At 56.2% G+C, this 122001-nt stretch overlaps 4 protein-coding genes and 1 long non-coding RNA gene across 11 annotated transcripts in view; 4 read left to right on the forward strand and 1 right to left on the reverse strand.

Annotated features, from left to right (window-relative positions):
* TMEM88 (transmembrane protein 88) overlaps positions 1–411 on the forward strand; it is a 3164-nt gene extending 2753 nt beyond the window's left edge. Inside the window, exon 2 of the mRNA XM_074983180.1 lies at positions 1–411. This exon is cut by the window's left edge and continues 11 nt beyond it. Coding sequence (XP_074839281.1) covers positions 1–256 — 256 coding nt within the window. The 3' untranslated portion in view covers positions 257–411.
* A 2565-nt stretch (positions 412–2976) lies between these two features.
* Positions 2977–5151, reverse strand: NAA38 (N-alpha-acetyltransferase 38, NatC auxiliary subunit). Its single transcript, XM_074983175.1, has 3 exons — positions 4995–5151; positions 4373–4556; positions 2977–3205 (listed from the first exon to the last, which is right to left on the reverse strand). The coding sequence occupies exons 1-3, from the start codon at positions 5058–5060 to the stop codon at positions 3093–3095; spliced, it is 363 nt and encodes a 120-aa protein (XP_074839276.1). The 5' UTR covers positions 5061–5151; the 3' UTR covers positions 2977–3092.
* Positions 5152–5861: 710 nt separating this feature from the next.
* Positions 5862–12237, forward strand: CYB5D1 (cytochrome b5 domain containing 1). Of its 2 annotated transcripts, none has more exons than XM_074983173.1 (5): positions 5862–6180; positions 6992–7068; positions 9009–9227; positions 9670–9869; positions 12077–12237. In XM_074983173.1, the coding sequence occupies exons 1-5, from the start codon at positions 6054–6056 to the stop codon at positions 12201–12203; spliced, it is 750 nt and encodes a 249-aa protein (XP_074839274.1). In that variant the 5' UTR covers positions 5862–6053; the 3' UTR covers positions 12204–12237. The 2 variants fall into 2 exon arrangements, with proteins under 2 accessions (XP_074839274.1, XP_074839275.1); XM_074983174.1 differs by having other exon boundaries at positions 5866–6180; positions 9670–9900.
* Positions 12238–25216: 12979 nt separating this feature from the next.
* On the forward strand, positions 25217–34481 carry LOC142006105 (uncharacterized). The gene is made up of 2 exons (XR_012643222.1): positions 25217–31744; positions 32255–34481. It is a non-coding gene; the product is annotated as an uncharacterized LOC142006105 (long non-coding RNA).
* A 4858-nt stretch (positions 34482–39339) lies between these two features.
* On the forward strand, positions 39340–109641 carry CHD3 (chromodomain helicase DNA binding protein 3). 6 transcript variants are annotated; one of them, XM_074983187.1, is made up of 42 exons: positions 39340–39640; positions 39701–39827; positions 63259–63368; positions 65433–65606; positions 66820–66944; positions 70566–70804; positions 71436–71566; positions 74541–74688; positions 75266–75328; positions 77616–77791; positions 78591–78824; positions 79983–80186; positions 80912–81123; positions 81942–82073; positions 84801–84900; positions 85211–85402; positions 85671–85871; positions 86502–86639; positions 87012–87133; positions 87787–87960; positions 88924–89065; positions 90603–90734; positions 91067–91184; positions 91728–91852; positions 92910–93141; positions 93387–93553; positions 94166–94343; positions 99513–99578; positions 100601–100686; positions 100828–100961; positions 102684–102828; positions 102965–103130; positions 103241–103356; positions 103478–103631; positions 104191–104262; positions 104591–104731; positions 105213–105321; positions 105590–105722; positions 106189–106384; positions 108193–108356; positions 108644–108761; positions 109176–109641. In XM_074983187.1, the coding sequence occupies exons 1-42, from the start codon at positions 39617–39619 to the stop codon at positions 109277–109279; spliced, it is 6024 nt and encodes a 2007-aa protein (XP_074839288.1). In that variant the 5' UTR covers positions 39340–39616; the 3' UTR covers positions 109280–109641. The 6 variants fall into 6 exon arrangements, with proteins under 6 accessions (XP_074839288.1, XP_074839283.1, XP_074839285.1 ...); XM_074983182.1 differs by having other exon boundaries at positions 39340–39827; XM_074983184.1 differs by having other exon boundaries at positions 39340–39827; positions 74553–74688.
* Positions 109642–122001: the final 12360 nt, after the last annotated feature.

The raw sequence follows: 122001 nt of genomic DNA on the forward strand, positions 1-122001 counted from the left end.
CCAGGTGTCCCCGTGCAAGACCCATTTGCACGACGCTGGTGCCACGGCCCTGCTGGTGCTCGGGTTCACCCTGTTCCTGCCGCTCCTGGTGCTCGGCCTGGCCGCCTTCTGCCGGCTGGCACGCCGACTGCAGCTGGGGTACTGCCTCCTGCCCTACAGCCTGGCCGTCTACCGGAACCTGCCGGCCGGCAGCTACCACGAGGCCGCCTGGTGCTGCCCTCGTGCGTCTGCACGAGGGGAGAAGGTCTGGGTGTGAGAGGGACCTGTGGGGAGCCCCCCCCCCCAGCATCAACCCCGCCCCAAAGAGCCTGGGGGAGCTCAGGTTCTGGAACTGCTGGGGGGGTGGGCGGGGCTGTGCGGCAGCTATGGGGCACTTCATTGGAGTCACAATAAAAATTCTCTCCTGCCGCAGTCACAGCTAAATCTCTTCCCACCCCTCAGGTTTCTCTGCCCCTGGGGGAGGGGCTCCTGCCCCCCTTCCCCAGTGGGGGGCAGCCCGGGCCAGCCGACAAAGGGGTAGCTTGCACCCCAATTTGCTCTTAATTTTTCGGTCGGCGTGTGGAATAATGTTATTTGGCGCACGGGGACGTGCACCACCCAAGGAAACACATGGGGGGGCCCTCGGGCCACCAGCTGAATCTCCCCATGCCTGTCGGGAAGGGGGCAGTTCGTTCGCTCTCCCCCGGCCTGGCCCGGCCGTTTTCTGACCCCACGTCCCTTTCTGCCGCGGGGGGCTGGCCGGGCGCCAGGGCAAACACCCGCCGGGGAAGCAGGCGCGAGTTTTCCAGGACAGGAAGGAGCGGAGGCAGGGCCGGGCGCCGGGGTCAAGGCTGGGAAGCGCAGGGGGGAGGAGGAAATGGCCAGGTACTGCCAGGAACAGACAGTAACAGAGCCAGAGAGAAAACACAGGAGTCCTGGCTCCCAGCTCCCCCCTGCTCTACCCACCAGCCCCCACTGCCCTCCCAGCGCCAGGGGGAGAACCCAGGAGTCCTGGCTCCAACCCCTGCTCTAACCACCAGCCCCCACTGCCCTCCCGGCACTGGGGATAGAACCCAGGAGTCCTGGCTCCCAGCCCCTGCGCTACCCACCAGCCCCCACTGCCCTCCCAGCGCCGGGGAGAGAACCCAGGAGTCCTGGCTCCCAGCCCCTGCTCTACCCACCAGCCCCCACTGCCCTCCCAGCGCCGGGGAGAGAACCCAGGAGTCCTGGCTCCCAGCCCCTGCTCCGACCACCAGCCCCCACTGCCCTCCCAGCGCCGGGGAGAGAACCCAGGAGTCCTGGCTCCCAGCCCCTGCTCCGACCACCAGCCCCCACTGCCCTCCCAGCGCCGGGGAGAGAACCCAGGAGTCCTGGCTCCCACCCCCTGCTCCGACCACCAGCCCCCACTGCCCTCCCAGCGCCGGGGAGAGAACCCAGGAGTCCTGGCTCCCACCCCCTGCTCTGACCACCAGCCCCCACTGCCCTCCCAGCGCCGGGGAGAGAACCCAGGAGTCCTGGCTCCCACCCCCTGCTCTAACCACCAGCCCCCACTGCCCTCCCAGCACCAGGGAGAGAACCCAGGAGTCCTGGCTCCCAGCCCCTGCTCTGACCACCAGCCCCCACTGCCCTCCCAGCGCCGGGGAGAGAACCCAGGAGTCCTGGCTCCCACCCCCTGCTCTAACCACCAGCCCCCACTGCCCTCCCAGCGCCGGGGAGAGAACCCAGGAGTCCTGGCTCCCACCCCCTGCTCTAACCACCAGCCCCCACTGCCCTCCCAGCGCCGGGGAGAGAACCCAGGAGTCCTGGCTCCCACCCCCTGCTCTAACCACCAGCCCCCACTGCCCTCCCAGCGCCGGGGAGAGAACCCAGGAGTCCTGGCTCCCGGCCCCCTGCTCTAACCGCCAGCCCCCACTGCCCTCCCAGCGCCGGGGAGAGAACCCAGGAGTCCTGGCTCCCGGCCCCCTGCTCCAACCACCAGCCCCCACTGCCCTCCCAGCGCCGGGGAGAGAACCCAGGAGTCCTGGCTCCCACCCCCTGCTCTACGCAGCAGCCCCCACGCGCCGGGGGCGAACCCAGGCGTCCTGGCAGCAGGGCGGCGGGGGAAGCAGCGGGGATAAGATAAGTGGCTCCCCCGGGCCGGCAGGGGAAGCGCAGGGCGGGGGACAGAGCAGCCCATTGTTCTGAGCTGTGGGAACAACAGGGGCCGGGCGGGGGGCCAGGTTCCTCCCAGCTCCCCAGGAGCCTCAGCTGGTGTGGAGCAGCCCTGGCCAGCAAGGGGTTAACAGGGCTGCGGGTCGGGATGGGGGCACCGGCAGGGCTGTGGGGCAGGGCTGTGGGTCGGGATGGGGGCACCAGCAGGGCTATGGGGCAGGGCTGTGGGTTGGGATGGGGGCACCAGCAGGGCTATGGGGCAGGGCTGTGGGTCGGGATGGGGGCACCGGCAGGGCGGTGGGGCAGGGCTGTGGGTCAGGATGGGGGCACCGGCAGGGCTATGGGGCAGGGCTGTGGGTCGGGATGGGGGCACCGGCAGGGTGGTGGGTCGGGATGGGGACACCGGCAGGGGTGTGGGGCAGGGCTGTGGGTCGGGATGGGGGCACCGGCAGGGGTGTGGGGCAGGGCTGTGGGTCGGGATGGGGGCACCGGCAGGGCGGTGGGGCAGGGCTGTGGGTCAGGATGGGGGCACCAGCAGGGCTATGGGGCAGGGCTGTGGGTCGGGATGGGGGCACCGGCAGGGTGGTGGGTCGGGATGGGGACACCGGCAGGGCGGTGGGGCAGGGCTGTGGGTCGGGATGGGGGCACCGGCAGGGGTGTGGGGCAGGGCTGTGGGTCAGGATGGGGGGCACCGGCAGGCCTGTGGGTCGGGACGGGAGGGCGGGGCTGTGGGCCCGGTGATTCGAGGCGTACCATTAACCCCGGCTCAGGACGGGCAGGGAGCGGCCCAGCGCCCCGTGGGGCAGCCCCCCGACCGCAGCCCGACGCACCACAGAGACCCACAGCGCCTCTGCCGGGTTCCCCCCCCGGCTGCACCTTTAATGAGCAGAGCCAGGCCCGTGGTCACCCCCCACCCGCAGCTCTGTCCTCGGGGGGGCGCCCCCCACGCCGGCCGCCGCTCCTCACAGGTACTGGGGGCTGCCCGGACTTTCCAGCTCCACCTCGATGGACACAATGTGGTGGCCGGGCACCATGGCCAGGCCCAGCACCCGGGGCTCGCTGGCCGCGAAGGAGTCTGCGGGAGAGGGGGGGGTGGGTCAGGGCGGAGGGGAAACTGAGGCACAGGGAGAGCCTAACCCACCTCCCCCCCAGCGCTGCCACCCCCGCAGGGGAAACTGAGGCACGGGCAGAACCCCGCCCCCCCGCAGGGGGAACTGAGGCACAGGGCAGAGCCCCGCCCCCCCAGGAGGAGAAACTGAGGCACAGGGCAGAGCCCCGCCCCCCCAAGAGGGGAAACTGAGGCAGGGGCAGAGCCCCGCCCCCACACAGGGGAAACTGAGGCACAGGGCAGAGCCCCGCCCCCCCAGGAGGGGAAACTGAGGCAGGGGCAGAGCCTCGCCCCCCCAGGAGGGGAAACTGAGGCAGGGGCAGCGCCCCGCCCCCCCGCAGGGGAAACTGAGGCACAGGGAGAGACTAACCCACCTCCCCCCCAGCGCTGCCCCCCCCGCAGGGGAAACTGAGGCACGGGCAGAACCCCGCCCCCCCGCAGGGGAAACTGAGGCACAGGGCAGCGCCCCGCCCCTCCAGGAGGGGAAACTGAGGCAGGGGCAGCGCCCCGCCCCCCCCAGGAGGGGAAACTGAGGCAGGGGCAGCGCCCCGCCCCCCCAGGAGGGGAAACTGAGGCAGGGGCAGCGCCCCGCCCCCCCCAGGAGGGGAAACTGAGGCAGCGGCAGAGCCCCGCCCCCCCAGGAGGGGAAACTGAGGCAGGGGCAGCGCCCCGCCCCCCCGCAGGGGAAACTGAGGCACAGGGAGAGACTAACCCACCTCCCCCCCAGCGCTGCCCCCCCCGCAGGGGAAACCGAGGCACGGGCAGAACCCCGCCCCCCCGCAGGGGAAACTGAGGCACAGGCAGAACCCCGCCCCCCCGCAGGGGAAACTGAGGCACAGGCAGAGCCCCGCCCCCCCAGGAGGGGAAACTGAGGCACGGGCAGAACCCCGCCCCCCCGCAGGGGAAACTGAGGCACAGGGCAGAGCCCCGCCCCCCCAGGAGGGGAAACTGAGGCACAGGCAGAGCCCCGCCCCCCCGCGGGGGAAACTGAGGCAGGGGCAGAGCCCCGCCCCCCCGCGGGGGAAACTGAGGCAGGGGCAGAGCCCCGCCCCCCCGCGGGGGAAACTGAGGCAGGGGCAGCGATTAACCCCCCGCCCCCCCCCCCGGGGACCCAGGCGTCCGGGCGCCGCGCACCGCCGGCCTTGAGGAACTCCTGGGCGGAGCCGAGGATGACGTTGCAGTCGCGGTCGGTGCAGAGGAACCCGCCCACCAGGGTGCGCCCGTCGCTCATGCGGATGCGCAGCGTCCGGTTCAGCAGCGCCTCCAGCCGCCGCCGGGCGCGCGCGCCGGGGCCCTCCGGGGCCGGCCCCGCCCACTCCTGCGGGGACGCGCGCGTCAGCGGCGGGGCGGGGCCGGGCCCGGCGACAGCCCCGCCCCGCCCTCGGGACCCCGCCCCGCCCCCCGGGACCCGACCCTAGGTACCCCCGTCCCTAGCCCCGCCCCGCCCCCGGGACCCCCGCCCCGCCCCTAGCCCCGCCCCCGAGACCAGGCAAGCCCCGCCCCTAGCCCCGCCCCGCCCCCGGGACCCCGGCCCGCTTCTAGCCCCGCCCCCCAGGACCACACCCCGCCCCTAGCCCCGCCCCGCCTCTAGCCCCCCCCCAGGACCCAACCCCGCCCCTAGCCCCGCCCCGCCCCGCCACAGGCTCAAGCCCCCCTTGGCTCCGCCCTCCGGGACCCCACCCTGGCCCCGCCCCCGCCTTAAGCCCCGCCCCTGGCCCCGCCCTATCCCGCAGCCACCCGCCCCCCGGCCCCGCACCGCGGGACTCGGCCCTTCCCCGCCGCAGCCCCCGTTCTCCTCGCGCTGCCCGGCCTCAGCCTCCATCCGCCACGCTCCCGGCAGCCCCCGCGCGCTCCCGCGTCACGTGCACCCCCCGACTGGGCGGGGCCGGGCCGAGTGACGCTTTCCTCTCCCGGCAGGACCGGCGCGCGGCGGTTGCCGTGGGAACAGGCGGGGGGGGTCGGGTTCCGCTCCCGGCAGGCCCCGCGCGCGGCGGTTGCCATGGGAACAGGCGGGGAAGGGTCGGGTTCCGCTCCCGGCAGGCCCCGCGCGCGGCGGTTGCCATGGGAACAGGTGGGGAAGGGTCGGGTTCCGCTCCCGGCAGGCTCCGCGCGCGGCGGTTGCCGTGGGGACAGGCGGGGGGGGGTCGGGTTCCGCTCCCGGCAGGCCCCACGTGCGGCGGTTGCCATGGGAACAATGGTCGGGTTCCGCTCCCGGCAGGCCCCGCGCGCGGCGGTTGCCGTGGGGACAGGCGGGGGGGGGTCGGGTTCCGCTCCCGGCAGGCTCCGCGCGCTGCCGTTGCCGTGGGGACAGGCGCTTGGGGGTCGGGTTCCGCTCCCGGCAGGCCCCGCGTGCGGCGGTTGCCATGGGAACAGGCGGGGAAGGGTCGGGTTCCGCTCCCGGCAGGCCCCGCGCGCGGCGGTTGCCGTGGGAACAGGCGGGGGGGGTCGGGTTCCGCTCCCGGCAGGCCCCGCGCGCGGCGGTTGCCGTGGGAACAGGCGGGGGGGGTCGGGTTCCGCTCCCGGCAGGCCCCGCGCGCGGTGGTTGCCGTGGGGACAGGCGGGGGGGGGTCGGGTTCCGCTCCCGGCAGGCTCCGCGCGCGGCGGTTGCCGTGGTAACAGGCGGGGGGGGGGTCGGGTTCCGCTCCCGGCAGGCCCCGCGCGCGGCGGTTGCCGTGGGGACAGGCGCGGGGGGGTGTCGAGTTCCGCTCCCGGCAGGCCCCGCGCGCGGCGGTTGCCGTGGGAACAGGCGGGGGGGGTCGGGTTCCGCTCCCGGCAGGCCCCGCGCGCGGCGGTTGCCGTGGTAACAGGCGGGGCGATGGCGAGCTTCCAGCCGCGCTACTTCACGCGGCGGGAGGTGGCGGCGGAGGCGCGGCCCGGGCGGCTCTGGGTCTCCTTCCTCGGCCGCGTCTGGGACCTCAGCTCGCTGGCCCGGCAGCACGAGGGTCCGTCCCGGCATGCACCGCGCGAGGCCCCGCACGCCCCCCTCCGCCGGCTGCCCCCCACAATGCACCGCGCGCCCACTCCCTCTGGGTCCCCCCACAATGCACCGCGCGCGGCCCCCCACCCCGCCCCCGCCGCCGGGTCCCCCCGCAATGCACCGCGCGCCCACTTCCTCCGGGCCCCCCCACAATGCACCGCGCGCGGCCCCCCACCCCCCCGCCGCCGGTTTCCCCCCCCCCACAATGCACCGCGCGCGTCCCTCCCCCCACGGGACCCCCACAACGCCCCCCCCACTACTGCACGTGTCTCGTGTGACTGCTCTCGGCCGCCGCCCTTTGTGACCCCCTCGTTCGAACCCCTTTATTCCCGCCCTGCCTCTGGCTCCCCCCCAGTGCCCCGTGTAACCACCCCACCCCACGCCGCCCCCCGGCTCTTTCCGGTGAGTCCCCCCAGCCTGCCCCACTGCGCGCTATGGGGGACCGGAGCCCCCCTGGCCCATAGCACATGGGTACGGGGAACAGCTCCCTCCCTCTGCTGGGCGCGCCCCCCACCTCACACTGGTGGGCCAGGACCCCATCTCACAGCCCCACCGGCCGGGGGTGCCTAGATCTGCCCTCCTCCGCCTGCCCCCCCACCACAGCCCCCCCACACCTTCTGACGGTGCCTCGTGCCCACATCTGATTCCCGCGGGGCCAGGAGCCGGCCGGGCCCTACCCAGAGCTCGCCCTGCTGCAGTGCGGGGACGGGGAAGCCCCCCGCTCCATGTGGCACCCCCCGGCCCGTCAGACCGACCACTTGCTCTGTTTCCCGCAGGGGACATCTTGCTGAGACCCATCTTGGAAGCGGCAGGAAAGGACATCAGCCATTGGTTCAACCCCAAGACCAGAGACGTGAGCATGGGTGGCGTGTCGGGTCATTGGAGGCCTGGGGGGGATACCCCCTCCGCACCGCCCCGGGTGTTTGAAATGGGTGCAGGGTTCTCTCTCATTTAGTGGCCCAAACTATTGCCTGGACCCTGGCCCAGAGGTGGCCACCTCTTGGTGCCCCATATCCCCACAGAGGGAGCTTCCCTAGGCCTGCATCTCAGCACTAGGTGAAGAGTCTCTGGATAATCAGCCGCCCCGCCCCAGAGGTCGGCGCATCTCGGCACCAGGCGAGGGGTCCCCGTGTCACTGGCCGCCCCGCCCCAGAGGTGGGCGCATCTCGGCGCCAGGCAAGGGGTCCCCGTGTCACCAGCCGTCCCGCCCCAGAGGTGGGCGCATCTCGGCGCCGGGCGAGGGGTCCCCGTGTCACCAGCCGTCCCGCCCCAGAGGTGGGCGCGTCTCGGCGCCGGGCGAGGGGTCCCCGTGTCCCTGGCCGCCCTGCTCCAGAGGTGGGCCCATCTCGGCGCTGGGCGAGGGGTCCCTGTGTCACTGGCTGCCCCGCCCCAGAGGTGGGTGCATCAAAGTGCCAGGCAAGGGGTCCCTGTGTCACTGGATAACCAGCCACCCTTGTTTGCACAGTGGAGATTGAACTCTTTCTGTTCTCCCTAGTCTCCAGGGAACTTTCAGCAAACTCCCCTGCCAGATGTAGAAAGCCCGTTTGCAGGGGGCAGTGTGAGGTTGGGACTGGCTATCCTTGCTCCCGCACAGGGTGAGAAATGCTTTCCTCCCTAGGTCTCCCCTATTTCCCAGGGCGGGATCCACTTAAATCCTTCAGGGGCTGGCTACAAGGACTCTGATCTGCTGGTGAGGCAGGCATCTCATTTCCCAGGTCTTACGCAAGGTCTTGTGCTCCCCTCGCCTTTGGGTGTTTGGGGTCTGGAATCAGCTGGTCCGGTTTGATCTCGGAACAGCCCTCTGAGTGGATATATTTGGGGATTTTAGCAGTGCAAGCAGAGAGCCGAGTATAGTCCCGGTTCCTGGGGGAATCTGCCAGCCTTTTCTCTGCAGGTGCCCCAAAGAGTTCGGCATCGCCACTGACACCTGGCTTTCGCCCTCATCCTTGCATGGTGACAGTGGCCACCGTTCATCTCTCCTCAGAACATTGCCGGCTTTCTGGGCACCTCTGAGAAGGTCCAATCAGGGTAAATTGCTTGGGAACGGGGCCGCTTGCGGCTCACACCTGGGGGTCCTTTGTTATAAGGCCCCAAACCAGTCACAAAGGGCACTTCTGTTGCCACGCTGGCCAGCAAGAAGGCGCACCAGCGATTCCCTCAGATTTTCCTGGGCTACCACCGGTCCCTTCCTTATGCAGACGAGAGGTTATGGAAACCAGTCTTGCCAAATGGAAAAAAAAATTTCTGATCCCAAAGGATTGACCACACTTCCAGGTTAATTCATACGTCAGTGCTGGAGGTGAGCAACTTCCGGCACGGGTGCTGAGAGCAGCGTGCGAGCCGATTTTCACCGGCACGCGCGGCAGGCGCTCAGCCCGTGGATTACCAAAAGACCAGCTGATACTAGCAACCACCACCTTACTGGTAATACTCTGTGTCTTAATTGAACCTGCAGTAAGCAGGACTATTAGCGACTTAAAAAAAGTATCACCGACGCTTGGACCGTGTGTAGCGATCAGAAGGTCAATTTTCATCCCTCTGCCTCGGAAATGTGGCTGACCCCTTGGTTAGCCAAACTTGTGGAGTATCGCAGAGGTAGCCTCGTGCATCTGAGGAAGCGGGTCTTTGCCCACGGAAGCTTATGCTACAAAATACTTGTTAGTCTACAAGGTGCCACAGGGCTTGTGGTTGTTCTCAAACCTGTGGAGGTTTCCTAGGAGCAAACCTTTGAAATACAAGTACGTAGCAAAGCTCATGCCTTCCCAACCAGTAACGGGACCGCCCGGTTTTCAGATCCAGACCCACATTGATCCGCTGACGGGCTGCCTCCAGTACTACACCCCCCAGGGCCGATTCCTCCACATCCCGCCCCCGCTGCCCCGCTCCGACTGGGCCAATGACTTCGGCCTGCCCTGGTGGAAGGACAGCAAGTACGAGGTGGGCTTCCTGGCATCCAAAACCCGGCGCATCCGGATCATCAACACCCTGACCTCGCAGGAGCACGTGCTGGAGGTGAGCTGAAACCCACGTGATGCAGTAGCTCACTGGCCCTTTAAGGCTGGCTATGCCCTTCCCCCCCGCCGTAGCAGGGGATTCTGGGAGTTGTAGTGCCTGGGGCCAAAGTCCTTGGTAGCAAGGCATGCTGGGAAGATGCCCTGGGGGTTTTTTTTTTGTGTTTCAGGGACTGAAGTGTAGTAACAGGAAATACTTGGGCAGGGGTAAAATGAAGGACCTCTCCCCTCCCAATTAAAATCGGTTGTTCAGTCCAATAACTTCCTTACCCGACCCCAGCGCTTGGGCGTGTCAGTGAGCTGACAAAGGCCCCCAGGAGTCTGGGCTGCCAGCGCCAGGTCCCCGTTGGCACCAGGGGGCACCGAAGGGGAATTTGGTTCAGCCCGGCTGGTGACGGTGCCCCAGGGGGCCTCTCACACGAAGCCGTGGCCTGGTCTCCTAGGTGTGCGCGGAGGAGTCCATGTGGGACATTCTGCGGCGCTACCTGCCTTACAACCCCCATGCCGCCAGCTATACCTGGAAGTACGAGGGCGTCAACCTGGACATGGACAAGACGCTGGAGCAGAACAAGATCCTGGACGAGGACGAGGAGTTCTACCAGCTCAGCCTGGACTCGGACCTGTTCATGCCGGCCATTCTGCTGTACTTCAACGACGACCTCACCGAGTTCTAGGTCGGGGGGCGGGAGGCACGGCTTCTGGGAGGGGGTCACCTCTTTGGGGCTGGGGTTGCCACATTCCTGGCGGGGGAGCCAGGAATTGGCTCTAGATTCTTCCATCACATGGTAGGCTGCGGGGCTCTGTCTGCAGGACTTGACCCCCGACCTTGGCACAGAGAAGCTTCCTTGAGCTTAAAGGCCGTGGCGTAACCCTGCTGGGCCGGAGCAGGGCAAAACACAATGCAGCGTTGGCGTTGTCTGCACTCTGCTTCACCCCGTCCAGTGCCCCCTTTGGTACACTCAGCATTGCTGACAAAGTGCCAGTCAAATCAGATAGGACTAAAATGGTTTCACGCCTACAGACTGGGACGCAATCGTCTAGAAAGGAGCACAGCAGAAAGGGTTCTAGAGGTCAGAGTGGACAACAGTCAACAGCGTGTTGCTGTTGGGGGCGGAAAAAAAGCAAATGTGATTCTGGGCGCATTCACAGGAGCCAGACAGGGGAACTCATTCATCTGCTCTGTTCTGTGCTGATGAGGCCTCAACTCGGGTCTTATGTCCAGTTCTGGGCCCCACGTGTCAGGAAAGATGGGGAGAAATGGCACAAGGTCCAGAGCAGAGCAACAAGAAGGATGGAAGATCTGGAGAACATGAGCAAGGAGGGACGCCAGAAAGAACGGGGCTTGTTTAGTTGGGAAAAGAGAAGGTTGAGAGGGGACGTGATGGTGGTTTTCAAGTACCTCAAGGAAGGTCACAAGGAGGAGGAGAAAAAATGGTTCTCTTGGGTCTCTGAGGACAGGGCAAAGCAGTGGGCTTAAACTGCAGCAAGGGAGGTTGAGGTTGGCCTGAGGAAAAACTTCCTACCTGTCAGGGGGGTTAAAAACTGGGATAAATTGCCTGGGGAGGTTGTAGGATCTCCATTGCTGGAGATATTTCAGAGCAGGTTAGACAGACATCTGTCGGGGATGGTCTTGGTGCTCGGTCCTGCCACAAGGGCAGGGGGCTGGACTTGATGGCTTCTCGAGGTCCCTTCCAGTCGTCGCGTTCTATGGTTTTATCAGCCTCTTGAGTCCGGTATCCCATCTCTGGCAGTGGCTGACTGTTTCAGAATAAGGTGCAGGTCACCCTCTAATAGGCACCTGCAGCATTCTCTCACAGTTTGGGGTGAACATATGTAGAGAAAAAATGAGGGACTTGTGTTACGCTTATAAGAAGCATGCGGGATCTTTTTAGAGGGACAAGGCAAGAACGCCCCGTTTATTCAGAATACAGAACCATTATCTTGTATGTGTATAATATACATTGTTTACTCAGACACACACACCGCCCTTCTTGTGGTCGCTTACCGTTACCAAAGGTTGCTCCCTCCAGTTCGTTGGCCGGCTGGGTCGGAGGTGAGTGTGGAGCCAGGTTCTGGGGGTCCGGCTCAGTGCTCTGCTGTGGGCGAGAGGAGAAGAGGAGCCCAGCCCTGGAGTGGGGCACACGTCTCACAGCTCTGAGCCCACAGTCCTGGCTCTGTCCCACTGCACCAGGCCTCGCCAGTCAACGGCAGATGGGTTTGATCCGTTCCCACTGCCCGGGTTTCTGCGTGACTCATCTCCTACAGACGGGACTTCACCTTCCTCTCCGGGTGGGTCACTGCTGTAGAGTCAGTTCTCATTGTCCTTCATCCTCTGAGTCTTCATCATCCCGACAGGCGACTCCAGAGGGTAATTCTGAGCATCCCCATTCCCATTGCCAGCTGGCTCACACGCATCCATTCCCACAGGCGGCACAAAGTTTACAGGCTGGTAGAGTTTGAAATACAATATGGAAGCCGGTACAAAGTGTCTATGAATAGTAAAGGTGGTAGTATAAAAGAACAGATCTAAAGAGTAATGCAAAAGTCTGTGGTGTGTTAAAAAGATACAGGGTAATACAAGATTACAAAGGTTCTGCTAAAAGATACATTACTATCCCGGCTTGCTACACCTTGGTGGCATAGTCTGCCCCAGAGGACACATTCCTGTTAGTTTTGGGGCGGGGGGTTGTTTTCTGTCCTGAGCTCCTTCTGCAATCCAGGGCCTGCTCCTTGGTTCATATTGTTGAGAGTACCACTCCCCGCCAGGATAGCTCCCCTGATTACCCAGCTCTTTCCTTCTGTTGTCCTTTGGCGAGGTATTCATCCATCCTGTGGTCGTTCTCGTCCTAGGTGCAGGGCAAACCTCCAGGGGTCAGGAACCGAATCGGCCAGTCCCGTTGCGCAGCAGATTCTGGGATCTTGTTTCCTGGCTATTGCCGGTGCTGCTACAGTGAGAGTGTTTCATACCAACGTGTAACATTCAGAACGGAAATAAAATTGGTGTTCTAAAACCACCACTGTGCTTCTCTCTTGCGGGATGGGGGTAGGAACCGTCACCTTACATCAGCACCCAGTTGTAACCCCCTTCTTCCTGGCTGTCCCGGCCCAGACTCCTGGATCTGTCCAGCACAGAATATTGGCCAGAGGCCTCGACTGCTGTGCCAGGCAACGAGCTATTCTGTTCACTAGAGGGCGGCAGCTAACCACCTTTCTGTCTGCCCTGAGCTGCCTTTCCATGGGTCCCTGGCCCCCTGGTCAACAGCTGGGGCTAGAATCTGCTGGAAAAGCCCCTCTCTTACAACAGACCTGATGCTGCCAGCAAAACTTAGGAGGGGAGCAGTTGCCATCTCCAGCACTCTGTCTCGGGGACTGAGCTGAGCTGGGTGAAGGGCAGAATTACGGGGTGGAGATCGGGGGGATTGAAAGGCAGCCACAGGAGGCGGGAGGCTTCATAGCTTCTGACAACCAAGGTCTATGCCATCCCTTCATCCCTCCCTCCTCATGTAATACGTTGCACCTCTCTCCCACTGCCCCCCCCTTCCATGGCAAAGATTCTGCCCCCCGCCACCTTTTCCCACACCGGGGTCCCTATTCCCAGCTTTGGGGTGGGATGCTGCCATCCAGCTGTTCTCGGGTTACAACCCAACTGGTCTCCTGCCCTGTTCCTTCACCATGAGGAGAACCACCCCAGGCAGTGATGCTCAAGCAGGTTCTCCAGAAGAAACTGTGGTTTGTCTGGCCCCAAGCTGCACATCCCTCCTAGGAGGGGATTTAAAATAACAGGCGAGCTACATGCCTACAGTCCCTGGCCGACCCTGACTGAGGCCTGGTGTCTTCCTTGCTTCTTTGAGTAGTGATCTGTGTCCTGCTGTGCATTGGCTATATGATGTCTGTGGTTGACCGGCGTGTATGGCCCACACATACTGCTGCCCTTACCACGGACGTATAGGGCTGTGGGGATGACCCAGCCTTCTGTTTCACCGTCGGCTTGAGATAGAGCTTCAACCATGCCCGCTTTTACTTACTACACTTCCTTGTTTAGTTGTTAGTCAGGGCGGTGGTTCTCCTTTAGTTCTTAAAATCTCCACTCAAGGGCTATCTTGGGACCTTTTCACTGTGTGCTATGCTGAGATCCCTGGAGCTGTCTTTCCTCTTCGGGCAGCAGAAAAGGCAGGAGGTCAAATTATCTTCAAGATGGCAGAGCAAACCTCAAGATGTCATGAAGTCGAACCCCAGCTACATCATCCCAGCTAGGACTTTGTGAAGCCGGGACTTAAAAACCTCTAGGGATGGAGATCCCACCTCCTCTCTTGGGAATCCATTCCAGTGCTTCACCACCCTCCTGGGGAAAGGGTTTTTCCTAATCTCCAATCTAGATTCCTCTGCTCCCCACCGCAACTTGAGACCATTGCTCCTTGTTCTGCCATCTCTCACTACTACTGAGACCAGTCTCTCTCCATCCTTTTTAGAGGCCCACTTCAGGGAGTTGAAGGCTGCTATCAAATCCCCACCTCGCTCTTCTCTTCCATAGACTAAATACACCCAAATCCCTCAACCTCGTAGGTCATGTGCTCCAGGCCCATAATCATTTTTGTTAACCTCCCTGGGGTTCTGTCCAATGCGTGCACATCCTTTTTGTAATGGAGGCCACAGAACTGGGCACAGTATTCCAGATGTGGCCTCACCAGTGTTGAATAAAGGGGAATAATCACTTCCCCTCGATCTGCTGGCAATGCACCTCTAATGCACCCCAATATGCCACCGGTCTTCTTGGCTCCTCAGGCACACTGTTGATTCATTGTTGACTTAAGGATGCCCTCTGCAAATCTGCCTCACGCTGAGCACCATGTCTTCTCTGGGATACAGTTGCTGGTACGTCTGTCACTGAAAACTTCAGGGAAGGCAAACCTGCCTTCATGCCTGCCGAACAGCGAGCTTCACGTTCTCCGCCTCTGGGTATTGGCAAGAAAAGTAGGAACGCTAGATCTGCTTCTAAGACGTCTTAGTCGCAGACCGAGAAAAACGTGTGAGACTGCAGGTCTGAGGTGGAGTTCTAGAACGGTTCAAGTTCAAGGGCCGCATTTAGAGTCCTTCAGATTTATATGGCTGCCAGCAAAAAAAGGATGCAGGACTCAAACAGCTGAGATCTCACCCAGAGCATTTTTCTGGACTCTGCATAGACCTTCAGAACCACCTGCACAGAAGGCATCGGTGCTCAAAAAAGAAGCCATCACTGGGACCAGCTTGCCTTGCCTTGGTCATCCATTCCATCCAAAAGTCAGTTTTAATGGCTTGATGAAGAGTCCAGACCAAGGGACAGCAACCTTTCCGAGGCAGAGTGCCAAAATTTGACCTTTTGACCTCTACGTACAGTCTGAATGCCAGTGATACTTTTTGACGTCACTAATAGTTCTACTTATGACAGCTTTATTAATAAATAAATGAAGATGCGAAGCTTTACTGTTTAGGTGGTGGTTGGTAGCATTAGCTGGTCTTTTTATTAATCCGCAGGTGGCACAGCTTTGAGCAAGCTCCTGGCTGCATGGGGAGGAGGGAAAAGGCTGAGCTCCTGCCTCAAGTGCTGATGAAAATTGTCTTGGGTGCCGCTCTTGACCCCTGGTCCAGACCATCCATTTCACAAGAATCTGGATGTATGCTATCCCATCCTCCTCCCCCAGCACCATTTCAAGAGTTTTCTCAATTTCTCCACAGAGAATGGAGACCAATTTTGGATCTCGGACGGCTAAACAACTGCACCAAACAGCGGAAATTCAGGACGGCGAGATTCTTGCAGGCCTGAATTCTGGGTGCGCGTTTTCATGTTGCAAGTCACCCCTTGTACAAAAGGTTTTTGATTTTGCAATCGGTAACAATCACTTCCTCAGCACCATACTATTCTTTTTTGGCATCAGCTCTGCCCCAAGGGTGGTTTTAAACACAACGGCAGTCCTAGCTGACGGTCTCGGATGACTCAGAATAATTATCTTCCCTTATCTCGACAGCTGGGTACTCAATTCTCTCTGCAGGTTGAATGAGAAAGTCTCTGTTCTGCCGTTTGAACCTCCAACTCAGTCCTGGAAAGTTGGTTTTCGTCCCAGTTCTGTGGACAGATTTCTTTAGGAGCCTTTCCAGATGCTGTGAGAGCCAGGGCTTACCTCCCCACAGATGGGTTCATGACCTAAATTCCCTGTAAGCCACACTGCCATGCAGCAGCCTATTAAACACTGTATGCTCAGGAACTAGCTGTGGTGGGTAGGCCACAGCTGGGGAGGGAGAGCAGCCCGCCACTGGCCTGAACTTACCTTGATGATCTTTTCCTCCTGCAGCTCCAGGGTAGCGTAATATACAGATTTCCAGGGCAAACCTTATGGCCCAGATTGGAGTTTCTTCACATAAGGCAAACTAAATCAGTCACAAAAGCACTGCCCAGCAAGGGATTACGCAAGCATGTCCTTCAGGATATCCAGCTTCCCTGGGGCCCTGAACCATCATCCCTCCTTCCACAGATGAGAGATTATGAAAACCCATCTCACTAAATCCCAGCCAGTCTTTCCAGCCCTCAAAGGGACCAGTCGTATTTCCAGGTGAATATATAGTTAGGTCTTACCCAAAACAGCATGCTAGGCCAATTCTTTAGCATCTAAAGGCTTAAGAAAAGAATAGGGTGTGAGAGAAAAGTGGTCAAATTACATTCATCAGTCACAAAGTTCTTGGTGCGGGTTGCAGCAGGTGGAAGAGGCTACTGTCTTAAAAGCCTTTGGAAATACATCCTTTGTTGGGTGGGTACATAGTCTATTCAGGTTCTATTCAGAGCAGAGATGTTCCTGCAAACTTGGATGACTGAGTTGGGGTTGGTCCTGCTTTGGGCAGTGGGCTGGATTCGATTCCTTCCAACCCTAGGAGTTTGTCTCTACATAACAGGGCCTTCATGTTCCATGTTGACCATCAGGGCAGAAAGATGGAGACTGGCAGCTGACGATAAAATGGTGACTAACAGGGTTCCTTTTTATTGACTTGCCCACTCGGAGGGAAGACCCTGCCTGTGATCACGTACACAAGATTAGGTCTCTTGTCCTTCCCCTTTGGGGGCATTCTGCCATTGGCAGAGTCCCAGATGACGTGCCTCAGCCAAATTCCTGAGATGTGGATTGGAGTCTGATGGGAGCTCTTCCTCTGTTCAGCTCATCTTCACCTGGCTGGGAGGTGTGATCACCCCTTCTGTGGTGAATCCCAGCACTAAAACATTTCTAACTGAAGCTACTGACTTGACTTAAACCTGTGCAGTCCGGGTAGAGCACAGGTCGTCGACAAATCTCCTCCACTTCACTCTGTTTCAAGACAAAATTTGTAGGTGACCCCAGGAGTATCCCAGTTGTTGTCCTTCCATCTCAGGAGATCTTCTCCACATTGTCCAAGGTCGTCATCTTTTGCGTTTTCCTAGCGGGCCCCGTTTTGAACTTGGTAGATGATGCTGTGTGATGGTTTTCTGAGACTGGCCTGGCCATTCCCACTTCCTTCTCTTGCTTTGAATGTCAAGTGGTTCTTGTCCTCTGTTCCGAAGCTCCTCATTTGTGATCACATCTTGCCATCAGATGTGAAGGATGTACCTCAGGCATCCGTTTATGAATGTCGGTAGCGTGTGGTTTGAAGACTTTTTAATACGCCAGGTCTTGCGTCCAAACAAGAGCACGCTCTTTGCATTTGTGATGAAGAGCCACAGTTTCGTCTTTGCAGATATCATTTGGGATCTCCAGAGGAGACGAAGAATCTTGAATGCTTTCCCTAACCTGCCACTGATATCCTTGTCTGTTCCTCCGCCTCTGCCCATAATACTTCCCAAGTAGGTGATACAGATGTTACAGAAACATCTAATAGAAGTACAGACCCAATATCTATAACTTCACAGATACACAAGCAGCATAAACAGACTTAATGAGTCACTAGTTTTCATTAGATACCTCATTTGGAATAAGATTTGGTGCAAACATAGGACAGAGTGGCTCTCAAGTTCCTTTCAAAATCCAGTAACATCACAGGCAGCCTGTACTCCAACCCCTCATCCCTGTCCCACCCCATAGCTCACATTCCCACCTGAAGCCCTGACTGTCTCCCGTCCCAACCCTCTGCTCCAGCCCTAAACTCCACCCCCCCACCCCTGCAGAACCTCTTCGGCTTACCCTGTGACATCCATTTTCTTATGTATGACACATCACTTCCCTATTGGAGCACCTAGCAAAATTCATTTCGCACCCGCCCGGGAAAAATTAGCCATTCACAACCCTGACAAAAAAATCTTATTGCAAAGATTTGGATGAGTTCTCCAACTTTGGCAAGAAATTCTTCCCAGTTTTGAAATAATACGGCAGCTTGTATCTCTGTAACCCAAGACGCCAGCAGATTTCCCTGGTGCTTTCAGCGGTGACTGTTTCTATTGTGAACAGGCACGTGTTGGACAAGCAAGCATCTTATTTCCCATTGGGTTCTGGTTCTGAAATTACCAAGGTAAACCCTTGGTGGAATGTCCATCCTTAGATGTTTTTAAGTCCGATCTTGACAAAGCCCTGGCTTGCGGGTGGTTCTGCCTTGGGCCGGGGGCTGAACTCAGTGACCTCCTGAGGTCCCTTCCAGCCGTAGGAGTTTACAATTCTACACAACAGGGCCTGCGTGATTCCATGTCAACCATCAGGGCAGAAAGTGCTTCCCTTCACACTGCACTGAAGTGATAAAAAGCTGATATTGGTACATAGCCAAGCAGCAGCCAGATAATCATCTCAGCTTATTACCTCGAGGAATGGGAGTTGGATTTATAAGTCTTCAACAGCATGTTTCGTAACGTATGAGTGCATCACTGCTACCATCGTAAGCTGAAATTCTACCTAAAGTCTCTTTGGACATTCATGTTAATGTGATCATACATCTTCTGGGTTTTTTTTTTTTTTTCCTCCCAGACATCACATCTGAAGAGGCAAGTAGCTGTGCTTCGGCTGTCAGAGAATCATAGAATACTAGGCCTGGAAGGGACCTCAAGAGGCCATCGAGTCCAGCCCCCTGCCCCAATGGCAGGACCAAGTACTATCTAAACCATCCCTGATAGACATTTATCTAACCTGTTCTTAAATATCTCCAGCGATGGAGATTCCACAATCTCCCTTGGGAATTTATTCCACTGTTTGACCACCCTGACTGTTAGGAACTTTTTCCTAATGTCCAACCTCAACCTCCCTTGCTGCAGTTTAAGCCCTTTGCTGCTTGTTCTATCCTCCGAGTCCAAGAAGAACAAGTTTTCTCCCTTCTCTTTCTGACACCCTTTTAGATCCCTGAAAACCGCTCTCATGTCCCCCTCTCAATCTTTTCCAAACTAAACAAGCCCAATTCTTTCAGCCTTTCTTCATAGGTCACAGTCTCCAGCCCTTTAATCGTTCTTGTCGCTCTTTTCTGGACCCTCTCTAATTTCTCCACATCTTTCTTGAACTGTGGTACCTAGAATTGGACACAATATTCCAGCTGAGGCCTAACCAGCGCAGAGTAGAGCGGAAGAATGACTTTTCTTGTCTTGTTCACAACACCTCTGTTAATGCATCCCAGAATCAGGTTTGCTTTTTTTGCAACAGCATCACCCTGTTGACTCATATTTAGCTTGTGGTCCACTATAACCCCTAAATCCCTTTCTGTCATACTCCCTCCTAGACAGTCTCTCCCCATTCTGTATGTGTGAAACTGATTGTTCCTTCCCAAGTGGAGCACTTTGTATTTGTCCTTATTAAACTTCATCCTATTTACCTCAGACCATTTCTCCAATTTATCCAGATCATTTAGAATTTTGAGTCTATCCTCCAAAGCAGTTGCAACCCCTCCTAGCTTGGTATCATCTGCATACTTAATAAGCATACTTTCTATGCCAATATCTAAACGGTTGATGAAGATATTGAACAGAACCGGTCCTAACACAGACTTCTGCGGAACCCCACTTGTTCTACATTTCCCGCAGGATTGAGAGCCATTAAGAACTACTCTCTGACAGAAGGACGTTAGCTTTCTATGTTGGCAGAACTGAAGCTTTGTGAAAGAAGTCTTTCCGAGGGTTTATTTTGAGTTGCTGACAGACCCAAACGATCATCATCTGCGCCCAGCAACAGATCTCTGGGAGTATTATTGAATGTGATGATTCTTTTATCAGCAGCCAGATGCCTAGTCTGCGAGGTGACCTCTACTTCCATGGCATTACTCAAGGATATTCGTGCTGTTGAAATTTGTAGATTTCAGTGCCTGCTTTCTTCAATCCGTGGGCTTTGGTTCGTGCCTCGAGCTCAGATGTTGCGGTTGGCAATGCAGTGCTGTTGTCGGAAGCTCCTTCTTCACTCTCCTTCAACTTTCTTTGCGGTAGAGAAGGAACCAAAGATGGATCTTCCATGCAACTCTATAGATCCTCTGTACGGGGCACGAGGACACATGGGGCACATGCTGGGGTGGCAGGCGGTCCCTAAAAGTGAGTGGGCCACCAACACCCGAACTGTGAGCCCACCTCCTGTGCTGTCCCTTCCCCTGAGTCCCTACCTCTTCCCCCACCCCCGACATCTCTCGTCCTTATGGCCTGTAAAATGTGGGGCGGAGGGGCATGGCCATCTGGCCCTTGTTATTCCAACATTCCTGTATCTGAAAGGGGATACATCTCAGAAGAGCTCCAGATAAGGTACAAGGTAAGTTCTCCTCCTCCCCTGCAGATCGGCTTCCTCAGTACAGAGTGCTGCCTCCCTAGGTCTGCAGGGTGCTGTCTCTGAGTGATCACTTCCCCTTCATCTCGCTGTAAGGCCCGTCCTTTAACACCCCAGGAGCTTCTGATCTTCAAAAATCTCAGCCTAGGCCAACAGGGCTGAGCGAGGCAGGAGGTTTGAAGAGATGCTCTTTGTCTCAGCTGTGCTTGTATTTATTCTCTCCTGGTTTCTCTTCACAGCTCCTTTTGAGCTAATGGAACATAGACAGGGCAATATCCCATCTATACGCTGAGGGGCATCGGGACACGCACCATCTGAGAGGCAGGATCTCACGTCAGCATCAGTCCAGACACCAACGGGTGAAGTTTTGACGCAGACCCCATGAAGTGTCCTTCTAGTGCAATAACATATTTTTAAACAGCTGTTTTGAAATACCTTCTTTCGAAATAACACAGCCACAACAAGAAATGCATTTTGAAATATCACCCAGCTATTGGCATATGTAATAATGGCATATTAGGTTGCATGAAGAGGAGCGTTGCCAGTAGGTCCAGAGAAGTGATTATTCCTCTTTATTTGGCTTTGGTGAGGCCGCATCTGGAGTACTGTGTCCAGTTCTGGGCCCCCTGTTATAAGCAAGATGTGAACACACTAGAGAGGGTCCAGCAGAGGGCGACCAAAATAATTGGGGGGGCCTAGAACATACGATCTATGAAGAAAGGTTGAGGGAACTGGGTCTGTTTAGTCTGAAGAAAAGACTGAGGGGGGATTTGATAACAGCCTTCAACTTACTGAAGGGAGGCTGCAAAGAGGCTGTTCACAGCGGTCACGGATGGCAGAACACGGAACAATGGTCTCAAGTTGCGGCTGGGAAGGTCCAGGTTGAACAACAGGAAAAGCTTATTCACTAGGAGGGTGGGGAAGCATTGGAATGGTCTAACCAGGGGAGTAGTGGAGTCTCCATCCCTGGAGGTGTTTGTCTCGCCTTGACAAAGCCCTGGCGGGGCTGATCTGATAGCTTTGGTCCTGCCTAGGGCAGGGGGCTGGACTCGATGGTTGTTTAGGTCTCTTCCGGCTCTATTGTTCTATGATTCTATTTCGAGATAGCATTTCCAGACACACAACGCTATTCTGAAATAATGCCACTGGGCACCATTATGGCTTATTTCGAAATAGCGCTGTTGCGTGTCTTAATAGTGCCTATTTCAAAATAAGCATTATTCATCCTGCAACCGATTTCGAAATAACACACCCACTGGTTCGAATTTATTTTGAAATTGCACCCATGCAGTCTATACGTCAAGTTAATTTGAAATCACAGCTGTTGTCTCAAAATAACTCTGTAGTTGTAGACATAGCCTTTGAGACCACGTAACACCAACCAATAATATTTTGAATGTGGAACACCTCTGAAAATTTTCTTCAAAAAAAATTGTCAGACCAAAAAAAAAAAATAAAACCCTAGCAGCAACGTATATAGCAAAACCAAAATGAAGTAATTTATTCGGGTATCATAGCAATGAAGAAGTAACATCGTATCGGGTTTTAATAACAGAAAATATAGACCATCAGTGTAAGATATTAAAAAAGTGTCAGACACGGGCAGTACACCTATGAGTTGTTCACAGGGCAACGGTGTTGCATGGAACATAGTTAAAGAAACACTGCTCTCGTGCCTGTCAGATGCGGGCGTATTGGGGTCAGAGAGGGTGAGCGCGGATCAGAAAGCACCGTAGGTGACGCTTTGTGAGTTTTAGATGAGGGCTGGTAGGTGTCACAGCTGGAGGCCAAAAAGAAATCATGGCTCCATTGTCACAGATTTGCAGCGTAACGCCCCTCTGATTTTAGTCCAGCTTCTTTAAGATGACAGTGCTGTGATGCCCAGATTGGGTCCTCTTGCAGCCATTTCTTTTCCTGGTTGCCAGCAAATCCACGTGAGTCCTGCCCCCTCCTCCGCCCCAGTGGAGATGTTACCCCTTTGGGAAGGGACGGAAGTGGCTGTTGCGAAGGGGCCTTGGGTTAGTCTGGGAAAGCCAAGCTTTGTTCAACATCCGGCTTGGCACGATCGCCTTGAGTTCTTTTTTTCTAAAGCCACCTAGAGGTCGTCTTTAGTTCCCAAGATGACATTCTTAGCAACCTTTCTATTTTTTATTTTTTTTAAAGTATCTCTTCTTAAAAAATAAGTACCCCCCCACTACTTTTTTTGCATACCCCTAAAGGGATGTGTTCCACTGGTTGCAAAACATGGTGCTCAGGTAATCTGAAACAAGTGCCATTCAGCCATTCCAGATGATGGTACCCTTTTCAGGATCTGATTTATTTTGCATCCCACCAAGTTACACCTCCCATAAAAACTACTTACAAAAACATGCAGATCTATCACAGAAGACTGCTACTGAAATCTTGCTGACTTTCCACCATCTTATTATCGCATAAATGAATTGGAAGGGAAATATTGTACCCTGGTTGAGAAACACTGGCTTAGACCTATCCATCCTTGCCCCTCTTTCCCAAGGGAGAAATTAAATGCTTCTTGTCCGACAGGTGGGGAAGCTGAGGCACATGCGGCATTCCTCAGACTCTTAAGTCATGAATGTGGGTGTTACTGAAAAAAAATGTTCGCACCACTATTCAAAGGGAAACAGCCGAGCTGTCTTTTATATTCAAATTTGGCACATTAACACGTGGTTTGAACCGGGATGGGAATTTTCTGAGTCACTATAGGGGCTCGTTTGCATACTTTGCTTAATCTAATTCTTGACCTTCCCCTCCCCCAGCCCTCCACTCTCTGATTTTCTCACCTTGATCATTTTTTTCTGATTTGTCCTCCTTGGTTACTGTTTTTTGGTTCTCTGTGCCTTAAATATTGAGTCTGTTCTGATATGGCTATGGTCTGAAAAAGTGGGTCTGTCCCATGAAAGCTCACCTAATCAATTATTTTGCTAGTCTTTAAAGTGCTACTTGACTGCTTTTTCCTCTCTGAGTCGTGTGGGAAGTCAGCCGGGCAGTATGGTACTCACTTTTAGCTTGAGGTTGATGTTCTCATGCTAGTGCTGTGCTAAAAACAGTCATTGTAGCAGTGGCTAACCACGCCAAATACAATCCCATCTGCAACCCTCGGCACAAATTTGGGTAGGAAACTATTCTCATCATCACAGCTACTTGCCTATTTTTAGTCTTGTAGCTAGATTGGAGATGGGGCAGGTGTGTCTACTTGAGCTTAGACTTGCACCTGTAGCTCACACAGATGCAAAGTGTCTTCAACCCAAGCATTCAACGGGAGTCCTAAAGTGGATGGAGAGAGGTTGTTCTCAGTAGTGAGGGATGGCAGAATGAGGATCGATGGTCTCATGTTGCTGCAGGGGGGAGGCTGAAGTTGGAGATGAGGAAAAACTCTTTCCCCAGCAGGGCCGTGAAGCACTGTGATGGGTTCCCTAGAGTGGTGGTGGGATTTCCAGCCCTAGGGGCTTTTGAGTCCTGACTTGATAAAGTCCTGGCTGGTGTGACTTATGGTTGGTCCTGCTTTGACCAGGGGGTTGGACTCAATGACCTCCTGAGGTCTCTTCCAGCCCTAGGATTGTATGATTCACATAGGAGTGTGTGGGGAGAATATGGACATTTTTGGAACAGAATGCTGCCTGTGCCTCAGTTTCCCCACCTGTCGGGCAAGAAGCATTTAATTTCTACTTTGGGAAAGAGGGGCAAGGATGGATAGGTCTAAGCCAGTGTTTCTCAACCAGGGTATAATATTTCCCTTCCAATCCATTTATGTGATGATAAGATGGTAGAAAGTCAGCAAGATTTCAGTAGCAGTCTTCTGTGATAGATTTGCATGTTTTTATAAGTAAGTAGTTTTTATGGGAGGTGTAACTTGGTGGGATGCAAAATAAATCAGATCCTGAAAAGGGTACAATCATCTGACCTCTGAAAATCAAAATATTTGCTTAAAATTCAGCGATTGTTAAAAACCAATGAAGTTGAAGCAGAGAAATTGGAGAGGGTTCAGAGAAGAGCCACAAGAATGATTAATGCCTTGGAAAACAGACCTCAGAGTTAGAGGCTGGGGGAAAGTCCATTATTTTTTGTCCGGGTCCAAATTTCTTGGTCAAGGTCCAGACTCCAGAGAAAATAGTAGTAATAAAAAAAAAAAAAAAAAAAAAAAAAAGGAACTATAAAGATGTTACGGTCCGATAAAAAGCGTCCAGTAATCTAGCTGTGGCCCATAGTTCACCTATTGACTGCCTCCACTTCAGAAGTTCAGTCATCCAGTTCAACAAAGAGGAGGTGACAGGGTGACTTAATCTCGGTCTTTCCCATGGACACAGAAATAGGACACTAGAGGGCTCTTTGATCTCACAGACCAATGCCGACTGTATGCGAAAAGATTTCTAGGGATACACAGCAGAAAATAAATTACTGCAAATCAGGAAATAAGCACTGGAACGGCACTGGGAGAGGGGGTAGGCCGATAAGGCTAAAGTCCCATTAGCGGTACATGAATATTTTAAAGCTTGGGAAACTGTCACAGACAAAGGTCTAACAAAAGTTAGAAGGTGAAGCCAGACAAATTCAGAGCACAAATGTACATTTTTTTTTTAACCGCACAAGGAATTTACCACAGCACTGACTTACCAATGGGTCATTGTGGATTCTTCATGACTAGCAATTTTTCAATCAAGTTTGGCTGTTTTTATCCTTCGATGTTGTGATGAGTAACGAGGTCGATGGGAGAGTTCCTCCTGTCATCTTCCTTCTGTGAAGATGGCCACGTAAGTTGATCGCAGATTCATCAGTTCTGGGTATGTAATTGCTGTAGCTAGAATTGTGTGTCTGCAGTTGACTTACTTGCTCAGTGTAAACCAAGCCTAAATCCTACCCTTGATAGCACTTTGCTGTTTGTCTGTAATATAGTAACTTTTGGAAATGACATCTGATCAATTCTAAAGTTTCAGGACCTCTTCTAGGCATTCTTTTGATTTGTGTGAAGATTGTCAGACTGGAAAAAACTCTTCATTTCTGTTAAGATCAGGCCCTTGGAGTGTTTGTCTCTCCCCTCCCTCTATGCTGTGGCCTTTAGGGACTACAGTGAGAAAAAGAAGTCTCTAGCTGGTAGGGTTCTGAAACAAACCTTCAAAATGTGACCCAAGCGTAATTGATGCCTGAGTCTGCTGAGAGCCCAAGCCCATTACTCCGAGACGGGGAAAACTGCCCTGAATGTAACTGAGACAGTGAATCCTGCTTGAGTTTAGTGATACTGAGCCCCTCTTCTCCTCCTGCTGTGACACTAATTGTATGCCTTGGCTACATGGAAGATAGATTCGGTCAGGTTCGATCTGCCAGCGTTCGATTTTGCACTCCCAGTGGGGATGTACAAAATGCAACTATCTGGGGTTGACAGTCGATGAATATGTTCAGCGCTGCCTCAGAACGATCCTAAATATCTCTTGGGAGCATTGGCACATGAACACTAGTGTCCTGGAGGAGTCAAACATGACCAGCATTGAAGCCGTCATCATTCACCAACAACTCAGTTGGACTGGTCACGTGGTTCAGATGTCTGATCAGCGCCTCCCAAAACAGATTCTGTTTTCCGAGTTGACGGAAGGACAGATGAGTGGTGGGGGGCAGAGGAAACGATACAAAGATGTGGTGAAAGTACCCATGAAAAATGTAACATCAGTGCCAAAACCTGGGAGAACCTTGCCCAGGACTGTCCCCAGTGGAGAGCAGTAATCCGTGAGGGGGTGGCAAAATTTGAGAGGTCTTGGTTGCAGTGCAGACAAGAAAAGACGGAGAAGAAGAAACAAGCATCGAAAACTGCCCTGTCCTCCTTCAAGAGCTACCAACACCCACCTCTTCTGTGATAAGACCTGTGGCTCCAGAACTGGGCTGATCAGCCAGCAACGGACTCACAAATAGGAGGGTGACATGTAGACATCCTACTCATTATCGAGCGACTGCTAAAAGAGAGAAGTACTCCTTAATCTCATGAGGCGTAAGGGAGGTTGATGGGAGAGTTACTTTCGTCGACCCTTTCCCTGTGAGGATGGCCAGGTAAGTTGAGGGTAGATAAGTTGATTTGAATACGCAGTCGCCATACCTGGAATTGCATATCCACAATTGACTTTAATGTCTAGTGTAGACCTGGCCATGGGCCTGGCTAACTCTGCCACCTATACAGATGCATTCCAGCTTGCGTTTGGTGAAGAGAAGGGACCTCCTCTTTTCCCTGCAAGAACAGAAGATGCTGCTTATCTTCTGGAGAGTGAGGCGACAGCCGGTCCGTGCCTCTCTGGGGAACGACTGGAGTGCCTTCATACAGCTCTGTAGAGGAAGGTCAAACCTTCAGCCCTACAGGGAAGGGTCGAGCATTCAGCTTTTCAGGGAAAGGTTAAAGGAGTTAGGGATTGCTTCTGAAAAAGCCTGAGCAGCTGAGCAAGAGCTCTGCAAGCAGAAGTCATAGCGGTAGGGATGATTCAGTTATAAGGCGCATGATTGCTTGTAACCTCCCACTGAGAGCAAGAGTGGAGGAAGTCAATGGACCCCGGGGCAGCAACCAGACACACGGTCTGGGATTCTCCCAAGCTGGTGATAATACAGGACATTAGCAAGAGACCATGCGGCTCCTGTGAGAGGGAAGGGCAGGCTATCCACACAGGGACATCTGCTCCACAGAGACACTTACAAAGAAGAACCAGGCCCAGAGCATGGGAGAGAAACAGCTGCTCACAATGCCAGAGACCACCCAGAGGAGGCTGGCAGTGGCTGGCTGTGAGTGGTGTAACCTCTGTGGCGACTGGGTCGGTGCGATAATTGCTCAGGGGGCGTTTCCGTCTCAGTTGAACGGCAGCCGGGCTCCCTGCCCACTGACCTGTGTCTGTCTGCAAACAGACAGCACTCTGAAGAGGGTGGAAAAAAAAAAAAAAAAGCAAATCCCTCGCTGTTCAGAATGCAGCAAAGCATCCTTACATGTCTCGGTCGTGCATTTGCCTGGCTTGCTATCTGGCTGCTCCCTCGTGCTGTGCCTTCTGCCCGCTTGCCAAGTTTTAGCACCACAAAGGAGGGAGCCCAGGTTTCGAGTGGAGGAAATTTTGGACTGCAAGACAAGCGATGCACGAAAGAGCTAACAGAGACGAAGATGTGTCTTCTGGCCAGGTGTAACGAAGAATCCCACTTTCTCGCCAGCCCTGGTCATTCAAATGTCACCAGCTGGGCCTGCAAAAATGTGATTGCTTTGAAAAATCACAAGACTGTTAAAAAAAATAATACTTTTGTGGTCTTCTGATTGGCCTTTGAGCCCTTGTGTAGCTGAGCAGGGGTGACGTTTTTAGTACCATACCCCAGTAAGAGGAACGACAAATATATATATTTTTTCTTTTTAATTTAAAGGGGGAAAAAATCACATTGGCTTAACGATTCTCTCAGCTTTCAGGGAATGTTGGGATATTAGCTCCATTTTCCAGATAAGGAAATGACCATCTGGAGAGCTTCTGCATTTTCAGAAGTGTCCTATCGCTATGGGATACCATGATCTACTTTCAGCTCAGAACTCCAGTGAGCGCTTGGTTGCTGGGTGCTTGTAAATAGCAAATCCAAGAGAGCCTCACATCTGCCCCCTAAGAATCGAGGCAATCAAAAATTTGGGGGAAGAAATCTGTCTAAGGGTAGAGATATATGTTGAAATAGCTATCCTAGCGTCTACACGACGCAACCAGTATTTTTAAATCATTTTCAAATGGCGGTTGGCTTATTTCATAATCGGTAAACCTCAGTCTACGAGGAATAGTGCCTATTTTGAAATAACGATTTCAAAATAGGTGCCATTAAGACAGGGAATAGAGCCTATTTCGAAATGACTTATTTCGAAATAGGCTCTATTGTGGGTAGATGCTGTATTTCAAAATAGCTAAGGGCTATTCTGAAAGGCATTTTTGTGGGTAGCAGCATTATTTCAATATGAGCTTTTCCAGAATAGCTAATTTTGGAATAAGGCTGCTGTGTAGACATACCCTCAGTTATTTGCCTGATGTCAAACAATGAATCAGTGGCAGAGCTGATTTGCAGTCCTTTGCGTGACATGCTGAGCCACACATAGGAAAGACTGTTTCTTTAGAGAATCTTCTGCCTTCTGCAATGTCAAGTTCAGTCAAACCAGATGGTACAGAGTCAGGGGCCACACAGATGTAACCGTAACTCTGCCCTCTTTCAGCAATGCCCCGATATGCCTCTAATGCTCATCATTGCACTGTGCCATCCCAGATAGTGCATATAGGAAGATATGAATGGCCTTTCTGGGTCATACTGATGGTTCATCGAGGCCAAAATCCTGCCTCTGACAGTGGCCAATGTTTGGTACCCCAGCGGGAGTGAACAGAGCAGGGAATCCTCAAATGATCCGTCTCCTGTTGCCCATTCTCAGTACCTGGCAAACAGAGATTCGGGACACTGTCCCTGCGCATCCTGGTTTATTGCCATTGATGGACCTAACCTCCCTGAACTTATCTAGTTCTCTCGAACCAGTTATATTTTTGGCCTTCCCAACATCCCCTGGCAAGGAGTTCCACAGGTTGACTATGTGCTTTCTTCTATTCATTTTAAACCTGCTGCCTGTTAAGTTCATTGGATGTCCCCTGACTTGCATGTTACCTGAAGGGCTAAATACATATTCACTTTCTCCACACCATTCAAGTTTTTTAGATCTCCATCACTCATCTCTTCACTTCTCCGAGCTGAAAAGCTCACAGTCTTTTTAATCTCTCCTCATATGGAAGCTGTTCCGTATCCCTCATCAGTTTTTTGGCCTTTCTCTCTACCTTTTCAGATTCTAATCGATCATGTTTGAGATGGGGTGACCAGAAATGCTTGCAATATTCAAGGAGTGGGTATAGCATAAATGTACGTAATTGTATTGTGATCTTTATAGCCATATTATCTATTCCTTTCCCAATGGTTCCTAACATATTCTGCTCGCTTTTTTGACTGCTGCTGGACATTGAAAAGATGATTTCAGAGACCTCTCCGTGACAACTCCAATATCTCTTTCTTGAGTGGTAACAGCTCATATAGAGCCCTGTCATTTTGTATGCATGGCTGGGATTACGTGCACGCGATTTTGTATTTATCAACACTGCATGTCGCCTGCCATTTTGTGTCCCGTCACCCAGTTTAGTGAATTCCCTTTGCAACTTCTTTGCAGTCTGCTTTGGAAGTAAGTATCTTGGCTGTTCTGTATCATCTGCAAATGTCATCTCTTCACTAGTGCACCATTTTTCAGACAGTTTATTAATATGCTGAACCGCATGGATCCCAGCAGAATACATACCTGGGGAACACCACTCTTGTTCTCTCTCCAGTGTTCAACTGTTTGTTCCTACCTTTTGTTTCGTATCTTTTAACCAGTTACTGATCCAGGAGAGGATGTTCACTCTTATCCCTTATTTTGCTGAAGACCTTTTGCTTGAGGGACTTTGTCAAGGGCTTTCCGGAAGCTCAAGTACAATATTCAATGGATCACCCTTGTCCACATTTGTTGACATCCTTAAAGAGTTCTGGTATATCGAGGAGGCATGATTTCCATTTGCAAAAGCCATAGACTCATAGAACTCTCGAACGGGAAGGGACCTTGAGAGGTCATCGAGTCCAGTCCCCTGCCCTCGTGGCAGAAGCAAGCACCGTCTAGCACATTCCCGATAAGTGTCTGTCTAACCTGCTCTTAAATATCTCGAGTGATGGAGATTCCACAACCTCCTTTGGCAACTCATTCCAGTGTTTAACCACCCGGACAGTTAGGAAGTTCTTCCTAAGCCGTGTCTACATGTGCATGCTATTTCGAAGTTGAAATCGACGTTAGGCGGCAAGACGTCGAAGCCGCTAATCCCATGAGGGGATGGGAATAGTGCCCTACTTCGACGTTCAACATTGAAGTAGGGAACGTGTAGACGATCCGCGTCCTGCAACATCGAAATAGCGGGGTCCTCCATGGTGGCCATCAGCTGGGGGGTTGAGAGACGCTCTCTCTCCAGCCCTTGCGGGGCTCTATGGTCACCGTGTGCAGCAGCCCGTAGGCTAGGGCTTCTGGCTGCTGCTGCTGCAGCTGGGGTTCCATGCTGCATGCACAGGGTCTGCAACCAGTTGTCGGCTCTGTGTATCTTGCGCTGTTTAGTGAAAGTGTGTCTGGGAGGGGCCCTTTAAGGGAGTGACTTGCTGTTGAGTCCGCCCTGTGACCCTGTCTGCAGCTGTGCCTGGCACCCTTATTTCAATGTGTGCTACTTTGGCGTGTAGACGTTCCCTCGCAGCGCCTATTTCGATGTGGTGCTGCGCAACGTCGATGTTGAACATTGATGTTGCCAGCTGGAGGACGTGTAGACGTTATTCATCGAAATAGCCTATTTCGATGTCGCCACATCGAAATAGGCTACTTCGATGTCGGGTTCACGTGTAGACGTAGCCCTAATGTCCAACCTAAACCTCCCTTGCTGCAGTTTAAGCCCATTGCTTCTTGTCCTGTCCTCAGAAGCCAATGAGAACAATTTTTCTTCTTCCTCCTTGTAGCCCTCTTTTAGGTGTTTGAAAACCGCTGTGATGTCCCCTCTCAATCTTCTTTTTCCCAAACTAAACAAACCCAGTTCTTTCCAGCATCCCTCATCACTCATGTTCTCCAGCCCTTTCATCATTCTTGTTGTTCTTCTCTGGACTTTGTCCAATTTATCCACATCTTTCCTGAGATGTGGGGCCCAGAACTGAACACAGGACTCCAATTGAGGCCATGTTGATACATCCCCAATGCTTTGTTCATCTGTGCATTTGATCATTCTGTCTTTTACTACAGTTTCAGCCAGGTTGCTTGGTACTGGGATTAGACTTACTGGTCTGTAATTACCAGGGTTGCTTCTGGAGCCTTTTTAAAAAACTGGCATCACATTAGCTACCCGCCACATATCAACTACAGAGGCTTGTTTAAGTGACAGGTTATGTACCACAGCTAGTAGTTCTGAAATATCTTATTTGAGTTTCTCCAGAACTCTTGGGGAGGATACCATCTGGTCCTGGTGACTTGTTACCATTTAATTTATCCATTCGTTCCAAAACCTCCTCTACTGACACTTCAGTCTGGGCTAGTTCCTCAGATTTCTCCTTTAAGAAGAATGGTTCAGATGTGAGAATCTTCCTTCTATCCTCTGCAGTGAAGACTGATGGGAAGAATTCATTTAGTTTCTCCACAATGACGTTGTCCTCTTGGAGCATTCCATAGCATCTCAGTTGTCCAGTGGCCCCGCTGATTGGTTAGCAGGCTTCCTGGTGTACTTAAAAACAAAAGTTTTGCTGCTCATTTTCCATATCTTTTGTTAGCTACTCTTTATATATTTTTGGAGTTTCTCATTATACTTTTACACTTGACTTGCTAGAGATTGTGCACCTTTCTATTTTCTGTGGTAGGAATTGAGATCCAATTTTGTGAAGATGTCTTTTTGTCTCTAGCTGCCTCTTTTACTCTTCTGCTTAACTGTGGTGGCGGGATTTTTTTTTTTTTTTTTGTTATATATTCCCCTCACAAGGAATGTTGAATTTAATTATATTATGGTCTCAATTACTTCTTGGACCGGATCCTGAGCTCCACTTAAGTCTACTTAAAAAATGGCTTCTCCCCTGGTGGCTTCTAGACCTAGCTTCTAGACCAGAGGTGGCCAACCTGTGGGTCTCGGATCAATGAAATGTGGGTCCTTGCTGCTGTGTACCCGGACTGCTGACTGCCACTCTGCCCACGCACCCAAGGGCCTGGAAGGAGAAACATATGGCTGCAGGGGTGGTGAGTCCCAGGCATTGGGTTAGAGTGGGGGGAGGGAGGGGCCGGGGGTGCCTGGGTTTGGCAGATGGGAGGGGGATTGGGTACAGCAGGGGGCTGAAGGTGCCTGGCTTTGGGGGAGGGCATTGAGCTACATATTTTATATTTTTATCTATCTAGTTCCCCCTCATATCCCCCAGTTCCCTGATATATATGACACTATATGTACATAAGAAAAATACAAGGCTCTTTGCACTCTATCCACAGCTATTTGGGCTTTTAGTCTCTAGGCGGCTGGCTGCCCCTGTTCTAGGCCATGAAGCAGTCATTAATGGTGGAAATTGTATCTCTGCATCCTGTCCTGAGGTGACATGCCCCCAGTCCATAAGGGGATAGTTGAAATTCCCTCCTCTTTATTCCTGGATTTTCTGGTTTTGTAGCCTGTCTAACCTCCCTATGCATTTCACAGTTGCTCAGGGAATAGAACGTGTGACAACGGTCTGTAGCATAACTAAATGCCTTCTCTTTTCTCAGGCATGGCTTAGTCTTAGGCGATGCTAGACATGAGCTGAATATCCACCCGGACCTCACTAGTAATCTATCTGGAACCATAATGATGACAATGATTTACTGGACAGGAGTTTCCTGAGGCTTGTTCTGAGCTACTGCCCAGAAACGACCCCACAGTCCCTTCAGGAAAAGCTCGCAGCTGTGCCTTCTTATTTAGAGATAAAGAGCCACTGATCTGGGTGACAAAATGCAAGTTGAAGGGTGGATGCTGTGCTTGGACCTGCCGGGCCCCGTCACTTCAGGGAGAATTCATCCCATCTGCAATTCAGACAGCAGTGAGTCAGAGCCAAGGAGGCAGCTGTAGCTCGCCTGATTCCCAGGGCAGTGGCTCTCATTGCCATCTGACATCCTGCCCAACTTGTGCCAGGCTGGCTGGGGGTTGTATGTTTCTCAGCTTGACTCCTGGACACCTCTGCTGTCACCGACGAGCGCCAATACAGCAGTTGCTGGCATGGAAAAGTGATGTTAGGGAAATGTACGGTGTATTTTTAGCGTCTTTCCAGTGTGATTTAGCAACTGGAAACACAGAGGGGAGCCAGCGTCGTATAACCAGCCAGCTCTCCATGGGGCTCAGCATGGGAACTTTACAGCTCGGCAAAGGACCCATGTTTCCTCGATTAGTGCAACCGTACCAATAAGCACTCGGCTACACAAATGCATAATAAGAGACGGACCCTGCAATTGGAAGAGCCCAGGCCGACCAACCGTGGGAGGGGAAGTTACACCTCCTAACTCACTTCAGAAAGAAGCCTGATAAATTGAGGAACAGGGTGATATGGCTGGAGTGGTCTGTGATAGCAGGAGACCGGACTTGATGACTGAGAAAGTGACTTCCAATCTGTGTCCACAGCTATCTGGCAGGTTAGTGGCAGCAAACGGATTGGACAGCTGGACTGTGAGCAGTTTTACCAGCTAACCTGGCACAAGCAGAATGTTCTCAAGGCATAGGCTACTGGGGCTTTCATCCCTGGGATGAGACTGCCAACACGAACGCAGTGCCAAACATGGACAAGGACACAGTCTACCATATGACGCTGAAGAGCTGTCAACGAGGGATGAATTGTTAGGTCCAGAGTCAAATCCATAACAATTTTAAAAACTAACAAAATGATTTATCAGGTGATGAGCTTTTGTGGGACAGACCCGCTTCAGACCTGGAAATCTCTGTACCTGTTCATCCATAACCAAGAAACAGATAAAGCCCCTGTAGTCCGACGCAGATTACCTGAATCACCCAGTTCCTTAATCCCTAATGTATGATGATTGTTTGGGTATTCAGATTCAGAATACCTCTAAATAGACGTGTCCTGCTTTTTAAAAATAGAAGGCAATCTTGCATGTCTCTTTGAAATTTATTTGCGGACTTTTACATGAAAGATCTTTTACTAGGTTGCCAAAGGAGCTAGCCTGGAAAAACCCTTACTTAATCTTCCTTAGCACATCCTAGTGCCAATTGTCCCACGAAAGGAAACAAAGTCCGAAACTTTCATATCCTAGTAACTGCTTGGCCCGGGGTAACCTCTTGATGGAAAAAGAGATATAACCTAACCATGGGAGGAATGGTTTAAAGACACACAGGTTGAACCTTTATAATCCGGAACGCTCTCATCTGGCAACATCTAGAATCTGGCATGATTTTAGTTAGCTGGATGACCACTTCTCATGGGTGTGGCCAAGTTTCCTGTGGTCCCATAAAGTTTGTGTCCAGCCTCCAGTCCTGGATCTCAGTGTTCAGTGGTGTGATTTAGCTGTAACTTACCCTTAGATGTCTTCTAAGAGCCCAGTAAGCATTGAAAGTGTTGGTAATGCTAGACAATATGACCTTCCATGGTCCAGGAAATTCTCTTGCCTGGCACTGGTCAGGTCCCCAGGGTCCCAGATGAGAGAGGTTCAGCCTGCAGAGGAGATTATGGTTATGGAAAAATTAACACGTCAATGATGTATGCTGCAAAATAGACGGAGGATGATAGACAGATGAGCTACCTAGCTACCTTTTATTCTGTACTCAAAGTACATTCATCTGCCAAACCCCCCACCAAAAACCCAGACATCTAAATGTGTGGATACAGAGATTTCAGTCAGTTTAATAAAATTAGTAGCAATGACCCTGGTGTTGTAATGATGCTTTTTTTCTGTCATATGGCAACATCTTTTTCAATAAAATGATCGGATGACTATACGCAAAAGCTAACTGCTGCTAGGATTATTTCGTTTCTGATATTTACACAGCAAGTATTTGTAAACTTGTTAAAACTTCCTAAATAATTAAAAAAAGAAAAAGAAGGAACTGCTGCTCTCGGCTTTCTGGGGGTATTAATACTTAACATTTACAGAACGTCTTCACAGCCAGATTCTCAACTGATGTAAACTGGTACCGCTCTGCCAAAGTCACTGTAAATATACCATATGAGACATCAACCTTTAATCTTCAGCACACCACATTACTACTTAATTAATCTTCACTGCGACACCGGTGTGTATTGTTACAAGTGAGTGATTATCATCATTTTTGTTTCACTGAGAGGGAAACTGTGCTGGTTAAATGCCATCACAGGGCAAGGCAGTAGAGGTAGAGGTTAGAATGATACAAGTTCCATGCTGAGAAGTAAAGTGGCTTCTACCCATTTCCTCAAACCTTGGACCATCCTAGAATTTTTCCAGCTCAAGTATTCAAAATTTTTTTTTTAAATTTCCAAAATAGAAAATATATATATGGAAACCAAGTCCCAGTGTGCTGAATGACCACACTCGACTAAGCTCACATCCGTAGGGTAACATTAACATATTTTTATCAGCCTTAGAATCCACCCCTTGTGCCGAAGGCTGGCCCACATCCTGTGCCCGATTAAAGTCTGCTACAAGTGAGTGACTGCTCTGTTTACCATCAGTCATAGAGTATATTATCTTGAGGAGATCCACGGTGAAATTACGTGCCATAGTAAATCCTGTGCCACTGGTAATAAGTACTAAGCCCGAGTTACAGAAATTGTTCCGACTCCAAATGAAATCGTAGTCCCATTATGCTGAACCCTGCATGCGTGCTTAGCAGAAGAAGTTGACCTCTTTACGGCCTGTTGGGGAGACTGCTTCACAGAAAGATGAAGTGACTTGCCCTAAATCCTATCAAGGCGAAAGCTGTGAATTAAATCCTTTTCTCTTGAGACCCCAAGCAACGTCTTACCTGTGAAAGCACACAGTGGTAAATACGACCCGTTTCCTAGGTCATGTTTGCAAAAATCAGCTGAGGTGAAACCATGGCCCCAGGGAAGTCACTGCCAAAACTCCCGTTAATGGCACCGGGGTCAGCATTTTGCCCTTCAGCTCTTGATGCTTGAACATGGCATTTCCCCATTGTTGTGAGAGGGGGAAAAAAAGCGTCTGTATAGAACACCGAGCAGCGAAGAGGCCAAGGCTGTGACAGTAGTCTTGAAAGATTTTTTTCCAGTGCAGACACAGTTCATTCCCTTGGGGGAGGTGCAGACTGGGTACGTCCGTGTTGAGTCTTTGATCCTCTTGCAAGACAGAAGGTGGTGGGCGAACCATTCTGATAAACACAACTTCTCTATTAGTACCACGCTAGGTTTCTTCCGTGGTCTCCCTCTGACAGTGGCTCAGCTACAAAGCAACATCAAACAGAGATGAGAGACGGGGGTAAAACAAACCACAACACAGCCCACCAAATTGTTCTCTAGGGAACATAGATGAAAAACCACAAACAGACAGGGTCAAGTTTAAAAAGAGTTTCTCTCATTGTCTGAAAATTTGTGTTTTGTATATATATACTCACCGTGTATTTTTTCTAACCGTATGATAATACCGTACACCCACTGCCCCTGCCCCTGCAAATATATTCAATTGGCAATTTCTAAAGCCAGATTATCAGATGCCCCTTTAATTTATTTCATCTTCCAAGCAGTTAATTAGAGGACAAAATAAGCCAGAGATCATGAAATCAACTGCCACCAAAAACCTTCCTTGTCTATTTCATTTTAAAGCCAAAGAGTAAAGCCCCATCCCACCCCTTTCGCCTCCAAATTCCTCCAGAGCCCTTGGCTTCAAACACCGCCAGGGAACTGTTTCAACATGAATGAGTGGGATCCACTCCCAGACTCCTGAAGGGCTGTAGGGGGTGTTGAATTAAATATACAAGGCACAGAGGGAGACGTTGGGTTGGCAAAGAGTGTTTCCCTGCCGGCAATGGGCATACTGTATGTGGGTATTTATGACTACTCTGCCAGGCAAACGAAGTCGAGAATTAAACAGCAGACTGAACATTGCTGGTGGCGAGCCTGCAAATCCGAACTCTTTCCTCCCAGATTTAACACAACCACTAATAGACCTACAGCCCCTGATGGCTAGCTTACGGTTGTGAAAATTACCACTGCAGTTTTAAGGCAATTAGGAAGTTCTCCCTGGATAAAATTGCACCATCGGTTTCTCTGTTCTAATGGTCACCTTTCTCGGATTCCTAATTTTTTTGTATGGATAGATTCCCTGGAAATGTTCTTCAAAGGATGCTGATCTGCGTCTGACCAAAAATGTTGTGGGAGCTTTAGTTTTGCTTTTATTCAGCAAATAGTTTTTTGGGCTGTATTATGATCACACCAGTCCCTTCTGGACTTAATGTCTGAATTTTCTCTCCTGGATTTGACAGTTATAGAGGCGACAGATGAGAAAAAATAATAATTATCACACTTTCCCTGTAAAAACCAAAGAGTAATTCTTCCCCACTCCAAATTGTAATTTTATTTGCTTTTTCCCAACAGCAGAGTGTTTTAAAAATCACTAAAGTGGCCTTTCACACGTTACAGTTCCCAGGACTGGACCTTTGCTTTGTGGTGGGATCACGTCCCTTTCTTTTATTTTAATATACAGCAAATGAAATGACCAGAAGTATTATCACTTCTTGGTGGTCACTCGATAAAGAGTAGGACGTCTTCATGTCATCTTCCGTGCTGTGAGTCCATTGATGGCTGCTGAGCCTGATTCTGGAGCTGCAGGTCTTATAGCAGAAGGGTCAGGTGTTGGTCATTGTTGGAGGGACATGGGGCAAATATTGCTGTTCTTTTCTTATCTACATATAGATAGATAGTATAATGTGTCTAAGAAGGAAAACAAAAGTTAGCAAGCTGAAAAGAAATACAAATAGGAAACTTTGGGATCTGTTAGAAGTCTCCCAGGTAGGCCTTGGTCTGATACCCAAATCTGCTAGATTCATGCAGGATTGGGGCTTTTATTTTATTTGCTATATTTTTGAGTGGGTGGCAATAGTCCTGGAAAGATGGAATCAGAAAAGGAATGTGTCCCCTATTCCTTTTGGAGGGGTTCCCCAGGGATATTTTGGAGGAGTGGAGATGGGGAAAGGGTATTTGAAATGTTGGTATTTTCAAAAAAAAAAAAAAAAAAAAAAAAAAGCTGCAAAGGCCATATTCTGTATACATTTGCTTTCGGAGCACCCTGATTTTATGGGACATGACAAAGTAGCTGATGAGAAGGAAAAAGATAAAGTTGGACTTCCCCAGTTGTAGGTAGAATTCTGTACCTGGTTGAGTCAGTTGCAAAACTCTCCCTCATGGGATGGGAGCAGAGCTGTTAAAGATCTGATCCTGCAAACAAGTATATGTGCGAGCAATTTCACCTGGATGAGGAATCCCCAAGTTACATATATCGGTGACCTTTGCAGGATCGGGCTCCAAGTTTTACTTAGGGCACCTGAAAATGCAGTTATGGGGACCAGGCACTGTCATAAACAGTGGACAACACTGAACCCCTATCTTACCAAGCAAGAAGTCGATCCCAGAATCAGGGCCCTCTAGAGAATAGCCATCCCTTATTATTTTGGAGCACCTCAATGCCATTTGCATTTTGGAGGTGGCTGTAAGGAACCAGGTTAGTTTTGTGTGTCTGCTACAAGTTGAAGATTCCCCTCCCCCACCACAAAACCGGGAGCTTAAAATAAAATAAGGTACAATTGCATTTTTGCTCCCTGATTTTAAGTGTGCACACTGAGGGTGAAAGTTAACTACACAGAAAGGGCAGTGTTTCTTAATAGAAAAGCAAGGAAGGGGGAAAAGATCTTATTTCTTTTTGTGTGTGTGTAAAACCTTCTTGAAAAAGATACCCAGGAAAAGACAAGAGTTAAATCCGTCCCCACGATGCACTTCACCGAATTTGGACCATGAGTTTAAATTCTTTTTTTTTTCCTTCCCCTTATTGGTTCTTCCTCTCTTGCCTGGAGCCGAAAGAAAGAAAAGAAAGAAAAAAAAACCACTCTCTTATAAAGTATTTAAAAGTAAGAAAGGAAGGGGAAATAAGAGGGCCCCCCTCATCTTGTGTCTCACATGAACTCGTACAGCAGGCAGAAAATATTATATATATATATATATATATATGGTGCTACTAGTATGGAACTAGTTAACCTTTAACAATTTATGCTGATGTCACACTGAGCATGAGTACTGATTAATCCCAGCCTTTTCTGCCCCCCCCCCGTAAAAAATATTTTTATTGAGGGAGGAGGGGGGGAGGATAAGAAAAAAAGAAATAATTTAGAGCAGCCATCTTTGTTTTATGCAGAAATCTTTCTCTTTCAGTTCCCCCCCCCTCAACCCCGCCAGTGCCAGGAATATACAAATATTGTTTCATCTATGCAATGAGCTGAGAGATTCAACCCAGCAACAATCAGGAGAAAATTCAGAAGTGGGGTGGGGGGAAAGGGTTTTTTTTTCTTTTGGATTGATTTTTAAAAGTAGGGGGGAGGAATTTTTTTTTTTGGGGTGGGTGTGAACCTTAAGGCAGAGGTGTGTGGGGGGGGGACTTAAAAACCAAGCCAGCCATTTTGTTTTTGGGGGTTTTTTTTTCAAATCAAGGGTGTGGGGGGGGGATTTTCCCCCCTCTTTTTTTTTCTTTTTCCCCCCTCCTGTGGGGGGGGGGGGGCCCTGTGTTTTAAAAATAATTTAAGGGCGGCCATTTTTGTTCCTTGCTCTGGTGGCAAATATTATGCCGGGCTGCCCCCCTCAGAATTCCCACTGCTTGGCGACCTCTCCCTCCTGCCCCCCCGCCCCCCCATTTTCTTGCTGAAAGGGGGGGGAGGGGGAAATAAGTTTTCAAAGGAGTTTTTTTCCCACCCCTCCCCCCCTTTTTTGTTTTTGTTTTTTTTTTTAATTTATGGGACTTTTTCAGGCTGATTTTTTTGGGGGAGGACTGAGGTGATCTGAAAGCGGGGAGAAGAGGATTTTGGTGTGGGAAGGGGGGGTTGGTCCCCCCCCCTTTTCTCTGTGTGTGTCCCTGCCCCCCCACCTCCACCACCCTCTCCCCAGCACCACCATGGCTTCTCCTCTGAGGGAGGACGAGGAAGAGGAGGAGGAGATGGTGGTGTCTGAGGTGGAGGGGGATGAAGAAGAAGAAGAGGAGGAAGAGGAGGAGGAGGAAGACGGAGCCGGGGACAACAGCCCGGGCGACATATTCCCGCCGGCGGCTGCTCCCCTGGCACCCACACCAGCAGCATCCACCCCACCAGCAGCTGAGGCGCCTCCAGGTAAACAACCCTCCCCTCCCCCCACCACTCCCCTTTCACCTCAGAGCTGGGCGCCAAAACGGGCCCCCCCTCCCCCCCCCCCGCAGCCAACGGCTTTCGAACGTTGGAGGGGGGGGCGCGCGCGCTGTTTGTAAACAACCAACGGCCGTGGAACGTTGAAGGGCCGAGAGTTCCGTCCGACTGCCCCCCCCCAACCCCCTCCACCCCCAGCCGCCGAGGGCGCTGCGCAACGGCCGCGGAGGGGCCGAGAGTTCGCAGCCCGCCCGCTGCCCAGCGGCCGTTGAACGTTGAGGGGCCGAGAGTTCGCCCCCCGCCCCCCTCCTCCTCCTCCTCCTCCTCCCCCTCCCGCCAGCGCGCGCGCTGCCCACAGGGGAGAGTTTCCAGCCCCCCCTCCGCTCGCCCCATTCCCCTCTTCGGATCGTTGACGGGTCCGGAGTTCCGACGCGCCCCCCCTGCTCTCCCCTCCCTCCGGACGGCTTTGGAACGCTGAGGGGCCGAGAGTTCCGTCCTCCCCCGCGCTGGTTAACGGCTGTGGAACTTGGGGCGGGGGGGGTCTGAGAGTTTCTAATACCCCCCCTTCCGCGCGCTGCTTAACGGCTGTGGAACGTTGGGGGGGCGGGGGGAGTCTGAGAGTTTCTAATACCCCCTCCCCTTCCGCGCGCTGCTTAACGGCTGTGGAACGTTAAGGTGGGGTGGGGGGGTGGAGAGATTCTAGCACCCCCCATACAGCCGCCCTTGGAAGAGGGGTGCAGTCGTGGGTCTGGAGGCGTCCCCCCCCCCGAAGTGGGGCCCGTTGCCCCCTCCCCCGCTTCCATTGGGGCCGGGAGGTCGACCCCTTTCCCTGGAGGCGGGGAGGCCCCAATTGGTGGGCCGTTCGGGGCTGCCTGCCCCCCGCAAGTGCCCCCTCACTGCGAGGTGGTGCGCGGCTCCCCAGAAGTAAGGGCGAGCTGAGGGGAGCCCCCAGCCCCAAAGATGGGGGCAGCTCTGTCCGTGGAGCGGATGGGCTGCTACATGGCACCCTGGAGGTCAGTGGGGCTGAGTGGGGCAGGCAGGGCTCGGGTATGTGTGTAGGGCGAGCGCCTGGCGCCAAGTGGGCAGGATGGGGCCCGCTGGGCATTGGCAGGAGAAGGGTGCTCGGTGTTGGCTGGTGGGCAGGGTGGGACCGCTGGGAATCGGGCGGGAGTGGGGGATGGGCAGCGTCGGCAGGAGGTGCGGGGGGGGGCGCATGGGGTTGCTGGGTGGCGTGGGAACCTTGAGGGTCTGGCAGCTGGGGTGTGGGGCGAATAGGGATATCGCTCTCCTACCCGTCGGACTAGGGTGCTCAAAGTTTTTAGGTCAGGCGCCACTTTCCGGCCCTGGTGTTAGCAGCCCCCCACCCGCCTGTCATCCAAATGGGCAGAAATTTGGGTTATGTACATGTGGAAAAAAACAAACAAACAAACAAAAAACCTTTTGGCGGGTGTGAGAAAATAAGTCTGTAGAGTGTAAAAACTTTCTGAATCGGGCTATCAGTGTGACGAGGAACACAATTCAACAGGCTTAATGAGCTGGATGAACCAGACACCCAGCTGTTCCCCCGCCCTTAAGAAGTTTCAGAAACCCCCGTTACTTCACTCCCCCCCGCCATAGGACATGGCTACCTAAAAGCGAGGGGAGGGTGCCTCGTGGGGTGAGCATCAGTAGCTGTAGTATGTGTGGAGGGGCCATAACTCCTATCTCAGATGATGGATCTCTATCCTGGGGGGCGCCAAGGGTGCCTTAAGGGTAGGGGTGTCAGGAGCAGGTTGGGGCAGGAGCAGAGGCGAAGTGATGACGGAGTTAATTGGAAGTGGGGCAGGAGCAGAGGGAAAGTGAGGATGGGGTTAACTGGAAGTGGGGCAGGAGCAGAGGGGAGGTGAGGACGGGGTTAATTAAAAATGGGGTGGGAGCAGAGGGGAGGTGAGGACGGGGTTAATTGGAACTGGGGCAGGAGCAGAGAGGAGGTGAGGATGGGGTGAATTGGAAGTGGGGTGGGAGCAGAGGGGAGGTGAGGACGGGGTTAATTGGAAGTGGAGTGGGAGCAGAGGGGAGGGGAGGACGTGGTTAATTGGAAATGGCGAGGGGGTCATTGAGGGTCAGCATTCTGTCTAATTTTTTTCCTTCTGTGGGCAGAATAAATTTTATATGCACCGGGGATGGGTGGTGTGCACCACCCGTAGAAACACACTCATTAGCTGGGCGGCCCCTGAATCTCTCCTGGGCCGCAGCCCGGGGCCCTCAGCTTCCTGGGAACCTCTGGTCAGGGCCAGGCTGAAAGTGGCAAGAGCAGCGGGTTAATGGGAAGCGGGGGTTGGATGTGGGTCAGGTCAGGCCCCGGCGGGATGTGGCAGGAGCCGAGGGTGAACCGAGGACAGGGTCAACCGGGCGAGCCCAGCCGGCGGCTCTGGGCTGGGCTGAACGTGGCGGGTGTCTCGGGCAGCTTTGAAGCCGATAGGGAAAAGGCCTTGTTTGGCAGCTTGCCCTCAACATTTGTCGTTGCCCTCCAACCAGTCGATACTCTGCATGCATAACAGACTTGCTTCCTACTTGGAGGCCGGGCCCTCGCAATCAGCCTCCCATGTGGCGTAGAAAACCAAATTTAATCATTTTTGCTGGGATTTACCCGACGGCTTTTGTCCCAAAGGAAGAAAACTGGAGAGTATTTGCCTGCTGCGAAACAATCTCTCCCCGGATCCGCTTCCATTTGCTCTCTCTTGTGAAGAAAAGCTCTTGGGAGGAGCTGAGCTGAAAAAGAAGGGTAGGCGTCAAATGCCGCTGGTTTTCCCTTTCTCACTGCCGTAATTATGAATTTATTTGGCTTGCCGCGCCCTCCGGCTGCCCTCATCCTGGCTTTGTCTTAGGCGATGGATATCAGTGTCAGGAATTCTCTCTCTCTCTCAAGAGCTCACCGTTGATTTTTTGCAAACTGTTGTCACTCACCCTGTGTCGTGTGCGTGGGTCTTTTGCCTTAATCTACCTGTACAGTCTCCTCCCGCCCTGGTGTTCTTGGCGGTAGGGTTTTCCCGCACCTTGGTGGATCAAAACCGCCGGGGCACGGAGAGAGAAAAATATGCGCGGTCGTTTTGGTCTACTGGGGAAATGATTTGTGACTTAAAAAAGGGGAAAGAGACCCGTATTTTTCGCACGAGAATACAGACGGACACAGCTACCTCTCTGTTATTTCTCCGTATTTTTCTGTCACCTCCAATTTCCCAAAGGTCCTTTTGCTTTCCCTTGATTTAAAAAATATCTTAATTGTTTTAATGTTCAGTGAGTGAAACAAATGCACAGATTACGCAGTAGTCCCTTGGGATACGCAACCCTCGCGTATCCCGAATTTTGGGTAAGCTGGGCAGGGGGTTAAGCCTGGGGTTCGTTTGCGTGGCAGGGGAGCGTGGGAAGGTGGAGCTGAGCCGAGTCCGTGGGGGTGGTGGGCAGGGGGCTGGAGCCTGAGCCCTGTGACAGGGGCTTGGGGCCCCATGCATGTGTTGGGGCTGAGCTGGGGCTGATCCTGGGGGAGGCACAGAGGGTAGGGTCTCTGAGTGTGCCTGGCAGCTAGACGTCCTACAGCTGGATGGGACCTCAGGAGGTTATCGGGTCCAGCCCCCTGCCTAAAGCAGGACCAAACCAACTCCATCATCCCAGCCACGGCTTGGTCCATCTGCAGGACTGGAGATCCTGCCACTGCTCTGGGGAACCCGTCCCAGTGCCTCACCACCCTCCTGGGGAAGAGTTTTGCCTGATCACCAACCTTCACCTCCCCCACTGTGACGTGAGCCCATCACTCCTCATTGTGGTGCCCGGCACCCCCGAGGACAGCCTCTCCCTGGCCTTGTTAGAGCCCCTGCAGGGAGCTCTAGGCCACTCTCAAATCATTGATTCCCAGGGCTGGAAGAGACCTCAGGAGGTCACCAAGTCCATTCCCCTGCTCAAAGCAGAACCAACCCCAACTCCATCATCCCAGCCATGGCTTGGTCAAGCTGGGACTTAAAACTGTCTGAGGATAGAGATCCCAGCGCCTCACTAGGTAACCTTGCTCATGGAAGGGATCCTATCGACTTTGGCAGGTGAATCAAGTTGCTTGTGTCGTGTCTTAAATCGTACCTGGAAGATATGTGGCTTGGAGAATCACAGTTTTAACCATGCCCCTAACTCCGGTTGATTGGGGCCTAAGCAATTAAGGCTCCCAAGTGAGGCATTAATGAACCTAAGTCTCATTGCCTTCTGATTCTAGGTGGCCAAAATGACTGTTCGTGTCCCTAAACCACTTATGCACTTCTGGAATCATGATTTGTGTCATACAGACTTCCCAGCATGTCTCCACTGTGTGGAAGATCAGCCCAGTCAGGGTCGTTCTTTTGGGGTTCGATTTTGCATGCCTTAGTCAGGACATGCGAAATCGAACTTCCTGGGGTCGACAGTCGACTTCCGTATTCTTCAGTCTTGTGAGGAGTAAGGCTAAGTCTATACTAGGGAAATAAGTCGATTTCAGGTACGCAACTCCAGCTACGTCATTTGTGTAGTTAGAATTGACGTATCAGAATTGACTTATTTCCCTAGTATAGACGTAACCGCTGTAGTCTCCCACTGATCTCCCTTAGGCCACACAATAGCATGGAGTAAAGCGGTGGATGGCCAACCCGAGAGAGATCAATTTTGCGCCATAAATGTGCAAAATCGAACTCCAGAAGATCGACCTGGAAGTAGCTGGAACTCTGGAAGTATAGACAAATTTCTTTGCAGAAGTATAGACATACCCTAAGGGACGTCGACAGGTGAGTTTCTCCTGCCGGCCTCCCTCCGTGAGGACGGCCAAGTGAGCCGATTGGAGATAAGTCGGTTCCAGTTACGCAGCTGCCGTAGCTAGAATTGCAAATCTGCAACCAACTTGAATGCCCAGTTCATGGACTAGTAGCCCCGTTTTCCAGACGGGGACCCATTTTGACAATTCAGGAAGACTTGGTGACTTGGGGATGGGAGGAGGGAACAGGGCCGTAACTGGCTAATTTTGCTCCTGAGGCAAGGTTATAAAATTGCGCCATCTCAGATTTATGGATTGATAGTAGTTATTTTGTAGAAAAGGGGAAAATACGTTAATAATAACAAAGTAACAACAAAAGCAACAAGTGGTCCCATGGCACCTTATAAGCTAACAGAAATGTATGAGCATAAGCTTTCATGGGCGAAGACCCACTTCGTCAGATGCAGGTCATGGAAGTTTGCAGAGGCGGGTATAAATAGGCAGGCCAGAGCAAGGGCAGAGATAACGAGGTTAACTCAGTCAGGAAGGGTGAGGCCTACTACCAGCAGTTGATCTGGAGGTGTGAACGCCAAGAGAGGGGAAACTGCTTTTGTATTTAGCCAGCCATTCACAGTCTTTGTTTAATCCTGAGCTGAGGGCATCAAGTTTGCAGACAAAATGCAGCTCAGCAGTTTCTCTTTGAAGCCTGGTTTTAAAATTTGTTTGCTGTAGGATAGCTACTCTTAAATCTGTTACTGTGTGTCCTGGGAGATTGAAGTGCTCTCTTGCAGGCTTTTGTACATTGCCATTTCTGATATCCGACTTGTGTGCATTTATTCTTTTCCGTAGGGACTGTCCAGTTTGTCCAATGTATGTAGCAGAGGGGCTCATGATGGCATATATTACGTTGGTAGATGTGCAGCTGAATGAACCTGTGATGGTGTGACTGACCTGGTTAGGTCCTGTGATGGTGTTGCTGGTGTCGATATGTAACACAGTAATAACACTGCATTTGTTATAATCGATTATCACTATTATTATAGTTGATCTGAGTTGTGGTGGGGGAAAGACCCTCAACCCCAAACCGCTCCCCCGGCCCCGGCTCCCCTACCTTAAACCCCACACTCAGAAGCTGGGGGGGGCCATACTCAGGGGCTGGGGGGGTCACACTCAGCTTGGGGGCTGGGAGGTCACACTCGGGCTGGAGGGAGTCAAACTCAGGCTGGGGGGGTGGGGGGCTGGGGGAGTAATGGGGGGCTGGGGGGGGCGATACAAAAATGAAGAGTGACCGATCAGCTACATAAACAGAACAGAGGCAAAAGGGAGCAGAAGGGAGGAGTGGGGCCAAAAATTACTTCCTGAAAGAGTATGTGAAGGGGCTCGTCTGGAGGGGCTATGAACATCAAAGGGGGAGAAGCTCTTTGAAATGCATAATTGCCTCTCTCTTGATAGAGCTGCTGGACTGGCAGCATGAAGGAGCCTCAAATGGCTCCTTTAAGAGCCACCTGCTGCTCCTAGCGGCTGGCGACTCGTAAATCCAAGAGCGAGCCATGTTTGGGTCCCGACCCACCGGTTGGGAATCCCTGGACTAGATATTATGGTTGAATGTAATAACTCTCCCGATTGTAACGACTGAATGATTGTAATGATCCAATGACTGTGCGTGTACAGAGACCATTACAGGTTTTGTTGTCAACCAAGATGTTTCACTTGAGCACGTCTAGCAGATCGAGCAGATTCTGTGCAGATTCTGGCTCTGCCTCTGACTTGCTGGGGCCCTGTGGGTGTGCCGCTTCCCCACCTTGCGCCTCAGTTTCCCCGCCTGTGAAATGTGGCCGAGCTGCTTTAGAAAGCCCTTTGAACTCTACCGTAGCAAAGGGCAAGGGAGAATTGTTACGCGAGAAAGCAAAGGAAAGAGCTGTCGGTTTACCACCTAAAAAGGCTGCCTACGTTAAAGAAAGGGAAAGATTTTTTTCCCCACTGTGAAAACTGATTTAAAAAAAAATAATGCTAAAGAGGGGAAATATATATGTAATATAATATATATGTATTTTTTTTTGAGGAGGAGAAAACCCATTTTCAGTTAAAAGGGAAAAAAAAGCGTGTGTGTCTGTGTTTTTCTTAAAGCCCCAGCTTTTATAATAGAGTCCTCTCTGTTTTCTAAATGGTCAGAAATCTGCATTTGGGTTTTAACAACCAGGTCATTTCATCCCGAAATCTGGGCCCTTCCATCCCCGGGGAAAAGTCTCTCCGTCTAAAACCCATCTCTTGAGTTTCTACCCGCAGCACGGGTCACCAAAGAGTGGGTGATTCTCACTCAGCAGGGTTATTGGGCAACAGGAACAAGGCATAGGTCAGACTTGTCAGCCCAGAAACCATCAGGACAGTCCATTTCCCAGCAGGCTCGGCCCATGCCCCTCATTTGGCCTTTGTTCTCCTTCCGGGGCAAAGGTATCACCTGGTCACATCCCATCACCTTCAGAAGGTCATCAGCCATCGTGTACGTGGGGGTCCCTTCTGTGCTCAGCCATCAACCTGCTTGTTACCGAGTGACCGCCAAGAAGCCCATCACCATGGGGCTAATAATACAGTTCCCAGGGAAACTGAGGCGCACACCCTACAGGACAGTAGAACTTCCATACCACCCAACAAGGGGAATAGAAGAAGGTGCTGCGTGTCACCCCCTTCACAACTCTGGCACGGGCTTCTGCCAGAGCCTGAGAATGTCCGAACTGTGGTCCCGATTCTGAAAAGCCTCAGACGCCTACCAAATGAGGTGGACCGTTCGAGTCGTCGGTGGAAGTGGGTCTGCATGGGTGGCCCGAGTGAAGCCGTGGATTGAAAGTCTTGGCTGGTTTCAGAACCCACAGAACGTAACACCCAATGTCCCGAGATGATGTGGGGAAGGCTCACAATTTGGAGAGATGGCAGAATATTTTTTCCACCTCTAGCAAACTCGTATGGGGCTCTGAGAAAGGAGGCGGCTAGAGTCAGGCCCAGCTCCTGTGATGGGGGCCAGATCCAGTTGGATGATTGGCTGCCGCGGTCTCTTTCCAGCCTGAAATCTCTTGTAACGTAGCTGAACCCTCTCCTGAGTAGCAGACTGGGAACGGCACCAGGTTTCCTTGGCAGAGTTTGCCTTCCATTGGCCCCAAAGCAATGAGAGCTTCGCCGTCAGCTAACCCAGCTCATTGACTGAAATTCTGGCGGGCTTAGCAACTCACCTCCCTCTGCACATGGTCTCGGAGCTCTCCCGGCCTGTGTGTTGCAGCTGTATTTGCCAGAGGTGTTTCCATGCCAGCTGGCATCCGTGTGGATTGGTACCCGAGAACAGATGATTCTCTAAGGGCCGGATTTGCACAGGGCCGGAGCAACTCACGGGGGGAAAAGTGGCCCTCACGCACTTCTGAAAACCGATCTGCTTCATCGCTTGCTCCATGTGGGTCTGAAAAATCTAAAGATTCCCAGGTGCGTCGCAAAATGAAGCCCCACCTTAATCTCCCGCCCGGTGATTTTCGAATCAGCAGACAATGGGTTCTAAAGCTCACAATTCAAAATAATAAAGACCTGTCCCCCTGGACTCCCATGGGAATGATCTCCCCTCTGTTCGCTTCTGTCGACAAGGGGCATGTTCTTGTAAGAAAGGCCACGCTGATTCAGATCAGAGGTCCGTCTAGACCAGTGGCCAACACCAGGTGCCCTAGAGGGTATGAACAGAGCAGCGAATCCGTCTCCTGAGTACCCAGTGATCCCTCTCCTGATGCCCATTCTCAGCACCTGCAAACTGAGGCTAGGGACCCCCCTCCTTGCCCGTCCTGGCTAATAGCCATCAATGGACCTAGCCTCCATGGATTTATCTAGCCCTGTTTTGAACCCTATTAAAGCCCTGACCTTCATAACCTCCTCCGGCAAGGAGTTCCCCAGGCTGACCGGGCGCTGCATGAAGAAAAACTTCCTTTGGTTAGTTTTAAACGTCGTCATCCTCATCACCAACCACCGGCTCAGCACCCGTTGGTGTCCGATACCTCCCTTGCTCTTTCCTTCCAGCTTTCCCAGTCCAGTGTGGGCTGGCTTAGTTTCTGTAGTGTAGACGTTTCAACTGGGCTACCTGTTAATTTCCTCTAGCGACCCCTCGTTCTTATGTCACAGAAACAAGTCAATCTCTTTTCCTGGTTAACTTGACGCCCTGGTGGCCTTCGAATCATAGAATCCCAGGGCTGGAAGGGACCTCAGGGGGGTCACCCAGCCCCACCCCCTGCTTCAAGCAGGATCAGCCCCCCCAAGTCATCCCAGCCGTCTAGCCAACCCCCTTCGGCTCCTCTTTTCTAAGCTGAGAAGTCCCCATCTTTTTCACCTCTCTACATCTGGTCCCTGTTTTTGGTCACCTTCTTCTGAAGCTTTCCCAATGCAAAGAGATCTTTTTGGCGCTCTCTCTTGCTTTCTTTGCGCCCCCCCAGCTTTTTTATTTAAAAAAAAAAAAGAAATTTAAAGAGGCCAGTGGAGTGGAAAAGACATCCTTAGGAAAGGAGGCGAAGATTCCCTCTTTGTTTCTGGCTGCACTTAAATAACTCTTGATTTCTGCTTTTAGCGAAACCCACCTCCCGCCGGTCTTTGTTGCGTTTGGGAAGACGGACGTGCGTGCGTTCAGAATAGACGTATACATAAAAAAAAAAATTTTTTTTCTTGAGGTAGGAAGTGAAAGTGTCACGTGTGTAGAAAATTCTAGTTGATCAACTGCCAAAATATTCATCTCGGCTGCGCATGTGCATGAATATTATGATTGGGGCGGGGGGGGGGCGGTTTAAAAGCTTGGGGGGGGGAGATTGATGGAAGGAATAAGAAATCGAGGGGCTGGAAGGATGTACCGCTGCCTGCCCCCCGCTCAGTTATATCCCACCGGGATCTGAGCAGCGCAGGATGCAACGAGGTGATTGAAACCCGGAGGGCCGAGGAGATAATGTTGGATCTGTCAGAAGGAGCTGGGCCATTGCCAGCTGCGGCGGGCCTCTGCCGAGACAGAAGGATGAGCGGTGTCTCGCTGGGGAGGGTGCCCGGAGCAGTTGGCTGCTTCCCCGTTTTTTTTTTCCCCCTGCCTTTTGATTTGCAAGGCAAAACAGCTGGTGGTGTCGGCAGGCTCGGTGTGTGCGTGCGTGGGGGCGGGGGGGGGGGCGGCGGGCAGGCGGGCGGGCGGGGAGAGGGTTGTGTTGTAATTGTGGCCTAGCCAGGCATCCCTCGTCGAGGGGATTGGCATGCTCTGACAGGTCATTTCCTCTCTGTGCGGCGGAGTTCTTGTTGGCCTCTTGTTACCTCTGCTCAGAAACCGGCACCGGGCTGGATTTTATTTATGGAGGTCCTTTCTTGGCCAGCGCCTTTTCTCCACGCCCAGTGGGCGAGTGTGAAATTAGTCCAGCCTCGGAGGGCAACCAAAATGGTTAAGGGGCTCGAGCGCGTGACCTCCGAGGAGAGGCTGAGGGATTTGGGGCATATTTAGTTTGCAGAAGGGATGGCAGTGGGTCAGAGGCTGGAGAGGAGCCACCGGTGGGTCCTTGTAGCTGAGAAGGCGAGCAGCGCATTGGGCTGTGTTCGGAGGAGCATTTCCAGCAGCGCTAGAGAAGTGATTGGTCCCCTCTCCTCGGCACTGGGGAGGCCCCAGCTGGAGGGTTGTGTCCGGTTCTGGGCCCCCCAGTGCAGAAGGGATGTGGGGGCGTTGGAGAGAGGCCGGCAGAGGGCAACCAAAATGCGCCGGGGGCTGGAGCAGGTGGCCGGCGAGGAGAGGCCGAGGGACTGGGGCGTGGTGAGTTGGCAGAAGAGAAGAGCGAGGGAGGTTTGCTGGCAGCCTTCACCTCCCTGCAGGGGCTCTGACGAGGCCGGGGGGAGGCTGTTGCTGGGGGGCAGGATGAGGAGCGACGGGCTCACGTCGCGGTGGGGGAGGTGGGGGTTGGAGATGAGGAAAAACTCTCCCCCCAGGAGGGCGGTGAGGCACTGGGACGGGTTCCCCAGAGCGGTGGGGGGATCTCCAGCCCTAGAGGTGGAGCTGGCCCAAGCCCTGGCTGGGCTGATGGAGTCAGGTTGGTCCTGCTTTGGGCAGGGGGCTGGACTCAACCTCCTGAGGTCCCTTACCGCCCTGAGGGTCTGTGATGCTGTCGCCTTAGGATTAAAGGAGTGATCACCAGTTTAGATGGCCAGCACAGACAATTAGCGTGTTTCTCTTGCTCCCCCGTGAGCCCCAAGCCAGGGAAATCCATTAGGCCCGAAAGGGGTCCCTCTCACACGCTTCGTTAGATCCCCTCCTGGGGGGCGAAGGTTTAGCAGTGTGAATTTACAGCTGGTGAAGGGTGTTTGTAGTGTGAGAGGAGTAGGTTCGGCGTGATCAGAGTGTTTAATCTGTGACCCTCTCCAGGGGCTGAGGGAGCAATCTGTTAGAGCCTTCCTGTGATTTATCATCCGCCCGGCTCAGGAAGAGCCAGGCCAGCTACCCACCCGCTCTGTACATGGCTGGGGTCGCTGCGCAGGTGAGGGATAACCACGTGGGCTTGATGGAGATGGATGAGCTCTGGGGCCGGGGAGGGACACCTCCGCAGCCAGGCGACGGATGCGCCTTTGTCTTTTGTGGAAACGCCGGCGTCTGATCCCGAGCCCGGCATAACCATCCCTGCGGGTCGGTGAGGGAGGGACGTGGCATCTGCGGGATGGAGAGCTGCGGGGTTCAGCGGCTGGGTGTTTAAAGGTTTGGGGCAGCGGGTCTAATTCCCATTCATTCCAAATACAGGAGAGCCCGGATTATCCAGCCTTCGATTCCTCGACATGGGGTTGCTGGAGAATTTCCCAATAGTTGAGCCAGACCACAGCCCTAGCAGGGCAGCCGGTAGCCAGCCCTGCTGGGCCAGTCCCGCTGGGCCAGCCCCACGGCAGCCGGTCCTGGGCAGCTGGCTTCTACATTATCCGCCGTTTCCATTTTGTGACCACCCTTTGGACCTTTAGAAAAACAGTCTGGAGCTTGGAGACTCAGTCAGGCTTCTCTGCAGGTGTGGAATAAATTTTGTTTACGCGCCACCGTAGGGGCGATGTGAACCACCCATGGTAACATGTTGCCGTCTGTGCATGCCCTGCTTGTCAGCTCTGTAACCTTCACAGCTTGTAGCCTGTTATGTGCCTCATGCTTTTGACTCATGGCAGGACACGCTCCCTGTTGAAGGTGTGAAGCAGAAGTTGGGAACTTGGATGGGTTTAATGCAGCCAAGTCGCCTTTTGGGTGGGCTTCCTGAAAGTCCGAGACTCCATCGTTGGTGAGCCTGGAAGTGTGGACACACCTCTCGGTTTTTCTTATTAAGAAAAACATTCTCTCTGGGGTTGAAAAAAAAACAAATTGTGACCATGCGATGTTGCCTGAATTGGCAGAGAACCTGTGACCCTGAGAACCACAGACTCCCAGGGCAGGAAGGGACCTTGGGAGGTCATCAGGTCCAGGCCAACCCCAGCTCCATCATCCCAACCAGGGCTTGGTCCATTGGTCCATCTCCACCTCTAGGGCTGGAGATCCCACCACCGCCCTAGGGAACCCATCCTTGGGAAAGAGTTTTTCCTAATCTCCAACCTTAACCTCCATCACCGCAACGTGAGCCCATCACTCCTCGTTCTGCCGCCCGGCACCCCCAAGAACAACCTCTCCTCGGCCTCGTTAGGGAGATGAAGGCTGTGATCAAATTGCACTGCTCTTCCGTAGATTAAATGGCTATGTCTACCCAGCAGAGTTACTCCGACATAACTTTGCTGGCTTCTACACAAGACAACCACTCTCTTGAAAGAATTCGTCGGCTTCTTGTGGAAATACTAAGTTGTCTGATTTCGAAATCGGGGAACCTCTTTCCATGAGGAACTGCGCCTAAAAAGCTATTTCGAAAGGGGGGCTGTGGAGCTGGGAACTGGAGCCTGCTTCGAAACAAGCCATCGTACGCCCAATGGCTCTGTTTCGAAACAGGCTCTGTTGCTCAGGGCTATTTCAAAATGCATTTTGTGCGCAGCAGCAGCATTTCGAACGGGCCGATTCTGGAAGAGATTTTCCGGAATAGCTTCATTTGAAATAATGCTGCGGTATCGACGTAGCCAAATCCCTCGACCTCTCCTCCTAACTCGTGTGCTCCAGCCGGCCCCATCACGTTGGTCTCCTTCCAGCAGACTCTCTCCAACCCGTCTGCATCCTTTTTGTAATGGGAGGGCCCCAGAATGAGACTGGATTCTAAGTGGCTCTTTTGGGCTTCAAAACTGACGACAGAGCGTTGAGGCCTGGCTGGGTGAAGCTTGTCCCTGTTGGCTAATTAGCTTCCGTTGGCTAATTAGCTTCTCTCCCAGGGCCTGTCGGTCTGGTAGCTTCACTGACATCCATTTTAAAAAATCAGAAAGGATGAAAACCCCGGCTTCGGTGGGGGCGTTCTAGCGACGTCAGTCACGCGTTGGGAAGTGCGGGAAGCCGCTCTCCAGTCAAGGAGAAACTGCTGGTGGGGTGGGGTGAGAGCGGCTGTCTTAATTGCTGTTGAGCCGGCGGGTTTGTGATATCAGTGAGGCCCGTCCGGATGGCCTCCCGGAGGTGATTAAAGGTAAGCCTGTGCTGTGTCGGCAGCCGAGAGCAGAGGTTTCAATGAGCGCCGCCGGCAAATGCTTGGCTGTGAGCTTTGATTCAGAAGGGAATTGACTTGACTGGAGCCCTCTGTAAGATCTCAACACCGCCCTCCATGAGCTTTGCTCCCTGTAAGCGGCCGCCCAGGAGAGATTCAGAGCGCCCCCAGCCAGCAGAGCGTGTGTTTCTCTGGAATACAGAACAAAATGTATTCCACATGCAGATGGAAGAAATTAGAGGGAGCGCCGTTTTTTTGGCTGTATGCTGAGGGTGGCCATTTGGTGCTTTCTGTCAAGCCCGGCTCCCAAAATCCTGTCGTTAGGTGAGACTTTCAGCTTTGACTTTTTTTATAAGAAAAAAGAACAAGCTGCTACTTCTCCGAGCAGTCGGGGAAAGTTTGCAAACAGCTCTCATGCCTTCTCCTTAAGCCAACCTCATGATTTCCCCTGCGGTCCATCGTATGGGGTTTCACAGTTTCGTGCTGGCAGCAGCCAGCGAATGAAAAATGTCCCCCCTTTTCCCAAGCGCTGCCTGAAAAAAGTCAAACCACCCCAGCTGAGCGAGAGCCAAAATCTTGGCTTCTGTAAAACCAACACCAGCCTTGCCAGCATCCTGGTGGTGTGACACTCCCTAGCCATGCTGAGATGGACTTATGGGTCACTTGCTGCTAGAGTTTCAACCTCTCTCATCCCACACTCTCTGGTCTGGCCATGTCTGATTTCAGTGAGCCAGATGTCCACTTATCACAAAGTTTCCCGTGGTCCTATAAAGTTTGTTTCCAGCCACCAGGCTCACCATGTTCTAGGCTGTTATTTAGCTGTAATTTACCCTGAAATGTCTTCTCAGATCCCACAAAGCCTGGGAAGTGTTGGTGGTGCCTCTAGACAAAATTGACCTCCAGCAAATTCTCTCGTCTGGCACTGGTCAGGACCAGGAGGGGCCTTGCTAGGGAGGTTCAGCCCTATCCTGGCTTTTCCAGATGTGACCTGTCCTAGACGCCGGCCTCACCGGATCTTGCAAGCTTGGAGAAGGGCCCTGAGATCACAGGAGAAAAACGGAGCCCGGTGTTTGCGTGCAGCGAGGTGCCACAGTGCCGTGTTTCCTGCAAGTCATGGAGCCAGAGCCCACCGCCACCTTCCACAAGAGGAGTGGCTTTCCCTTGGCCTCCCGGTGAAAGCCCGGTTGAGCGCAGTCATCCGCAACCTCTGTCGGCAGTGCTCACTTCCCATCTCGAACTCTCCGACGGTAAACGGAGTCCATTGATGGGTGACCAGCCCAGTTCTGGAGCTTATCGCTGGGGTTGGTCATTCTTGGAGGGGCGGGAGGCAGGTTTTTTTCACAACCCTGCTCCGGTTGCCCTAGGGTGCAAGCTGAGGAGAGCCATAAGCAGAGGAAGAAGCCATAAGCAGAGGAACAAGACACAAGCAGTCATTCTTCCACTCTACTGTGCGCTGGTTAGGCCTCAGCTGGAGGATTGTGTCCAGTTCTGGGCACCGTCGTTCAAGAAGGAGGTGGAGAAATTAGAGAGGGTCCAGAAAAGAGCGACAAGAACGATTAAAGGTCTAGAGAACTTGACCTATGAAGAAAGGCTGAAAGAACTGGGCTTGTTTAGTGTGGAAAAGAGAAGACTGAGGTGGGACGTGAGAGCAGTTTTCAGGTATCTAAAAGGGAGTCATAAGGAGGAGGGAGAAAACTTGTTCTTCTTGGCCTCTCAGGATAGAACGAGAGGCAACGGGCTTAAACTGCAGCAAGGGAGGTTTAGGTTGGACATTAGGAAAAAGTTCCTACCTGTCAGGGTGGTCAAACAGTGGAATAAATTATGCAATCTCCATCTCTGGAGATATTTAAGAACAGGTTACATAGATGTCTATCAGGGATGGTTTAGACAGTACTTGGTCCTGCCATGGGGGCAGGGGGCTGGACTCAATGGCCTCTCGAGGTCCCTTCCAGTCCTAGCATTCAATGATTCTATGGGATCCCTGACGACTGGGAGTTTCCTGTCCGCTGCAGCCTCCGCTGGCCTTCACAGCCGCTGGAGCGTGACCTCGGCTATCCTCTGCCTGCTCTGCCGTTCAGGACTTTTCGGATCGTTCTTCATCTGGATCCTCCCCCTTGACCCTGCTGGGAGCACGAGACTCCCTCCGGTGTTGCTCTCGGGTTCGCTGCAACACACGAGGCCATTCTCCACAAGGTAATGAGGACCTGTAGAGCCAGGCTTGCCCCATGGGGCTTTAGGAACATCACGATGGCCAGACTGGGTCAGCCCAGAGGTCTGTCCAGCTCAGGATTTTATCTTCTGACAGCAGCCAATGCACCAGAGGCAAAGAAGAGAGCACCGAATCACCCAGTGATCCATAACCCATCATCCCATTCTCAGCACCTGCAAACAGAGGCCAGGGACACCCTGCCAGCCCGTCCTGGCTAACTGCTATTGATGGACCCTGTCCTCCATGAACTCCTCTAGATCTTCTTGGAATCTTACTAAAGTTCTGCTCTTCCCAACCTCCTCCAGTGAGGAGTTCCCCAGGTTAACGGCGCGGCGCATGAGGAAAAACTTCCTGATGGTTTCTCTGTGGTGTAAGCATTCGAAAAGTATGGCTCCCACGACAGGGAACACTTCAAAAGATAAACATCTGAGAAAACCCGGAACCTCTCTCCCGGAATTTGCAGAACCGCAAAAGTAAAGAACGTTGACTGCAAGGAGGCTGGGGGGCCCGAGGCTACGGCCATGCAGCCAAGTTGGACATGACAGCCGATCTTTTGCACTAACTTCACATCAACCCAACGCCCCCTCTGTTTCGAAATCCGGGAAACCCTCATTTTAGTGGTTAACGGGGGGAAGGGGCACCCGTTAATGCCGGAAGTCCGTTATAGCCGAATGGTTACACTGTATGATGACGTGCTGGCCTTCCCAGTCCATCGCTTGCTCCTGTCCTCTGCCCCATTCTTCTCCTCACACCCCTGGCTCTCCCTTTCCCAATTACGCGGCTCCTTCCACCTCCGGCAGCTCTCAGCATTCAGCTCCCCCAGCCCCAGGGTCCGAGCTGCCCACGCAAAGGTACAGCATGGCCGCCCCCCCAGCCTGCCAACGGACAGTAGCCTCCGACACCTTGGCTGCCGCTCAGTGCCGTTGCTGGGAGCGCCGGCCAGGTGCCAGCATACTCCGCGCGCACAGGGCTGTGGGAGGAGAGCTCCTGCCCCCCAGCAGCCCACAACACTCCGGCAGCTCCTCCAGCCCTGGCGGTGACTGGTGAGTCTCTGGCATTTATTTGAGGGGAACAGTGGGCGGCCAGTAGACAGCCTCCATTTTTTCCGAAGTCCGTTCTATTGGGGTGCGTTAAATCGAGGCTTTACTGTCCATTCGAAAGGGTGAGCACATTGTTTCGAACGACGTCAACCTCACTGACAACTCAGTGAACTCTTTCCTCTCCACTCCTTTGTCATTCAGAGCTCTCAAATAACCGCAACTTTAACGCCAAAAAATGTCAGAGACATTTTCCGTACGTACAGTCTCGTGCAAGTAAATGCCAGTGAATACAGCCAATACAGCGCTGCTGTGATGGGGAAGTAAAAATGTCTGCGGAGGACTTTGTTGGTTTCTTAATATCTCACCTTGGTTTTGTTTCATGCTCTGCATTGCTAAGGATACTTCACACTTATCGAGAATATTTGCACATCTGGCAACCTCACGGTGCCGGGGCTGAGGGAAGTGAAAGAATTTCTGGTAGATATTTCAAAGGCGGCATGGTTACGACACGGAATAGCGCTGTTGAGAAATAGGCCGTCATGGTGTCCAATGGTGCTCTTTCGAAACAGGAACTGTGTGTCCGGACGTGCTATTTTGAAATAGCTGGGTGCTGTTTCGAAGCATCTTCTTGTGTTGAGCAAGGTTGTTTCGAAATAAACTCTCCCGGCACAGCTTATTTCAGAATAAGGCTGCTGTGTCTCCAGACCCTAACAGATTTATCTGGGCATAAGCTTTCGTGAGTAAAACATGTTTTGTTAGACAGATGGTTTGTGCCTCTGACAAAGCGGTTTTTACCCTGGGAAGCTAACGCCTGAATAAATCGGTTCGTCTGTCAGGGTCTACAGGACTTCGTCGTTATTTCTGCAGGGACACGCTAACGCGGCGAGGCTTAAAAATAAGCTACTCATAGAATGCTAGGACTGGAAGGGACGTCGACAGGTCATCAAGTCCAGCCCTCTGCTCCCACGGCAGGGCCAAGCACTGTCCAGACCATCCCTGATAGGTGTCTACCTAACCTGCTCTTTTGGCATCTCCAATGATGGAGATGCCACAACCTCCTTCTGCAATTTACTCCAGCATTGAACCTCCCTGACAGGTAGGACATTTTTCCCCATGTCCAACCTCAACCTCCCTCGCTGCAGTTTAAGCCCATTGCTTTGACCTGTCCTCAGAGGCCAGGAGAACCACTTTTCTCCCTCCTCCTCATGACCCTCTTTGAAAACCGCCATCACGCCCCCTCTCAGCCTTCTCTTTTCTCAGCAAAACAAGCCCAGTTCTTCCCGGCGTCCTTCAGACCTCATGTTCTCCAGATCTTCCATTCTTCTTGTTTCTCTTCTCTGGACCTTCTCCGATTTCTCCCCATTTTTCCTGAAATGTGGGGCCCAGAACTGGACACAAAACTCCAAGCAAGCCCTCGTGAGCGCAGAGCAGAAGAACGTCATCTCGCGCCTTGCTCTCAGAACTCCTGTTAATATATCCCATCAACCCGCCTTGCACGGTGACAAATCTCAGTGAGTCAGGAGCGGCAAAAACTCCCTCCTTTCGATGAGCCTGCCTGTTTAGACCTGCCTCTGGAATCTGCACTCCTTGCATCTGATGAAGCGGGTCTTTGCCCAGTCTCCAAAAAATCCGCTGGTCTATAAGGTGCCCCAGGACTTCTCGTTGTTTTTAAAAGCACTGACCCAGCTGAATTCTGCCGAGTCGCTACGTGGGGAAAACTTAAGTAACGGGCTGGCTTTGCCTCTAGAAAAATTTACATCCAGAATTAGCTGGGTGTGTTAACGAGGATGATGATTGATTGTTCTCTTTGTCCGCTGAAGAAGCAATGGGCTTAATCGGCAGCGGCACAGACTCGGGTTAGATGGCAGGGGAAGGAATTCAAACTCGGCGCTGAGGAAGGCTGTAACGTCCTCATCCTCGGAGGTTCTTAAGAGCAGGTTGGACGGTCGGAGATGATGGGGCTTTGTGTGCATGTGTGGCAAAGTGGGGTGTGTGAGTGTTTGATTCCCCTGGTTCGGCTGCGTTCGTTTCCGACTGTCCTGTACGAACCCCAGAGGGGTGCCTCAGTTTCCCTAGACAGAGCATCAGCGCATAGCAGTGAGGGGAGTTTCGGGGTGCTGACATCTCGCACGTAGACAAGGTGGCTCCAGGTTCCTTTGTAACCGGGTGACCCTTTTGGGCTTGTTTAGTTTGCAGAAGAGAAGACTGAGGGGTGATTTAATAGCAGCCTTCAACTTCCTGAAGGGGAGCTCTAAAGAGGAGGGCGAGAGGCTGTTCTCAGTGGTGTCGGACGGCAGAACAAGGAGCAATGGGCTGAAGTTGAAGAGGGAGAGGTGTAGGTTGGATATTAGGAAAAACTACTTCACCAGGCGGGCGGTGAAGCACTGGAATGCGTTGCCCAGAGAGGTGGTGGGATCTCCATCCATCGAGGTTTTTAAGTCCTGGCTGGACAAGGTCCTGGCTGGGATGACTTAGGGGCAGTTGATCCTGCTTGAAACGGGGCTGGACTAGATGACCTGCTGAGGTCCCTTCCAGCCCTGGGATTCTATGATTCTGATTTCTTCTCTGGGAAACAGGACAGGTGGGCGGAGGGGCCTGGCTGGTTGGAATGGGAACGGAGCTGTGAAGCGGGGCGGTCTGGTCTGGCTGAACAGGGAGCAAGTGGGCCAGAGCCCAGCTCAAGGTTCCCCTCTGGGCCCCCAAGACGGCTTCTGGTTCCTGATGCTCTGTTCCCGTCACCAAAGGAACCGACCGTTCTCCCAGCTGAACCAGTGTCCCCTCTGACCGCAGATCCAGGGCGCAGGGCTTGGGGACCCTCCGCGCTCCATGACGCCGTGGTTCCCAGCTTTTCCTTCCTGTGATACGTCGGGGTTCAGTTGGTGTTCCCGCTGTGTGTGAAACTGACAAGCCAGGAGGAGGCTGGTGTGAAACTGATCCCCCCCCCCCCGGTCAGTTCAAGACCTGGACCTACCTCTGCTGCCGGCTGTTATTTTGCAAATGAAGAGTCAGGATAAATATCCGTTTTGCCCTCGCGAGCGTTTTCCTCAGCTGCAAAGCCCCAGGGAACGGCTAAATACCTCTATGCAGCTGCCCGTCCTTCGGTGAAATGATAGGATCCCCTGCCTAAGCTCTCAGCATTCACCTGCCTTTCGCCTCTGAGCTCCCTGCCTGCCAGCTGTCCTCAAAGCCTCAGGAATAACCAGTCTTTTCTGTCTTGTCTGCTTGTCTGTGGGTTACTCCCTGCAGGGACTTTCTCTTACCGCACATGTGTGTGGTGTCTTGTACAATAGGGCCGTGAATTTCGCTGGGATTCAAAAAGCTTCAACCCGACCTGGTTATCCAGCGTTCTCTATCTGACACCTCCCCACTCCCCCAGCACAAGCTGCAACCACCGCACAGTGCCAGCCTGGCCCAGGCAGCTGTCCTCTCTCATTATCCGACTTTCTGGTTCTCCGACACCGGACCACCCCACTCTGCCAACCTGGCCCGGGCAGCCGGCACCCGTCATTATCCGACCTCTCCAGTTCTCCGACCATCCGTCGATACGGTTTCTGTCGGCTACTTGGGGTTCTGCTGGAATTAGGGTGCCCACATGCCCCTAGGCTAAATACAGGACCCCCGGGGCTGGGTGGTGTCCCGGCTAAAAGGGAACAGGTGGTCAGCCAATATCAGGATCTTCCTGTCCGGACCCCACACACCCACCGCTGGCCTACGGGGGCTATGGACAGAAACAAGCCAGCAGCAGGTTCTTCAGGGCTCGGTGCTGCGGCCTCACAGGGCTCCAGGCCGCACAGGGCTCCAGGGCTCCTCACACCCTGCCCTGGAATTTCTTTACGGCATGTCCCCCAATTTGGGAATCCGTGGTCTAAAGACAACTTGAACCTATTTCAAAATAGAGTCATGGGACGCATGCTGGCTTATTTCGAAATCGGCTCTGTTCCTGGTCCACGCAGCCCCTCTTTCGAAAGGGGTGCAACTCCTCAAGAAATGAGCCTTACCGATTTGGAGATAAGCCAACTGCTCCTTGGAATTTCTTTCCAGACAGCGGTTGCGTCAGGTTAGCTATTTCGAAATGACTTGGCTGTGTCGACCCTCCCCGAGGTTTCTCTGATGAATTTGATTACTCAGCTTTCTGTGGACAAAAACATGTGCTATTTTTTTTTCTTGTTGTGCTGACCTATGGAGATCTCCGTGCCCGGGTGTGAAATTCAGGCAGAGCCAAAATCTCTTCCAATTTGCCGCACTGTTCCATGATAACCTCCATTGTGTCTGTCCTCAATTTTCGTACAGTCACGGGTGTTTTTTCAGTTTACAAAACAGGCCGCATGGGCTCGAGGTGGGACCTCTGTAATCCGGCACTTTCTTTTCCGGCAGCCTCCGCAATCCAGCATGATTTTAGTTCGCCGCCAAGTTAGCGACCAAGTTTCCCGGGTTTGTTTCTAGCCACCAGGCTCAGCTCTTAGTGTCCTGTGCTGGGATTTAGCTGTAGTTTACCCCGAAATGTCTTCTCGGAGCCCATAAGCGAACACGTAAGCCGGTCAGTGAACACTTCAATGGAGTGGGCCGTTCTATTAAAGACCAGAGAGTTTGTGTGCTAGAATAGAAAGGATTTAAAACCAGATTAGAGCGAGAGATTTGTGAGTTAGAGTTCATATTCAAATTTGACCCATTAACATGTGTTATGGGCAGAGACATCAACGACCTCACGCATAACAAGGACTGCTTCCCTTCCTTTGGTGCACGTAATTATTTCAGACAAGACAATTAACATCCCCCCGCCCCTCACCCCCTTCCTTCTATCCTATTGGATGGGTCAGTTTTTATTGCAATTTTCTTTTTTTTGGTCCTCTGTACTTATAAACGTCAGTCTGTATTGGAAATGAGATAGATCTGAAGAAGCGGGTCTGTCCCACGAAAGCTCCTCACTGAAGAAATCATTTTGTTACTCGTTCAAGTGCTACATTCCTGCGGCTTTGTTTTCTCGGAGCCCAGTAAGCAACGAAAGGGTTGGTAACGCCGCTAGACAGCATGACCTCCCAGCTGGTGAAATGACAATATTCGCTCTCTCCCTTGGGATCTGACCGGTGCTGGACGAGAGAGGTGTTCAACCTTTACTGCTTGACAGCAGTCGAAAGGATTTCTACGGCTGGGATTAAGATTTTACCCAACCTCACAATTCAACACGGGGGGCGGTCCCCTTTACACATCGTCGCTAGGGACTGCGAAGTTCTGACGTAAAACAAAACAGCGTATAAAGGGGAACCCAACGATTTACAGCGGGGAGTTTTCTACAATACCGTGGCCCCCCTTTTCATCTCCAGAAACGGTGGTTAGCTGGGGCGGTGAGGCTCTATGGGTGGCGTTTGCGCCCGCGGCTTTTCCCGCCATCGATCGCAATAACCGCATGTCGGTCTGTTTCCGAATTCTTGAATCTGAGAGTTCTTCCTTCTTTTTTGCATGGCTTGCACAAGTATTACCGCAGGATGATGTCCCCTCCCGCAGCAGTTGTCGCCAGATCTTTCGATCCGATGATGCGCAGTGAGAACCCCTGTCAATGCAGCAGGATAGGGGCCGAGTCCTTTAAGTTGCTTTCTTGTTTTAAGGTCTGTCAGCAATGAACCGTGTGCAGCAGAACATTTCTAATGTAAAAAAATCATAAAATCAAACCGGCATTTGAAAGGATTTTAACCTTAAAACCCAGAGGGTCCTGCCTCACGTGCCGCCGGGAGTGGTTGCTTCATTCTCTTATTAAAGGAAGAACCCAGGGTTGTCTGCTTGCCTGCATTTTGTTTGGCTTTTAACGTCTCTCTGTAGCAAGCCGGAGATTCTCTAATGCTCCTAGGCACGGTTGATGAGCGGTCGAAAAGATTGGGGTCCCAAGAATTGTAGAATGCTGGGACTGGAAGGTACCTTGAGAGGCCATCGAGTCCAGCCCCCTGCCCCAATGGCAGGACCAAGTACTGTCTAAACCATCCCTGATAGACATCTATCTAACCTGTTCTTAAATATCTCCAGCCATGGAGATCCCACAACCTCCCCAGGCAATATATTCCACTGTTTGACCACCCTGACCAGTAGGAACTTTTTCCTAATGTCCAACCTAAACCTCCCTTGCTGCAGTTTAAGGCCTTTGCCTCTTGTTCTATCCTCAGAGGCCAAGAAGAACAAGTTTTCTCCCTCCTCTGTATGACACCCTTTTAGATCCATGAAAACTGCTCTCATGTCCCCCTCAATCTTCTTTTTTCCAAACTAAACAAGCCCAATTCTTCCAGCCTTTTGTCTTAGCTCATGTTCTCTAGACCTTTGACCGTCCTTGTTGCTCTTTTCTGGACCCTCTCCCGTTTCTCCACATCTTCCGTGAAACGCGGCGCTCGGATGACAGGGGCAGAGCTGTGCAATGTATAACGAATTCGGTTTCCGTAATTGCCGACTTACAGGCAAAACGACTTAAAGTGAGGCGACATAAAGGGGTTCCCCCCCCCCCGTACGACCTCATAAGGTCCAAACAAGACGACCCGGAGTTAGGCAAAAATCACGCCCAATGACAGACAAAAATCACACACAACCCAGCCTGCCGAGTGTTTCTCTCCGGTCTGACTTCCTTGGGCGCGTGTAATCTGTACCCAGCAGCCATAGCCGGCCAGGGTGCTGAGCAGAGGGCAGTGGGGTGGGCAGGGAGGGGTGGCGTGTGAGCCTGACGGGTGGACTTCCAGGGCCCGCCGCCTTCTCTCTCGTCCTCGGCTGGTGCCCCGCTCCTTCCTGATTTGTTTTTTTTTTTTTCCCCCTGCTTACCTCCCCCGTGGCTCCATAGACGAAGACGATGCGGATTTCCGGAGCCTGGAGAGCGCCCTGGGCGTTCAGAAGAGGAAAAGGGGTCCCCGCAAGCAGAAGGAGAACAAGCCACGCAAGCGAAAAAAATTGGTAAGGACCAGCTGGATTCAGGGAGGGGGCAGCTGGCGGGGCGGGGGACCAGGGGGGGAAGGTATCTCAGATGGGAGGGGTCTGCGGGGTGCCGCCGCCACTTGGCTGTTGAGCCGGTGTTGTGTGTTCCACCGGACGGTGCGCGTCAGTGCATGGAGGAAAAATTTATCCCGCATGCCGGCGGTCAAAGATGAATGGTGGGAGGGTGGCAGAGCTGTCCTGTCCATCAGATGAGCAGAGGAAGCTGCTTCAGGCCCCGTGCTTTCTGCGGGGGGCCCCAGGGCGGCCACCCCAACCATCCTATGGAGGAGAAGGGGACCTGGGGTTTGAGGGATGGATGGTAGAGAGGGGAGTGCGGTGTGGGGTGGGGAGGTGACTGCAGGAGGGACGGGCCTCAAGAAATCCCCAGACCCCATAGCCTGGGGGGACTGGGTGCAGGGGAGGAGTCGGACCCATGGCACGAGGGAGGTTAAATTGGGGATAAAAATTGGCTGTGACCTCACAGCTCTGTGCCCCAACCACTGATCTAAAAATCCCTGGAAAGAGAGGAGAATCTAAGCCCCATGTGTATGGAGACAGATTCGTTTGTCAGTAAACGCTCCTGCACTTCTTCTCTGGTACGTTCAACTTTTCTTTTCATTTCCTCCTCGCGGGGTGTGGTTTTTGCTTTGTGCTCAAAACCTGGTTTGGTTCGGTCTTTGGCTGAGCTGGAAAGCCCAGCAAATCCAGAGATTTATATCCACCTACCATTTTTTGCAGCTTGCAAATGAGATGTAAATACAATTTTTGTATCGAGAGCCCTACGTATCTGTGGCTATCTTCTTTATACCCCCCCACAGCATACAGATACAATTTTATATCTGGGCAGGGCTCTTCTGAGCTATTCCCTCTGGGAAGTTTCACATTCAAAGTGCTTAAAATAAAAATGAAAAGATATCACGCTGTCCTAATAACTAAGAGAGAGTTTTTGGGTATTATTTAAATCTGGTTTTCCGTTTTTTTGAAAAAAACTAAGCTACCGGCCTGATCCTGTAGAACCAAACAACAGCATTCCTTTTCACGAAGAAAAGTTGGCTGAAAAGGCAGCAGATTTATTTCAAGCTTCTGATTCTGACATTAGAACACTTTAAATATTTTAAAATAAAGTACTTAAAATACAAGAAGGTGAGCGGCACATAGGGCTGCGTCAGGAGGAGCATTTCCGGCCACGCTAGAGAAGTGATTGGTCCCCTCTCCTCGGCGCTGGGGAGGCCCCGGCTGGAGGGTTGTGTCCAGTTCTGGGCCCCCCCCAATGCAGGAAGGACGTGGGGGTGCATTGGAGAGGGGCCGGCGGAGGGCAACCAAAATGCGCCGGGGGCTGGAGCAGGTGGCCGGCGAGGAGAGGCCGAGGGACTGGGGCGTGGTGAGTTGGCAGAAGAGAAGAGCGAGGGGGGTTTGCTGGCAGCCTTCACCTCCCTGCAGGGGCTCTGACGAGGCCGGGGGGAGGCTGTTCTCGGGAGTGCCGGGGGGCAGGACGAGGAGCGATTGGCTCACGTGGCGGTCGGGGGGGGGGGTCGGAGATGAGGAAAAACTCTCCCCCCAGGAGGGCGGTGAGGCACTGGGGCAGGTTCCCCAGAGCAGCGGTGGAATCTCCAGCCCTAGAGGTGGAGCTGGCCCAAGCCCTGGCTGGGCCGATGGAGTCGGGCTGGTCCTGCTTTGGGCAGGGGGCTGGACCCGACAACCTCCTGAGGTCCCGTCCTGCCCTGGAAGTCTGGGATTCTGTGATAGCCGCCAGCCCCGACTCTCCGTGTTCTGGGCTGTTTAGCTGTAATTTACCCCAAAAGGTCTTCTCAGAGCCCAGTGACCAATGGAAGGGTTGACAATGTGCCGGCCGGTATTGACCTCCTGTGATCCGGCAAATTCCCGAGGGTGCCGGATTAGGGAGGCTCCAACTGTGTCTGTCCCTGATTTTTTTCATTGGTTTTCCAAATCCTCCGGCTCCCGTTAGCCAGCCGTGTCCTCCCGTCCCTTGGCAGTCGGCTAATCGGGGTCCGACCGCCGGCTCCCCTCCTGTGCCCCATCCAGGTGAGCGAGGATGAGTTCGAGTCGGACCGGGAGGCCTTCCGGGACAAGTCGGAGAGCGGTGGCAGTGACTACGGCGGCGTGGCCCGCAAGCGGCGGCGGAAGCACCGGGAGAAGAAGGAGAAGAAAACAAAGCGCCGGAAAAAGGTGGATGATGAAGCAGGCCAGAAAGTCAAGGTACAGCGCCCGGGAGGGGAGAGCCAGGAGGGCCTGGGGCCATCTCGACGCGGGCGGGGAGCTCCGCCGACCCCCAGCGGTGTGCTGTGGAGCCCGCCACAGAGCCCAGCGCGTCTAGAGAAACAAACGGCCTGGCTAGCCCTCGCTGTGGGGCTGCAGCTGGGTCGCCTGGCCAGCCCGGGTTGGCCGCAGCTGATAACCCCGGAGAGTGGGCGCGGCCAGCCGCTTAGAGACGGAGAGACGGAGTCGCTGGGGAGAAAGTGCAAAGGGCCACCTATCAGAGATTGATTTCTGTCTATCTATCCCCTCCCACCCCTCTATCTATCCCCCCGCCCCCTCTATCTATCTATCTATCCTCTCCCGCCCCTCTATCTATCTATCCATCCCCTCCCACCCCTCTATCTATCCATCCCCTCCCACCCCCTCTATCTATCTATCTATCTATCTATCCCCTCCCACCCCTCTATCTATCTATCTACCCCCTCCCGCCCCCTCTATCTATCTATCTCTCTCTCTATCTATCCAGCCCCTAGTCTCTGGTCTTGTGCATTGGTGCAGCAGCCCAGAGCTTTTCACACAAAACCTCTGTCACTGCCAAGCACAGCGTCTGCAGCTGCAAGACATTCACCACGATGTTGTCCATTCGGCTGAATGCTTTTGGCCCCCAAAGAAGCTAAGAACCTTCCCCCCCACCCCAAGTAAAAAGAAAAGCCCCAAGGAAAAAGTCAGACTTTTCACCCTTAATTGGATCGACCCGAACTGCACACGGCGCCGCAAGGCGACAGGGTGACATTCTGCTGTTTTTTCGGCGTGGGGCAACTTTCTCACTTCACCTTTCCGACGCTGCAAAATGCACAACCGTTAAAAAGAGCAGGTTTTTCCCTCTCTGCTTTTGGTCCGAAACCGCTTTTGCTTTCAAACTCCCCTTTCCATGTTCCCTAAAAAAGACTTCCGGGGAATGAAAGCTGAGGTGGAAGCTCTCAGAGGTCTTCGTACGTGCATGGCCCACAGCAGCTGGACAAGACACCACACTCAATATTTCTTTAGACTCTAATGCTCTTGACCTCTGTGGCTCTGATATCTCTTACGGAGCTCTCTTTTGCTGGTAGTTTTGGTCCCTTGGCAATCGAGCATTGGAGATCTATTTTATCCCACCGAACCCTGAGCTTCCCGGCCAGCCGGCCGGCTAACGGCGGGTGTTTGGTTTCGTTAGCAGGTGGAGCAGAAATCCTCAGCCCAGCTGCTTGCGACCTGGGGGTTGGAGGATGTGGACCATGTGTTTTCCGAGGAGGATTACCACACACTCACCAACTACAAAGCCTTTAGCCAGTTCATGAGGTAAGAGCCGGCCGAGCAGGGGGACGGGGCACCGGTCTTGGTAAGGGCTCGGGGCAGCACCCGGCACGATGGGGCCTCCATCTCGGTCTTGGGCACCACCTGGCATGATGGGGCCTCGATCTCAGCCAGGGGGGTGGGCAGAGCCACCCTGATGTGGACTCTGATCTGAGCATCGGAGCCTTGGAATACAGTTTTTAACAAGCCGTTGATGGCTCCCGTGGGTTCAAGCTATGTTCTGTCGCTTCCCATCCACCTGCAACTCTCGGGTCCGACAACCCTGAGCTCTTAGTGGTGCCCAAAAGGGGTTGGGGGCAGGGCTAGAGCTGCTGTAGGCCATTCTCTGGGGTCTGGCCCCATTGACTCAATGGAGAGACACCCATTGACCCAGCTGGGATCTGGCCCCATTGACTCAATGGAGAGACACCCATTGACCCCAGCTGGGATCTGGCCCCATTGACTCAATGGAGAGACGCCCATTGACCCAGCTGGGATCTGTCCCCATTGACTCAATGGAGAGACGCCCATTGACCCCAGCTGGGATCTGGCCCCATTGACTCAATGGAGAGACGCCCATTGACCCCAGCTGGGATCTGTCCCCATTGACTCAATGGAGAGACGCCCATTGACCCAGCTGGGATCTGGCCCCATTGCCTCAGTGGAGAGACGCCCATTGACCCAGCTGGCATCTGGCCCCATTGACTCAATGGAGAGACGCCCATTGACCCCAGCTGGGATCTGTCCCCATTGACTCAATGGAGAGACGCCCATTGACCCCAGCTGGGATCTGTCCCCATTGACTCAGTGGAGAGACGCCCATTGACCCCAGCTGGGATCTGGCCCCATTGCCTCAGTGGAGAGACGCCCATTGACCCAGCTGGCATCTGGCCCATTGACTCAATGGAGAGACGCCCATTGACCCCAGCTGGGATCTGGCCCCATTGACTCAGTGGAGAGACGCCCATTGGTACCCCAGCTGGGATCTGTCCCCATTGACTCATTGGAGAGACGCCCAGTGACCCCAGCTGGGATCTGGCCCCATTGCCTCAGTGGAGAGACGCCCATTGACCCCAGCTGGGATCTGGCCCCATTGACTCAATGGAGAGACGCCCATTGACCCCAGCTGGGATCTGGCCCCATTGCCTCAGTGGAGAGACGCCCATTGACCCCAGCTGGGATCTGGCCCCATTGACTCAATGGAGAGACACCCATTGACCCGGCTGGGATCTGGCCCCATTGACTCAATGGAGAGACACCCATTGACCCCAGCTGGGATCTGGCCCCATTGACTCAATGGAGAGACGCCCATTGACCCCAGCTGGGATCTGGCCCCATTGCCTCAGTGGAGAGACGCCCATTGACCCCAGCTGGGATCTGGCCCCACTGTCTCAATGGAGAGACGCCCATTGACCCGGCTGGGATCTTTTTTCCGCAGCCCCATGTCACTTCCCCGCCTGCTGCGCCCGCCCTGGAGTGGGTCAGCCAGGAGACACAGGCTGTGGCCCCCGATGCCCCTCCCGGTCATGCCCGGCCCAGCTGCTGCAGCAGCCCGGACGTCTTTGCCGAGGGCCTGGGCTGCGTGCCTGCTGGCAGAGCCCCGACGAGGCCAGGGGAGGAGCTGGCAGAGTTCCCTCCGGTGCCCTTGAACGAGGGCGTGGCCAGCTGCCAGCTGGGGCAGGCGTCCCGTCCAGCCACGCCGGGGTGATCACTGGCAGCCGAGGAGGCTTCTGCAGAGCCTGCCAGCCCTGGAGAGCTCACGCCTGGTTCTTCCAGGGCACTTCCAGCCTCCTGGGCGGGGCTGTTCTCCCCCGCCGCCGCCACCAGTCCCGGCGTAGCCGTCCAGTCAACCCTCGATTTAACGGGCCCATGGAGGCAGCAGGGAAAGCGCCCGGGGGGGAACACCCTGTCCGAGATCCGGAAGGAACGCGGCCGTCTCGCCAGCGGGCTCCATACGCTGGGTCTGGGGCAGTGTGATGGAGTGGGGGGGTGCATGTGTGAGTCAGGCTGGATGTCTGAGGCAAGCAGAGCAGCTCCCAGTGGCTAAGGATGACCCTGGGGCTACAACTGGCAGATAACACCTCTGCCTGAACAAAGAGCAGGGAGGAGCTGAGCTGGGTTTTTGAATCGGGGGCGGCAGTTAGAGGCTAGGAAAAGGGAGAGCTGGAAGGCAGCCAGCCGGAGGAGGGGGAAGCTACACCCCAGAGGGGCACCCCTCGGGGTCTTCCCCCCAGGACAGGTTGGAAGGACTGTCTCTGGCTGCTGTGCTGTCGCTTCTGTGAGAAACTGGACATCTGTTGCCTAATAAACCTGCTGTTGTACCTGCTGAGTGAGAGTCTCTCCTGCCAGCGGACGGGGTGCAGTGCAGGGGGACCCCTGAACCCCATCACAGGCAGAGCTGCTGGGCTCCAGCTGGCCAGGCCGGGCACCTACCCTGCGGCAGCTGGGGTGGGTCGCCGGCATTTATTTGTGGGGCGGCTGGCGGACGGCGTGAGTCATTTCCAAAGTCCGTTAACTCGGGGCTCGTGAAATCAAGCCTTCGGGAACCGAGGGGCAGCTCCTTTCAGCCGGGCCGGTTCGGTCTCTGCCGTGGTCCCAGAGATCGGGGAACAGTTTGGGTCTGACGCGACGGTTCAGCGGGGGCGTTGAAGCCAGGGGAATTCTGGGTGGACAGAGGGGGTCAGTTTCCCGCAGCGCATGGGGGCAGAGTTCTCCATCCAGAAAAGGAAACGCCTCGGGCGACAGGCCCAGGCAGGAAGGGACCCACTCGGGGCCTCTGTAGAGGAGGGGTCCTCCGGTGGGAGCTGGCCTCGGCTAGGAGATGGGGGATCAGTCCCCGCTTGCGCCTCTCCCGTGCCTCAGTTTCCCCGTGGGTAAAAGAAGGATCCTGCCGGTTCCTTTGTCCCCTCGACCCGCCCCCCCGCCCCCCGAGGCCGTAGCTGGGCCAGGAGCGCCACCTGGTGTTTTGATTCGGCAAACCGAGCCGTAGGGCTGGATCTGGGCGGGCAGCCCTGGGTGGAATACGGCCCATAATAGATCCCAGCCGTCTTTTTCGACCGGCCCTCGAAAACAAAACCAGACATCCGCGCGCCGAGGCAGGGGTGGGCAGTCGTATTTGGGTGGTCCCCCCCCAGGTTCGGGGAAGGGGTCAAGCACTTTTTGCTGGAAGAGGCGCGGTATCCGGGAGGCAGGTTGGGTGCAGCAGGCAGCTGGGGTTCAGGGCGCGGGTGTGGGGTCTGAGAGGGAGTCCGGCCTGGGGAAGGAGATGGGGTGCAGGGTCAGGGAAGGGGTACGGGTGCTAGGGACCCCGTCCCAGTGCCTCACCGCCCTCCTGGGGGAAGAGTTTTTCCTCATCTCCGACCCCCGCCTCCCCCACCGCGACGTGAGCCCATCGCTCCTCGTCCTGCCCCCCGGCACCCCCGAGAACAGCCTCCCCCCCAGCCTCGTCAGAGCCCCTGCAGGGAGGTGAAGGCTGCCATCAAACCCCCCTCACCTCGCTCTTCTCTCCTGCCAACTCACCACGCCCCAGTCCCTCGGCCTCTGCTCGCCGGCCACCTGCTCCAGCCCCCGAGTGGCAAGTGGGGGGCAGCTCTGGCGCACTCATCCCCCTGGCTTTGTCCCCTACAGGCCTCTCATTGCCAAGAAAAACCCCAAGATTCCCATGTCCAAGATGATGACCATCCTGGGGGCCAAATGGCGGGAGTTCAGTGCCAACAACCCCTTCAAGGGCTCGGCTGCGGCTGTGGCGGCGGCGGCTGCGGCCGCGGCAGCTGCCGTGGCCGAGCAGGTGTCGGCGGCGGTCGCGGCCGTGGCGGCCGAGCCGCAGCCCACCCCCATCCGCAAAGCCAAAACCAAAGAAGGCAAAGGTGAGTGGGGGCTGGTGCTTAGAGCAGGGGGCCGGGAGCCAGGACTCCTGGGTTCTCTCCCCGGTGCTGGGAGGGCAGTGGGGGCTGGTGGTTAGAGCAGGGGCTGGGAGCCAGAACTCCTGGGTTCTTTCCCCGGTGCTGGGAGGGCAGTGGGGGCTGGTGGTTAGAGCAGGGGGCTGGGAGCCAGGACTCCTGGGTTCTCTCCCTGGCACTGAGAGGGCAGTGGGGGCTGGTGGTTAGAGCAGGGGGCCAGGAGCCAGGACTCCTGGGTTCTCTCCCCGGTGCTGGGAGGGCAGTGGGGGCTGGTGGTTAGAGCAGGGGGCTGGGAGCCAGGACTCCTGGGTTCTCTCCCTGGTGCTGGGAGGGCAGTGGGGGCTGGTGATTAGAGCAGGGGGCCGGGAGCCAGGACTCCTGGGCTCTCTCCCCGGCGCTGGGAGGGCAGTGGGGGCTGGTGGTTAGAGCAGGGGGCCGGGAGCCAGGACTCCTGGGTTCTCTCCCCAGGTGTATGCCTTGAGATCTAGGGCAAGTCGCTGCCCCGTGCCTCAGTTTCCCCTTCCGGGGGGGGAGGGCAGCAAACCAGCCCCGCCTGGCCGGGAGCCCTGTGACCAACCCTCGCTTCCTTTGCTCCAAGGGCCAGGCCACAAGCGGCGCACCAAGAGCCCTCGGGCGCCGGAGATGAAGAGGAGGGTGAAGGGGAAGAGGATGGCTCCATTGAAGATCAAGCTGGGGATGATTGGGGGAAAACGCAAGAAGAGCAGCTCGGTACGCGGCGGCCGGGGGCTGATCGGGAGGGAGGTGGAGGCCCCCAGGGGGCCCAGCTACCCCCACGCCCAGCCCTGTTCCTGTAGGAACGGAGCAGAGGAGAACCCACAAAGGCACCGTGTCCGAGGCCCGTGGGGTAGCAGGGAGACACACAGGTGCTGCATTAGGGTGGTTGGACACACCGTGTCCAGCCCTCCTGGCGCCAGGGAGTCACGACGGCAAGAATCTGGCGTCTGTGGTGGTTCCCCGCCTTGGTTACGGCCCCTGACCTGATGAGAAGGGCCGGACCTGGCTAGCCTAACGGGTCCAGCATCCTTTCGTCCAATGGCGGCCAGCGCCCCAGAGGGAATCATTGAATCAGAGAATCACAGAATGTTAGAACGAGGAGGGACCTCGAGAGGTCGTCGCGTCCAGTTCTCTGCTCTCCCCGCAGGGCCAAACGCCTTCTAGACCATCCCCGATAGGTGTCTGTCTAATCTGCTCTGAAATCTCTCCAGCGATGGAGATCCCATGACCTCCCCAAGCAATTTGTTCCAGTGTTTAACCCCCCTGACAGGTAGAAAGTTTTTCCTCAGGTCCAGCGTAAACCTCCCTCGCTGCAGTTGAAGCCCATTGCTTTGACATGTCCTCAGAGGCCCAGGAAAACCATTTTTCCCCCTCCTCCTTGTGACCCTCTTTGAGATACTTGAAAACCGCCATCACGTCCCCTCTCAGCCTTCTCTTTTCCCAACGGAACAAGCCCAATTCTTTCAGTCGTCCATCATCACTCATGTTCTCCAGAACTTCCATCCTTCTTCTTGCTCTTCTCTGGACCTTCTCCGATTTCTCCCCATCTTTCTTGAAAAGTGATGCCCAGAACTGGACACAATACCCCAAGTGAAGCTTCATCAGCGCTGAGTTCTCAGCACCTGCAAACAGGTGAGGGACACCCTCCCTACCTGTCCTGGCTCATAGCCATGGTGGACCTGATCTCCAGGAATTTATCTAGCTCTTTTTGAACCCTGTGAAAGTCCTGTGGTCTTCACGACATCTTCTAGCGAGGAGTTCCACAGGTTAACCCTGCGTAATGTGAAAGAATCCATCCTTCTGTGGGTGTTCAGCCTGCTGCCTGTTCATTTCCTGGGTTGACCCCTAGTTCTTGTGTTACAGAAAAAAGTACATGACTTTTCCTGACTAACTTTCTCAACATCGTGGTCTTCACGACATCCTCCGGCGAGGAGTTCCACAGGTTAACCATGTGTAATGTGAAGGAATCCATTCTTGTGATGGTGTTCAACCTGCTGCCTGTTCATTTCCTGGGTTGACCGCTCGTTCTTGTGTTACGGGAATAAGTAAATGACTTTTCTTTAATGACTTTCTCAACATCATGGACTTCACGACATCTTCTAGCAAGGAGTTCCACAAGTTAACCATCTGTAACGTGAAAGAAGCCATCCTTCTGTTGGGTTTCAACCTGCTGCCTGTTCATTTCCTGGGTTGATCCCTAGTTCCTGTGTTACGGGAATAAGTAAATGACTTTTCCTTACTGCCTTTCTCAACATCGTGGTCTTCACGACATCCTCCGGCAAGGAGTTCCCCAGAGCTACCGGGTCTCGGGAGGCACGGTTAGACGCACTCCCAGACGACCGCTGTTAGGAGGAACCCAAGAAAGCCTCATATTCGAATGTAGCCACTAAAATTGGAGCAATTCCCTCCCGACCGAAGATACCTGAGCTGTATCGCTTGACCTGGGCTCGGATACCTACGCAGCAGCGTGCTGACTGGTGCTCCGTTATCCGTCCCTGCGTGTTCCCACCCCTCGTCTGCGTGCAGAATACGTTTATTTTATGCGCACCGAAGGTGCACCGTCCACAGATACACGCGCCCAGCCAGGGCGGCCTCGGCATCTCCAGGCACGCAGCTGACATTGAACGCCGATGTGATCTCATCTGGGGCGCCCAACGTCACCCCCCAAGGAGTCCTGGATTTGGCTCGGCCACCCCCCACCGTAAGAACAGCCCAGCATCCCGTCTGCCGGCCACGGTCAGCGTACAAGGGCCCACTGTTTACTCACATCCAGCCTTTCATCCGCCAGGACCCCTTGGTCCCTTTCCGTCGTACTGCTGCTGAGCCAGCCGGTCCCCAGCCTGCAACAATACTTGGGATTCTTCCGCCCCAGGGGCAGGACTCTGCACTTCTCCTTATTGGACCGCATCAGATTTCTTTCGGCCCCGTCCTCCAATTTCTCCAGGTCCCTCTGGAGTCTCTCTCTACCCTCCAACGTATCTTCCTCTCCCGCTAGTTTTGTGTCATCCACAAACTTGCTGAGGGTGTGACCCAGCCCCTCGTCCAGGTCATTATTAAAGCACCGGCCAAGAACTGAGCCTTGCTTGAAACCACTTGAAACCTGCCGCCATCCGGGTATCCAGGACAGTCTGTCACGAGGACCGGGAGGGGGTCCCCGAGCTTTTCTCTGGCCCCGTTTCTCCCTCCCCAGCCAGCCCAGACTGCCCCACTCCAAACTGCCGGGCCCCTCCGCCCGCCTTTATCCCGTTTCCCGGGGGCAGAAAGGGGCCCCCTGGTTACTGAAGAGCCCAGAGCCCCATTAGCTGCGTGCGAGGCCTCGTCACCCCAAAACTCCCCTCGCCGCTATGCCCTGAGGCCGCACCTGGGGAAACCGAGGCAGCCCCGGGGTTACCACAGCACAGTAGCAAACGTGCAGCCGAACCGGGGGAATAAAACCCTCCCCCAGCTTACCCCAGGTTGGCGACGGGGTAAGAGCCCAGGCATTCAGTTCAGTAAAGCTCCCCCAAGTTTCTGGAGTTGCACCCACCAGGGGGGCTGTGGGACTGCGCCGTCCTAGCCTCTCCCTCCTGCGCCCGCGGTCCCCCCGGGCCCAGCCTTGTGGGGGGAAAGGGCCCCCGCCCCGCCCCAGCCCCCGCTGCGCGCCTGTGGCCGAGCCCCGCCTAACGAGGACCGCTGTGGTTATCTGCAGCCTGTCTTTCAGAGCGAGGAGGTGGGGGAGATGGAGGAGGAGTCCGAAGTCGACAACTCCAGTGTACACAGCTCCTCGGTGCGCTCTGACAGCTCGGGGCGGGTCAAGAAACTCAAGCGGGGCCGGCCGGGGCGGAAAAAAAAGAAGGGTGAGCGTGAGCTGGGTGGCTGGAGGGGGGGGGGCGGAGCTTTTGCAAGGGAGGCGGGGCTTGGTGGGGTGGGAGCATGCTGGGGACGAGCCAGGATAATAGGGTAGATGGGCCCGTGGGTCTAAGTCAGTTCACAAGGGACATCCCTGTCCTGGGGCCAGCAGGAGCCGGCGCCCCTAGAGGGGCCAGGCCCTGCCCCATTCCCTGCCCCTGAGCCAGCCAGTCCTGCCCTGGGCCGGGGGGAGCCGGCGCCCCTAGAGGGGCCAGGCCCTGCCCCATTCCCTGCCCCTGAGCCAGCCAGTCCTGCCCTGGGCCGGGGGAGCCGGCACCCCTAGAGGGGCCAGGCCCTGCCCCATTCCCTGCCCCTGAGCCAGCCAGTCCTGCCCTGGGCCGGGGGAGCCGGCACCCCTAGAGGGGCCAGGCCCTGCCCCATTCCCTGCCCCCTGAGCCAGCCAGTCCTGCGGTGGGGCCAGGGGGAGCTGGTGCCCCTACAGGGGTCAGGCCCTGCCCCATTCCCAGCCGTTGGAAGCCAGCAGGTGGACGCGTCTCCGATTAAAACTCTCTTTCTGTCTTTCAGCAATCTCTGCCCTCCCCATCCAGGATCGGGGCCCCGTGGTGCTGGGCACACCACAGACACACGGTGAGAGGCCGCCCTCCCCCAGCCCCGCCATGCACCCGCCCCCAGGGGCTGCTCTTTCCCCCAGCCAGCACACCACATGCGTAGAGGTCATGGTATCTCCTCTCGCCCAAGATGCTTCCCAGAAGGAATTCCGAGCGTCTCTAATTTTCATAACAACAGGACTTAGCTCGTCCTTTCCAGCAGCAGCTCTCCAGGCGCTTTCTGTGGGAGGTCGGTGCCTTTAGACCCTGTAGGGAAACTGAGGCACACAGCGTCCACTTGGGAACAGAGTTCTGTTTTCCCGTGCCCCGGTTCAGGGGCTTTCTGGCTTGTTTTGGTCAATGTCGCATTTGAAATTGTAGGTTGGTTTGGTTACTGATTTTGTTTGTTAGATCGCATGTCGAGAGGCCCTGAGTGGATAGAGGGGAAGTGGGGAAACCGAGGCACAGGAGGAAAACTAGCCCCAGATTTAGAAATCTAAGCTAATCAGAGTGGAAGAAAAAATCTTGTGGGTGAAGCAAATTTTTGTGAACTTAACACAGATGCCCAAAGCAGGACCAACCCGATCTAAATCATTCCAGCCGGGGCTCGGTCAAGCCGGGACTTAGAAATTAAAATGAAAAATTCTGCCAATGAAACAGTTTGATCGACCCAAAACAAAACAAAAAAAAAATAATTTTTTTTTCAGTTCTCGGTTGTTTTTAGAGATTTCAGGTTTTCATCCTGATTTGATGCCGGTCGAAAAAAAAAAAGTGAGCTCTGGAAGTAATTCACTGGCCAAGAGAAAGTTTGAAATCGTTAAAAGCCCAAATAATCGTTTTCTGGTTCGTAATGGCATTTGGTTTGGGAATTTTAGCCAGTTAAACTGGGAAAAGGTTGACGTTGAGGAGTATTTTCAACATTTCAAAGAGTCTTTAAAAAGTCAAAATTGTGAATATTTTTAAAATGTAAGGAGATTAATCAAAAAAGGTTGAAATCAGGTGCATTTCCTCAATTTAAACTGACTAGACTGAAAAAGAATCATACTTGTGAATATTTTGGAAATATAAGATCATTAGACTGACAGTTTGAAATCATGCAGATTTTAAGCTGATTGCACTGAAAAAAAGTTAAAATCATGCAGATTTTTTAGCTGATTGGAGTGAAAAAAGTTGAAATCATGCAGCTTTTTAGCTGCTTGGACCAAAAAAAAATTGAAATCATGCAGATTTTTAGCTGATTGTACTGAAAAAAGTTGAAATCATGCAGATTTTAAGCTGATTGGATTGAAAAGAAAGTTAAAATCATGCAGATTTTTAGCTCATTAGACTGAAAAAAAAGTTGAAATCCTGCAGATTTTTGGCTGATTGGAATGGGAAAATGTTGAAATCCTGCAGAGTTTAAACTGATTGGATTGAAAAGAAAGTTAAACTCATGCAGATTTTTAGCTCGTACTTAAAAAAGTTGAAATCATGCAGATTTTTAGCTGCTTGGAGTGAAAAAAGTTGAAATCATGCAGCTTTTAAGCTGATTGGCCTAAAAAGAAAAAGTTGAAATCCTGCAGTTTTTTAGCTGCTTGGACCAAAAAAAATTGAAATCATGCAGATTTTTAGCTGATTGTACTGAAAAAAGTTGAAATCATGCAGATTTTAAGCTGATTGGATTGAAAAGAAAGTTAAAATCATGCAGATTTTTAGCTCATTAGACTGAAAAAAAGTTGAAATAACGCAGATTTTTAGCTGCTTGGGCTGAAAAACGTTGAAATCCTGCAGATTTTTAGCTGATTGGAATGGGAAAAAGTTAAAATCCTGCAGAGTTTAAACTGATTGGATTGAAAAGAAAGTTAAACTCATGCAGATTTTTAGCTGATTGTACTTAAAAAAGGTGAAATCATGCAGATTTTTAGCTGCTTGGAGTGAAAAAAGTTGAAATCATGCAGCTTTTAAGCTGATTGGACTGGGGAAAAAGTTGAAATCCTGCAGCTTTTCAGGTGATTGGACCGAAAGAAATTGAAATCCTGCAGCTTTTTAGCGGGTGGGATTGCAAACCAGTTGGACTCTCCGGCTGGTTTTGAAACTTCGGCTAACTGGCGAAGGAAAGTCTGAAGAGCGGTCAAAATCGGAACGAGCTAACCTGACCGATCGGTGGCGGGGTTGGCGGGGGAACGTCCTTTTCTCCCCGAGGCGAGACGGAGGGGAGTGAGAAATCCATTCCTGGCCTGCGTCCGTGGCGGGGGAGAAGGCAGCGGCGGCTGTAACCTGGGGGGTTTTGCCGGCGGGTCCGGCCCCTTGGATAACGCCCCCCCGACCCCCGTTCTGTCTCCTCCCAGTGACCGGCGAGGAGGAGGTGGATGGATACGAAACGGACCACCAGGACTACTGCGAAGTCTGTCAGCAGGGCGGAGAGATTATCCTCTGTGACACCTGCCCCAGGGCCTACCACCTGGTCTGCCTGGACCCCGAACTCGACAAGGCCCCTGAGGGCAAATGGAGCTGCCCTCATTGCGTAAGCCCCCGACCTCCCCCCGATCCCTTCTTGACCTCCCTGGCTCCCAGACACCACCCCCGCGCCCTGGGGAGACAGCCGCCGCCTTTCCCGGGCGGGACTGCTGGGTTGTGGGTGCTCCATCGTCCCAGCCAGGGCTTGGGCCAGCTCCACCTCTAGGGCTGGAGATCCCCCCACCGCTCTGGGGAACCCACCCCAGTGCCTCACCGCCCTCCTGGGGTGGGGAGTTTTTCCTCATCTCCGACCTCCGCCTCCCCCACCGCGACGTGAGCCCATCACTCCACGTCCTGCCCCCCGGCACCCCCGAGAACAGCCTCCCCCCGGCCTCGTCAGAGCCCCTGCAGGGAGGTGAAGGCTGCCATCAAATCCCCCCTCGCTCTTCTCTTCTGCCAACTCACCACGCCCCAGTCCCTCGGCCTCTCCTCGCCGGCCACCTGCTCCAGCCCCATTTTGGTCGCCCTCCGCCGGCCCCTCTCCAACGCACCCACATCCCTTCTGCACTGGGGGGGCCCAGAACCGGACACAACCCTCCAGCCGGGGCCTCCCCAGTGCCGAGTAGATGATCCAGGAGTAGGAGCAGCAGAAATGCCACCAGCAAAGCATCCGCCTTCCAGGGACCCTCCGGCGTCTCGCCTTGCATGTGATTCGGTGCCCACGTGGAATCGCGTGGCGGAGATTTATGACGCGACGTGTCCTGCTGCCGATTAACGTCCCACCTAGGCCCAGTGCCTGGGGCTCTGTCTGGCAGCCATGTGTCTCCCCGGTTCCCCCTCACCCCCGGCCTTGCTCCCTGCTGCAGGAGAAGGAGGGGGTGCAGTGGGAGGCCAAGGAGGAGGAGGAAGACTATGAGGAAGAACTGGAGGAGGAGGGCGAGAAGGAGGAGGAGGACGACCACATGGAGTACTGCCGGGTCTGCAAGGACGGCGGGGAACTTCTCTGCTGCGACGCCTGCATCTCGTCCTACCACATCCACTGCCTCAACCCACCGCTCCCTGAGATCCCCAACGGCGAGTGGCTGTGTCCCCGCTGCACGGTGAGGCGCCTGGCCCTGAGATGCGCCGACCTCTGGGGCGGGGCGGCCGGGGACATGGGGACCCCTCGCCCGGCGCTGAGATGCGCCCACCTCTGGGGCGGGGCAGCCAGGGACATGGGGACCCCTTGCCTGGCGCTGAGATGTGCCCACCTCTGGGGCGGGGCGGCCAGGGACATGGGGACCCCTCGCCCGGCGCTGAGATGCCCCCCACCTCTGGGGTGGGGAGGCCACAACACGGGGACCCCTCGCCCGGCCAAGATGCGCCCACCTCTGGGGCGGGGCAGCCAGGGACATGGGGACCCCTCGCCCGGCGCTGAGATGCGCCCACCTCTGGGGCGGGGCGGCCAGGGACATGGGGACCCCTCGCCCGGCTCCGAGATGCCCCCACCTCTGGGGCGGGGAGGCCACAACACGGGGACCCCTCGCCCGGCCGAGATGCGCCCACCTCTGGGGCGGGGCGGCCGGGGACATGGGGACCCCTCGCCCGGCGCTGAGATGCGCCCACCTCTGGGGCGGGGCGGCCGGGGACACGGGGACCCCTTGCCCGGCGCTGAGATGCGCCCACCTCTGGGGCAGGGCGGCCGGGAACACGGGGACCCCTCGCCCGGCCGAGATGCGCCCACCTCTGGGGCGGGGCGGCCGGGGACAGGGGGACCCCTTGCCTGGCGCTGAGATGCGCCCACCTCTGGGGCGGGGCGGCCGGGGACATGGGGACCCCTTGCCTGGCGCTGAGAGGTGCCCATCTCTGGGGCGGGGCGGCCAGGGACATGGGGACCCCTCGCCCGGCGCCAAGATGCTCCCACCTCTGGGGCGGGGCGGCCAGGGACATGGGGACCCCTCGCCCGGCGCCAAGATGCTCCCACCTCTGGGGCGGGGCGGCCAGGGACATGGGGACCCCTCGCCCGGCGCTGAGATGCGCCCACCTCTGGGGCGGGGCAGCCGGGGACATGGGGACCCCTTGCCCGGTGCTGAGATGCGCCCACCTCTGGGGCGGGGCGGCCAGGGACATGGGGACCCCTCGCCCGGCTCCGAGATGCGCCCACCTCTGGGGCGGGGCGGCCACAACACGGGGACCCCTCGCCCGGCCGAGATGCGCCCACCTCTGGGGCGGGGCGGCTGGCTCCCTCGCCCCTGACTCCTCCTCTGTCCCTTCCGCAGTGCCCTGTGCTGAAGGGCCGTGTGCAGAAGATACTGCACTGGCGCTGGGGGGAGCCGCCCCCTCCTGTGCTGGTGGCCAGGCCGCCCGACGCCGGCCCGGACGAGCCTTCGCCCAAGGTGCTGCAGGGTCGCTCAGAGCGGGAGTTCTTCGTCAAGTGGGTCGGCCAGTCGTACTGGCACTGCTCCTGGGCCAAGGAGCTGCAGGTAGCCAGCGAGAGGGGGTGGGACGGGGGTCCCTGGGCCCCCCCGTAGGCCTGGCTTTCCCCTCTGTGGCTCTGGTGCTCAGCTCCGTGGTTGGGTTGGGGCGTGTGTGGGGACGTGGAGAGAACTGCGGTGTGTGGAGGGCCTGGGGGAGTTTGGGTGTGCATTAGGAACGTGTAAGGGGGGTGTTGGGAGCATGTGGGGTAGCTGGGGGTGTGGGGCACAGCTGGAGGATGTGTGGAGGGGACGCGTGGCCGTGGCGGGTGCCCGTGGGGAGCCGGGGGGCGTGGAGGGGACGCGTGGCCGTGGCGGGTGCCCGTGGGGAGCCGGGGGGCGTGGAGGGGACGCGTGGCCGTGGCGGGTGCCCGTGGGGAGCCAGGGGCGTGGAGGGGACGCGTGGCCGTGGCGGGTGCCCGTGGGGAGCCGGGGGGCGTGGAGGGGACGCGTGGCCGTGGCGGGTGTCCGTGGGGAGCCGGGGGGCGTGGAGGGGACGCGTGGCCGTGGCGGGTGCCCGTGGGGAGCCGGGGGCGTGGAGGGGACGCGTGGCCGTGGCGGGTGCCCGTGGGGAGCTGGGGGCGTGTAGGGGACGCGTGGCCGTGGCGGGTGCCCGTGGGGAGCTGGGGGCGTGTAGGGGGCGCGTGGCCGTGGCGGGTGCCCGGGGGGAGCCAGGGGACGTGGGCTCGCGTGGGCCGGCCGAGCGCTCACCCCCTTCTCCCCGCTGGGCCCAGCTGGAGATCTTCCACCTGGTGATGTACCGCAACTACCAGCGGAAGAACGACATGGACGAGCCGCCGCCGCTGGACTACGGCTCGGGCGAGGACGACGGGAAGAGCGGGAAGCGGAAGAGCAAGGACCCCCTCTACGCCCAGATGGAGGAGCGCTTCTACCGCTACGGCATCAAGCCCGAGTGGATGACCATCCACCGCGTCATCAACCACAGGTGGGGCCAGGCCCGCCGCCGCCCGCCCCGGCTGCCCCCCGCCTGCCCTCCGGCTGCCCCCAGCCTGCCCCTGGCCATCCCTGGCTGCCCCCCGGCTGACCCCCTCCAGCTTCTCTGTCCGCTCCCCAGACTTCCCTGTCTGCCCCCCGGCCATCTCTGGCTGCCCCCCGGCTGTCCCCCTCCAGCTTCTCTGTCCGCTCCCCAGACTTCCCTGTCTGCCCCCTGGCCATCCCTGGCTGCCCCCCGGCTGACCCCCTCCAGCTTCTCTGTCCGCTCCCCAGACTTCCCTGTCTGCCCCCTGGCCATCCCTGGCTGCCCCCCGGCTGATCCCCTCCAGCTTCTCTGTCCGCTCCCCAGACTTCCCTGTCTGCCCCCCGGCCATCTCTGGCTGCCCCCCGGCTGTCCCCGGCCTTCCCCGTCTGCCCTCTGGCCATCCCTGTCTGCCCCCCACCACAGTCCCTGGCTGTCTCTGTCTGCCCCCCAGCCTTCCTTGTCTGCCCCCCCAGCTGTCCCTGGCTGTCTCCATCTGCCCCCCAGCCATCCCTGTCTGCACCCCGGCTGTCCCTGTCTGCACCCCGGCTGTCCCCATCTGCCCCCGCCGGGCCCTGGCTGTCTCCATCTGCCCCCAGCCATCCCTGTCTGCCCCCTGGCTGTCCCCGGCTGCCCCCTGGCTGTCCCCTGCTACCCTCTGGCTGTCCCTATCTGCCTCGCCGGGCCCTGGCTGTCCCCGGCCACCCCCCGCCTCCGTCAGGGCCCCAGCACATTCCCCCGTCCTGCCTCACCGGCTGCCTCCTCCTCCTCTGCCCTCGGCCGCCCAGCATCGACAAGAAGGGGAATTACCACTACCTGGTGAAGTGGCGGGACCTGTCTTATGACCAGTCCACCTGGGAGGAGGACGAGATGGCCATCCCCGACTTCGACTTCCACAAGCACGCCTACTGGAGGCACAGGTGCTCACTGGCGGGTGGCCGGGCCTGGCCTCAGCTCTCTCTTCCTGGCATATTAGCGGTTTCTCTGGGCACAGCTTGGGGGGCGGGGGGGCCAAACATGCCACAGGGCTTAAACCTGGGCCACTGACAGCCCAGCCTGGGGGGTCTCCCACGCGAAGGCACCAAACCTGTCCCGCAGAGCACGTCTGGGCCATGCTGGCCAGCCAGAGTCACATCAGTTCTCCTGGGCCACCTCCCGTCCCCTCCTTACCCAGATGTGAGGTTACGGAAACCCAGCTCAGCCCATCTACCCAACTTCTTCCAGCCCCAACGGGACCAGCCCCGTCCCCAGGTCAACGTGTCCCTCAGATCTGACCCAGACCCACACCAGATCCACCCAGGTTCTTCCAGCCCCACAGGGACCAGCCGCGTCCCCAGGTCAACGTGTCCCTCAGATCTGACCCAAACCCCACACCAGATCCACCCAGGTTCTTCCAGCCCCAAAGGGACCAGCCACATCCCCAGGTCAACGTATCCCTCAGATCTGACCCCAAACCCCACGCCAGATCCACCCAGGTTCTTCCAGCCCCAAAGAGACCAGCCACATCCCCAGGTCAACATATCCCTCAGATCTGACCCAAACCCACACCAGATCCACCCAGGTTCTTCCAGCCCCAAAGAGACCAGCCACATCCCCAGGTCAACATATCCCTCAGATCTGACCCAAACCCACACCAGATCCACCCAGGTTCTTCCAGCCACAAAGGGACCAGCCACGTCCCCAGGTCAATGTATCCCTCAGATCTGACCCAAACCCCACGCCAGATCCACCCAGGTTCTTCCAGCCCCACAGGGACCAGCCACGTCCCCAGGTCAATGTATCCCTCAGATCTGACCCAAACCCCACGCCAGATCCACCCAGGTTATTCCAGCCGCAAAGGGACCAGCCACGTCCCCAGGTCAATGTATCCCTCAGATCTGACCCAAACCCCACGCCAGATCCACCCAGGTTATTCCAGCCCCAAAGGGACCAGCCGCACCCCCAGGTCAACATATCTCTCAGATCTGACCCCAAACCCCACGCCAGATCCACCCAGGTTCTTCCAGCCCCAAAGGGACCAGCCACGTCCCCAGGTCAACGTATCCCTCAGATCTGACCCAAACCCCACGCCAGATCCACCCAGGTTCTTCCAGCCCCAAAGGGACCAGCCACGTCCCCAGGTCAACGTATCCCTCAGATCTGACCCCAAACCCCACGCCAGATCCACCCAGCTTCTTCCAGCCGCAAAGGGACCAGCCACGTCCCCAGGTCAACGTATCCCTCAGATCTGACCCCAAACCCACACCAGATCCACCCAGGTTCTTCCAGCCCCAAAGGGACCAGCCCCGTCTCCAGGTCAACGTATCCCTCAGATCTGACCCAAACCCCACGCCTCACCAATCCTTTAGCATCCCTCATTGACAGGGTTATTCACAGACAGACAGACTGGGGGGTGAGGTGGATATGCTGGTGGGTCGGGACAGGGTCCAGAGTGACTAGAGAGATTGGGCCAAAAGAAATCGGAGGGGGTTGAACAAGGAGAAGTGCAGAGTCCTGCCCGTGGGACGGAAGAATCCCCATCTGGGGCCCGACTGGCTAAGGAGCCGGGCAGCAGAAAAGGCCCTGGGGGTCGCGGTGGGTGAGAGGCCGGAGAGGAGCCCCCAGTGGGGCCTTGTAGCCGAGAAGGCGACTGGCGCATGGGGCTGCGTCAGGCGGAGCATTTCCAGCAGCGCTAGAGAAGTGGTTGGTCCCCTCTCCTCGGCGCTGGGGAGGCCCCGGCTGGAGGGTTGTGTTCGGTTCTGGGCCCCCCAGTGCGGAAGGGACGTGGGGGCGTTGGAGAGGGGCCGGCGGAGGGCAACCAAAATGCGCCAGGGGCTGGAGCAGGTGGCCGGCGAGGAGAGGCCGAGGGACTGGGGCGTGGTGAGTTGGCAGAAGAGAAGAGCGAGGGGGGTTTGCTGGCAGCCTTCACCTCCCTGCAGGGGCTCTGACGAGGCCGGGGGGAGGCTGTTCTCAGGGGTGCCGGGGGGCAGGACGAGGAGCGATGGGCTCATGTCGCGGTGGGGGAGGTGGGGGTCGGAGAGGAGGAAAAACTCTCCCCCCAGGAGGGCGGTGAGGCACTGGGACGGGTTCCCCAGAGCAGTGGGGGGATCTCCAGCCCTAGGGGTGGAGCTGGCCCAAGCCCTGGCTGGGACGATGGAGTCGGGCTGGTCCTGCTCTGGGCAGGGGGCTGGACCTGACCACCTCCTGAGGTCCCGTCCCGCTCCAAAAACGCCCACTCCTCCTGCAGCCGTCAGAAAAGCAAACAGGCTGCTAGAAATCAGCAGAAAAGGGAGACGGAGAATGAGACAGAGGATGTCGTCCTGCCCCTCTGTAAAGCGGGACGAAGGTTTGCCGGGGGGCTGGAGGATGGGAGGTGAAAGTCCAGGGACGAAGGGGAGACAGGACAAAGGGGTGTAAAATTCAGTGCTCCCCCTGAGGTCAGAACGAGGGGCCGCCCCATGGAATGAACGGGGAACAGGTTGAAAGTGAACCAATGGAAGCTGGGCTTCGCCGTTAACCAGGGGAACTCCTCGCCGGAGGAAGGCGAGAAGAGAAGGAACTCGAACAGGGCTAGAGAGGTCCCCATGAGCCAGGAGGGGCTGGGTGGGTGTCCCGGCCTCAGTTTGCCGGTGCAGAGAATGGGTCCATAACCGTGCGCCACCCCGCAGGGAGCTGATCATGGGGGAAGACCCGGCCCAGCCCCGGAAGTACAAGAAGAAGAAGAAGGAGATGCCCCCGGAGGGCCCCCCAAACTCGCCCACGAATGACGTAAGTGCCAAGCTGCCTCCTGATTTTCAAATGTGGGGTGAATTGACTTGGGCGGGCTGAGGCAAGGGGCTGATGGAGGGTGAGAGAGAAAGGGCAGTGGGGGCTGGTGGTTGGGCGGGGGTGGGAGCCAGGACTCCTGGGTTCTCTCCCCGGTGCTGGGAGGGCAGTGGGGGCTGGTGGTTAGAGCAGGGGGTGGGAGCCAGGACTCCTGGGTTCTCTCCCAGCGCTGGGAGGGCAGTGGGGCTGGTGGGTCAGAGAAGGGAGTGCCACCCCTTTAACAATCCCTCCACTCCTCTTCTCCCCCCTGCAGCCCACCGTGAAGTACGAGACCCAGCCCCGGTTCATCACCTCCACGGGCGGCACCCTGCACATGTACCAGCTGGAAGGGCTCAACTGGCTGCGGTTCTCCTGGGCCCAGGGCACCGACACCATCCTGGCCGATGAGATGGGCCTGGGCAAAACCATCCAGACCATCGTCTTCCTCTATTCCCTCTACAAGGAGGTAACGGAGTGGGGAAACCTGCCGCCCCACCCCAGAGCTGGGCGCATCTCAGCGCCGGGCAAGGGGTCCCCGAGTCACTGGCTGCCCCGCCCCAGAGGTGGGCGCATCTCGGCGCCGGCCAGGGGTCCCCGTGTCCCCGGCCGCCCCGCCCCAGAGGTGGGCGCATCCTCGCACCAGGTGCGGTGTCCTCGTATCTCTGGGCGCTTCTTGGCGCCGGGCGAGTCCTTGGGTGCCATGTCCTGACCCCCCAGTGTCTCTCTGTACCCAGGGTCACACCAAAGGCCCCTTCCTCGTCAGCGCCCCCCTCTCCACCATCATCAACTGGGAGCGGGAGTTCCAGATGTGGGCACCCAAGTTCTACGTGGTGACCTACACGGGCGACAAGGACAGCCGCTCCATCATCCGCGAGAACGAGTTCTCCTTCGAGGACAACGCCATGAAGGGCGGCAAGAAGGCCTTCAAGATGAAGGCAAGATCCCGCCCTCGGCACCTGCAGCCAACCACTGCGCAGGGAGCCAGGACTCCTGGGTTCTCTCCCCGGCCCTGGGAGGGCAGTGGGGGCTGGTGGTTAGAGCAGGGGGCCAGGAGCCAGGACTCCTGGGTTCTCTCCCTGGCCCTGGGAGGGCAGTGGGGGCTGGTGGTTAGAGCAGGGGTTGGGAGCCAGGACTCCTTGGTTCTCGCCCCGGCGCTGGGAGGGCAGTGGGGGCTGGTGGTTAGAGCAGGGGGCGGGAGCCAGGACTCCTGGGTTCTCTCCCCGGCGCTGGGAGGGCAGTGGGGGCTGGTGGTTAGAGCAGGGGGCGGGAGCCAGGACTCCTGTGTTCTCTCCCTGGCGCTGGGAGGGCAGTGGGGGCTGGTGGTTAGAGCCCAGCGCCTTGGGCTCACTCTGGGGGGTTCCCGCTGGCCCCAGACTCGGGGGAGCCTGACCCATTGCCTGGCAGGAGCTCAGGGACACATGGCCTGTGGAGTTTCACCAGTCTGGGGTCCTGCACTTTGTGGGACCCCAGGGGGTGGGCTGGGGGGCCCTGGCGTTGGCGGGAGCTGTAGGGAGCACAGAGCCCCGGCTGCCTCTCGACTCACTCGTCCCTTCCCTTCCTGGCAGAGGGAAGCCCAGGTGAAATTCCATGTGCTACTGACCTCGTACGAGCTGGTCACCATCGACCAGGCGGCCCTGGGCTCCATCCGCTGGGCCTGCCTGGTGGTGGACGAGGCGCACCGGCTGAAGAACAACCAGTCCAAGGTATGGGGGGCCAGGAGCCAGGACTCCTGGGTTCTCTCTCCGGCGCTGGGAGGGCAGTGGGGGCTGGTGGTTAGAGCAGCGGCTGGGAGCCAGGACTCCTGGGTTCTCTCCCTGGCGCTGGGAGGGCAGTGGGGGCTGGTGGTTAGAGCAGGGGTGGGAGCCAGGACTCCTGGGTTCTCTCCCTGGCGCTGGGAGGGCAGTGGGGGCTGATGGTTAGAGCAGGGGGGCCGGGAGCCAGGACTCCTGGGTTCTCTCCCCAGTGCTGGGAGGGGTCTGGGGGCTGGGTGTTTCTCCGAGCACCCCTCCGGCCGCCCTCGCGCTGGCCCCACTGCTGTCTTGGGGGTCCAGCACCCCTTAACGCCTCCCTCCCAGTTTTTCAGGGTGCTGAACGGTTACAAGATCGACCACAAGCTACTGCTGACGGGGACCCCGCTGCAGAACAACCTGGAGGAGCTGTTCCACCTTCTCAACTTCCTCACCCCCGAGCGCTTCAAGTGAGCTCACCCCCAAGCTGGGAGAGACCCCCGGCCCCACTCCCTGGGCCCTGAGGGGAGCCAGGACCCAGCCGGGCGTGACAGACCCCCTCTTCTCACTGGGAATTTTGCCCTCTCCCCGCCCTGTGCCTCCCCATGCGGGGAGCCCCCTGGTTCTCCCTGGGCATCCTTGCTGTGGGGTGAGGGAAAGTCACACCCCTGGGCTTCGGGCAGTGTGGAGCGGTCTTGGGGCTGGGAGCCAGGACTCCTGGGTTCTTTCCCCAGCACTGGGAGGGCAGTGGGGGCTGGTGGTTAGAGCAGGGGGTGGGAGCCAGGACTCCTGGGTTCTTTCCCCAGCACTGGGAGGGCAGTGGGGGCTGGTGGTGGGAGCTGGGAGCCAGGACTCCTGGGTTCTCTCCCCGGCGCTGGGAGGGCAGTGGGGGCTGGTGTTTAGGGCAGGGGGTGGGAGCCAGGACTCCTGGGTTCTCTCCCCGGCGCTGGGAGGCAGTGGGGGCTGGTGGTTAGAGCAGGGGGTGGGAGCCAGGACTCCTGGGTTCTCTCCCCGGCGCTGGGAGGCAGTGGGGGCTGGTGGTTAGAGCAGGGGGTGGGAGCCAGGACTCCTGGGTTCTCTCCCTGGCGCTGGGAGAGAGCTGAGGCTCTGTCCGTCCCTGCAGTAACCTGGAGGGCTTTCTGGAGGAGTTCGCCGACATCTCCAAGGAGGACCAGATCAAGAAGCTGCACGACCTGCTGGGCCCCCACATGCTGCGGCGCCTGAAGGCCGACGTCTTCAAGAACATGCCGGCCAAGACGGAGCTCATCGTGCGTGTGGAGCTGAGCCCCATGCAGAAGTACGGCCGAGCGGGGGGCCAACGGGGGGCCAGGCTGGCTCCAAGGCTGCTCTGGGGCGGTGCAAGAAGGGGTGTGGGGGAACAGGGGATGTGCTATGGATGGGGGAGTTTTTTCTGCCTTGCTCTGTGTGTAGGGTGTTGTGGGGCTGGGAGCCAGGACCCCTGGGTTCTCTCCCTGGCGCTGGGAGGGCAGTGGGGGCTGGTGGTTAGAGCAGGGGCTGGGAGCCAGGACTCCTGGGTTCTCTCCCTGGCGCTGGGAGGGCAGTGGGGGCTGGTGGTTAGAGCAGGGGGTGGGAGCCAGGACTCCTGGGTTCTCTCCCTGGCGCTGGGAGGGCAGTGGGGGCTGGTGGTTAGAGCAGGGGGTGGGAGCCAGGACTCCTGGGTTCTCTCCCCGGTGCTGGGAGGGCAGTGGGGGCTGGTGGTTAGAGCAGGGGGCCGGGAGCCAGGACTCCTGGGTTCTCTCCCTGGCGCTGGGAGGGCAGTGGGGGCTGGTGGTTAGAGCAGGGGGTGGGAGCCAGGACTCCTGGGTTCTCTCCCCGGCGCTGGGAGGGTAGTGGGGGCTGGTGGTTAGAGCAGGGGCTGGGAGCCAGGACTCCTGGGTTCTCTCCCCGGTGCTTGGAGGGTAGTGGGGGCTGGTGGTTAGAGCAGGGGGTGGGAGCCAGGACTCCTGGGTTCTCTCCCCGGCGCTGGGAGGGTAGTGGGGGCTGGTGGTTAGAGCACGGGCTGGGAGCCAGGACTCCTGGGTTCTCTCCCCAGTGCTTGGAGGGTAGTGGGGGCTGGTGGTTAGAGCAGGGGGCGGGAGCCAGGACTCCTGGGTTCTCTCCCCGGCGCTGGGAGGGCAGTGGGGGCTGGTGGTTAGAGCAGGGGGCCGGCAGCCCTGCCTGCCTGGCGGCGGGGCACGGGGGTGGTCGCTGGGGGTGGCGTCGCGATTCCCCCTCACTCTCCGTCCCGCTGCTTGCTCAGGAAATACTACAAATACATCCTGACCCGCAACTTCGAGGCCCTGAACTCCCGGGGCGGCGGCAACCAGGTATCCCTGCTCAACATCATGATGGATCTGAAGAAATGCTGTAATCACCCCTACCTCTTCCCCGTGGCTGCTATGGTACGTCCCCCCCATGGTGCGAGGGCGAAACGGTAAATCCCATTGTCAGGGGAAGGGGTGTGGCGGACGATGGTTTTGGGGCGGGGCCTAAGCCTGGGGGCGGGGCCTGTGTGCCTGGGTGGAGCTTCCTATGCAAATTTAAGCTCATGAGATTTCGGGGTCCGCAAAGAAGCGTTTCAGACATCCGAGAACGGAAGCATCTCTATCGTAAATGCCGTTGGGGTTTTACCTCTGAGTCCCTTGCTGGGAAATCCAGAGCGTGAATTCCCTCCCCCCTCCGCCCAAAAACCGCCCCCGAACCGTCCCCGGGCCCCCATCCAGCCCGTTGTTCCCGCGACATACGCTTCTCCCACAGAAGGGGAAACCCCAGGCTCGATTTTCGGACAGTAACGAGCCCCCCTCTTGGAAGAGGTTTTGCTGGAGCAGAATCGTGGATCGCAACTTTACCATCGACTCACATTTCTTTCCTACCATCGTTTTTACTTTTCTTTCCTCCCTTTTCACGGCCCCTGGGCTATTCCCTCGGGGACCCCAAGCGGGGAGCTAGAATCCCAGACCCCCAGGGCTGGACGGGACCTCAGGAGGTGGTCAGGTCCAGCCCCCTGCCCAAAGCAGAACCGACCCGACTCCATCGTCCCAGCCAGGGCTTGGGCCAGCTCCACTTCTAGGGCTGGAGATCCCCCCACCACTCTGGGGAACCCGTCCCAGTTCCTCACCGCCCTCCTGGGGGGAGAGTTTTTCCTCATCTCCAACCCCCACCTCCCCTACCGCGACGTGAGCCCATCGCTCCTCGTCCTGCCCCCCGGCACCCCTGAGAACAGCCTCCCCCCGGCCTCGTCAGAGCCCCTGCAGGGAGGTGAAGGCTGCCAGCAAACCCCCCTCGCTCTTCTCTCCTGCCAACTCACCACGCCCCAGTCCCTCGGCCTCTCCTCGCCGGCCACCTGCTCCAGCCCCCGGCGCATTTTGGTTGCCCTCCGCCGGCCCCTCTCCAACGCCCCCACGTCCCTTCTGCACTGGGGGGCCCAGAACTGGACACAACCCTCCAGCCGGGGCCTCCCCAGTGCCGAGGAGAGGGGACCAACCACTTCTCTAGCGCTGCTGGAAATGCTCCTCCGGACACAGCCCCATGCGCCGGTCGCCTTCTCGGCTACAAGGCCCCACTGGGGGCTCCTCTCCGGCCTCTCACCCACCGCGACCCCCAGGGCCTTTTCTGCCGCCCGGCTCCTTAGCCAGCCTGGAACAAGTCACGGTGGGGGAGGTGGGGGTCGGAGATGAGGGAAAAACTCTCCCCCCAGGAGGGCGGTGAGGCACTGGGGCGGGTTCCCCAGAGCGGTGGGGGTATCTCCAGCCCTAGAGGTGGAGCTGGCCCAAGCCCTGGCTGGGCCGATGGAGTCGGGCTGGTCCTGCTTTGGGCAGGGGGCCGGACCCGACGACCCCCTGAGGTCCCATCCCGCCCCGAGTCGAGGAGTCGATCCTGGGCAGGACGGGCGGGCGGTTAGGAGCTCAGAACTGACCCGCTGCCCTCTCTGTCCTTAAGGAATCGCCCAAGCTGCCCAGCGGAGCCTACGAGGGCGGTGCCCTCATCAAGTCTTCTGGGAAGCTGATGCTGCTGCAGAAGATGCTGAGGAAGCTAAAGGAACAAGGCCACCGGGTGCTGATTTTTTCCCAGGTGAGATGGGGGCAGGTGTGTCTGCCCGGGTGTGGCGTGTTCGTTCAGACTCTGCAGTTGTGTCCCCAGCCGCCCCGCCCCAGAGGTGGGCGCATCTCGGCGCCGGGCGAGGGGTCCCTGTGTCCCCGGCCGCCCCGCCCCAGAGGTGGGCGCATCTCGGCGCCGAGCGAGGGGTCCCCGTGTCCCCGGCCGCCCCGCCCCAGAGGTGGGCACATCTCGGCGCCGGGCGAGGGGTCCCCGTGTCCCCGGCCGCCCTGCCCCAGAGGTGGGCGCATCTCGGGGCCGAGCGAGGGAGCCCAGTCCTGAGCAGCTGCTCCCCGCTGCTTCCCCAGATGACGAAAATGCTGGACCTGCTTGAGGACTTCCTCGACTACGAAGGCTACAAATACGAGCGAATCGACGGTGGGATCACGGGGACGTTGCGCCAAGAGGCCATCGACCGGTTCAACGGTAGCTATCCTGCCAACCCCCCCCCGGCCGATATCGGGGCCCCGTCGCGCTGACCAACCCCCGCCCGCGGCCGAGATCGGAGTCCTGTCATGCCGCCTAGCCCCCCGGCTGAGATCGGGGCCTCGTCGCACCCCCTAACTCCCCCGGCCGATATCTGGGCCCCGTCACACCGCCCAACCCCCCTGGCTGAGATCGGGGCCCCGTCGCTCCGCCCAACCCCCCCAGCTGATATTGGGGCCCTGTCACACCGCCCAACCTCCCTGGCTGAGATCGGGGCCCCGTCGCGCCGCCTAACCCCCCTGGCTGATATTGGGGCCCCGTCGCTCCGCCCAACCCCCCCAGCTGATATTGGGGCCCCGTCGCTCTGCCTAACCCCCCCGGCTGATATTGGGGCCCTGTTGCACCGCCTAACCCACCTGGCCGAGATCAGGGCCCCGTCGCTCCGCCTAACCCCCCCCGGCCGAGATCGAGGCCCCGTCACTCCGTCTAACCCCCCGCCGGCCGAGGTCGGTGACGCCAGGTGACCCTGTGGCCTCTCCCCAGCGCCTGGGGCCCAGCAGTTCTGTTTCCTGCTCTCTACCCGGGCGGGAGGTCTGGGCATCAACCTGGCGACCGCAGACACCGTGATCATCTTCGACTCGGACTGGAACCCCCACAACGACATCCAGGTGGGCCCCCGGGAGTGCGGCCAGAGGGTGGGAGGGAGGGCAGGGCCCCATCCCACCGTCGGCCCAGGGCAGCCCCCGTTGGCCCCCCTGGCTAGCGGCGATGGGAGCAGCTCTGCGACCCACCAGCCAGGGAGCCGAGCCGCCTTACCCCAGGTGTGGGCCTGGCCCCTCTGTGGGAAGACCACGGTGCTGTCCTGCGGGGGAGTCTGAGACGAACCTGGGTGGCAGACAGATGGACGCCCCCGGGAGGGGATGGATAGATAGATAGATAGATAGAGGGGGCAGGAGGGGATGGATAGATAGATAGAGGGGGTGGCGGGGTAGATAGATAGATAGAGGGGTGGGAGGGGATGGATAGAGGGGGCGGGAGGGGATGGATAGATAGATAGAGGGGGTGGGGGGGTAGATAGATAGATAGAGGGGTGGGAGTGGATGGATAGGTAGATAGAGGGGGTGGGGGGTGGATAGATAGAGGGGGTGGGGGGGTAGATAGATAGATAGATAGATAGAGGGGTGGGAGGGGATATATAGAGGGGGCGAGAGGGGATAGCTAGATAGATAGAGGGGGCAGAGGGGATAGATAGGTAGATAGAGGGGCGGGAGGGGATAGATAGATAGAGGGGGCGGGAGGGGATGGTTAGATAGATAGATAGAGGGGGTGAGAGGGGATAGATAGATAAATAGATAGATAGAGGGGGCGGGAGGGGATAGATAGATAGAGGGGGCGGGAGGGGATGGTTAGATAGATGGGGGGGCAGGAGGGGATAGACAGACGGACGGGCGCACGGACGGGTTCAGATGAGCAGGAGGGACATCTGAATGGGTAGACCGGTCAGCGACTCCGTCAGCGGCTGCACCGCCTGCACTCGGCGTCCCGGTGGAGGGGGCCGGTTGCTCTTCGCCGCTGGGTGGCGCTGGGTCAGCCGGCAGGCGGGGGCGGAGGAAGGACGCTCCGCCTGGGGCGGCGGCCGAGGGGACGGGGCGGAGCGTGGTCCCTCGGCAAGTCGCTGGGCCCGGCCCCGCCCCCTCACCCCACCCCCCTCCTCCGGCCCCGCAGGCCTTCAGCCGGGCGCACCGCATCGGCCAGGCCAACAAGGTGATGATCTACCGGTTCGTGACGCGGGCCTCGGTGGAGGAGCGTATCACGCAGGTGGCCAAGCGGAAGATGATGCTGACTCACCTCGTGGTACGCCCGGGGCTGGGCTCCAAGGCCGGCAGCATGTCCAAGCAGGAGCTCGACGACATCCTCAAGTTCGGCACCGAGGAGCTCTTCAAGGACGAGAACGAGGGTGAGGGGTGGGGGTGGGGCTGTCTGGGGCCGGGGGGCGGAGCCTGGGCTTTAGCGGGCACGCCCAGCGAGGGGAGGCAGGACTCGGACTGCCCCCTGCCCTGTCATGTCCCCCCCACACACACACACACCTGCCCTGGGTTCCAGCCTTCCCGAGTGGGCTGCAGGTCGAGAGTGAGGGGCCACCTGATAGTGTGTGGGGAGGGGGCCCAGCCCTGATGGGGGTCTGCTCCCCTCCCTGTCCAGGGGAGAACAAGGAGGAGGACAGCAGCGTGATCCACTACGACAACGAGGCCATTGCCCGCCTGCTGGACCGCAACCAGGACGCCACCGACGACGCGGACGTGCAGAACATGAACGAATACCTGAGCTCCTTCAAGGTGGCCCAGTACGTGGTGCGGGAGGAGGACAAGGTGAGGGCCCCAGGCTGGGCCAGTAGGGGCTGCGGGTCGGGAGTGAGGGGCATCAGGAGGGCTGGGGGGCAGGGGCTGTGCGTTGGGAGTGAGGGGCACTGGCAGGGCTGGGGCAGGCAGGGGCTGTGGGTCAGGAGTGAGGGGCACCAGCAGGGCTGGGGGGCAGGGGCTGTGGGTCAGGAGTGAGGGGCACCGGCAGGTCTGGGGCGGGCAGGGGCTGTGGGTCAGGAGTGAGGGGACCGGCAGGGCTGGGGGGTGCAGGGGCTGTGGGTCGGGAGTGAGGGGACCGGCAGGGCTGGGGGGCAGGGGCTGCGGGTCGGGAGTGAGGGGCACCGGCAGGGCTGGGGCAGGCAGGGCCTGTGGGTCAGGAGTGAGGGGATCGGCAGGGCTGGGGGGTGCAGGGGCTGTGGGTCGGGAGTGAGGGGACCGGCAGGGCTGGGGGGCAGGGGCTGTGGGTCGGGAGTGAGGGGACCGGCAGGGCTGGGGAGCAGGGGCTGTGGGTCGGGAGTGAGGGGCACCGGCAGGGCTGGGGTGTCGGGGTTGCCCAGTTTTGGCAGTGCCCTGGGGGCTGCTCCACCCTTGCTCACCGCTGGCCGTGGCCTGTGTCGGCAGATCGAGGAGATCGAGCGGGAGATCATTAAGCAGGAGGAAAACGTGGACCCTGACTACTGGGAGAAGCTGCTGCGTCATCATTACGAGCAGCAGCAGGAGGACCTGGCCCGGAACCTGGGCAAGGGGAAACGGGTACGGAAACAGGTCAACTACAACGATGCTGCACAGGAGGACCAAGGTCAGCACTCGTTGGTCGGCGACGGCAGAACCGGGGGGGGCAGGGCTGGGGCCACGGGGTCTGTGGGTCGGGAGGGAGGGGCACTGCCAGGGTACGGGATAGCAGAGGCAGCTTCCCCCTGGCAGCCCCCAGCCGCGTCCTCACTGCAGGTTTTCCCTCTGGCACCTGGGTGCTCCTCTTAGACTCTCTCTACAGCTCCTGCGCTCCTCAACTCCTCACCCAGCTCACAGCCAACAGCAGAGGAGCGAGCCCTTTACCCTATTGAATCTGTATTTCCCTCCCGTCCCACTTCTGCAGCCCTCCGGCCCGGCTCCCTCACAACACACGTTCTCATAGGTCGTATTTTGGAAGTCAGGATGTGATCGTTGTGATGGAGTCGGGGATACCTGTGTGTGTGTGTGTGGCTCACAGAGGGTGTGGGGCTCCTGCTGAGGGTAACCCTGACAACCAGGTAACACCTTTGTACTGCAGACAAAGGAGGAGGTGGAGCCTGAGGGGTTTGAATTGGAACTGGGAGTTGGAAGCAGTGAGTCTGGGCTGGGAGAGAGAGACAAAGGAGGGGGCCAGGCCCCAGCTCTGGGGGCCCCTCGGGGCCTCCTCTCCCCAACATGGATTGGACTGGCTGTCTCTGCCTGCTGTACTGACTCCTCTGAACGATGCTGTGTCCTGTCAGCTAATAAACCCGCTGTTCTCCTGCTGAGTGAGAGTCACTCCTGCCTGCGGACAGGGTGCAGAGCTTGGGGGACCCCAGAACCCCATCACACTGGTGTCAGGAGTGGGATGTTCTGCACCCCAAGGATGGAGCATCCAGCAGTAAGTGACCGGGGCCCCGGAAGAAGTGGGGCCTGCGAGACCCAGGTGTGCTGAAGGGCAGTGAGGTGCAGTTCCCCAAGGCGGAGGGGCCTGCGGCCGAACCCAAGCAACTGCGGTCGTGGTCCTCGAGAGGGGATGTCACACCCGAGGAGGGGTTACTCCTGGGAATCTGTTGGAGTCGGTCCCAGAAGGTGGAGGGGCCAAGAGCCCAACCCCCAGGAACAAGTGACCCCTGAGGAGGCTGACGCTGAATGAGTCCTTCCCAAGACAGGGTGCTCATGGTCCCTGAGAGCGGGTGTCACACTGAAGAAGGGGTTCCGCTGGGAGTCTGTTGGAGTCGGTCCCAGAGGGCGGAGGGGCCTACTGCCTAACCCCGGGCAGCTTGTGACCCGCAAGGAGCCTGGCACACTGAAGGGATTCTTCCAGGAATCGTGGGGTGCAGAGGGCATCAGCCTGAGAGCCTGCAACCACGCTGAGCAACTCCGCTGTGAAGTGGCAGCACCTGGAAACCGAATCGAGATTAAAGAAGCTGGACAAGGCAGCGTGGATGTGCAGTGGCAGAGCTAAGGGTTAAGGAAAATCCTGCAGAGGTGAGCCCGGATCGGGGCAGGGAACCCTGGACTGCCTGGAGTTCTGAACCGAGTGGCCTGCCGCAGCTCAAGGAGGGAAGGAGCGATTCCAACCCATCGTCTACTAGTGGCCAAGACAGACCTGCGAAGAGTTTTCCAGGCCTGGGCCGAGGAAGGTGCCTGTGTGTCTGTGCAGGAAAGCAGCTGATCCACTGGGAATGGCAAGTTGTCTGTGAGAGAAGCTGCTTCACCTTCTCTGTGTGTGTGTGGAGACCAGCCGGGGGGCTGGGACAAAGGAGAAAGTGTCTCCCATTGTCTGTCTGTGTTGAACAGCAGCAGCAGCAGCCTGGGGAGAGAGCAGAGCCTGCGTTTGAAAAAGGTGCCAATAAGGAAACTAGCCCATTGTCTGAGGAAAACTTCCCCAGCCTGGGGTGGCTGGAGAAGGAACCACCAGGAAAAAGCATTCCAGTCTTGCAACCTCTCACATGAGGAGGAACATTCCAAACCTATTGTGTGGCATGGAAGGGGAAACTGAGGCACACAGCCATTGTGGTGGTCTGGCTAAATGCCAAGGGTGGAAGCATTTGCACCTTCCTTTACTGGACTGTAACTGAATTCCAAACATTGGCCGGAGCAGCTGTATGGGATGGGGGTCAGACGGGGCAGGGCCCAGACCAGAAAAGAACTATTTGATCTGTTGGTGCTGCAGCATCTGTATGGGCTCTGCCCGCCCGACTTGAGAACGTGGCTGATGGACCAGAGACAGAAGCAGGGAGACCGACCAACCTGAGGGAACTAAAGGGACTTGCCCGGCTGCATCACATGAAAAGGGCCAATACCAAGCTCCTGAGTTGGAGCCTCCCCCAGCAGGACTATGACGTGGAGGTGGTGCACATCGAGGGGAGAACAGAGGGTACAGCCGATGCCCGATCACGAGGGGAGGGCCCCGAACTTCCCCAGGTCACTGGCTGAGTGACCCCGCTCAGTTCGGTCTGGAAGGGGGGAGAGATGTGATGGAGTGGGGGATACCTGTGTGTGTGTGTGGGGCTCACAGAGGGTGTGGGGCTCCTGCTGAGGGTAACCCTGACGACCAGGTAACACCTTTGTACTGCAGACAAAGGAGGAGGTGGAGCCTGAGGGGTTTGAATTGGAACTGGGAGTTGGAAGCAATGAGTCTGGGCTGGGAGAGAGAGACAAAGGAGGGGGCCAGGCCCCAGCTCTGGGGGCCCCTCGGGGCCTCCTCTCCCCAACATGGATTGGACTGGCTGTCTCTGCCTGCTGTACTGACTCCTCTGAACGATGCTGTGTCCTGTCGGCTAATAAACCCGCTGTTCTCCTGCTGAGTGAGAGTCACTCCTGCCTGCGGACAGGGTGCAGAGCTTGGGGGACCCCAGAACCCCATCACAATCGTTTATAGATTCGAGTTAATACGTACTCGTCTGCTCTGGATTTCATTTAGCAATAGTTCATTTTTAAGTCGTATCACTAACATGAGAAACTTAAAATCTATCTTCCCAATTACCACTTTATACGAGACTTAATTAACGTATAATATAAAATCTTACATTTTCTTTTAGATATTCACTATCAGATGCGTATTGGTTTTCTATTTGTATGCAGCATAAATAGAATAGAAACTATTAACTCTTAATATAGATCATTTTTTGTAGTGTATTCAAATTTAAACTACTAAATAGGTATTTGAATACAAAGATACGTGGTGTCATAGAAATCAGATATGATTGAGGCAAGTACATATTTTCATAGTTCATATTTGATTTCTGCATAGTTTATTTTTATATATTTTTATATTTTTATATTCTATAAATATAATACAACGTGTTAACACTAAATAGATATTATTTTATATATTAAATATAACCTCGTGAATATAGATTTTCATGTGAAGAGATGCAGTTATAGAAATCAGATATGAATTATGAAAATACCTATTTTAATAGTTCATGTTTGATTCCTGTATCGTTCTTTGTTGCTTTTATATTTATAGATACTATGACTATCATACCAACTATTAACACTGAATATATGTTACTTTATATAATTAATATATTAAAATATAGCCTACTAAGTAGATATATTTAGGATAAAGGAAAACAGTGTTATAGAAATCAGATATGAACGATGAATGTACATATTTTAATAGTTCATATTTGATTTCTGTATAGTACTTTACTTATTGTTTTATATTTATATATACTAGGCATATAATACCAAGGATTAACTCTTAATATATAGTATTTTATATAATATATGAAAATAGAAATTATTAAATTGGTATTTTAATGTAAAGTTATCTTGTGTTATAGACACAGATATTAAAATATATATTTTATGTTAATTAATATATTAATATATATTTTACTACTTCATATTTATAAATAATATATTAAAATATAAACTAGAATGTATATTTTAATATAAAGATATATGCTGGGGTGAAATCAGATATGAATTATAAACATATGTATTTCATTAGTTCATATTTGATTTCTCTGTAGTTCTTTATATTTAATAATTGATATTTTATTCATAAGTAAATGTTTATAGTAGAATAAAAATGAAGAAAACACATAAAACGTCATATTATAATTTTTCTAGCTAATAGTTTATATTCATAGTGTTTTAAATAGAAAGTATTAACTGTTAAAACACTTACTGATTTTAAATGTATATATAGACTTTAAATATTATCAAAGTATCCACCATGAAAAAACTGTTATAGATGAAATATCACGTGCCAATATATTAATTTATTAACATTTTATTTATTAATTAAGATGTTAATTATTAATTAATTAACGTGTTGACTACATATTAATTAATTCATAATTAATATGATTCATATAGTGTTGCATATTTAATAACATTTCAAATATAAATGATTAAAATAAATTTATTTTAATCTAAAGGTGGGGAGTGTGGTAGAAATGAGATACAGACGAGTGTCTATATTTTAGTCGTTCATGTTTGATTTGTCTGGAGTACGTTACATTCGATAGAGGCTATTGTGTTCTTAAGTGAACGTTTTCTAGAAAAACAAAAACAAGGAAAACACACGAAACTCTGTATCACAGAGTTTTGTGGACAGAAGAGACATAGCTTCTGTCGGCATAATCCAGGGACCGGCCACAGGCTTAAAGCATTCTCTCGGCAGAACTCCGCATTTTCCTCGACAGTTTTCTCCCTCAAAAACTTGAGCCACAGCAATCTCCGGACGGAATACTGGCGACAAAAAAAAAAAACGCAAGCGTAACCACTTCTGTCGACAGAGCGGGGGCTTCCGGTTACCGGGCAGCCCTCTTTGCAGAGCTGCCTTTCCGTTTTCTGGCACCAGACGGAGGAGGTTGCGTATCGGCGCAATCCATCGACAGAAAATTCTGTCGAGGTTTCCCTGTCGACAGGCGTTTCTAGTGTAGACACAGCCTTATATTATTTATAACACTTAACTGTAACCGGTACACAGCTATCGTTCGTGTTTTCTACAGCGCCTGACGTATGAAACATTCGCCCGGTGGGTATTTCTGTTACTCTCACACAGCAGAGAGGGGGTGAAATACTCCACCCGGGCCGATATCGAATGCTTCAAGGGCTGATGTTTCGTCAGCCCCCGAATTCTCGCCCCGTGGGGACGATTCTGAATTCCGCCTTCGGGACGGAAGGGGAGTTAAAATCTGGCCTGGCCTTAGCTTCTCTTGGGCGGAATGGGGCAGCAGGGCGGGGTGGGGAAGAGCTTCCCAGATCACCAACCCTCCGGCTGATGTTTCAGACAATCAGTCCGAGTACTCGGTGGGATCGGAGGAGGAGGACGAGGACTTCGACGAGCGGCCGGAAGGTGAGGGCTGATGTTGGCTGCGGGGGGCGGGGGAAGGGGTTAACCAGGAGGACACAGACCCTGTCCAAGGGCTTTTAACACCCACCCGGTGGGATGTCGAACTTCCAGGAACTTTTCCTGAATGTCTCACCTGTGCCACCAAGCTGGGGGGAGAGGTAGATACGTTGCAGGATCGGGACAGGGTCCAGAGTGACCTGGACAAAGAGGAGGATTGGGCCAAAAGAAATTGGATGAGGTTGAACGAGGTGAAATGCAAAGTCCTGTCCGTGGGACGGGAGAATCCCAAGCTGGGGCCCGACTGGCTAAGGAGCCGGGCAGCAGAGAAGGACCTGGGGGTCGCGGCGGGTGAGAGGCTGGAGAGGAACCACCAGTGGGACCTTGTAGCCGAGAAGGCGACCGGCGCATTGGGCTGCGTCAGGCGGAGCATTTCCAGCGGCGCTAGAGAAGTGATTGGTCCCCTCTACTCGGCACTGGGGAGGCCCCAGCTGGAGGGTTGTGTCCGGTTCTGGGCCCCCCAGTGCGGAAGGGACGTGGGTGCGTTGGAGAGGGGCCGGCGGAGGGCAACCAAAATGCGCCGGGGGCTGGAGCAGGTGGCCGGCGAGGAGAGGCCGAGGGACTGGGGCGTGGTGAGTTGGCAGAAGAGAAGAGCGAGGGGGGTTTGCTGGCAGCCTTCACCTCCCTGCAGGGGCTCTGACGAGGCCGGGGGGAGGCTGTTCTCGGGGGTGCCGGGGGGCAGGATGAGGAGCGATGGGCTCACGTGGCGGTGGGGGAGGTGGGGGTCGGAGGTGAGGAAAAACTCTCCCCCCAGGAGGGCGGTGAGGCACTGGGACAGGTTCCCCAGAGCGGTGGGGGGATCTCCAGCCCTAGAGGTGGAGCTGGCCCAAGCCCTGGCTGGGACGATGGAGCTGGGTTGGTCCTGAAGTGGGCCTGAGGTCTGGTGGAGGGAAGGTGTCACTGGAGTCTGGTTTAGGCTCTCTGGCCTGACAGGATCATTTCATTTGCTTTTCCTTCCGTCGCTGCAGGACGGCGCCAGTCCAAACGGCAGCTCCGCAACGAGAAGGACAAACCCCTGCCACCGCTGCTGGCCCGAGTCGGGGGCAACATTGAGGTGAGACACTGCCCTGCGTGGAGGAGGGCAGTGGGGGCTGGTGGGTAGGGCAGGGGGCCGGGAGCCAGGACTCCTGGGTTCTCTCCCCGGCGCTGGTTTTGCTACACAACCCTTCTCTCTCCCCTCCACCCTGGTTTCCAGGTGCTGGGTTTCAACACCCGGCAGCGCAAGGCCTTCCTGAACGCCGTCATGCGCTGGGGGATGCCCCCCCAGGACGCTTTCACCTCCCAGTGGCTGGTCCGGGACCTTCGGGGCAAGACGGAGAAGGAATTCAAGTAGGTGTGAGCTCCGGGGGCCGACACCGCGTCCCTGCTGCGCTGAGGCTGGGGCACGGCTGGGGGCGCAGGGACGTCCCCTTGCCACATGATGACGGTTCTTACTCATCTGAGTGCCCTGTCGTGCCGCCAGCCGTCTGTTTTCCTGGGGGGGGCGTGGGAAGGCGCTGGCCCCCTCCCTCATGCAGACGGAGATCAGCCCCTTGCAGGGGGCGGCTGAGCCGGAGGACGGGGGTGGCACGCCCGAGCCATGGCTGCCGTCCCACCCGGCCCACCGCACAGGGTCCCTGCGGGGTGCCCCTCAGCAGGGCGGGACGAGAAGACGGGTCTGATGGCAGCTGTTTGGTACCGGGGAGGGCGTGGGGCGTGGCTGGTGTCCTCCTGCCGGCGACTGCCTCACTTCTGGGTTCCTGCCATGACGGGGCACCTGTTCCCCGCAGTTTTTTGGGCTGGTTAACTCTGAACCCTACTGATGGCCATTTTAACAGTGTGTTAACCCTGAACCCTAATAATGACACCTTAAACACTATCCGTCGACTCTGAACCCTAATGATGGGCACTTAACAGTGTGTGTTAACTCTGAAACCTACTCGTGTGGGTCTTTATAGTCACAATAGACGCTGTAAATGAAGTCCTCAATTGAAACTTTAAAGGGTGCGATCCATAGTCTATGCAGACTGAAGGATGCCTACTACTACTATCTACTACTGATGGCCATGTTTGCAGTGTGTGTTAACTCTGAACTCTACTGACGGCCATTTTCAACAGAGGTTGTTAACTCGGAACCCTAATGATGGCTGCTTTACTAACGTGTGTTCACTCTGAACCCTAATAATGACTCTCTGAACTGAACGTGTTAATTCTGAGCCGTGGTGATGACAGTTTAACAGCATGCTAACTCTGAACCCTAATGGTGGCCATTTAACTGTCTGTGTTATTTTGGAACCCCACTGATGGTCATTTTAAACAGAGTTTGTTAACTCTGAACGCTAATGATGGCCATTTTAACTATGTGTGTTAACTCTGAACCTTAATAGTGGCTCTTTGAAATGAATGCATTAATTCTGAGCCCTAATGATGACAATTTAACAATGTATTAACTTTGAAACTTAATGGTGGCCACTTAACAGTGTGTGTTAATTCTGATCCTTACTATAGGCTATTCTAACAATGTTAACTCTGAATCCTAACGATGACCATTTAACACTGTGTGTTAACTCTGAACCCTAATGGTGGCCATTTTAACTGTATGTTGACTCTGAACCCCAGTGATCACCTTTTTAAACAGTGTTTGTTAACTCTGAACCCTAATGGTGGCCATTTTGTCCGTGTGTGTTAACTCTGAACCCTAATGATGACACTTTAAACACTAGCTGTTGACTCCGAAACTTAATGATGACTCTTAAAGCGTTATGTGTTAACTCTGAACCCTAATGATAACGCTTTAAATGTTATGTGTTAACTCTGAACCCTAGTGATAACTCTTTAAATATTATGTGTTAACTCTGAACCCTAGTGATGTCTCTTTAAACAGCAAAGGTAAATATGAGGGTAGCTCTGCCCTCTGCAGGTGTGTGTCCTAGCTCCCGCACCTTGCTTGCAGACAGCTCGGGAGGCTGTTCTCACCAAACAGAAGGGTTCAGGGTGTTGCCCATCCCAGGGGACTGTGATGCCTCCCCTGGCTCTGAGCTCCCAGTCGTCCCTATGTTTTCCCCCCCGCAGGGCCTATGTCTCCCTCTTCATGAGGCACCTCTGTGAGCCCGGGGCAGACGGCTCGGAGACCTTTGCCGACGGCGTGCCCAGGGAGGGGCTGTCACGGCAGCAGGTCCTGACCCGCATTGGCGTCATGTCGCTGGTTAAAAAGAAGGTGCGTCGCAGAGAGGGGAGGGCTTTGAGGACGGGGGGGCGGGGGAGGTGCCGGAGGGGCTCCGGCTGAGCCTGGGGCCACCTGGCATCTCCTCCCGGCTCAGCCCCTGAGCTTCGGTCCGTTCCCCTCCCCGCAGGTGCAGGAGTTCGAACACATCAATGGGCGATGGAGCATGCCCGAGCTGATGCCGGACCCCAGCACCGACTCCAAGAGATCGTCCCTGGCGTCCTCGCCCACCGTCAAGACCTCCACCACCACCCCGGACGCCAGCTGCAGCAACACGCCTTGCACATCCAAGCCAGGTAAGGCCTGGGCCGCCGGGGGCCGGGATCCGGGCACCGCCCCGGGGGCGTGCAGGGGAGAAAGAGGTAGGAGCCTGGGAGCTGCCTCGTTGATACCCGTCTTCTCTCAGCCACGCCAGCCCCCAGTGAGCGAGGGGACGGCCTGGGGCCGCCGGCCGAGAGGGACGAGCTGGAGGGGAAGGAGGTGGAGAAGGAAATGAAGGACGGCGACCGGACGGAGACGGAGGTAGGTGCCCTGCGCCGTGCGAGCTGGGGGTCCGGGGGCACCGGGCTGCCCCCCGGCAGCGCCTGAACCCAGCTTGGGGCAGGCGTGCTGCCCTGCAGTAGCTGTTTCCCCTCCCGCGTAGGGCACCGTGCTGGAGCAGCCGACGCCTGCCGCCTCCCCCGGGGAGCGGAGCGAGCCCGAGGCGGGCCGGAAAGCGGAGGCGGAGGAGCCCCCAGGGCCGGGGGAGAAGGAGGCGGAAGTGGAGCCCTCGGTCAAGGAGGAGAAGGAGAAATCGGGTAATTCCTGGGCCGGGGCGGGTGGGTGAGTCTGGGAGAGCGGCTGGGGAAACTGAGGCAGGGAGTGCAGCTGGTGATGGGTGGGGAAACTGAGGCAGAGCGAGCGGCTGGGGAAACTGAGGAATGGAGACCGACTGGGGACAGGGGGGGAACTGAAGCAGGAAGCGCGGCTGGGATTGAGGGGGAAACTGAGGCAGGGAGTGCAGATGGGATGGAGGGGGAACTGAGGCGGGGAGTGCAGCTGGGGACAGATGGGGAAACTGAGGCAGGGAGCGCATATGGGGACAGAGGGGGAAACTGAGGCAGGGAGAGCAGATGGGGATGAATGGGGAAACTGAGGCATGGAGAGCGGCTGAGACGGAGGGGGAACTGGGGCAGGGAGAGCAGATGGGGAAACTGAGGCAGGGAGCGCAGCTGGGGATGGAGGGGGAAATGGCGGCAGGGAGAGCAGCCGGGACTTGCCCCAGCGAGGTGCAGGCCGGACGGGTCCTCGCCTGTGTGCTTGTCCCGGCACCTGGTCTCCCTCTGACCCTCGGTCCTCGGTGCTGTGGGGTTGCAGGTGTTGAAGAGAAGCCGCTGGTGGAGAAAGCCGAGGAGAGGCCTACGGAGATTGAGGAGCCAAAGGAGAAAGGTAACTTGGGGAGCGGCCTGGGGGGGCAGGGAAATAATATTTCTTCTGCTCAGGTTTGTCTGGGGCGGAGAGGGAGATTCTGGGGCCCTGGAGCATGTCTGTCATCGTATGCGAAAGGCTAAGGAGGACGCAATCCGCCCTGTGAAGCCGTCCCCGTGTTCACTCTGAAACCTACTGATGGCTCTTTAAACTGTCACCCTTGCAGCCACTGGGGGCTGGGTGTCGGGGCTACGGTTGGGCCTGAGGTCTGTCTGCCTGCCTGCGTAGCCACTGGCTGGTAACTATGACCCCCTAATGATGTCTGCACGCCCTTCCCTTGTGCCCGCAGAAGAGGTGAAGGCGGAGAAGGAAGCCGGGAAGGAACCCAAGATGTGCGGCGTCAAAGAGGACAGCAAGGCGAACGGGCGGAAGGAGGACAAGAACGACAAGCCCCGGTTCATGTTCAACATCGCGGATGGTGGCTTCACAGGTGAGAGGCCACTCAAGGGCCCTGAGTGTACCAGGGTACCGCCCAGGGTGTGCTGGGGTGCTGCCCACAGTATATCGGGGTTCCACCCAGGGTGTGCCAGGGTGCTGCCCACGGTATGTCAGGGTGCTGTCCTTAGTGTGCTGGGGTGCCACCTATGGTATGTTGGGGTACTGCCCTGAGCATGCAAGGGTGCTCCCAGGGTGTGCCGGGGTGCCTCCCTGAGTGTGCCGGGGTGCCGCCCAGCGTGTGCCGGGGTGCCTCCCTGAGTGTGCCGGGTTGCCGCCCAGCGTGTGCTGGGGTGCCGCCCTGAGTGCCAGGGCACCATCCTGTGCCGGGGCTTGTGTCAGGGGCTCTGGGATGGTCCGTGGGGACCCGATCTCGGTCGGCAGAGACGTGGCTGGTACAGTCCCTGCCCCCGCTCGCTCTGTGCCCCTTCCTCGGGCGTGCCCACGGATCTCCCGGCACCCCCTTGTCTCCGCAGAGCTCCACACGCTCTGGCAGAACGAGGAGCGGGCGGCCATCTCCTCCAGCAAGCTGAACGAGATCTGGCACCGGCGGCACGATTACTGGCTGCTGGCCGGCATCGTCTTGTATCCTTCACTGCGGCCAAGCAGTGCCTGGGCGGGCACGGAGGGGGTGGGGCTTTGTGGTCTGGGAATGCAGGCCGTTCTCCTGCGGAACTCCCTGCTGCTGGAAATTACCCATCCCCCTGACGGTCCTCGGGAACCTCTCCCGTCCCGCCAGCCAGCACCGGGGCATCTGATTGGGGGATACGGGAGAAAGAGACGTTGGGGGGAGGGGAGCAGCCCCCGGCCACAACGGTCTGGCTCCTTAGCGCCCCTCCCCCGCCCGGCGCAGACATGGCTACGCCCGCTGGCAGGACATCCAGAACGACGCCCAGTTCACCATCATCAACGAGCCCTTCAAGACCGAGGCCAACAAGGGCAACTTCCTGGAGATGAAGAACAAGTTCCTGGCCAGGAGGTTCAAGGTGGGGGGTGGTCAAGGTCTGGCCATGAGGAGCCTCCTCTGGCCCCTTGGGGTCCAGGTTCTCTCCCCGGCACTGGAGGCTGGTGGTTAGAGCAGGGGGCCGGGAGCCAGGACTCCTGGGTTCTCTCCTCGGCGCTGGGAGGGCAGTGGGGGCTGGCGGTTAGAGCAGGGGGGCTGGGAGCCAGGACTCCTGGGTTCTCTCCCCGGCACTGGGAGGGCAGTGGGGGCTGGCGGTTAGAGCAGGGGGGCTGGGAGCCAGGACTCCTGGGTTCTCTCCCCGGAGCTGGGAGGGCAGTGGGGGCTGGTGGTTAGAGCAGGGGGCCAGGAGCCAGGACTCCTGGGTTCTCTCCCTGGCGCTGGGAGGACAGTGGGGGCTGGTGGTTGGGGCGGGGGGCATTGACCATCCAATACCCCTGTGCCGCCCCGGGCAGCTCAGCCACTTTCCTCTCCCCTGCCATTCCCTCCAGCTCCTGGAGCAAGCCCTGGTGATCGAGGAGCAGCTGCGCCGAGCCGCCTACCTGAACATGACTCAGGACCCCAGCCACCCGGCCATGGCCCTCAACACCCGCTTTGCCGAGGTCGAGTGTCTGGCCGAGAGCCACCAGCACTTGTCCAAGGAGTCCCTGGCTGGCAACAAGCCTGCCAACGCCGTCCTTCACAAGGGTAAGAGGAGGGCGGGCAGGCGGCCTCGGAGAGGACGGTGTCTGTAACCTCCAACGCATCCTCTGTACCGTGCTCTCTGAATCATTAAAGTGGGGTTGTGATCAGAAATGCCGCTGTGTTCGGTTGTCTCCTTAATCCTGCTCTGTGTATCTCTGGTGTATCCTCTGAGTATCTCTTGTGCATCTGCTGAGTACCCTCCCAAGCACTGGCTAAGTATTTCTGGTGTAGCCCAGGAGTATCAGCTAAGTACATCCCCCCCAAATATCTGCTGAGTATGCCTGGAGTATCTCTAGTGTATCTGATTACTATCCTCCAAGTATCTGCTGATGTATGCTCTTAGTTTTGCTGGTGTATGCTGAGTATCTGCTGAGTTTCGCTGATGTATCTCTCAAGTATCCTTTGAGTATCTCTTGGGTATCACTTGTGTATTTCTCCCCGAGTATCATGTGAGTATCTCTGGTGTATTTCTCCCCTGAGAATTTTGTGAGTATCTCTGGTGTATTTCACCTCCCTCCCTAACCCCAAGTATCATATGAGTGTCTCTGGTGTACTTCACCTCCTACGTATCTCCGGTGCATTACTCCACCATCACTCCCCCCACCTGATGGGTATTTCTGGTGTATTCCTGTCCCAAGTATCATGTGAGTATCTCTGGTGTATTCATCCTCTTTGAGTATCTCTAGCACATCCATCCCCACCGAGTATCTCTGGTGTATTTCTCCCTGTCACTTGAATATCTCTGGTGTATTCATCCCCCGAGTATCAATTTGGTATCCGGTGTATTTCTCTTCTTGAATATCACTTGAATATCTCCAATGTATTCACCCCCCTGAGTATCACTTGAATATCTCTTGTGTATTCCTCTCCCTGAAGTATCTCTGGAGTACTCATCCACCTGAGTATCCCCCAAGTATCTCTGGAGCATTCAGCCTCCCTGACTATCCCTTGAGTATCTTTTGAGTACTCATCCTCTTGAATATCCCCCTGAGTATTTCTGGAACATTTATGCGCCTGAGTATCCCTGGAGCATTTATCACCTGAGTATCTCTGGAGTATTAACCTGTCCGCCAGGTATCCCTTGAGTATCTCTGGCGTGCTCATTCCCCTGAGCTTCCTGAGTATCCGTTTAGTATTAATCTAATTTAACTCCCTTGAGTATCTCTGGAATATCTATACCCTGAGTATCACCTGAATATCTCCGGAGTATTCAAACACACACCTGAGTATCCCTTGAGTGTCTCTGGAGAATTCACCCTCCTGAGCATCTTCTGAGTAGCTCTGGAGTATTTATTCCCCCTGAATATCTCTGGAGTATGTATTCCCCCGAATATCGCTGGAGTATGTATTCCCCCAGAGTATCTCTGGAGTATTCAGCCCCCGAGTATCTCTGAAGTATTCGTTCTCCTGCATATCTCCTGAGTATTGCAAGAGTATTCAGCCTCTGGATATCTCTGAAGTATTTACTCTCCTGAGTATCTCTGGAGTATTTACTCTCCTAAGTATCCCCTGAGTATCTATGAAGAACTCAGCCCCCTGAGTATCTCCTGGAGTGTTTACTCTCCTGAGTATCTCTGGAGTATTTACTCTCTTAAGTATCCCCTGAGTATCTCTGAAGTACTCAGCCCCTGAGTATCCCCTGAGTATCTCTGGAGTAATAACCCCCCCCCCCGATGCTCTCCAGTCTGGTGCTCTCGGCTGAGCCAATCCTGCACGGAGGCGTCCCAGCTGGCTCAGGGCGGCTGGGCCGTGCCCCAGCCCCCCGCACCTGACGCCTCCTCCCCCCCTCTCTCTGTCTCTCCGCGCCCCAGTGCTCAACCAGCTGGAGGAGCTGCTGAGCGACATGAAGGCCGACGTGACCCGCCTGCCGGCCACCCTGTCCCGCATCCCGCCCATCGCCGCCCGCCTCCAGATGTCGGAGCGCAGCATCCTCAGCCGCCTGGCCAACAAGGCCAGCGAGGTCCAGACTGTGCCGGTAACGCCCGCAGGCTCAGCCCCTGGGCCCCGTAACGCCCCGGGGGGATTCACCTGGGGGGTCCCTAACACCCGGGAGAGTCACCAGCCCCCTGGGCCCCGTAACACCTGGGGGGGATTCACCCAGGGGTCCCCTAATGCCTGGGAGAATCGCCAACACCTAAGCCCTGTAACACCAGGGGGGATTCACCCAGGGGTCCCCCCCAGGCCCTGTTCACAATGTAGGGGCGCCGCCCACCCCCTGCCCCTGCCCCTACCCACTCACTACCCCCCCGCTCTCCCTTCCAGGCCTTCCCGCCAGGTCCCTACGCCACCCCCCCGAGCTTTGGGGGCTCCTTCAGTGCCGGAGCGCTGCCCGCGGGGGGCACCAACTACAGCCAGATGCCTGCTGGGTCCTTCATCGCAGGTCAGGGCCTGGGGATGGGATGGCTGGGAGCCGGACGCCTGGGTTCTCTCCCCGGTGCTGGGAGGGCAGTGGGGGCCGGGAGCCGGACGCCTGGGTTCTCTCCCCAGCACTGGGAGGGCAGTGGGGGCTGGTGGTTAGAGCAGGGGGGTGGGAGCCAGGACTCCTGGGTTCTCTCCCCGGCGCTGGGAGGGCAGTGGGGGCTGGTGGTTAGAGCAGGGGTGGGAGCCAGGACTCCTGGGTTCTCTCCCCGGCGCTGGGAGGGCAGTGGGGGCTGGTGGTTAGAGCAGGGGGCCTGGAGCTGGATGCCTGGGTTCTCTCCCTGGTGCTGGGAGGGCAGTGGGGGCTGGCGGTAACAGCGGGGGGCGCTGGGGGCTCGATCTCTCTCCGTTCACCCCCCCTTCTTCCCCACCACAGCCACCACCAACGGCCCCCCGGTGCTGGTGAAGCGTGAGCGGGACGGTGACCCCCTGGAGAGGAAGGAGCCGCGGGCCGGGGAAGTGATCTGTATTGACGACTGAGGGGGGGGACCCCTCCCCCCTGCTCTGTCCAGCCGGGACCCTGCTCCCCCCCCGGGGGGGCGATACGTAGCCCTGGCGGGTGACGGGGGGGCCCTGCCCTCGTTGTCGGGCCCCCGGCCCCCCCCCACCCTGCCAGCTACACTATAAATATGAATATATATATATATATATATACACACACACACACACATACTGTCTGGGGTGCCCCCCACCGGCCCCTCTCGGCGCCAGCCCCCCCCCGGCCCGGGGAAGGCCCCCCACCGAAAACAGGGCTGGGGGGCAGTTCTACCTCGCTGCGGTCGGAGGGGGAGTCACTTGTTTAAACCCCGTGGAATAAAGGCACCGTTTCCTTGGCTACCTGAGCCCGCCTCCAGCTGTCTTTAAGCCCCGCCCCAAACTCCTCTCCCCCCTCCCACAGCCCCCGTGGCGGTCACGTGCCCGACCGTCGCTGTCTGGGTGTCCAGCGGTCCGGCCTGCCGCCATCGACTTGATCCATCCCACCACCTACGAGCACAGCCTCATTGGTCCTTGTGCCCCTCCCCGCCCCCCAGGGTCCAGTTCTCTTCCCTGCTCTGGGAGGGCAGTGGGGGCTGGTGGTTAGAGCCGGGAGCCAGGACTCCTGGGTTCTCTCCCCAGCGCTGGGAGGGCAGTGGGAGCTGGTGGGTAGAGCAGGGGGCCGGGAGCCAGGACTCCTGGGTTCTCTCCCCGGCACTGGGAGGGCAGTGGGGGCTGGTGGTTAGAGCTGGGAGCCAGGACTCCTGGGTTCTCTCCCCGGCGCTGGGAGGGCAGTGGGGGCTGGTGGTTAGAGCTGGGAGCCAGGACTCCTGGGTTCTCTCCGCGGCGCTGGGAGGGCAGTGGGGGCTGGTGGTTAGAGCTGGGAGCCAGGATTCCTGGGTTCTCTCCCCGGAGCTGGGAGGGCAGTGGGGGCTGGTGGTTAGAGCAGGGGGCCGGGAGCCAGGACTCCTGGGTTCTCTCCCCGGCACTGGGAGGGCAGTGGGAGCTGGTGGTTAGAGCAGGAGCCGGGAGCCAGGACTCCTGGGTTCTCTCCCCGGCTCTGGGAGGGCAGTGGGGGCTGGTGGTTAGAGCAGGGGGTGGGAGCCAGGACTCCTGGGTTCTCTCCCCGGCACTGGGAGGGCAGTGGGGGCTGGTGGTTAGAGCAGGGGGTGGGAGCCAGGACTCCTGGGTTCTCTCCCCGGCGCTGGGAGGGCAGTGGGGGCTGGTGGTTAGAGCAGGGGGTGGGAGCCAGGACTCCTGGGTTCTCTCCCCGGCTCTGGGAGGGCAGTGGGGGCTGGTGGTTAGAGCAGGGGGTGGGAGCCAGGACTCCTGGGTTCTCTCCCCGGCACTGGGAGGGCAGTGGGGGCTGGTGGTTAGAGCAGGGGGTGGGAGCCAGGACTCCTGGGTTCTCTCCCTGGTGCTGGGAGGGCAGTGGGGGCTGGTGGTTAGAGCAGGGGGTGGGAGCCAGGACTCCTGGGTTCTCTCCCCGGCGCTGGGAGGGCAGTGGGGGCTGGTGGTTAGAGCAGGGGGTGGGAGCCAGGACTCCTGGGTTCTCTCCCCGGCGCTGGGAGGGCAGTGGGGGCTGCTGGTTAGAGCAGGGGGTGGGAGCCAGGACTCCTGGGTTCTCTCCCTGGCGCTGGGAGCCTACGTCTTGGTTGCTCACGTCACCCTTAGGTGCTACAGAAATTTGGTGGGCCACAGCAGCTCTCCACCAACACGCTGGGTCGGTGAGGGGGCAGGAGCTGGGCGCATTACCTTGTGTCATGGGGCAGGGAGTTCCCCAGCGCCGGCCTCCTGGGGGGGCGGGGGGGGGGAGACCAGCCCCACACCTCTGATCGCAGACGTGGGTGGCGGGGGGGGTGCTGGGTGGAATGAAAGAGGGGAAACTGAGGCAAGGGGGGGTCAGGAGACCTGCGGCTGGCACCATTCTCACTGGTTATGGCGGTTGCCTCGGGCAACGCCCCCCCCCCCAGTCCTGCCTCCCCCCACGACCCACCCAAATCAGCAGCTAGCAGCCCCCCACTCACCCTGGGGGAGGGTGCGCCCCGCCCCTCCCCCCAGCCAGGCCAGCCCCACAGCCCTCTCCACCAATCAGGTGCTGATTTGCTAAAGCGGGCGGGGCCTGCCGCCTGCCACGCTCAGCTTTTGGCTAATCAGAGGCATGTGGGTCCTTCCAATTAATTAATTTCTTTATCAAAAAGTGTCACTGAAGAGGTGGCTGCAGCCGATTGGCTGGCTTTGTGATGAAATCGTCTCCGGGCGTCGCCTTCGTTTGTGCGGTCTGAGTCAGCAAGTGGGCAAGTCTATTGGTTGACACCCCTGCCTGCCGAAGCCCTGTGGAATGACATCACGGCCTGTCATGTCAAGCAGGGAAGTGACACCACTTCCTGTTATAGAATGACATCATGCTGTGATATGCCAGCACTTCCTGTTGTAGAATTACATCATTTCCTGTCATTCCCCTAGGGCATGGGCTTCCTAGTGCTATTACGTCCTGCTGTAGAATGATATCACTTCCTGGCATGGCCCAGCAGGCTGGGTTTAACTTAGTGACATCACTTCCTGTTGGCGAATGATCACGTGCTGTTGGAGAATGACATCATGTCCTGTTATGCCCCAAGGGGATAGGCTTCCTACTGCTATCGCTTCCTGCTGCGGAACAACATCACGGCCTGGCGTGTCCCAGTGGGCTGGCACTACCTAGTGACCCCACTTCCTGTTGGAGACTGACCACTTCCTGTTGTAGAATGCCATCACTTCCTGCTGCAGCCAACCTTGCGCAATCACAGCCATGCTAGTTTATTCCACTGGGAGGCTCTGTGTCCACCTTCCCGTCTTTGGGGGGGACGGGGACGGGCATTCTCCCCACTAAAGTCCAGCAGGAAGCTTGGGTCCCCCCCCCCCCCGTCCCCCGACTCTGCAGCCAGACTGCCCTGGGAGTGGGGCATGGACCCGCAGGACGCCTGGGTTCCCTGCCCCACAGGCCAGCGCCGCCACCCCGTCCAGCTCGCGCTACTCGTGCAGGCCGTAGGGGTCGGCCCTGGTGGTGGTCGAAGAGGCTTTGTCTCGCCCAGGCTGGTCACGCAGAAGTTGTCGAGGTCGCAGGCCGGGTCGCCCCAGAGCCCAGCGCCCTACCAGCCCCTTGCAGAGGAAGCGGGAGGGGGGGGGGGGCACAGGCCGGCATCGGGGTTGGGGGCGGGGCGGGGATGTGTTGCCAGCCCACCAGGTGGAGGTCTGGGGTGTGCTTGCAGGTGGTTGGCACGGCACGGCACCCGGCACCCGGCACTGTGCCGTGGAACGGGTGCCGCTCATTCCGCCGCTGCTCCTCCTCCAGGGCCCTCCGGCGGCGCATGGGGATCTGCTTCCTGCAATGGGGGAGGGGGACACCGGGGTCCCACACAAAGGGTTGGGGGGGGGCCCCCGCAGTGGGGAGGAGGGAGCACGGGGCTCAGCGCTGCAGGGGAGGGGGTAGGAGGAAGGGGGGGGGCAGAGCCATGAGGGGGGCACCTGTCCTTGTCCCATGGGGGGGGGCAGGGGTGCTGGGTTGGGGGGCCATGGGTGGGGTCCCCATTTGCCACTTGTCCTATTCCCAGAGGAAGGGGCGTGGAGGGCACAGGCCTGAGTTGGGGGGGGGGGGGGCGGTTCCACTCACTGCTTGCATCAGGCACGGGGGGTGTTGGGGTCTGCACCCCCCCCCCCACACACACCTGGGCACGCTGCAGCAGAAGCAGCTGCAGGGGAAGGCCCCACCCGGGCACCCGCTGCCAGGCCTGTTTGGGGGAGGGTGGCAACAAGGCTCCTAAAGGCTGCCGGGGGAGGGGGGGGGGGGGGCTCTGAAGGGTGAGGCAGAGGGGCCAGTGGCCAGGTTGTGCCGGTAGCCAGCCCCCAGGTGCACCTTGTAGCATTGATTGGCCATGGGGCACAGCGCCTCCGCACCACAGCCTGGAGCCCCAGGGCTCCCCAGCGCCTGCCCCCCCCCGCTCTAACCACCAGCCCCCACTGCCCTCCCAGTGCCAGGGAGAGAACCCAGGAGTCCTGGCTCCTGGCCCCCTGCTCTAACCACCAGCCCTCACTGCCCTCCCAGCGCCGGGCAGAGAACCCAGGAGTCCTGGCTCCCCGCCCCCCCGCTCTAACCACCAGCCCTCACTGCCCTCCCAGCGCCGGGGAGAGAACCCAGGAGTCCTGGCTCCCGGCCCCCTGCTCTAACCAGCAGCCCTCACTGCCCTCCCAGCGCCAGGGAGAGAACCCAGGAGTCCTGGCTCCCGGCCCCCCTGCTCTAACCACCAGCCCCCACTGCCCTCTAAGGGGCTGTTTGTAACTTTGAGCAGCTACTACTGCATGGAAAAAGCTGCTCACTGGACCGCTGGATGGCAGCAGATCTCTCTCCACAGCACCCCGTTACCTCACCATGGCCCTTACTGACCCCCTAGAGCCTGGGCACGCCCCCCGGGGGGCTGGGGAGCTGAGACTCCTGGGTTCTCTCCCCCGCGCTGGGAGGGCAGTGGGGGCTGGTGGTTAGAGCAGGGGGTGGGAGCCAGGACTCCTGGGTTCTCTCCCTTTTGCTGGGAGGGCAGTGGGGGCTGGTGGTTAGAGCAGGGGGTGGGAGCCCGGACTCCTGGGTTCTCTCCCCGGCGCTGGGAGAGCAATGGGGACTGGTGGTTAGAGCAGGGGGTGGGAGCCCGGACTCCTGGGTTCTCTGCCAGCTCTGGGAGAGGAGGGGCAGCTGATAGGTTACACCACGATTTTTAACATTTTCCATCACAATATGGCATTTTAACAAACGTCTTTTTGCTTGTGTTCTCGTCCGTTCGTCTTTAAAGAAACTCCCCCCACAAAACGCCTGCAATTCCTCAGTGACAAATCCTCTTGCTGGGGCAAATCAAAACGCTGTGCTGGGAAAATGGCAAACCGGCTCTGACGCTGTGAAAAACCTTTTCTGTCGCAATGATCAGTCGATCGGGTCTGTCCCCTTCCCGGGGGACCTTTGGCGATGGTCTCGTCGGCGTTTTTCCCACGCAAAGGAAGTCCCAGGCCGAAAGGAAGATGCCGCCATGAGATTTTTTTGGACGAGATTCTCTATTGCAGAGATACAGGATCTCTGTTTTGTCTTGCACTCAGGCAAACGCACTGCAGCGGTTACCAACCTTTTCCAGGCACGGACCCATTTTGACAATTCAGGAAGACTTGGTCACCCCTGGCCATTCAAAATCGGGGCGGGAGCAGGGCCGTAACTGGCTAATTTTGCGCCTGAGGCAAGAATATAAAATTACACCGCCTCGTGTTTATAGCTCCATAGTAATTATTTCATCGAAAAAGGGAAAATACGTTAATAATAATAAAATACTAACACTGCCTTTATTATAATCGATTATCACTTTATTATTAGAGTTGTGGCGGGGGAAAGCCTCTCATCCCCAAACCAATCCCCCATTCCTGCTGCCCTAGCTTAAACCCGCACTCAGCGGCTGGGGAGTCACACTCAAAGGCTTGTGGGGCTGGGAGGGTCATATTCAAGGGCTGGGAGGGCTGGGAGGGTCACACTCAGAGACTGGAGGGGCTGGGGTCACACTCAGAGGCTGGTGGGGCTGGGAGGGTCACATCAGAGGCTGTGGCTCACACTCAGAAGCTGAGAGTCACACTCACAGGCTGGGGGGAGATTCAAAAAGCTTGACAGGTCAGCTATGTATAACAGAAGGGGGGGCAAAATGGGGGAAGGGAGGAGGTCGGGGCAAAAGTTACTTCCTGCAGGAGTCTATGGAGGGGCTGGCCTGGGACGGCTACAAGTATCAAAGGGGGAGAAGTGGAATGTGAAACACGTAATTGCTTCTCTATTAGCAGAGCTGCTGGACGGGCAGCGTGAAGGAGCTGCAAATGGCTCCTTTAAGAGCCACCTGCTGCTCCTAGCGGCTGGTGACCCTTAACAAAGCTATTCGAGCCCTATGTTTGGGTCCCAACCGGCTCTGGACGCCTGGAAGCTTTTGGTGATCTGACTCCCTGAAGAAGTCCTCCCAGGAACCTCTCCATGGCCTCCACAGCTCCGCTCACTCTTGCTCCTGCTTTGCCCATGAACTCATGAGCCTGAGACGCTGGGTGCGGTGGTCGACTGGCACATGGGCTCAGGAAGTCCTTAGTGGGCACAGAGGTGCAAAAGCGAAGATCACGTCCGTTCGGCTCAGCTCCGGGGATCCCTCGAGTCTCCGGAGACCACCCGTCCCCCAGCCCCGTCTATTTGCTCCCCTGCTGAGCTGGCCGCCCCCCAGGTCAGCGCAGCTGCAGGTAAAATCAATCAGGAGCTCGCCAGACGGCACGCACCGGCAGTAGCAAGAGAGGGCGCCAGGGGCTTTGCCAGAGAGGTAAGGCAGGGTATGTTGCTGAGCAGCCAACTCCGCATCTAGCATGCCCCGGCAGGTGGGGAGCTCACCCATGGGGCAGCCATGGAGCTCTCCTGCAGGCTGGCAGCCTTATTACCAGTGCCCCAAGGTGTGGGGGAGCTGGGAGCCACAGCCGCCCCCTGCAGCCAGGGTATGCCTCTTCTCTCCTGGGACAGCCACCGCTGGAGCCAGGGATCGTCCGTGCTGCATACGTTATCACATGCGTATGACGCGTTAAACTCAAACACACGAGCACGTGCCATCTTCTTCTTGTTACCAACTAGTTTCTGCCGTTAACTTCTGTGATGGAGTGGGGGATACCTGTGTGTATGTGAGTGGCTCACAGAGGGTGTGGGGCTCCTGCTGAGGGTAACCCTGACAACCAGGTAACAACTTTGTACTGCAGACAAAGGAGGTGGAGCCTGAGGGGTTTGAATTGGAACTGGGAGTTGGAAGCAGTTAGTCTGGGCTGGGAGAGAGAGAGAGACAAAGGAGGGGGCAAGGCCCCAGCTCTGGGGGCCCCTCGGGGCCTCCTCTCCCCAACATGGATTGGACTGTCTGTCTCTGCCGGCTGCACTGACTCCTCTGTACGACGCTGTGTCCTGTCGGCTAATAAACCTGCTGTTTTCCTGCTGAGTGAGAGACTCTCCTGCCTGCGGACAGGGTGCAGAGCTTGGGGGACCCCAGAACCCCATCACACTGGTGTCAGAAGTGGGATGTTCTGCACCCCGAGGATGGAGCATCCAGTAGTAAGTGACGGGCGCCACGGAAGAAGAAGAGGGGCCTGTGAGACCCAGGTGTGCTGACGGGCAGTGAGGTGCAGTTTCCCAAGGCAGAGGGGCCTGCGGCCGAACCCGAGCAACTGCGGTCGTGATCCTTGAGAGGGGGTGTCACACCCGAGGAGGGGTTACTCCTGGGAATCTGTTGGAGTCAGTCCCAGAAGGTGGAAGGGCCGAGAGCCCAACCCCGGGAACAAGTGACCCACAAGGAAGCGGACGCTGAAGGAGTTTGTCCCGAGACAGGGTGCTCATGGCCCTTGAGAGCGGGTGTCACACTGAAGAAGGGGTTCCTCTGAGAGTCTGTTGGAGTCGGTCCCAGAGGGCAGAGGGGCCTATGGCCTAACCCCAGGGAGCTTGTGACCCGCAAGGAGCCTGGCACACTGAAGGGATTCTTCCAGGAATCGTGGGGGTGCAGAGGGCATCAGCCTGAGAGCCTGCAACCACGCTGAGCAACTCCGCTGTGAAGTGGCAGCACCTGGAAACTGAATCGAGATTAAAGAAGCTGGACAAGGCAGCGTGGATGTGCAGTGGCAGAGCTGAGGGTTAAGGAAAATCCTGCAGAGGTGAGCCCGGATCGGGGCAGGGAACCCTGGACTGCATGGAGTTCTGAACCGAGTGGCCTGCCACAGCTCAAGGAGGGAAGGAGCGATTCCAACCCATCATCTACTAGTGGCCAAGACAGACCTGCGAAGAGGTTTCCAGGCCTGGGCCGAGGAAGGTGCCTGTGTGTCTGTGCAGGAAAGCAGCTTGTCCACTGGGAATGGCAAGTTGTCTCTGAGAGAAGCTGCTCCACCTTCTGTGTGTGTGTGGAGACCAGCCGGGGGGCTGGGACAAAGGAGAGAGTGTCTCCCATTGTCTGTCTGTGTTGAACAGCAGCAGCAGCAGCCTGGGGAGAGAGCAGAGCCTGCATTTGGAAAAGGTGCCAATGAGGAAACTAGCCCATTGTCTGAGGAAGACTTCCCCAGCCTGGGGTGGCTGGAGAAGGAACCACCAGGAAAGAGCATTCCAGGTGTGCCTAAACCCAGCCATGGGGGCTGCAACAGAGGGAATGGCTCTGGGATGGGCAGTGGTATCCCGGCTAAGGACGCTGGTCCTTGGTGCAAGAAAAGTGCTTCTGCTTCTGGGGAAGTGAATCCTTTGTCTGAGCCTGTGGGGGCTCGAGATGGGGCCAAGATCCCAGAGCTGGATCTGAGGGCAGCTGAAGCCCAGATGGGAAGTGGGCCTACCTCTGTGTCTCTCAGGGGGGATGATGCTTTAACTTGGTCTAATCCAGTTAGGATCATCAGGAAATCCCAGAGACCAGACGATTCTGGTACTTGTTCTTTGCCTGATGCTGAGGTGTTATTGGGAGGGGGTGAGAGGACTCTGTCCGACCCGAGTCATCCTCTAGCCAGGACACAAGAACAGACGGGCAATGGAGTTATGCTGAGTGATGAAGATAAAGGAGCTGGTAGCAGAAGGGAGGAAAGGGATCCTAACCTTCTGTCCGGTGGTACTGGCTGTCTGCCTGGAGGGGGATTACGTGGGAATCTGCCTAACGGGCCAGAAGTGATCCTGGGTGTAGGTGAAACCCAGGAGCTGGTTGTGGCTCAAGGGAGCAGTGCCCCCGTGGAGGCAGACAGGGGTGAGTTATTGTTTGGGGAAGCTCTTAAGGAAGAGAATTTCCCTGAAACTTTTCCTGACCCGTCTGTGGGGACTGCAGAAAGTGGGAGTGAGGTGGAGGAGAGTGAACAGGAAAGGTGCTTGTCTGTAAGCACCAGAGCAACCCTTTGCCTGGGGAGAAGTTTGTTTCAGCTCCTGATGGCCAGGACCTGCCTGAGTGTGAAACCACTGGCTGTGCTCTGGAAGGGTCCAAAGCAGGCAGTGTAAAAGTTTCTCAGGAATTGGAAGTTGGTGCAAGTAACGTGAAAACTATCAGGGAATGTTAGCAGCCCTGTGAGAACCAAGTGAAACGGCTGCACAGTCAATCTCTGTAGGATGCAGGAGAGGGCCAGCAATTCCCCATCTCCAGATGCTAGAAACACTTATATTCTCACGCTGGACTCCAATTCTGATTCCATGGGGAGGCCGTAGTTGGAGGTGGAAGGACAAAGGAGCTTTGGGCCTGGTGGGCCGATAAGGGATAAACAGGGATTCCTCCATGTGGATTCTGCGTCTGGGACTCACAAAACAACTTCTAGAAACCAGTTTGGTTTGCAAATTTCCAGGCTGGCTGGGAGGGGGCCGTCTCCCTGAGATCATCAATGGCCCAGCTCTTGTTAGAAGGGAGGGCACAGCCAGAGAGATCAAATTTCCACCCCAGGGGGCAAGAGAGAAGATTAGAACTTGATGGTGCTAAGAAAGGCCTCAGCCATTTATCCCCAAAATACCAGATTCTCAAGGATGTTGCACAAAGGTTGTGGTCTACCAAAGAGCAACGTCAATGTACAGTTGCAATGGGTTTGTTCTGTTACTCACGCTGACTGCTGTAACCAAGGGGTGCTGCTACCAAAAGCTGTACAATTGTACCATGTACTGAATGTTTGGAAAGAGCCATTTGACATGATGACATTGATGTAGAAGCATGAATTGTATGTTGAAGGAGTCTGTAACTCTAAAATGTCACCATTGTTCCCTGTAACTAGTCTTGCAACCTCTCACATGAGGAGGAACATTCCAAACCTATTGTGTGGCATGGAAGGGGAAACTGAGGCACACAACCATGTTGGTGGTCTGGCTAAATGCCAAGGGTGGAAGCATTTGTACCTTCTTTTACTGGACTGTAACCGAATTCCAAACAGTGGCCAGAGCAGCTGTATGGACTGGTGGTCAGACGGGGCAGGGCCCAGACCAGAAAAGAACTATTTGATCTGTTGGTGCTGCAGCATCGATATGGGCTCTGCCTGCCCGATTTGAGAACGTGGCTGATGGACCAGTGACAGAAGCAGGGAGACCGACCAACCTGAGGGAACTAAAGGGACTTGCCCGGCTGCATCACATGAAAAGGGCCGATACCAAGCTCCTGAGTTGGAGCCTTCCCCAGCAGGATTATGACATGGAGGTGGTGCACATCAAGGGGAGCACTGAGGGTGCAGCCGATGCCCAGTCACGAGGGGAGGGCCCCAAACTTCCCCAGGTCACTGGCTGAGTGACCCTGCTCAGTTCGGTCTGGAAGGGGGGAGAGATGTGATGGAGTGGGGGATACCTGTGTGCGTGTGTGTGGCTCACAGAGGGTGTGGGGCTCCTGCTGAGGGTAACCCTGACAACCAGGTAACAACTTTGTACTGCAGACAAAGGAGGAGGTGGAGCCTGAGGGGTTTGAATTGGAACTGGGAGTTGGAAGCAGTTAGTCTGGGCTGGGAGAGAGAGAGAGACAAAGGAGGGGGCAAGGCCCCAGCTCTGGGGGCCCCTCGGGGCCTCCTCTCCCCAACATGGATTGGACTGTCTGTCTCTGCCGGCTGCACTGACTCCTCTGTACGACGCTGTGTCCTGTCGGCTAATAAACCTGCTGTTTTCCTGCTGAGTGAGAGACTCTCCTGCCTGCGGACAGGGTGCAGAGCTTGGGGGACCCCAGAACCCCATCACAACTTCACCACCCAGGCGCGTTAGCCGGGAGGGCTGGAGCCGGGCTCCTGCTGATCCGGATCGATGCTCCGAGGGCAACAAGACACCATCTGGGGTCCCCAAGCAAGATCCCCTAGATTTAGAGTCACCTTTCTCGCGCATTGGCCTCTTCCAGGTATCTTCCTCGGCCAGGACTCTGCAAACAAAACAGCAAGAAGAGCCATTTTTTTTTTTTGCAAATTCGGTAAAAAGCTCGGTAATTCAAGAGCCCCAAACGCACGTGAATAAGAGCCGGTCCTTCATAAATAAGGCCAAACCTTACTGTTTGTAACGCCTGTTTTAAGAGCAGTGCACGCACACCGATTTCTAATGCGATGCAGGTTTATTGCAGGACAGTCACAAATTTTTCACATATTGTACTTCCTCACGTTTTACGTGTGTGTGTTTGTACCCCCGTCAGCTGCTCCCGACCAGGACAGGGTGGTCTAGTGGCTAGGCCCACTTGCTGGCACCTAGGGTGTGGGTCTTCAGCCCCAACCCTAGAGGCTGAAAGATAAGTTTGGGGTATGGCCCCAAGAATCTCGTTTCCACTCTGGCGGGAGAGGGATTCCCTCAGGGTGCGGGGGAGAGTTGAGTAGGCAGCCTCAGACCCAGCTTCTGCCTCTTACACACCGTTTTTCTGATTTCCACTCCTGAACCTTCTCTCTCTCTCCCACTCTAGAGCTGCGCTTGGTTCATGCCTCCCCCGGCGGTGCGTGATGCCCTTTCTGGGTGCAAGACGCGCCAGATTTTCTGAGAAGGTAAATCATCCAAAAACACAAGCACAGGAAGGTTAAGTACAAGTCCTTTGTTTCATCAAACCTATTATCCATTTTTAATGATTACTGTAATCTACAAACAATTGTTTTCAAGTTTTTAAGCTAAGTGGAGCGCTGAGCGTCTTGAAAACGTGTGCATTCAGCAGCGTGTTGTTCGGGTGTGAGCCATGGGTGACAACAAAAGATTCGAAAAGAAGAATATTGGCGTTCGAAAGGAGTTGTGATAGAAAGATTCTGAGACCAGGATGGATGCAGAAGGTCACCGATGAGGAATTCTACAAGAAGATAACAGCCGAAAGAGAACCTGCTGCAGGAGGTTATAAAACAGAAGCAACAACTATTCGGGCAGATCTGCGGAATGAATGACGAACGAAAAATCAAGACCCTGGTATTCGGCGTAATGGAGGGTTCGAATAGGAGAGGCAGACCCCACAGAGAACGGGTAGACGATGGAGTAGATTGGCGCGGAGCTAGTCTACAGAAACTAAGCTGCTCCACGCTAGACAGGGAAAGATAGAAGGAAATAGTGAGAGGCACCAGACACCAATGGGTGCTGAGCCCACGGCTGTTGACCATGATGATGACTGAAATGATCTCACTCCAAAACACTGCACACCGCCACGTTGCAGGGTGTTTCTTGACACGCGGGCAGACGGTGATGGGGCAGCGCCGCAGCTTTGTTTGAATTCGGTTAGCCGCTAACCGTTAGCGTGTTGGATACAGTTTCCTTCCACAGCAAAACTCCGCAACCTCTCTGGGTTTTACTTACGTATTTCTGTGTGCCTCCTGTACAATTATTTGTCGTGAGTAATCACAGAGCTATCTGACATTTACTTAATATGCATATGAAACTGGATCGGCGCCCCCCATCTCCATTTTTGATAAGGGGTGTGAGAACATATTTTGAGAACCAAAAGGGTGCAGGCTGTAGTGAAGGTTAAGAAGTTAGCCAATGTTTCGAGATCACATATCAGTTGGTATTTAGCTATTAGCTCATTTTGGGGGTTTTAGACGTGGACAAATTGGAAGACTGGGCTGCAAGAAATCTGATGAGGTTCAAAAAGGACAAGTGCAGAGTCCTGCACTTGGGCAGGAAGAATCCCAAGCATTGTTACAGGCTGGGGTCCAACTGGCTCGGTAGTAGTTCTGCAGAAAAGGACCTGGGAGTTGTAGTGGACAAGAAGCTGGACATGAGTCAACAGTGTGCCGTTGTAGCC

Source organism: Carettochelys insculpta, unplaced genomic scaffold (genome assembly GCF_033958435.1).
Source record: "Carettochelys insculpta isolate YL-2023 unplaced genomic scaffold, ASM3395843v1 scaffold_0040, whole genome shotgun sequence".
NCBI lineage: Eukaryota > Metazoa > Chordata > Testudines > Carettochelyidae > Carettochelys > Carettochelys insculpta.

Bases quoted from the DNA above. Each gene is read 5' to 3' on its own strand.
- NAA38 (XM_074983175.1), bottom strand. From the start codon at position 5,060: ATGGAGGCTGAGGCCGGGCAGCGCGAGGAGAACGGGGGCTGCGGCGGG. The intron at 4,557-4,994 runs GTGCGGGGCCGG...GCGTCCCCGCAG, and splicing joins GGGAAGGGCCGAGTCCCGCG to GAGTGGGCGGGGCCGGCCCC. The intron at 3,206-4,372 runs GTGCGCGGCGCC...CCTCTCCCGCAG, and splicing joins GGAGTTCCTCAAGGCCGGCG to ACTCCTTCGCGGCCAGCGAG.
- CYB5D1 (XM_074983173.1), top strand. From the start codon at position 6,054: ATGGCGAGCTTCCAGCCGCGCTACTTCACGCGGCGGGAGGTGGCGGCG. The intron at 6,181-6,991 runs GTCCGTCCCGGC...TGTTTCCCGCAG, and splicing joins GCTGGCCCGGCAGCACGAGG to GGGACATCTTGCTGAGACCC. The intron at 9,870-12,076 runs GTACTTCAACGA...TTCTCGTCCTAG, and splicing joins TTCATGCCGGCCATTCTGCT to GTGCAGGGCAAACCTCCAGG.
- CHD3 (XM_074983182.1), top strand. From the start codon at position 39,617: ATGGCTTCTCCTCTGAGGGAGGACGAGGAAGAGGAGGAGGAGATGGTG. The intron at 65,607-66,819 runs GTACAGCGCCCG...TGGTTTCGTTAG, and splicing joins AAGCAGGCCAGAAAGTCAAG to CAGGTGGAGCAGAAATCCTC. The intron at 104,263-104,590 runs GTAACTTGGGGA...TTGTGCCCGCAG, and splicing joins TGAGGAGCCAAAGGAGAAAG to AAGAGGTGAAGGCGGAGAAG.